Source organism: Equus przewalskii, chromosome 8 (genome assembly GCF_037783145.1).
Source record: "Equus przewalskii isolate Varuska chromosome 8, EquPr2, whole genome shotgun sequence".
NCBI classification, from domain to species: domain Eukaryota; kingdom Metazoa; phylum Chordata; class Mammalia; order Perissodactyla; family Equidae; genus Equus; species Equus przewalskii.
In genome coordinates, this window is record NC_091838.1 from 54,455,309 (window position 1) to 54,599,487 (window position 144,179).

General features: G+C 36.9%; 1 long non-coding RNA gene across 1 annotated transcript; it reads left to right on the forward strand.

Annotated features, from left to right (window-relative positions):
* The first annotated feature begins 9,730 nt into the window (after positions 1-9,730).
* LOC103550448 (uncharacterized) lies at positions 9,731-85,100 on the forward strand. Its single transcript, XR_544789.2, has 4 exons — positions 9,731-9,855; positions 26,467-26,534; positions 41,475-41,557; positions 82,284-85,100. It is a non-coding gene; the product is annotated as an uncharacterized lncRNA (long non-coding RNA).
* The last annotated feature ends 59,079 nt before the right edge of the window (positions 85,101-144,179 follow it).

Genomic DNA, 144,179 nt, shown 5'->3' on the forward strand with positions numbered 1-144,179 from the left:
AATACAAGGTCAACGAAAATCAGTACTATTTCTATGTGTGCTAGCAATGAACGTAATATCATTTACAATTGCTAAAAAAAATTTTAATTTTAATTTTAAAAAACGTTTGTGGGATGTTTTTGTTGAAAACTAGAAATGCTAATGAAAGAAATCATAGAAGACCTAAATAAATGGAGAGACATACCATATTCATGGATTGGAAGACAACATAGTAAAGGTGTTAGTTGTCCCCCAAATGATCTATAGGTTTAATACAATTTCTATCAAAATTCGAGATGGATTCTTTGTAGATAAAGAAATGTTCTAAAATGTATATGAAAAGACAAGGGAACTAGAATAGCCTAAACAACCTTGAAAAATGAAAGTATAGTTGGAGGAATCAGACTACCAGATAGTAAGACTTATTATGTGACTACAGTAGTCAGGACAATGTGATATTGCCACTGATTGATTGTGTGGTTTTGTCACAGTGGTAGATACATAGAGCAGTGGAACAGAAGAGAGAGTCCAGAATAGACATACACCAATATGGCAAACTAATTTTTGAGAAAGGTGCATAAGTAATTCAATGGAGGAATTGTGCTGGGCCAATTGAAAATTCAACAAATGGTGTTGGAACACTTGGACATTCATAGTGAAAAAAAAAAAAACAAAAACACCCTCAACCTAGACCTCCCACCTTACTAAAAAAATTAACTCAAAATGGGCCATGGATCTAAACGTAGCATGTAAAACTACAGAAGTTTTAGGAAAAAACAGGAAGAAATTTCTTCGATTTAGGGTTAGGCCAAAATTCTTTAAGTGACAGCAAAGGTGTGTAATCCTTTTTTGAAAAAAATGAATAAATTGAACTTTGTCTAAAATAAAAATATTTGTTCTGAGAAAGACCCTGTTAAAGAAGATGGAAAGACAAGCAATAAATAGAAAGTATTTGCAAACATATGTTCAATAAAGGGCTAGTGTCCAGAATATATAAAGAACTTACAAAATTTCATAGTAAGAAAACAATCCAATTAGAAAATGGGCAACAGACGAGCAGACACTTGAAGAGGCTGTAGGGCTGGCAAATATGCACAGGAAAATATGTTCGAGGTCATTAGTTATTAGAGAAGTGCAAATTGAAGCTATAATGTGATACCACTGAGCACCTATTAGAATCACTAAAACGTACTGATAATTCTATGTACTGATGATTATGTGGAGCAACTTGGAAATGTCAGACGGTTAGCTTCTCTGAAAAGTTTGTCGTTTACTTTTATATTAATTATGTACCTTTTATTTGGAGCATTTATCACTTTAATTATATTTTCACATGATTGTCTCTCCCAGTAGATTCTTTTTTTTTTTTTAATTTTTTTAAAGATTTTATTTTTTTCCTCTTTCTCCCCAAAGCCCCCCGGTACATAGTTGTATATTCTTCGTTGTGGGTCCTTCTAGTTGTGGCATGTGGGACGCTGCCTCAGCGTGGTTTGATGAGCAGTGCCATGTCCGCGCCCAGGATTCGAACCAACGAAACACTGGGCCGCCTGCAGCAGAGCGCGCGAACTTAACCGCTCGGCCACGGGGCCAGCCCCCCAGTAGATTCTTTAATTACATGATGTCAGAGACCATATCTATTTTTGCCCACTATTGTTATTCCAGTTTCTAGCACAATGCCTGCACATAGTACATATTTGAATGAATTAAAAATACTGTGCACATTTTGGTGTAATTTATTTAACAAACTTTGCTTCCAGAAGTAGTTTAGCTTCACTTCTTCACTTAGTTTCCTGATAAAAGAAAATTGTAATCAGAAAGTCACTTTGAAAATCTAATCTGCATATCATGAACAATATTATGTAAGACTGCCAATGAGATTATATATATGCCTCAAAAATGATAGAATAAAAACCTCACTACTTAGCAATTTTATTACTCTGAGATATGTAAGCTGAAGCCATTCTCAATGACTGCAGAATTTCCCCCAACTCTCAGGATATTGTGAATGGTGAAGAGTGATTAATGGGCTATTTAAAGTTCTAGTATTAAAAGATCTCAAAGTATGGTCATTTTGAATTTGTTAGATATGTGGATTATCGAGCCTCACCCCATCTACTAAATGAGGAACTCAGGTTGGGGCCCAGCAATTTGTGTTTTAACAAGCCCATCAGGTATTCCTGAGGCCCTAAAATTTGGAAAACATCGGTCTAGACTAGATTCAGTTATTTGAAGACTGGAAGAAGCAAGTGATTCTGTAGAGATCTGTGTTATTTCCTTTGTTTCTTACATTGTGTTTGTGTATGGTGTTCTTTGTGTTATTTCCTCTTCTTTATTTCTTTTTCACATTTTCTCATTCCGTTTTTCTCCACAATCCTGATTTTCCCTAGATGCCATAATGAAGAACTGAGGTATGCATGTTTGTATGTTGAATGGAATATTTTCCTCTTTGTAATTTTAAAATTAACATATATGTAGAATTATGGCTATTTTCTTTCTCAGAAGTCGAGCTGTTATTTATGTTAGTTGCCCTCAATAGCTTTTTTTTGACTTAGTTTTTTTAAGAGAAGGGGGATGGAGGGGGTGTCAGTGGTCTTTAAAAAGAGAGATTCTATCTACATACATACACAAAGATGTTCATATATACATCTCTCTCCTCTCTGTGTATATATGTATATTTGTATTTCTTTTTGCAGCCAATTATAATAACCACAATGGGCTATAGAGGGTGTAAGCTTTGTGTTACAGTGGGCATAGTAGATGGCAAGAATAATATCAAGTCCTCTATTCTATACTCATTCTTTCTTAATATAAAAATATGATTAATAATTAGATTTTGATGCCCGAAAAGCTAAATTAGAAGCATATTGCAACAAACCATTTGAGTCACAAATGAGTGAATTCCAATAGGGTCAATTGCATCCCTGCTATTTCGTATAAGAAAATGTAAACATTACCAGAACATGCAACTCATTTTCAAGTCTTTAGGTCCTGGAAAAATTCCCCTACTTCAACAAACTGCTGCCACCAAAAGAAAGCTGGAGACAGTAATTTGGCAAATAAGTCACTGACAGGGAAAGATCTACTTGTAGATGTCCAAGTAATAATGAACCTTTCCAAACAGAATGACAGTAACTTTGAAGAGATGCAAGCTTATGCCTAACTAACTTGAGAGATACACTACTAAGAATTTCTTTTAATTGTAAATTCAGTACCTTTATAGGTAACTTAAATATTATGTGAAAACACAGGTAAGAATTATATGACAATGTGATTGTACCAAATGAATGACCTAAAGGTTGAGGTTTATCAAAAATTGTGTTCTTTAAAACCTCTAGGTAACAATGTGTACCTTAATATCACATTCAATTTAAAATCAATTTGAAGGTCTCCAGAGTGGTAACTATAGCCAGTGGTTTCAAGAGTTGGAGTCAAAATGACCGCTGATTTTGGATCCAATTTCGCTGTACTGGTCTACGTGTCATACTCAGTATGACAGAGAGAAATAGAGACAACACAGCCCCACTGGTTGATAATTCCTCAATGTCCCCACTAGTCTGACTGAAAAAAAAATGCTGGGATAAATATGACTATAGTTCTTCTGAGAGGAATCAAAGTTCGGTGGTTCTAGATGAAAGTGACTGAAAAAAACTATAAAAATTGTCTTGCTAAAAAGAACTTTTAATACAATAATATATAGGCTGATTTAAGAAAGTATCCAGTAGCGGTCAGGCAATAGACATGTACCAAACAAGTGTTTGCATCACAAGTGGCACCCAAGGGTTAGAGCTCTGATGCTGGTACATATGCAGTCTTAGGAATATTAGAATGAGCTAGTTTTAAAAAATAAGTTAAAGATGTAAAAATAATTTAATACAATCTTGTTTCTTTTTATTCTGGGGGGTACTGCTTAATATTTTTCTGCATGAGATTTCTCTAAATAAGGTTTTTCCCACAAGGAAATATTTTGTAGTCTAAAGGGAATCATAGTGGAATATTTTGTTATTAATTATATCCTAATTTAGCTTAATAACTTTAAATTTGAACTTAATTTTCTATTAACAAATCTCAAATGTTGTTGGACTAGTTTTTGAATTCATAATTTTAACAGAGTCATTGACTAGAAATAACAAAAAGCTTGATTTTCAATTGTATTCTTTTCCTCCTACAAGCTTATAGAAGTACGCCACCTAGAGTAAATTTTATAATTTTTAAAGTAATAAAAACGACTGGATTGGTTTGATGTTATTTTAAACTACAAAAAGTAGGCCTATTTTAATCAAAATCAACCTAAATATTATAATAATTGTGGCATTTTTTTCTTATATATTCTTTGTTTTTACATGCGACTTTCTTAATATTGCTGTATATGTGTTGGAATATATTTGTTAATAGTTCCAGGTTAAGCAATTTACCTAATATGCCCTCTTAAGATGGCTAGCAAATCAAGTCCAGGTATTATAATTTTTAAAACCTGATTCAATGACATTGGGACTAATTTTAATATGTTATTACCAACTAAAATAATTATGGAAATATTTGAGGTATTATTTATAATGTTTGTGTATATACATAAATACACATATAGTAAACATTAATCTTGGTGTGTGCAATGAATTTTTTAACTTTAATTATAGAAGACATAGCCATTGAGTAAACTGTGATGCTAGAGATCTGAATATACAAGAAGGTAAAATATTTCAAATGCTAGTAAAATGTGAATGAAAACCTTTTATTTGGCCTTGAATGGTTTTGCAAGTGGAAGATGCACATGCTTTTTCCTTGGGGAGGAGAAAATCCAAAAACCAAATTTATTCATAGACCTAAATATCTTTATTGAGAAAATACTGTGTAAGATGTTGCGGCCTATAAGCTTCTTTAACTAGGCAATGTTTAAAAAGCATTGACATTTCTTTTCCAGCTTTATTGAAATAAAATGGACATATAACACAGTGTAAGTTTAAGGTGTACAATGTAATGATTTAATCCACATGTGTACATTGCAAAATATTTGCCACAATAAGGTTAACACATCCTTCACCTCACATAATTACCATTTTGTTGTTCTGGTGAGAACATTTAAGGTTTTGTTCCTATAGCAACTTTTAAGTATGCAATACAGGATTGTTAACTATAGTCACCATGCTTTACATTAGATCCCTGGAACTTATTCATCGTATAATTGAAAGTTCTGCCCCTTCACTAACATCCCCCCATTTTTCCCAACCCCCAACCCCTGTTAATCATCTTCCTATTCTCTGTTTCTATTAGTTTGATGTCTTTAGATTCCACATAGAAGTGAGATCATACAGTATTTGTCTTTCTCTGTCTGACTTATTTCACTTAGTCTGTTGCCCTCAAGGTCTGTCCATGTTGTCACAAATGGAAGGATTTCTTTCTTTTCTATGGCTAAATTATACTCTATTGCATTTATATACACCACATTTTTTTATTCATTCATCTGTCAGTGGAAGCTTAGGTTGCTTGCTTGTCTTAGCTGTTGTGAATAATGCTGCAATGAACATGGGAGTGCAAATATCACTTCAAGATAGTAATTTCATTTCCTTTGGAAATATACCCAGAAATGTGATTGGTGGATCATATGGTATTTCTATTTTTAATTTTTTAAGAAACTTCCATACTGTTTTCCATGGTAGCTGTACCAATTTACATTCGCGTCAATGGTGCACCAAGGTTTCTGTTTCTCCATATCCTTTCCAGCATTTGTTATCTCTGCTCTTTTTGATAAAAGCCGTTCTAACATGTGTAAGGTGGTATCTTGTTGTAGTTTTCATTTGCATTTCTCTGATAATTGGTGATATTGAGTACTTGATGGTCATTTGTATGTCTTCTTTGGAAAAGTGTCTATTCAGGTCCTTGTCCCCTTTTTTAATCAGATTATTATTTTTTTTTGCTATGTATTTTGGATATTAATCCCTCATCAGATATGTGTTTTGCAAATATATTTTTCTCCCATTCCTTAGGTTGCCTTTTCATTTTGTTGATTATTTCTTTTATTGTGCAGATGCTTTTTAGTTTTATGTAGTCTCACTTGTTGATTTTTGCTTTTGTTTGTCCTTTTGGTGTCATATCCAAAAAATTATTGTCAAGACCAATGTCAATGAGCTTTTTCTCTGTATTGTCTTCTAGGAATTTTACAGTTTTAGGTCTTATGTTTAAGGCCTTAATCCATTTCAAGTTAATTTTTGTGAAGGGTGTTAGATAGGGTCTGATTTCATTGTTTTGCTTGTGGATGTCCAGTTTTCCTAACACCATTTGTTGAAGAGACTATCCTTTCCATACTTGATCATCTATGTGTGCATTTATTTCTGGACTCTCTATTTTGATCTATTGGTCTATGTGTCTGTTTTTATGCTGGTATCATACTATTTTGCTTACTGTAACTTTGCAATATAGTTTGAAATCATGAAGTGTGATGCCTCTAACTTTGTTCCTTCTCAAGATTGCTTTGGCTAATCAGGGTCTTTTGTGGTTCCATGTGAATTTTAGGATTGTTGTGGGTTTTTTGGTTTCTGTGAAAAATTTCATTGAAATTTTGTTAAAGATCACATTGAATCTATAGATGGCTTTGGATAGTATAGACATTTTAACAATATTAACTCTTCTGATCCATAAACATGGAATATGTTCCCATTTATTTGGATCTTCAGTTTTTTTCATCAATGTCATAATTTTTGGTGTGTAGATTTTTCACTTCCTTGGTTAAATTTATTCTTATGTATTTTATTGTTTTTTATGCTATTGTAAATGGTAGTTTGAAATTTCTTTTTCAGATAGTTCATTGTTAATGTATAGAAACACAACGGATTTTTTTTTTTATGTTAGTTTTGTATCTTGAAACTTTACTGAATTCGTTTGTTAGTTCAAACAATTTGGATGGAGTCTTTAGGATTTTCTGTATGCAAGATCATGTCATCAGCAAATAAAGGCAATTTTACTTCTTCCTTTCTGATTTGGACAGCTTTCCTTTCTTTTTCGCCTAATTGCTCTCGCTAGGACTTCTAGTACTATGTTGAATAGAAGCAGTGAGAGTGAGCACCTTTGTCTTGTTTCTGATCTTAGAAACTTTTCTTCTTTCACTGTTGAGTGTGATGCTAGCTATGACTTTGTCATAAATGGCATTTATTATGTGAGGTATATTCCTTCTGTACTCAATTTGTTGAGAGTTTCTATCATGAAAGGATTTTGAATTTTGTCCCATGATTTTTTTCACATCTATTAAGATGATTATATGATTTTTGTCCTACATTCCATTAGTGTGGTTTATCACATTGATTTATTTGCATATATTGAACCTTCTTTGCATCCTAGGGATAGATCCCATTTGATTGTGGTATATGATCCTTTTAATGTGCTGTTAATTCAGTTTGTTAAGAATTTTTTTTTTTTTGAGGAAGATTAGCCCTGAGCTAACTGCTGCCAATCATCCTCTTTTTGCTGAGGAAGACTGGCCCTGAGGTAACATCCGTGCCCATCCTCCTCTACTTTATATGTGGGACACCTACCACAGCATGGTGTGCCAATCGGTGTCATGTCCACACCTGGGATCCGAACCGGGGAACCCCCTGCTGATGAGAAGCGGAATGTGCGAACTTAACTGCTGTGCCACCAGGCCGGCCCCTTGTTAAGAATTTTTGCATGTATATTCATAAGGGATATTGGCCTGTGGTTTTCTTTTCTTGTAGTATCCTTATCTGGCTTTGATACTAGGATAATGCAGGCTTTGTAAAATAAGTTTGAGAGTGTTCTCTCCTCTTTAATTTTTTGGAAGAGTTTGAGAAGGATTGGCATTAATTGCTCTTAAAATGTTTTGCAGAATTCGCCAGGGAAGCGACCTGGTCCTGAGCTGTTCTTTGTTGGGAGGTTTTTGATTACTGATTCAATCTCCTTACTAGTAATTGATCTGTTCAGATTTTCTATTTCTTTGTGATTCAGTTTTGGTAGGTTGAATATTTCTGGGAATTTATCTATTCCTTCTAGATTGTCCAATTTGTTGGCACGTGAATGTTCATAGTAGTCTGTTATGATCTTTTGTTTTTTTGTAGTATCAGTTGTCTCCTCTTTCATTTATAATTTTATTTGTCTTTCTCTTTTTTTCTTGGTAAATCTGGCTAAAAGTTTGTGAATTTCATTTATCTGTTTACAAAACAAACTCTTAATTTTGTTGATGTTTTCTATTGTTTTTCTGTTCTCTATTTCATTGTTTTCTGCACTGATCTTTATCTTCTTACTTCTGTTAACTTTGGGCTTAGTTTATTCTTTTTCTAGTTCCTTCAGGTGTAAAGTTGGGCTATTCATTTGAGATCTTTCTTTTTTTAATGTAAGCATTTATTGCTACAAACTTCCCTCTTAGCACTGCTTTTTTCTCCATCCCATCTGTTTCAGTATGTTACATTTTCAATATTGTTTGTTTCAAGATATTTTCTAATTTCTCTTTGATTTCATCTTTGACCCATTAATTTTTCAGGAGTGTGCTATTTAATTTCCATGCACTTGTGAATTTTCCAGTTTTCCTCCTGTTATTGATTTCTAATTTCATATCATTGTGGTCAGAAAGGATACTTGGTATGAGTTCAGTCTTTTAAATTCACTGAGACTTGTTTTGTGACCTAACATATGATCTGTCCTGGAGAATGTTCCATGTGCACTTGAGAAGAATGTGTATTCTGCTACTGTTGGGTGGACTGTTCTGTATCTGTCTGATAGGTCCTTTTGGTCTAAAGTGTAGTTTAAGTCCAATGTTTCCATGTTGATATTCTGTCTAGATGATCTATCCATTGTTGAAAGTAGGATACTGAAGTCTCCTACTATTACTGTATTGTTGTCTATTATTCCCTTCAGATCTGTTAGTATTTGCTTAATACATTTAGGTGCTGTGATGTTGAATATGTTTGTCTTGTACATATATATTTACAATTATATCCTCTTGAGAAATTGACCCCATTATCATTATATAGTGACCTTCTTTGTCTCCGGTTACAGTTTTTGACTTAAAGTCTATTTTGTCTGATATGAGTGTAGCTACTCCTGCTCTCTTTTGGTTTCTATGTGCATGACATGTCTTTTTCCACTTCTTTGCTTTCAGCCTGTGTGTGTCATTGAAGTTGAAGTATGTCTCTTGAAGACATCATATAGTTGGGTCTTGTTTTTTTATTCATTCAGCCACTATATGCCTTATGATTGGAGAATTTAAATTCTGTTTACATTTAAAGAAGTTATTGATAGGTGAGGACTTCCTAATTTTAATTGTTTTCTGGTTCTTTTGTAGTTGCTTTGTTCCTTTTTTCCTCTCTTGCTCTCTTCCTTAGTAAACTGATGATTTTCCATAGTGGTGTACTTTGATTCTCTTCTTTTTATGTTGTGTGTATGTGCTATAGGTTTTTGTTCAGTGTTTATCCTGAGGCTTACATGAAACATCTTACAAATATAACAGTCTATTTTAAGCTGATAACAACTTTGATTATATACAAAAACTCTACCCTTTTACTTCTTCCCCCAAATTTTAAGTTTTTGATGTCAAAATTTACATCTTTGTATATTGTGTATTCATTAAAAAATTATTATAACTATAGCTATATTTAATACTTTTTTCCTTTAACCTTTATTGTAGAGTTAAGTGGTTAACACACCACCATATTACAGCATTAGAGCATTCTGAACCCGACTATGTACTTAACTTTACCAGTGTGTGTATGTTTTCATGTTTTCATGCTACTAATTAACATCCTTTTTTTTCAGCTTGAAGAACTCCTTTCAGCATTTCTTATAAGGCAAGTCTAGTGGTGATCAACTCCTTCAGCTTTTGTTTGTTGGGAAAATGTTTATCTCACCTTCATTTCTGAAGGACAACTTTGACAGGTAAAGTATTCTTGGTTGGCAGTTTTTTCATTTCAGCACTTTGAGCATATCATCCCACACTCTCTTGGCCTGCAAGGTTTCTGTTGAGAAATCTGCTGATAGCCATATGGGGATTCCCTTGTATGAGAGAATTTTTTTCCTCTTGCTGCTTTTAAAATTCTCTCTTCGTCTTTGATTCTAAACAGTTTTATTATATGTGTCTTGGAAAAGATTGTTTTGGATTGAAATTTTGGGGTGACCTATTAGCTTCGTGAATTCAGATGTCCAAATCTGTCCCCAGGTTTGAGACATTCTTAGACATTATTTCTTTAAATAAGTTTTCTGCCCTTTTCTCCTCTTTTGTCTTTCTTGGATTTCAGTGTTGCTTAGATTGTTTCTCTTAATGATGTCCCATAAGTCCCCATAGGCTTTCTTCATTCCCCTTCATTCTTTTTTCTTTTTGCCTCTCTGACTGGAGAATTTCAAATGATCTGTCTTTGAGCTCACTGTTTCTTTCCTTTGCTTGGTTGCTGCAATCTGCTTTTGAAGCTGTTATTGACTTCTTCAGTGCAGTCATTGTATTCTTCAGTTCCAAAATTTCGCTTTGGTTCTTTTTTATGTTTTCTCTTTGTTGAACTTCTCATTTTGTTCTTATATTGTTTTCCTGATTTTATTAAATGTTTATCTCTGTTCTCTTGTAGCTCTATGAGTGTCTTTGTAACAATTATTTTGAATTATTTATTACTTAATTCCTGGATCTCCATTTCTTTGGCATCATTTACTGGAAATTTACTATGTTCCTTTGGTGGATCATGTTTCCCTGATTCTTCTTGATCCCAGTAGCCTTACATAGGTGTGTACACACTTGAAGAAGCAGTCACCTATTCCAAACTTTATGGACTGACTTCAGTAAGGAAGGACCCTCACCTGTGTCAGGGAGCACACTGGAGTATGATGTGACCCCAGGTCTAGTGGGTCAGGGCACCAAATTTGGGTGTAGTTGGTGGCTCTGAGTTTTGAGGAGCATGGCATCTCAATGGCTCAGCCTGCTGGAGTCCATAACATGCACAACTATGTGGTCCTTGGTGAGTGCTGTGGGGGATCTGCAGGCCTGTTGATTCCTCCACAGTGCGTCCAGGTCCAGTGCCTAGGGACCAGGGCAAACAGTGGTGGTTACAGGAGCTAGTGGTATGTAAACACTCAGCTCTGGGGGCCAGCTGCAGGTTCCTGCAGAGTGACAGGGTTTGGTTGCAGACATACTTGTAGTGGTGGGGGCCAGGGCAAGCAGCAAGGGCTATGGCCAACTGTGGGTGTACTGGTAGTTGCGGGATCCCTGGCTATCGCTATGCATTCCTGTGGCTGTAAAGTCTTGCCTTGGGCGTATGCATGGCAGTGGAGGGTGGTGACAGAGTCAGGCTGGAGGTGTGCAAGTGCACAGCTGGAGGAGCTAACCCCAAGTGTGCACATAGCAGTGGAAGTTAGCCATGAGGTCTAGGCTGCCATCTTGTACTCGTGCAGCCACAGAAGCTAGTACAGGGTGCCAGTGCAGAGGCCAGACCCTGGTAGGGAGGGAGAGGGGTGTGGAGAGAGGGCCTCAGTCATCTGGCATCGTCGAATGCAAAAACCTGTGGAGCAAAAACCAGTGAAATATGCAAGTTGTCCGTTGTGGCTGTGCCAGTTTCCTCAGTTGCAAAAGTTGCTGGGGTCCTCTGAAGAGGAGGTCACTGGGAACTGTGGTCACTCCTGCTCTGTGGCTGATTCTGGTAGTCCCTGCCCTTCTTCCTTGTTTCTAGCTATATCTATATGTCTCAGCTTTGCTGGTCTCTGGGAGGGGTGAAACTGAATTGGATTATTCATACAGTGCCCTGAAAGCCTGGGGAAGCTGATTACTCACTCTGATCTCCCAGTCCTGGCTGGGGGAACTACTCTTAGCTGCGGAGTTCCCTCTTGTTGAGAAGCAGTGCCAGCCTGGGAGAATGAGGCAGGCAAAATGAAACTGTTCTTCCTCTCCTTTTTGTGTGGTTGTTCTCAGGTTTTTTGTTCTGCTGTGTTGCTGAAGTTTCTTATGTGGACTCCTGAGTTCTCCCAGAGCTGATTTTGTTCATAGATAGCTGTCTAATTGTCGACCTTCTTGGGGAGATGGAGATGGAGGCTGGGGTCTCCTACTCTGGCATCTTGATGATGGCAATGCTCACTCCTCAGCATTGACATTTCATAGTGAATATGATGGGGAAAGGTTTCATAAAATTAAATGCAAAATATTTTGAATTTAAAACCAAAGCTATTTGGAGAGGTCATGAGCCTCTATCTTATCTCCGCTTTAAAAGATCCTTTCCTTTTCTAGTTTTTGTATCTCTTGATATGTAATGTTTGGAAGTTTTGTTTTGGGGAGTTAGAATTTAGAGCAATTGTGGGCAAATGATGTTTCTTGTAACATCCCTCAAGGGATCAGATTTTCAATGAAATTCTGCTTTGATTTATTAGCGTCCTATATAAGTGATTTCTACAAACTAGAGGAAAACATTCCTGCAGAGTAGAGGTCTTGTCTTCAATTTCCTTTCCCTATGGCATCTAATGTATATTGTCGCCACAGTGGATACTTATAAATATTTGTTGGTTTCACATTTTGTCTTCAAGCCAACTGATGTTGGTGAGGTGTGTCATTCAGTTGCTAACTTTCAATATTCAAATTAGGTTATCAGACTATGAATTTAGTTAGCAAAGTTTTCAAACTGTTTGTGTGTTTTTTTTTAATTGAATATGACAAATTTTATTTAAGGCACAGCAGGACCTCCTTGATAGCAGTTATGTATTGCAGAAGTTCAGAATGAAAGATTTATAAAATTTCTCAAGCGACTAAGAATATGAACCAGACAGAAAAATTACCCATTGAGTAATAGTAAATGTCAATATTTTTAAAAAACTACCTTATTTTTCAGTTGCAAGGGATGCATGCATTTTATTTGTAATATAGCTTCAAGACTTTAAATATGCTGCCCAGAATATCTTCCAGTTGCTATGGGGAGTTCTGTTATTCGTCAATGTAGGGTTTCCTACTTGGCAGCATTATGTATTTATGATGGCATCTGTGTTTGCTGGTTGTTGCATTTGCAGTGGAACTTGAATTTCGGCCAGTTGAAGAGGGAGGGAAAAAGAAAGCAAATTAAACTTGACTTCTTGGCAGTCAAGCAGTAGCTTCTTGTTACTTAGACACATATATTCCAAGAACACCAAATGTAACTGCGGTTGTGTGCCATAGTTACTCTACCTATAACTGACTGTGCTTGCATTATAATACTTGTAGAATAATACTTTTAGAATAACTTGTATAATAATATTAAAACTGAATATTGTATCTTATCAGTTGACATGGCAATTTTCAAGTGGAATTTTAATCTGGGAAAGTAGCCTATGTAGAATGATGCTTGTTTTTTTTTTTTAATCAAAGAAAAATTATCATCATCAGTATCGGTATGTAAGCTTTCATTTACTTAAAACAAGTGAAAATCTAAATGAACTAATTAAAAAAATTCTTCCCTCAACTTTTATGAGAGAAATAGGATAGAAAATAAAAGTGAACCCATTAATATCTGAAATTTCTTTTTAAAAACAACTTCCAGTATATGTTTTAGAGTCAACACACATTTAGCTCAAGCCAATATTCTAAACCCATCTATATCTACCACATAAACCTGTGATATTTGATGTTCATAAAGATTGCTTTCACGTGTCCCAAGAAATACTTTTTAATATTAAGAATATAGAAGCACCTTCTTAATATAAAGAACCAAGAATTCACTCCTTAATGTTGACATATTAAATTATATTTATTGTAATCTTTATATTTGTAGATTATGTTCATTGTAATTTATGTATTTCATTTTATTTTTTGAACACTGGAAGTCTCTGAGACAAAGTTTAGTTGAATATCTACTAAGTTAACTTATAAGATTGTGTATACCCAAACTATGTTACACAATTATATTCTCTGGTCTTTAGAAGCTTATGAAATGAGTACACTGGTGGTGCCAGTGTATATAAAACAGAAGGCAATATGAAAACAAAATCTAAAACTTAAATTTTGCCCTCAAAGAGCTTACAATTTAGTTTGAAAGACAATGTATAAGAATGGAAATTCTATGAGTGTAAGCAGCAAATAACTGTCTAGTAGGACAATGTAAGAGTACTTCTTATTGCCTGGTGACTTAATACCTTAGTGCTGCACAGCTTCAGATGAAGATGTCACTGCAGGTTAGAAGGTTCTGTAAAGACTTCAGGGAGGGGGAAAGACTTGGTCTTGATACTGAAAGATGGACAGCTTTAGACAGAGTGTTGGCATTCTAAGTAGGGGCAATATTTTATGAATCAATCTTAGGAGAAAACCAGTTTCTAGAAGCACAGTGAGTAGACCCTTTTTGCTAGGATGAGAACTTAGAAAAGTGAGTATAGAGGAAGAATGGTGGGAAGTATCAGTGTATTAGAACTAATATTTCTCTAGCACTTTACAATTTATAAGGGATTTCTGTGTAATTCTCATTTAAACTTAAATACCCATGGTGAAGGTTTTTTTTATTCATATTTAAGAACTAAATATTATAGTTACAAGATATAAATGAAAGCTTTGATGATTTAAAGAGAAAAATATGGCAAAAATTAGGGTAAGGTGGAGATTAGGTGCAAGTAAAATGTGACAATTTAATCCATCATTGCAAGGAGACAGTTTAAAGGTAAAACAGTTGCAAAAGTGACATCAAAGATTTTTATAGTTTTTTTCTTACCTTAGAGAGACTTTTATTTAGTAACCATATCTTCAGTGGGGGTTAAAATTTATCTGAATTTCAGTAATGCCTTCCATTTATTTTAAAAAATATTTAATTTAAGGGGCTGGCCCCGTGGCCGAGCGGTTGAGTTCGCGCGCTCTGCTGCAGGCGGCCCAGTGTTTCGTTGGTTCGAATCCTGGGCGCGGACATGACACTGCTCATCAAACCACGCTGAGGCGGCGTCCCACATGCCACAGCTAGAGGGACCCACAACAAAGAATATACAACTATGTACTGGGGGGCTTTGGGGAGAAAAAGGAAAAAATAAAATCTTAAAAAAAAAAAATTTAATTTAAAATAATCATGATTATTCCATTTTTTTCCTGAAATTGTTTATATCTGCTCATCTGAAGTACTCTTCTGCAAATTGTACATATTTGTAAAGATATTCAATAAAAGTTGGCAATGGTTATTTTTGGGTGATGGAATATTGTTAGATGTTTTTTAGTTTCTTCCTGGTACTTTTCAGTGTACTTTCTAAACTAAATGTGCATCATTTTTTTTTTTTTTGGAAACAATAAAGGCATTATTTGTAAAATTAAAAAATTCCATGCAATTACTGTTCTGAGGAATACACTTTGGGAACCACTGATGGAGATAATTATTTCTTAACCTTTTTGGTTGAATCATCTCTTTCACAGTAATACATGACTTTGCAAACTCAGGAATTTTAAAAATTATTTTTCAGTTTTCCTCTGGCATGTAACAAAATGATTTAGCAAAAAAATTTTCATGATTATTGTATTTTATTCTCAAGTGATGCTGTTTATTAGTATATCTCCACAAATATATCATAGATGTTAGTGGTTTTCATTCCCAGTTAAAGTAGAGCCAAATTGGATATCATTGCCACTATAGTTTATTTTATTAGCATTGCTTTTTTTTTTGAGGAAGATCAGCTGTGAGCTAACATCTGCCGCATATCCTCCTCTTTTTGCTGGGGAAGATTGGTTCTGAGATAACATCTGTGCCCATCTTCCTCTATTTTATATGTGGGATGCCTGCCACAGCATGGCTTGATAAGCAGTGCATAGGTCTGTGCCTGGGATCCGAACTGGGGAACCCGGGGCTGCTGAAGTGCAGTGCATTAACCTAACTGCTATGCCACTGAGCCAGCCCCTAGCATTGCTTTTTGAGGTACAAGAAATACTGATGCACTTTTGAAGAATTTTGATCAGATAGATTGAACTAATGGATCTGAAGAAGATCATTTGGAGGCAAATTTGTACATTTATCATATTTGTACTCATTAATATGTATTTCATCATTTTCTTGTGTTATCTTTCTTTAACTAATGACTGATTGTGTGTATAAATTAGGTAATAAGGGACCAAGAATAGATGATTTAAAACTTAATGATTAATACCTTCATGATCACCAGCAGTACTCTGCTGAGTTATAAACTGACAGTGACTCTATCTGGAAAAATCAGAGTAAATCCTCTGATTTCTGATAATCATTGTGCATTCTTCCTTTTTTTTCCTTCTTGGTGAGGAAGATTAGCCCTGAGCTAACATCTGCTATCAGTCGTTCTCTTTTTGCTGAGGAACATTAGTTCTGAGCTAACAGCTGTGCTCATCTTCCTCTATTTTATATGTGGGATGCTGCCACAGCATGGCCTGATGAGCAGTGCATAGGTCCAGGACCGGCACCCAAACCTGTGTTCACAGGGCCGCTGAAGCAGAGGTGCAAACTTACCCACTACACCACCAGGCTGGCTCCTGTAATTGTGCATTCTTATAGCATTTGCACTCCCAGGCTCTCCAAATGTTCCAAATTATTGTTTCTAAAATAATTTTTATTAACATTTTAAAAAGTAGATACAGAAACAGATACCATTGTTAACTATTTAGGAAATGGCCAAACAATAACTGATATAGACATAAACTTGCATGCAATTCTTAAGGAAAAGAGAGAATGCCACGAGAGGAGAGCATAAAGTTAGGGACTGAAGTTTAAGACATTAAAATTTGGGGACCGGAAGAAGAAAAAATACAGAAGGCTGGAGAACTAAGGAACTATAACAATTACAGAGCAGTAGCCATTGAATCAATGATCTTACATACTTTATTTAATTTTATACTCACAATAATCCTAAACTAATTTAAATGAACGGATTGCAACTCAGATAAATAGTTTGTCCACAGTCACCCAGTAAATGCTAGAGCAATAATGATTCAAAGCAAAATCTGTAATAAAGCTCATGCTTTTTCCTCCTTAGCATTCTATCTCTCTAAATCAGTGATGTCAGAACAGAATGAGAAGAGGGTGATATAATAAAAGTTAAAGGAAGAATTTCAACAAGAAAGTGCTCTGCATTAGATGTGGCGGGAAGAGCAAATAAAATGAGATCTCAGGAAAGATCATCAGAATTGGCAGAGGCCTTCAAGGGCCAGTTCAACCATCCAGAAGAGGCAAAACCATATTCTGTAGAGTTAAGGAGATATATTTTCTCTTTCACACACGACTTGTGCTTTATGCTGTTAGTCTTGTGTCTTGCTCATTTTTTCCTAGTATCCCTAAATCTTAACAGAGTTTTGCATACAGTAGGCACCAGGCTAAGATCTTGCAACCTTGTGACTGATGTTAATTGCAGTAAATTGGCTAATTAGCATTGTAGTTGATGTACTTGAAACAGACTTGAGCTAGTAGAGAAAGGGGTAGGCAGACAAGGTCAGGTGAGGAAAAAAATGAAACTATGGTAGAGATAAAAGGGATGAGAGAAAATGGGCAGATTTAAGAAATATTAAAACTTAAGTAGTAAGAGTTGATGAAATAGATGTAGTAGAAGGTAAGGGATAGCAAGAAGTCTAGGGAAGTTTTATTTTTCTCAGTCACTTGTGTGGCTACCTTGGTGATATAATATTTGGTAGAAAATAAACAAGAAATGGCACATGCATTTATTTCAAGTTTTTGAAATTGAGCTTGAAAAAGCTACTTTTAAAAATAAATTCAAAATGTATTTGTTCTATTGAAGACAATTTTTTTAGAGCAGTTTTAGATTTACAATAAAATTGAGAGGAAGGTACAGAGAGTTCCCATATACCCCCTACCCCTACACATGCACAGCCATCACTCATCAGAACGGGTGCATTTGTTACCAAGGAGAAATCTACACTGACACATCGTAATCACCCAAAGTCGATAGTTTACCTTAGGGTTCACTCTTGGTGTTGTACATTCTATGGATTTGGATAAAAGTATAATGACTTAAATCCATCTTTATAATATCATATAGAATATTTTCTCTGCCCTAAAGATCCTCTGTGTTCTGCCTAGTCGTCCCTCCACGCTCCTCCTTCACCCCCTGCGCCAGGTTCCTGACCCCTGACAACCACTGATATTTTGTCTCCATAGTTTTTCCTTTTCCGGAATATGTTTTTTTTTTTAAATTGGAGCTATATGGAAGTTTTGCATTAGTCAATTAGTTGTAGATGTAATACCATCCATCCTCCAACTAGAATCACAAATAAGATAAAATTTGGATACAATTTTAAAAATTACTTGTAAGATGAAATGTTTATTAATATAGTCATATAAAAAATAGATAGGGTAAATATTTTCTTCAAGTATGACTGAAAACGCAGTTGTTGTTAAGGTTCTGGCTATTGGATTTAGTTCTGGTTGGTGTTTAAAATAAAAAAGAGTACTTTTATTCCTTTCACTTAGAGAATTTAGAACAGGTACAGGTGTCTTTTAGCACTTTCCTTTTCTATCAGGTAACAATTTTTGATTTAGAGATTCTTTATTGTAACATAGTATCATTTCCTCTGTGTAGAATTTCATGTTAACCATAGAAAATAAATAAGCTCATTTAAGATATGTAGATGTTTTTCTATGTAAACAATTTTAACATTCAGTTTTTATGGCCTATGGAAATGCTCTTTCAAAAGGTATGTAAAACCTGTTGAAAAATCCATTTAGTAACATGAAAATATATGCTAAAAAGTGATCAGTGTCTTCTACTTTGGCATTGCCACTTACCCAGATTTGATAGAGAGGTAGTTCACAGAAATTCTATTTTTACGCTTTGAAATTTGACTTGACTTAGAATATTATCAAATAGAGGAGACTGAATGAAAGAAAACAAGGAACACCAATTTGTGGCACACATGTAAATGATGACATGTTACAAGATTAATAAACAGTTTTATTTAATTTTAGATTTTGATGTAACACTTAAAACATTGCTATGGCTCAAAGTAAGTTATTGAATCTGGGTAAGAAGGAAATGAATAAGATTATTAACATTGTAACAAAGCACTGAAATGAAATATCATTTGGAAAATAGCAAGCTGGTTATATGCCAGGGAGGGAAAAAATTAGAAACACAAATGTTCCATCAGAGCTTTGCTTTTGAAAATGAAAGAAGTAAATATATTACTATTTAAATGTTATCTTCAACTTATTAGACCTTCAGTTCTAAAGAACAAATGACAAAATAGGATCAGGATTTTTGTAGAATGGGAGTAGGAGCTAGTGTTCCCTTTCCATATTGAGTCTGGGTATTTCTTCTCTCAATACTTTAATCTAGGACTGTTTCTTTTGGCATTAAAAGTTCAGGTAGTAAAAGTTCAGATAGACCACTCTACAGCAACAAATGACATCAAAGGGAATCTGGAACAGATAAATGTCTTTTAGGACCTGAGTTATCATATTATATGTTCAAAAATTCTACTCTTCCACTTTTACATTGACCAAAAAACCTCATATTTTCCTTTCAAAAGTAGCAGGGCAGAAATCTTTTATATGTTAGGACTGCAGAGTAAACAAAATAAAAAACACAAATCCTGGACAACCTTACTTCCCAGTATGGCAAAAATAAAATATGGTTTTTTTGAGCATAAATTATGTTGCTTGTACAAAACATTCTATACCACAAAACACTATATTTTTAATAATTTAAATTCCCAATGAACAAAGATATTAGTAGGAAAGGAATTCAACAGTACTAATATCAACAGTACTGAGGTCAGAGGTATAATCTGATCATACCTATGATGAAAAATGTCCTCCTTAGCTGACGAAGTATCTTAAGTGTCAATGATTATTTTTCTCTCCTCAATCTCTAAACCCATCTCTGAATTGCTGTGGTGTTTACTGAGTTTTTAGGATCATTCAGTTTCACTTTAATCAATTGAAGCCTTGTTACAAATCCAGCTTTTTCTTTGACGAGTCAGTAACTAGTTCTTGCATCTTTAAACGAGTCAGTAACTAGTTCTTGCGTCTTTAAACATAAGGGTCCTATTCTGCCATTTTCTTGCCTGGCAGTTTTGCACTCAGTTGGATTTAGTTAGAAGGATGTTTAACACTGTGGCTGATTTGGATTGCCTGAAATAAGGTAGCCAACTTGTGGAAGCCAATTCAGGCCACGTATATTTAAGACTTAAATGCTGAACCTGTATGGTATATATAGCTGTTTTGGAAGTTGCAAAACAGGAGTCACACAGCCTATGTGCAGTAGAGTGGATGTGGTCTAAAATGGCCTGAGCTTTCCAAATTTCCTGGCTTTTTTGCTCTTTTTGGATTACACCAAAACAATTTCCTTCAGCACTGAAGCATCTGGCTAGCTCTTACAGTTTCTTTTTTCTTATGATTAACTGAGGGAGAAAAATTGATTCAGGGGAAAAAAAGCTATGGCTCAACCCAAAGTTTATGTTAAGTGTAAAGCTCATTGGCACTAAAATGCCCAAGTCTGTGTTTGTGTGGATCTCTGGTGAGCAAAATAACAGGATCTAATTATGTTCAGAAAGTAGAAAAATTAGAATATACTAAATCTATCAATCCCTCTAATCTTTGAGTAGTGGCTGAGTTCTTCCTTCAATTGTATTTCTCTTCATTTAACACCATGAATTTAGATGTTTGTGTAATTCTAACTTTACTTTAAATGCATAATATAAGTAAGAATAAGTTTTCCTTTGTACAGGATCAAAAGTACATTCTCTTAGTTCTCAGGCAGTTATCTCATGTTTCTATTGATTGAGCTTAAAAGTTATTTCCTTATTCTACATTACTATTTTATTCATACGCAATATAAGAGTGGTTAGACATATTTATTAGCTAGCTGGATTAAGAACAAACCATTTTTGTGACATTAAATTTTAGGCTGGACATGCAAATTATTGATTTGCTTTTGATTTCTCAATTTGCCATGATTCTATCTGAATATAGGACCTTTACTTAGTGATGAAGTAATTCTTTGCTGTGAAACACTGTAGCTGGGAAAATCATCCAACCTAATTCTGCACAAAAAATAAAGCTTCTCCATACTAACATTGGTAGGTCTATTTTCACACTCATGGTGAATGTGTGAATTACTGATGCTTTTGGTAACATGGAGAACCACATCCTGTTTCTCTTCTCAAGTGGCAGGTGTCTCCTCACTTTCCCTTTTTCTGATTTTAATTCGCTTCCAACTGCTGATCTCTCCTAATCTTTAACCTTGCTTCATTATAGGAATCAACAGTGTAGTTTTTGCCTGAACTTAGTTCCTTACTGAAATAGCAGTCATCACAAACAGTCACCTTTGGACATACACATGTGTATTTACTGATAAAATCAGTTATTATGATTAAACCAATGAATTTTATTTCAAATAAGTACAGTTTTGATAGGTATAAGCTAACCCAAGTTATTGAAATTGCCTCTTATGTGCAATGCAGCTTTACTTATCCAAATATCAGCCTCTCTACAACATAGGGCATCTGAAAAAACACTGACACAGGAAGTAAATAAAAGCACTGTATACATCAGTGGTCCCTCACAGTCCTTTTGTTCTACACTAGCTATCGTGATCCTTGGTTTATTAAAAGGCACTTACTGTCTTTTTTTTTTTTTTCAGAAGCCGGAGACAATGTACCAGTACTTGTACTGCCATGTTAGCAGTGTCGAATTGGTTTAGCTACGTATATTGACTAAATCAGTTTAGCCTTTCACTGTAGCAAAGAAGCATAGTATGCTATACTAGAGAACTACAGAGTCTACATCAGAGATCTATAAGCAGTAGAATAGAGTTAAAACAGAAGGTATACTACAAGGTGGAAGCAAGAAAGTTGAGTTGACCACTAAAGGATAATGGAGATCTGGATGTGTATTTTTGGAGATTAATTACCCTAAAGTATCTTTTGAACAGATAAAAAGAATACTGGATAAAATAAAATAAAACTGGATGAAAATATGTTTAAAAAGCATTAATAAGTTGGCAAAAAAAGTAAAATTCAAAACAAAGTAAGCCAGGAACTGTAAAAGATAAGTGCCAAACCTAGTTTTTGTTCTGAGAGTTTCTGCTGAATCTTGAAATATTAGTTTTCCATTTCAACATCTTCTTGGGACATGGGGGATATGAGTTAAAACTCAGTATCCACCCATGATAGGAAACCTCATAGAACACCCTTCACAAAGCTGATATGTGTAGAAGCGACACAAAGAAAGAAATGCCAAGGAAATTGGCCAGTACTAATACTAATGCTAGGTAAATGAATAGTAAGTAAAAGCATCCTTGAGAATTTATAGATACAAGCTGGCCCTCAATGGGTCTGAAAAAGTCTCAAGTGGAGAGTTTAGCCTAGAATGTTTCCAGCTGCTAGTGGCCCCAGATGACTGGCAGAAACAAATGAGAATTATTTAGAGAATTCAACTTCAGTCTAGGTTCAACCACATTCCACTGATAGGATGTCAAGAAAAATGAATCCTCACAGTAAAAAGTCATAAAGCACCTAAGGAGACGAGATACCATAAGTAAAAATCAACCAAAACAATAGACCCCCTCGAAAACTATAAACATTAGAATTACCAGACAGAATGTACAACCATATTTAATTTGATTAAAGAAATAAAAACTTGAAAACATAAATAGGTAACAAGTGGATTTGAAAAATAACTAAATAGAAATTCTAGAAATTAATCATATAATTAAAATATTGAAAATATTAATCAGCAGATTAGACACAGCAGAAGAATGAATTGGTGAACTAATTTCTGAAGAAATTATCCAAAATATAGTCCAGAGAGAAATAGTTGTGGAGAAAAGAGGGAGAAAGTCTAATATACTTTTAGTCAGAGGTTTAGAAGGTGTTTATAGAGCCAAGCGGAAAAAGACAGTATTCAAAAAGCATTCCTCAGAATTATTAAAAGACACTAATCCTCAGATCAAGAAAGCCAAATAAACCCCGAGATTAAGAATTTCTCTTCAACAAAAACCACCGTAAAGAAAGTGAAAAAATAAGCCACTGGGAGGTGATACTTGAAATACATAGAATCAACTAGGGATAAATCTCTCTTCAGAATATATACATTTTATATATTAGTATCTCTCCAGAAATATATTATTTATAATTATATTATAATAAAAATTGTATATGTTTTATATATTTATATATAACATAATAATAATATGTTATTATTGTGAATCAATAGGAAAAACTACCCAGAGAGCAGCTCCGCCTAGTAACTTGGGTTATAACTTCTGAATTATCTTAAACATCCTCTGAATTGTTCTACACATCCTCCTCTGCACCTCTATATACAATTAATCTCCAAGTCCTTGTGATTCTATTTCTGAAGTGTCTTATAGATAGTCCCCTTTCCTTCTGATCCCACCGACACTAACTTGGTTCAAATCTTTACTATATTTCCTTTAAACTAGGGGACTAGATTTCCAACTGATTTCCTTCTCTCTCTTTTTCAATCATCCTAACAGAAACTTTTCTTAATAGATTTAGAACAAGCTTGTTCTTCTACTCAGAAATTCACCATGGTCTGTAAATCATGGCTGTTCATTTTCATTATTATCAAATTATACATACACATAGCTTAAAGAGTCAAATGGTTCTGTAAAGTCATTGCTTCATCCTGTTAACTTATGTCCATTTGACTTTTGCCATTACATTGCCGTCTTTACTTACCAAGTTTGTGTTGTTTCTGTTTGATCTTTAAGTTTTAAGCATTATATATTGACTTGCCATTATGGAAGATGAGGATTTAGCTCTCTTCCTCCATCCCTGCCACATATAAACACCTTTCCCACATCCCCATCTTCCCGATACAGTTAACATTGTAATTTTGATCATATTGATATTTATAATTTTATATCATTTTGACTATGGAAATGCTATTACAGCTGGTCCAAATATTAAATTAAATTCTTCTTCTTCCTGGACAACTTTTTGTGTTCCCAATCTTGTTATTTTATTTTCTTGCAATTATTACTAATTCAAACCCAAACTCTTCCTAGTTGCCTAATTCTTATCTCAAGACATTTAGATACGTCATGCATGCTATCACTTCCATCATCCTGAAGGAGTCTTTCTTGAAATGTAAATTCCTAGCATAGTACCTTTCACACGGTCGGTTATCAATAAACATTTATTGATGAATTAACTGGAATGCTACCAACTGAGCTGCATAAATATATTTCTACAGTTTATTTGTCCTTAGAAGAACTAAAATTGTGTGGGTCATTTCATGTTTTGCATGATTTTTAAATGTGGATTTTTTTTGGTTTTGCTAATTAAGAAAATAATGTATTTTTCATTTCATTTTTCATTTTCATCAAACAGTGAATTCTCATTATTTCAAAATGATTTTTTTTTTGAGGAAGATTAGCCCCGAGCTAAGTGCTACCAATCCTCCTCTTTTTGCTGAGGAAGACTGGCCCTGAGCTAACGTTCATGTGCATCTTCCTCTACTTTATACGTGGGACTCCTACCATAGCATGGCTTTTGCCAAGCAGTGCCATGTCCACACCCGGGATCTGAACCGGTGGACCCCGGGCTGCCGAGCAGTGGATCGTGCGAGCTTAACCACTCTGCCACCAGGCCAGCTCCCCAAAATGATTTATTTTTAAACTGTTAATTGTACCAACTATCAAGGTAAAAAGGAATTCCACTAAAATGTAGAATTTCAACTGAGTGAAAACATCAGGAGAACTCTAGAAGATAATTCTGTCCATTGGCTGTGCTTATAACTGCCTTTGGATATGCTCATTGGGATGTACTGCTGACACCTTAAATTCAAGTGCCCCAAACAATTTCATTATTTTTCCTTATACCTGTGTTCCCTTTTTTGGTTAATTTATTTACTATCCTTTAGTCACCAAAGTATAAACTTTAAACTCCTTCCTCCTCTTCATAGTCGTTGAGTTCTGTGGTTCTGCTTCTGAAATGCTTCTTGAATGTCTCTTCTCCATTCTCTTTTCATTTTCTTGATTCAGAACTTTACTGAGCTATTGCATTATGCTCCTAACTGGTCTTCCAATCTCTCTAGCCTCCAAAAGTACCTTAGGAATCTTTGATTATTTTGCCTTTCTTGTGGAATTAGGTCTAATTTTCTTGATTTTTATCGTTGGTAGGTAAGGGTAGGACCTTAGGGTCACACAGACCTGGATGCAAATTCCACCCTTACCACTTTCTGTGTAATTTGCTCAGGCAGGTTTTCTAACTTACCAAGAATAGTTTCCATATCAATAAATTGGTTGATAAGAACAATAATAGTTTCCAACTCCTAGAATTTTTGTGGTGATTAAATTACCCATAGTCTATTTAAGGTGCTCACGTGTGGTAGGCATTCAATATGTTAGTTTTCATTTTTATTTCTCAGTATTTCAGCCACCATCCTGATTGGTTACTATGCTATAAGTTTTAAGATCTGCTTATGTTTTCTCTGATGAACTCCTACTTGTTCTTCAAAGCCCTATTTAAATGCCACCTCTTCTATGAAGATTTCCTTGGCAGAACTGAATTAATCACTCTCTCTTCTGAGAGTCACATTACATATTCATACTAATAATTGGGTTCATAACAGTGTATCATAGCTATATATTGTTTTTATTGAATTGGTAGTAGTTTACATCATTGTGAAGTTTCATTTGTACATTATTTCTTTTCTGTCACCACATAAGTGCTCCCCTTCACCTCCTGTATCCACCCCCGACTTCCCCTGGTACCACTGAACTGTTTTCTTTGTCCATGTGTTTGTTTATATTCCACATATGAGTGAAATCATATGGCATTTTTCTCTCTCCGTCTGGCTCATTTCACTTAGCCTAATACCCTTCAGGTCCATCCATGTTGTTGCAAATGGGATGATTTTGTCTTTTTTTAATGGCTGAGTAGTATTCCATTGTATATATATACCATAGCTATATTTTTTAAAGAACCTTTTCCTTGTACATTTGAAAATCTTCAAAGATAGAGACCATATTTAATTCATTCTTATATCCACAGTGCCTAGCGTGGTGTTGAATGCAAAAAAATGCAAACATTTCTACTTGCATCCTGGTTTTAAGCTCTACCTCTAACTAGTTACCTCAAAAGATAGACACCTGAAGGTCTTTTTCAAAGGTAATTTTAAAAATAGTAAGTTGAGGGGCCGGCCCAGTGGCACAGCAATTAAGTCCACACGTTCTGCTTCTTGGCAGCCGGGGATTTGCAGGTTTGGATCCCGGGTGTGGACATGGCACGGCTTGGCAAAAGCCATCCTGTGGTAGGTGTCCCACATATAAAGTGGAGGAAGATGGGCATGGATGTTAGCTTGGGACCAGTCTTCCTCAGCAAAAAGAGGAAGATTGGCAGTAGTTAGCTCAGGGCAAATCTTCCTCAAAAAAAAAAAGTAAATTGAAAACACATTACTAATTTAGCAGTGCTACGGAAAGTTTGGAAGATAAAGTAAAAGGCCACCTATAATCATGCTGCTGTCACATGATTTCTATTATCCTTTTGGTGTTTTCCCTTCTAACTGTTTTTCAATAAACATATATTTGCATGGTTGTAATTCTAGCAGACATTTAACTTTTTTTCTGCTTGTTTTTTTTAAGCATTATGTTGTAGGTACTTCATGTGCTATTACAGAAGATTTATTACCATTAAAAAACTACTTCTTCAAGTGAGTATTTAATTATTTATTATTGTATATTTCTATCTACCCTTTCTTTCCCTTCTTGCTATTATAAATAATGCTGTAGTAGACAATTGCATGACTATAGCCATTTATGTATGTTGGATTAATTCCTTGACATTCATTCCCCAAAGTGCAATTAATGCTTTAGTGATAATTCACTTCAGTCATATATTATGCTAGGATTATAACTGCAGTATTTAAACAGGTCAGTAGTGGAATTAGAAAATGCTAGGGTGGAAGATTAAGGATGGAAGAGGAGGTAACTATCTTTTCAATAAAACTGTTTACTCCTTTAGGAGAGGTACCGAGCCTTATAGTTCTTTGCTAATTCCTCTTGTGAGGAAACAATGTTCATTAGCTAAATATTTATTGAGCACTTATTTATTGAGCACTCTAAGTGCTGGCCACATACAAATCCATAATGCCTGCCATCAAAAAGCTTGCAGTTGACTGGGAGAGCAGACATGTAAATAGGCAATTAGAATACACAGAAATAAGGACTTCAAATGGGTATAAGTACATCCAAGTATTAGGGAATACACAGAAAGAGCAACTTAACCCATATTGGAGGGTTCAGAGAATTCATTTAAAAAATTGTGTGCCAGTTACTAGAGTTGCAGTTCTGGAGCTCAGAGAGCTCCTGGTCTGGTGGAGGAGACTGACATATATTCAAAAAATGCTTTAGTAGATTTAAAATTACAAGTGAATATCTAGACCAAGGTAAAGATTTCAAATGAAATATCTGGAAATCTGTTTTATCACTCAAAGAGGATACAGATGGTATGAAACAGTGAGGGAGCATTAATAAGGTGGACTCAGGAATAGCAGCTAGTGAGTTGTGTAGAGAATGAGTAAGAACGGGAGAGGAGGCAAGTCACACCCACTTCTCTACACCCTATCTGCAGCCAAGCCTACCTGGGGGAGGTGGAAGAAATTCTTACCTTTGAATGAAGACAAGTGTTGGCGAATATATTGGGCTGGCTCTTTTAATTTCTAAATCAAGACTGTGTTTTTGCAAACTAAGTAAGCATATGACATTCTATTTCCAAATTGACATCAGAAGAAATAAAAATGAAGGGACTACCCAAGTTTTCATTCAGATAAGGGCACTATTACCCCCTACTGTGCCAAAAGATGGTGGGAGATTCTTTTTGATGTTGTACCGTGGGTCTTTCAGATTCATCTTACCATCTTACTGGTAATACACACAGTCTTAATTTCCTAGATGGTCAAAGTCTTGATATAAGTCATAATATGGTGTCGATATTTAAGGAAGTGTGGCAGAGACATCTAATTACCTCAAATCTATTTCTACTTTCTTTTGGTCAGAGAACCCCAGGACTTTTAGGAGGTCACAAAGCTGCTCAGCTAGAAACTATGTTTTCCGGCCTTCCTCACAACTAGGTGTATCCATGTGACTAAATTTGGGCCAGTGGTTATATGAGAACTAATTTATGCAACTTTGGGTCACTTCCTTAAGAAAGGAAATTGATGGCCTTCATATCCTCCTTCCCTTTTGCCACTAGCTGTGACTTGATGAGAATTGGAGCAGCTGCCTTGGACACAGAGCTATGGGAGCTGCATGTTGTGAATGACAGAGCTGCTCTGCCAACCCACCTCTGGACTGTTATATGAGGGAGATATAAAATTATATAATTTTATATACAAGAAAGAGACAGTCATATTATTTTGTATATACTATATGTATAATATAATAACGTTATTTTATTTACTGAGGGGAGTATTTATTATGGTAAATTAGCCTACTCCCTGCTTAATTCAGGAAGAATAGTGGTGAGAGGCTAGGATATTTCAGGCAAATGGACAGAAGCATAAAAGAGTAGGTATGTTCAGGTAAATACAAGTATTTTGGTATAGATAGACTTCAAGATATCTGAGAGAAAGTGGTGATAGCTGAAGTTGGAAAAATAGGAAGTAGCCAAATCATAAAGAGGCTTGTATATCCTGCTACCAAATTTACATTGTCTCCTATCAGCCATAAGGAACCATTGAAAGTTGTTGAGCAGGGGCAGGGTTTAAAGAAAGATCACACTGGCAATAGTAGAGAAGATGAATGACCTTTGTCCTGTCATAGTTTTAGATTGTCTGTGTCTTTAATCCTCTTCTCTAAAGTTAGATAATCAAGGGTAATATAATCTGGCTTCTCTTCAATTAGTTGAGCTCATATAATACTAAACTCCAGGATTCAGTATGAAATCAAAGGAGCAGGAATGACTTTTTCAGAATCATCTTCCTCACCCTGAGTTATTATGAGTGGGTAGAAAACTTGCATTGCTTGGTGGAGCTACATGTCTTTCCAGCAATGCTAGCATTCAGAAAATTCTGGGCAATTCCTCCTTTCAGATCCAAGCTGAACTCATATCCAAGCTAAGTTTTTTAGAGAATTACTTTTCCAGTTGTATTGCTGGCAAATCCTTCCTTCCTCTGTAGTCATTTTCTCATATTGTGTAGCCTTTTTGTCATGTGCTTGCTGAATCACAGCAACATTTAGTTCCATAACTTGGGGTCTTGAATCTTGTGGTGTGTACAGTAAGAAGAACATGTCCCTGGTTTTGTTACCTGTTGTTCTTTCAGCATGTTATATGTCGGATGGTAACAATAAAGTGCCTAGTTGTTTGTGGTCTTCCTACAGGAACTATACTGAGTGTTTTAACTTTCATTAGCCAACAAAATGATAGAATTCATACACACAAATAGAAAACACTCTTCTAGCTTGGAAGTTTTTTCTTTACATCTTAGTGTTAGCAATTAAAGGTAAGCAGGTTTTCACTAACCTTTCTTCCTATTCACTTTTGTTTTGTTACTCTTAGAAGATAAAATAGGAAAAACTTTCTAGTGAGCTAAGTCCATTAACCCCAAAGGACTATTCTGCACTACACCAGAGGGAAGGACAGCTGAGATGAATGGTATTTTGGCCTGCCCTAATCATATTCATTTGGCGGTATTTACAATCCTACTACTCACCCCTTCTTTGAATGATGTATCAAAAGCTTGAGGTATCTAAATATTTGCCTATAAAGATTCTCTCAACATGCCCTCTTTGCCTCTTATGGATTTTCAGAAGACGTATTCAATTCATAAAGTGAAGATATGGTAAATTCCACTTTATTTTGAATAGAAACACTCATCAAAGCTTAAACAGATTTCTCTTTGGCCCTTCTCTTTTATTTGAGACCGGTAGAGACAAAGCAAGTATAACTGTTAAGAGGGATTTTTTTTCCTAAACATCAATATCTAAAGCAAGATCAGTACTGCATCACCTGACTATCTTATCCTTAGGTTTAAAATGCTGTCCAGTGGAAACTGATTTTTATAATGATGATCCTGAAATATTTAAAAAATACTTCTCAAATCATTAAGGAAATAGTGATCCATCAGCAAGTATTTATTGATTATCTACTGTGTCCCAACAACCAAGCATGCTTAGTATTGTTAGTTCTATTTTAGAGACGAGGATACTCAGACACAGTGTTTTTCAAGAACCTACTCAAGGTCACACAGCTAGAAAGTGGTGAAAGAAGGAGTAGCACCAAAACTCACAGTAGTTTAACTTTCCTCAAGGAATTGACAGTCTGCATGGGAAGATAAGACTAACATATGAAAAAATAGAGAATAATTAAACTTAGAACCGTATGGCTGGGGCTATGAGTATAATAATCAGAAGACAGAGAGTTTAACAGGGGTTATAACAATTAACCTTCAAGCACAATGTTAGACTTGAATTAGGTCTTGAGGATGAACTAGAACTTGCATAGGTAGAGTGGAGGAAAATGCAATTTAGTCATGGAGAAATAGTCAGAACAAACTAATGCGAGGGGAAAAAGACAGAATGTAAATTCAGAGTATTTTCACTGTTGCGTATATTTAACTTTTATCTACTTCTTTAAGTTCAGTAACCCATCAGCATATCCCATTTCCAACCATGTTGACAAATAGACTTTTACTATGAAAATCTGTTTTAGACTTCAAGAGCTGGAGAAAACTTTAAAAATCTTTCCTGAGAATTTGGGCACAGTGAGGGTTTGTAATTCATAGAAGGTTATTGGATCATTCTATTGCTTATCTGGAATTCAGTGTGCTTTCTCCACCACCATACTGCTTTGGGCAGGTCATGGGTAATGGGGGTGAGAGGAGAGAAAGCTTACAGTACTGGGTATTCTCAGACTGTCTCCTTTTCAAGTACTAAGCAGACCCAATTCTGCTTAGCTTCCCAGATTACAGGGCTGTCAGATGGAAAGGAAAAACAAAGTACGTGAAGTTTCTTTTAAGGTGCACATGTGGACTGGTGTTTCCTTTCTTGGCTGTTAGAAAGCACCTTCATCATGGTACAAAGGAGTTTTCTTGATACTGTGGGGATTTATTGGCACACGTTATAATGTGCTACAGAGGCACTTTTTCTCTCTCCTGAGTTATGTCTGGTAGGTGACAAAGCAAATACACAATAGGCTTCTGAGGTATGATGTGCAGAACCTGAAAAGAAAGAAGTTTAAAGATTGAAAGGGAAGGAGAAAAAAAGACACGGGGAGATAAGTTTGCTCTTTTATCTCAACTTTGCTCTTATTATAGAAATCATACTGTTAAAAACAAAACTAAACAAAAAGCAGTCCATAGTTCACAAACGTTAGCTTTTGGCTAGGAGATGAGAACTGCTTTTTTTAGCAGACAGGTAGGCCAGAATGTGTATAAGGAAAGTGAAGTTTAAAGAACTGCCTAATTTAAAGAGGATTCTTGGAAGTTCATTCAATGGATGTTCTTACAATTTACGCGGGAAGTCTTTAAAAATAGGAGTGAAGCATTCATATCTTCTTTGATACTTTTTAACATAGTTCTGCCTACAAATGGATTCAGAAAGCTGGATTAGATGACTTATACTCCAACATTGTAAATCTGTTATTACGTTCAAGTCATTTAACCAAAGGAATTGGCCTTTAGATATTTAGAAGTTTTTAATGGGGACATATTAGAAAGTCTATCTTGTCAAAATGACAGAATTATTAATATAGTTAAAAAATTGCAGGCCTAAGGCAAAAACTTCAGAAAAAATTCCTGAAGCCTTTGTTAATTGAGAAAGTCAGGTCTAAATAAATCTTGTTTCCTTGCGGTAGAGGGAGTACCTTGAGATATTCTGTACTTATAAAACCCTATAAAGAAAAAGGTCTGTCGAAGAGGGCTATGTCCTTTACTGTGCCTCTGCCTAGCTTTTGATTTGGGGGCATGCATCCCTAAATAAATAAGCAATGAGTCTTCAGGAAATTGGGGACACAGTATAGATGTTATGCCTGAAAGGGGCATCTCATGCTATTGCAGTTTATGGAGACTTTAAATTTTCTGATTGTCTTTCAAAAATGCCCCTGATTAAAGAATAGAAATTTCAAACAAATAGGAAGTTGTTATTCATAGACTTGTTATTTTGGGTAACAAGCGGGTCTCCCATATGGGTCTCTTGGGCTCCATTGATTAAGTAGACACCTATATGCCAGGCATAATTCAAAACATTGGGAATATAATGGGGATAGATCAACATGGCCTTTGTCATTAAATAGTCATCGTCTGGACTTTCAAACTCTTTAGAGAATATCATACCTAGTAATAATTTAATATAATTAAAGGAAAGTTTCCTTTGTATAAAGCTAGATTGTTACCAGAATTATTGTAATACTTACAACAGAGAATTTTGTAATTGGAAAGAACTCATAAAATGTTTCCTTTTGAGTCAAGAATTCATTTAAAAAATCACTGGTAGTTGTAGATAAATCAGATTTTCCAATTTATTCATAATGTGGTAGAATCAAGTATATTTTCATAGATCTGCAACAGCAGCATTGGTAAGGGAAGCATGCAAGAAGAAACCAATTTCAAATTTTGTTTCTTATTTCTGAAATGGTTTTCAGTCATAACTCTGGAAAACCAGTACCATGAATTTTTCAAATTATCATTAGGCAGCTCTGGCATAATTTATGTTAAGAGGTTTTGGCCTGTTTATGTACCCTGGAATTTGCCAAAATTAGTAATGTGATATTCCATATTTAGCAAACGTATAGAGCAATAAATAAGGACATATGACTATTGGAGAGTGCTGTTTGTTTAAATTCTTTTTTGTGGCACTCATGAAATGCAGGGGACTTCCAACTCAAATTCTGCAATATTAGGGAGCAAGTTGTACTCTGAACCAAACCAGATGGTGATCAGTTCTATTCCTATTATCAACTTAATACAGCGATGGTTACCAGACCTTACTTGCAATGGTAACATTTGGAATAGATTAACAGCAGTTTGGCTGAAATGAGAAACCTCCATTTTACTAAAAGTTTAGAACATATTATGCTGTAAAATCAGAAAGACTAGTAAGAAAAATTATGAGGGAAAGAGTTGACTGTCTACCTTAGTTTCTCCCTGCAGGACATGTTATTTCCCTTTTCTGAGTTCCTTTTTCAAAGGAATTTTAATGTGCAGTATTGTGAGGAGTAGGGTCTATTAGCCTATCAGCCTCTTGAGGTGCCCTTTACTACAACCTTTTGTTGAATTTATCTCAATGTTGCCATGAACAATCTAGGCCTTGGGCACAAGAGGAGGATTGTTTGCACTTTTGGGGGGTTTCCTTTGTAAGAGATCAAACAGACATACATGAAGACACACAAACATACCTTGTACAAGTTCAGAGGTTCACTCAGCCACTGAAATTCATGAAACATTTTGGCTGCCCAGGTTTGGCCTATGGATTTGAGTGTATTGGCTAAATGCTTTGCCTTGTCTAGTAATGCCATTTACTGTCTACTTCTCACAGAAATCCTTTCTTTGTGGCATCTATGGGTCAAATCCATTCCTAGGGTTTTATAGGACCTGGGAAAATCAATGTGTGTCCTTCACGCCCAATTTTGTGTACAGCTGAAACCAAGTTAAAGTGAACACCAAGGCCAGCAACTCTTAGAGTTATGGCTATCAGGACAAAATGTATAAATAGACATATGACCGAGTTCAACTCCCATTTTGCAGTATAGAAAACTGAGGTAATTGAGAAGTTAAAGGATTTTCCTAAAGACACACAGCCGTAGATATGATGAGGAAGGATATGATTGTTGCTAATGTATCAACATTCTTCTACGACCATGATTCAGAGAAAGAGATAAAAAACTAGATCCTTCACTTTCTGTACCCAAGCGGTGGCAGCCCTGTTCTTGTTCTTCTTGTACACTGAACAGCTTGCCAGAGAAACCCTTCAGAGAGAGACCAACTGCCTTTGTACATTTTGTTTATTGTCTAGCCAAGACCTTGTGTCAGGGTTGATTGAAAACCCGTTTGCCTGTTTCTCAGTATGATAGGAAATATGAATTCCTTTTTAGGAATGGGTTTTTGAAACCTCTTGTACCATACAAATCAGGCAGGCTGACCAGAATACCTCACTCATGTCTGCCTGAACTGAATTTTGGGGTGCAGTTGTTAGGAATGCAGACAATGGAGTTAAGAGATCTAGAGGAGAGTGGCAAGAGGTGAGAGGGAGAGAGAAAAAGAAGTGGGGAGAGAAAGAGAGAGAGAGAGAAAACTAGACAGGGAACAATTCTTGCAAATTGCAGGAAGGAAATTGTTCTTTGTCTTAGAAGTGGACAGAACATTTGTTTTTTTGGGTATTTTTTGCTCGAGAAGATTTGCCTGAGCTGGCATCCCTTGCCAGTATTGCTTTTTTTGTTTGTGAGCCACTGCTATGTCATGGCCACTGACAGACAAGTGGTATAGGTCTGTACCAGGGAACTGAACCTGGGCCATCGAAGCAGAGTATGCCAAACTTAATCACTAGGCCCAGAAGGAACACTTTTAAGTATTTTAATTGGGAGTGATATGATAGGATTTGCATTTTGAAACCATATGGTTGCAGTCTAGAAGAAGTAGGATTATTAGAAGCCAAGTGTAGATGAAAACTGATTAGGAGGTTATTGCAGTAGACCAGTTGAAAGCTAACTTTGACTAGCATGGTCCTTCAAGTCTTTGTTCTATTCATATCTATATCTGCCTATAACTTTATCTATATATTTTTTTGGAAAATCAATTATACCATATATACTATTTAAACTCTTTGATTTTTTAACTTCACAATTTATTGTGAACATTTTTTGCCATTTGCTATTCTTCTATATTTATTTTTAATGGCCACATAATATTCCCTCGTGGCAGTATATTATAGTAGTTTATTGAATCATCCCTATTGATGGATATTTGAGTTTTCTATTTTTCAACAGATACTACTATTATGACTGTCCTTGTAAATCCATCTTTGCTCACATCCATTAGGATATAACTTCCTAGAAAAAGAATTTCTGGGACAAAGAGTATTCAAAAGCCTTAAATTTTGCAGTGTTGCCAAATTATACATGGCTGAAATTCAAGTTCCTTTTGCAGTATAATTAATACCCAAGGAGCTGCCTGTGAGTTGTATGCAAGATCTCCACACGGCATGTGCTCTTCTCCCCAAATTTAATTATTAGTTGTGATTCTTCCTTACGATGTAAAGTACCTTATAAATAATCAGTGCACCAGTTACCTCTCTTATTCCAGACACTAAAGTTAAAATTTGGAAGTGGAAAGGACTTGTTCAATTTGAATTAAGAATCCATTTTTTAAATCCCTGGTAGATCTAAATATACCAGATTTTCCAATTTATTCATAATGTGATAGAATAGATAAAAGTTTATCTATCTTAGACATGAAAAACATAATCTCTGCCCTCGAGCATGTAAGATTTTTGTTAGTAGATTTTCTTTCTTTAGAGCAGTTTTAGGTTCACAGAAAAATTCAAGCATTTTATAGTTATTAAAAAAAGGAAATAAGAAAAGAAAAAAATCAGAGACATAAATAGGTGTGTATTTTTGAAGTGAAGGAAAATTATTATTTTTCCTTTAAATCTTTTAGAAGATAATATTACAATTAGTTACTGTTTGGAACTGCTTACAACAAGGATCTATCATTTCATAGTAGCCTCAAGTGTTAGCATTCTCGTTTGCTTCTGAAACTTAAAGAAATCACAGTAAGGCTAAATGAAACTCAGTGACCGATTAAAAAAAGATGATATATCTATTCTATTATTTCTTTCTTCTCTCTTGATACTCATGAGAATTTGCTTAGTGGAGAAGATCTTGAATGTACTGCCTACCAGAGACGTCTTATTCCCACAATGGCATTTATGTTTCTAATGAGAACATTATGGCCGACTTGGAACCGTCTCATTTGTGTTTAATACAATTCCTTGTTACAAGTTTACATGTCACAAACTTACCTTTCAATTAAAATAATACCGAACTCCCATTCTTCTTTTTCTTCAAATACTATCTTGCTAAATGCTAGGTAAATCGTAGATGTTTAGTAAATGCTTAATTAATTCATTAACTTGGAAAGCAGCTGTTGAGCATTCTCGTTATGGAAGTGCCTTGCTGTGAAGATTAGTAGCAAAATACTTTTTGTTGGTACCAGAAAAGTGTGTTTGATGTGATCATAGGGAGTGCAGTAGCTTAAAATCTTAGCTGATATTTTGGGTAGCAGCAGCAACTATTAACACCTCAGTCACTTTTCACCACTTACTCTGTGCTTTAAGAAATCCACTTCTACTACATACTTAAATTTTCTCAACACAGGATAGTGTTCTCAAATAGTCAAGAAAGGGAAAAAAGTTTGGCAAAGCCAGTCAGCAAGAAGACAGCTTAGCCAGACTCTAACCAAGTCATCAAATAGGAGCCTTGTTTCTTTGGGACCCCATTTAATAGGCCTTTTCCTCTGTTATTTGCTTTTAGAATACTTAGACCACTCTGGTGTCTTATTAGGCAAGAACATTTTCTCTGTTAAATCCTTGTCAAATAACACTTCAGAGGAAGTGTGTAAGGTATTACTATTTTGAGGAGTAATTGCATTTTATTAGGGGGCTTTTTGAATACGAGAACACCTTTATGACTCAAGTAGCAATGTATAGTGGAGGAGATTTTAGATGATGACCTATGGGTGCCATTTGGAAAGTTTTTTTTGTGGTATATATTTGGAAAAATGCTTTCTTTTCACAGCTTATCACACCAGATAAGCTGATGTCAACTTCATTGAACCTATCTTTCCCCTCTCCTCTGAAATAAGAAGAAGGTGGCTTCTTTCTGTAATCTGTCTTCTGCCCCCTACTGTCTTCTTGAAATCTGTGATGATCTAAAAGCCAAATCCAATGAGTATTTTTTAGCTCCCATCCAGTTTGAAACCTCCTTGCTAATGATTTTCTCTTTTGAAACTGTCTTTGGTTTCAGCATATCTTCTCTTCGTTGTCTTTCCACCTCTCTCAATACGTTTTTTCCAGTCATTCTCATGAGCATTTTCTTTTCTTCCCATACAGTACTATTGGTACTTCCCGTATATAAGCAAACTTCTTCTCTATTTGTCTAGAGTTCCTCCTTGGGTTATTTTTTTCACTCTTTTGTCTTTATTTATAAGACAAATATCTATCTATATTATCTCAATATCTACCACTCCCTGCCAGTTCATCTTCTCTCTGAAGCTTCAGAAATCCTTCTGGACATTGCCACTTGTATCCTCTTAAGATGTAAATGAAACAAACCCAACATCAAGCTCATTATCTCCTACTTGCGTCTTCTTTTGCATTTTCTATCTCACTTAGTGACATCACCATTTATTAAACAACTCTCCCCTCCTAAATCTGATGGATAACTCATATTTATCTTTGAACTCTCACTTTCACGTCTAGTTGACTGCTGGCTTATTTTGTTGGTTCTTCTAAATTAATTCAACTACTCTCTATTCTCAATGCTTCTTTTTTAGTTTAAACCTTTACCTCTTCTAACCCATCTTATTGCAAAAGCCTACTACCTATAGGCAAAGTACCTAAATTGTTCTCCTTCAGCAGAATGCTTTAGTCACACTGGTGCCAGATATGATCATTTGCCTCTTTGTTTAAAATTATGATGGCTTCCTATGCTTACAAGGCAAAGCAGATCTTTCATTCATTCATTCAATTAATATAATGAATTTCTACCATGAGGCTAACACTGAATAAATATTGATGAACAAAGACTAATATTCTATATTTTTTCCTCTACTCAACAATCTAATTCCAACATAATTCTATGAATTTATTTTCTTCTTCCCAACACACCCTCCCCACTGCCTATACCTTCTACTGCTTCATTCTTTGAAAGGTATTCTATACTCCAGCTTTTCAGATATTTTATATATTCTGCTAAGATATTATTATCTAGCATCTTGGTGGACTCCTGCTTATTGAGAGACACTTCTCCGTGAATCTCTTACATTTCTACATTTCCTGTGACAAAGACACTCACTGCCCTTGTTCTGGATTATCTGTTCCAGGATGTTTGTATGGCAAGCAGCCTTGCAAGATCAAAAGTATCTTCCTCTGGAGCAAAGGGCAGGCATATTTATTGCCTGTTATAAAAAAGTTGGGCTTCCTAAGCTCAAGGTTTCTCCCCTGTGATGCAACCCACTGTATGTGCAAGTGTTACCTGACCCTTGTTGGGTCGCTATGGGAACTAGGACTCAGTGAACTGGTATAAGAAAGTGCTAATACTCTGGCTGTGGTTATGGCTGTGAATGATAAAGACCTTTCTGTTTGATTCAGGAATCTCATGTCTTCTGTCAGCATCCATGAAACTGTTGCAAGATAATTTGCTAGTTTGCTAGTAGGGTAAAATCTCAAAACTTCAGAGTTCTTGATACTATTCCTCTTTCAAGATCCAGCTTAAGTGTTTCCTTTTTGAGGAAAATATCACTGATTCTTCCAGACAAACTTATTCTTGTCAATCTGTGATTTTCCAGAGTATTGCTCTTTTTAGTAATTGACAAATTATGTTGTGATTATGCCTTTCTAAGCCTGTCTCCTTGCTATGTTAGTAGCCCTTTAGAATTAGATAGCAAGTCCCAGCTACCTGGTAGCATTTATGGAATGCATATTAAGATATTAAAAAAATTGATGAATCAATGGATGCAATTCTTTTTCTTTTCCTGACTTCCTCCTAGTCAGCCTCATCTTCTTTCTAATATCTGAGATATTGAGGAATTTATTTAAATTTTCCTTTTAAAACATTATCTTCCTACTCTCATTCTATAACCACTGGAAAAATTGACTTCTATACCCTCTAGTCCAGTCAGAAATTTCCCCACCATGGAAATGTGTGCATGTTTGAGTTGCTTCCTCCTTTGTGGTATAAGGCCAAATTCCCAAGAATACAGAAAATAACTTGTTATTGAACATCCTCACTTCCAACATTTTGTATAAAAGTGGGTTTATCTTACTGTATATGTCCTTGTACTAAATGAAATCATCTTGTTAAAATGTTTCAATTTTCTTTTTAACCCTTAAGATGTTACGAACCACAGCTTGACATTGACTGAATGAATGTGCTCTTGATTCTAGTTTGTGATATAGGGAATCACGCTATGATCAGGCTGTTTTAGTTGTTGCTGTTAGTGACTATTTGAGTTTTCCACCATCCAGGCTTCTATTGTTATGGTCACATTTTCTATAGTACCAGGTATTACCTAATTATCTTTTAGAATTGGCCACAAAAAGAGTAAGAAAACCAAATTTAGGAGAATGGTGGGAAGGGCAATAGAAATAAACAAGCTTGAGTATTAGTCAAGATAGTACAAGCCATTGCCTCATAACAAACAAACCACCAAATCTCATTGGTTTGACTCAGTGGGTCCATATGAGTCTCCAGGAAAACTTATCTTCCAGACAGTAACTGGACAATTGAAGCTACTTAGATCTTGAGGCTCCATTCTCTCCTCACCTCAGTAGGATGCCTCAACAGGGGAAGCGTGAATGGAGAGTTCATAACCTTCAAATCCCACCGGCCAGAGGTAATCACATGGTACCATCAAATTGCAAAGGCTGAGAATAGTGGTGACCATTACTAATGAGAACAGAACTAAATTTATCTGGATTTTGAGAGAAAGGTTTCAGTCATGTGAAAGAATATCAAGTCTGAGAGGAAATGAACATTTACTGGGTACCTACTGCAGAAGTTCCTCAGGTTTTCAATTTATGGCACCCTCAGTGTCTTGGTTGTTTTTGTATGGATTCGTAGGCCAAAATAAATAACTAACTATGACGTTGATTGAGTGATTAGGTCCAAACGTCTTAAAATGTATTTATATACTAACAACTTAGCTGCTTCTTGAGAAAAAATAAATTTGTTGAAAGTTGAAAGAAAAAAATTTTAATTTTAGTCTTAACCACAGTTACTTACTAAAAAGATGTGTAGGACTTTTGGGCACCGTGCACCTCTTCAGGTGTTGAAATCAGATTTGACAAAACACCCCCATTTCCTGTTCTGCTTTGATTTTCATGCTTATTAGCTTTTTGTCCAGCAACAACCAAAACTCAGCATCACAAAGATGTGATGTCATTGACAGGAATGTAGTATGGTCTAATGTTGAATCTGTGAACTACTTGAGCTACTAGTTCACACAGTGGCTGACAGATTTCAAATTTTGCGTATTTCCCCTGAAAATTTAAAAAATCCCATGATGCCCCTGTAAGTGTGCTGCAGTGCCCTGGAGTGCCTCAACACACAATTTGGAAACCATAGGCCTATTGTCTAGGTACTAAATATAGATCACTTTCTTCTCCCAGTAGTTTGGAAGGTAGGTGTTATCATTCGCAACTTGGATGAGAAAATTAAGGTTAGAAAAGGGCATGAATTCTACCCCAAACCTCCTACTTAGTAATTAGCAGAACAGAGGCTTGAAACCAAGCCTTCTGGCTCCAGCCCCCATTGCATCATGCCCTGTGTCATGAGATTTGCATGATTAAGGTTTTCACAGCTTCCTCTCTTCATGACTTTTCCTGGGTTTCAAGCAACATTGAAATGACTATTTTTTTAAACATGTGGAAGTGCTTGCAACTCATGGAAATGATTTTAAGTCATGTCTACATTTTTAGCTTTAAGGCACACCTGCTTGAAAATAAATTCTCTTGAGCAGAGATTAAAGAACTTTAAAATGGTCTTAAAATGGCCCCAAGGAAGATTGTTTAAGCTTTGAAATGAAGACAGTACATTTCCAATTAACTTGCAATTATTTTACTGCTAATTTTTAATGTGACATTTAGTATGGACCACATATCACTTTTTCTCCAGCTGTCAGGGCAGTCCCTAAACTAAACCTTCTTCACCAGCTGTTGCCTAATTCAAAATGGTCCGTGTTGGAATTTTTCCAACTCTGCCTGCATATAATTTCTAAGTCTCAACAGACCTGTGCAAAAAAGAATCATAACTATAATCTTTCATGTTACTCATAGCTCTATTTAATTATCTGAAATACTACCTGATAAATAGTGTAATCAGAAGAATTCCCATTTAACAGTAACTACTTCCACATCACTTTTCTGCTCTCATCTAATTTGAAACAGGTTTTGAATTACTACCTCTAAATTATGTAAACTCCTAGTCAGTGATTAATTTAAGAATCTTCAAGCTGCTTCCTCTTTTTTCCTTTTTTGTGTGTGGTTCCTAAGTGTCAATAAATTCAGGCCTAGTCAAATGAAATTTTTTTCTTCCCTAGACTTTTTATGCCTTTATTTTCTACTGAGCTTATTGAGAGGACAAAAGATGGGTAGTTAGAACCAAAGAGTAAGTGCTTACAACAAAATTCCTTTCAAAGAAAATGTCTTTTAATGTAGAATTAAAAGTACATTTGTATTAAATGCCTCTGACACAGGTTGTAGTTCAGAGAAATAGCTGAAGTTAAGTGAAAAACTGTTCTTCATTTAAAAACAAATTTATCAACAAATGGCGATAGAGTGACATTTATTGAGTACTCTGTAAATGCGAGGGATTTTACATTTATTTTGTTTGAACCTAAACACAACAATAGGAGGTCATTGTTATTACCTTCATTTTGCAGATGAGAAAACTGAGAGCTGAGAGTTTGAAGAAATCTGCCAATTTTACAAGTGAATAAATGTTAGCGCTCGCATTCAAACTCAGGTGGGTCTGACATCAACATCATAGCCGTGGCTTTTGCCCACGGGCTGTGCAGCCTTCAGATCAAGACATGTGGGGATGGGCTCATATCTTTTATGTTTCATAATGGCCATTGAATATGAAAACATGACATTAACTTTTTTATTTATCAAATATCTATTGAGTGCTACAATGTGATTGGCACTTTTCTGAGAGCAAATTAGTGCTAATTGTGAATATTGACATTTATTAAGCTGTATAACTTATATGCATTTTCTAAAACTCTGTGATTTATTTTTAGCTTTTCTGTTATTTGGCATTTGGGATTTCGAAGGATCCCAGTAAGTTGGTGATGATCTAGAATATTGAAAAAATGTTGGGCTGGATCCCAGGAGACCTGTGGATCTGTGTTTGCCTTTTCCACTTGGTACCTTGGTGATCAAGAGTCAATTTCTATGTCCAGGGCTCATTTTCTTTGTTTGTATAATGAGAGGATTAAAATGTATCATTTGAGGTTCTTCTGAGTACTAAAATTCTATGATTTTACTAAGCACACTCATGTTCTATAGGTCATTCCCAATGATCTATGTGAATACAGTGAAATGCTGGTGGTATATATAATTCAGAACTGAAAGAAATCTCTTTGAATTGGGCTTTGGGAAGTATAAATGAGGTCCAGTGAATGAAACCTTTAAAGCACTATGCCAATTGTATTAGTTTTCTATTGCTGTGTACCACAAATTTTGTGGCTTATAACAATGCACATTTATTATCTCATGCTTTTCATGAGTTAAGAGTCTCAGCATGGTTTAGCTGGGTCTTCTGCTCAGGGTCTCACAAAACTGTAATCCAGGTGTCAGTGGGTACTTTCGTTTCTGGGGCTTGGTCTTCTTCCAAGTTATGGTGGCAAAATTCATTTTCTTCTGGTTGCAGAATGGAGGTCCCCATTTTCTTGTTGGCTGTCAGCTGAGAGCAGGTGACTCTCAGCTCCGAGAGGTTGCCTGCCATTTCTTGCTCTTTGGCTCCCTAAGAAGCCATCTCAAAACCTGGAAGCTTACTTCTTCAAGCCAACAAAGAATAATCTCTTCCTCCTGTCTGCTAACATGAAGTTTTACGTAACTGCACTGAGTTGAATGGTATCCCCCAAAATTCATATCTACCTGGATCCTCACAATTTGCCCGTATTTAGAAACAGGGTCTTTGCAGACATAATTAGTCAAGTTAAGATGAGGTCATACTGGAGTTAAGTAGGCCCTACTCTAATGACTGGTATCCTTATAAGAAAATAGAGGCACATAGACACACAGAGGGAAGATGGTCAAATGACAACAGAGCCAGAGATTACAGTTAGGCTGCTACAAGCCAAAGAACGCTAAGGAATACCAGCAGCTAGAAGAGGCAAGGAAAAATTCCTCCCCTAGAGCCTTCAGAGAGGGCGTAGACCTACAGACACCTTGTTTGCAGACTTCTAGCCTCCAGAACTGTGAGAGGATAAATTTCTGCTTGTTTGAGCCACCAAATTTGTGGGTTTTGTTATGGCAGCCCTAGACAATGAATACAATAACATAGGGTAATCATGGGAATAGCAATATCCCATTACTTTTGCTATATAATATAACCAAATCAAGAACTGACATCCTATCAGCGTTGCCATTTTCTATTGATTAGAAGCAAGTCAGAGATTCCTCCCACACTGAAGGGGAAAGGATTGTATAAGGCAATGCCTAATTGAAATCACCTTAGGATGTATCTGCCACATCAATGCAAGGTTATCTTATTTTGTGAAGATGGACCCTTCTATTAGGTAGAAATTGATGTAGGCATCCCTGTCTAACTCTCCTTACCATTTCTAATTATCTCAAAATTATCTGCAGAGATATTTTATTAAAAAGTTTCAGTGTAATGAATGTTTTTTAAAAATAATGACTCTTTTCTTTAAGTCCATCACTCTTGACATTTTATGTGCTCTTAATTGTCTTTTTAAAATGGATTTGTTGATACTTTGACTACAAGTTGTTCTGAAGATGAAAGGTGTTCGACCATTTGAGAATATAAAAAAGAGAAACAGAGAAGTTTATTACCTAAGCACCACCCTCTTAAAAACATTAGCACTCTAAGAGATATTGGTCAACTGATCAATATTCCATTGAGCACCTACCATCTACTCAGCACTGTACAAGAGTAGTATACTTTAGAATATCTTCACTATTTCAAATGATAAAATGATGTAGTCAAAGCCAAGCTGAGACTTGTCAGTCAGCAAAAGTCATTGCCCTCAGATTATCTAGGATATACTTACACAAAACATTAGTAGATTCCATTATATTTATTAGATTTCACAGAAATGCAGTTAAGGGTTAGCAGGAACCAACAAAGCAAAGCAATGACTGTATTTATTATAGGGACTCTGTGGTTTTCACATTGGTTCTTGAATCCAAACTTCCATCAGTACTAGGAAATGCAGTCAGATTTGTGAACTAAGGTTCCAAACACATCTCTCATATTTTCCTATGGATTTCTTTGTGGGCGTTCAGACAGACATGTGTTTTTCTTTGGGTACTGCCATAGAACTCCCTTATGGGATAAATTTCAACTCTTAGCCTTAGGGAAAAATAAATGTTTCCTTATATATGAAGTTAGTGCATATCATGTTGCATAACTATTCCGGGTGCAAAGTCTCTGTACGTTTAGAATATTCTCTTGGGTTCAAACTTTCCTTTCAGAGATAGTTTGCTTAAAAACTTATCAGTATTGTTAAAGATAGAGACTTACATGCTTTCATACACAATGCTGTCAAAATCAGATCCCTAAACTATTCTTGATCCTATAAAGATCACAATTAAAATTCTCTCTCCTTGCCAAATTCCTATCTTTAACACTGGATGGATAATCCTTTAGGGTATTGGTATTTAATACTGCCAAAAAGAGGTATTAAATGCTGTAATTCCAGAAAGATTACTTGGGTCATATCAAACATGGAAAAATAAAGTGCATTTTAGTTCTCTAATCTTAGAATTGCCCTGTAATGTAATGAAGTGAAATTGCTTCATGTAAAGAAGTTCATATGGTTGAGTTCCTGGCTCTGGGCTTTAGCAAAATGAAATGAAGGGTTCCGTAGGTCCCTGATGAAACTTAGGTGATCAAAGGCAGCAGTTCTCCTCTGAGTTTTTTGGATTGAGTCTCTCAGTGAAAGAGGTCAAAATCCTATAGATAGAATCACAAGTTCCAGAGTCAATTGATCTGAGTTCAGTTTGAGCTCTGGCACTTTTTAGGTATAAAATGGCATAGTATGATACATCACAGGGAATTGGTGGTGATTAAATAACGAATGTAAATTGCATATCATGAAGCCTAGCATATAGGAAGTGCTCAATATATGTTAGCTAAAATGAATCAACAAAAATGAAATTTCAACTCAACACTCACTTCCAGTTGTCTGTGAAGCAAAGTTAGGCTATAGAGAAATTTTGCCAATGATCTTAGAATTTTCTTTGGACTGGACTATTTTGGCACCACCCATCCTGGTAGAAAAGAACAAACATTCACTGGCCACCTACTGCATGTCAGATGATATGTTAGAATCTTTGCATAGATGAGCTCACCAAAGTCTAAAAAAAAAACCCTCCAAAACTATGAGAGATTCTCATTTAAAATAAGAAATTGAGCTCAAATAATAATAACAAGTTGCAGAGCTGTGATTTAAATCCACAGCTGTTTGATTCCCTAATCCAAGCTCTTTCTGCTCCACCATGCTGCCTCTTAAAAGGCAAAGCCCCCTGAAATTTATGCATGTTATATGACTTCTGTGTGCTATGAAGGGAGTAAAATAAAAATGGAAAATTATGAAGATTTTTATCATAGGGGAAATTTGACATTTCCTGTGAAAAGGCATAAATGATTTCAAATGGTGAACAAGACTAGAAATGTTCTGGGAGGCTTTGAAATGTGATTAGGCATCTTCTCAATCTTCACAATCAGACATATTCTCAAACTTGCTTGTGTAGATCTTTCTCTTTTACTCCCACCCACACATACATGCAGTCGCAGTTGCCTGAACCAGTTTGTGTCTATTGGCAATCTTGGACTCAGCTAGATGGGATAAGGATGGCTGAGAATGGTGGGTAGAAAATAACTACATTTGCATTTTGAAAAGATCACACTGTCTGCAGGACAGAGAACAGATTAGAGAAAGGCCAGACGAATGCAGGGAGATCAGCTAGGAGGCTACTACAGTGGTCCAGGTGAAAGATGGTGATTCTTAGAGTAGACTAGTAGTAATCCAGAGGGCAAAAAGTCAATGGATTTGAGTTAGAAGTTAAATCAATGGGACTTTGTCATGGACTGCATATGAGTAATGACGTGAGGAAGGTTCGGATAGAACCCTTAGTTCTGTAAGAGTCAGAGATAGGGGAAACAGAGGTAGAATCATATTTTAGGGGAAAAATCAATACTTTTGTTTTTATATATGCTGAATTTGAATATGTTGAGTTTGAGACTTCCAAATACAGATTTAGGATAAGAAATTGAAAATAAAGATGTAAAGCTCAGAGAATAGTCCTGGACTAGAGATTATAAATATGGGAGGTGATTATAATATATATAGTGATTAAAGCTTTGGATGTAGATGTGATTGTCTCAGAAAAGCACAAGACATGAGATAAAAGGTTGTTTACTGCCCATGCTTTTGGAACTCTAATGTTTGATAGCTGGGTGTATGAAGATGAGTCTGCAAAGAAGGATACAGGAGAGACCAGAGATAGAGGAGTAAAACCAAGTGGTTGTGGTAATTTCAAAAGAAGAGATGATTACTAATAGGTATGATAGTAGATGAGGACTGAAACATGTTTACAGATTTTGTAACATGGAAGGAATTAGTGACTTTAACAAGATCTCTTTTGGTGAAGTGATGAAGGTAGAAACCAAATTGCAGAGGTTGAGAAATAAGCAGGAGGTAAGAAATTGGAATAGTATACTTGTATAGGAAAAATAAAATTTCTTGAGGAGTTTGGTTGGGTTTTTAGAACCTGTGAAAAACAGTTAGGCTTTCTCTTTTCTTTTTCCTGGCTATTCAGGTAAAGCAAAGCATCGTCATTTCTAGGGCAAATTCTTTTTTGCGTTCCAACCAAAAAAGAAAAAACAAAAGACAAAAAGAAGAAGAAAAAGAGAACCAAATTAAAGCCAAGGGGAAATTTTTATAAGTATTTAAAAGGTAGCCTAATTCTTCCACCTATAGATTGAGAGCTGAGATGTAGAATGTAGAGACTATAACAGGCCAATACAGAGAAATTTCCTTACTTGAGGAGAGGCACGGAAGGGGCAGGAGTGTAGTTATGATGGTGGTGGGTACACTAGTGGGGTAAGATGAAATTTCAGTTTAGCTAAATTATCCCAGAAATTTCCTGGTTGATGACCTTGAGTTCTTGATGTTCCCAAGCCAATAATTAACTTATTTTATTTTTCTTTGTATTTCTGATGGGATTTTCCATTGGGAGTAATGGAAACTAGTGTCTAGTTTAAAGAAGGTGGAGAAAGTAGGGGTAAGACGAGGAAGATCCCTGGTATAAAGAAGAAAAGCATGAAAATTCTCTCTTTCTTAGCAAAGTAGAAATAAGTGATTTTGTTTAAGTTAGAGGCATGTATAATATAATTCCACTTGATTAGTATTTTTAGCACCAACTTGGTAGAAAGCATTCTACCAGTGTTTTAGGTACTACTCTTCAACATCTTCTTGCCTATGATCTTTTTGAGACAATGACCATAATTTTTTTTAATTAAAAAATTTATTTCATAAATTAACATACAACAATATTGACTTTGTTTTGCTATGCAGTTTTATGAATTTTAACGCATGTGTAGATTCTGTAACTACCACTACAATCAGGGTATAGAACCATTTCATCACCCTAAGAATCTTCTTCATGTTATTTGTACTCTTTCCCTACCTAAGCTCTGGCAACTACTAATCTATTCTCTGTCCCTATAGTTTTCTTTTTGAGATTGCCATATAAATGATGTCATAGAGTCTGTAACTTTTTGAGGCTGACTTCTTTCACCTGGAAACAGTGCCTTTGAAATTCATCCATGTTGTTGCATATATTAATAATTCATTCTTTTTTATTTCTGATTAATCTTCCATTATATAACGTACCACAATGTGTTTATCCATTCACCTGTTGGAGAGGCTGTGGAGAAAATGGAACTTTCATACATTGCTGATGGGCATGCAAAATGGTACAGCTGAATGAGAAAAGATGGTGGGTCACAGTCTTTGATAATCTGATCATGGAAGTGATATTGCATCACTTTGGCATATTCTGTTTTTAGAAGCAAAATCTAGGAGATCTTGTCAAGATGGCAGTGTAGGTGGACCCTGAACTCACCTCTTCCCATGAACACAACCAGATTGCCACTGTTCTTGGAAAAATTACCCTGGAGAGAGAATTGAAAACTGGATAAAAAGAACCCCCACAACAAGGGACAGTCCTGACTGAGGCGGAAGAGGCAGAAATTCCTTCTAGAGAGAAAAACAGCTACCTTTGCCAGCCACAGAGCTTCACAGCCAGCTGCCTAGGAGCAACCCTAAAGTACACAGCACTCCTTGGAGAAGTGCGGACCTTAGTGGGGGCACATTACTGCTATAAGCATCCTTTAGTTTCAGCACAACCGAGATGAGTGTCCTACTCTCTGGCTTCACTGGCTATTAACTGCAATGGGGAATACCCCCAGAAAAGCTGTCAACATAAGGAGAATAAAGCCAGCTCTTAAAGTGCCCATGCACAAATCCACCGATCTCAGAGGGCAACCTAAAGTCACCAGAAAGAAGGGTGCACAGTCCTTTGGTGAAAACAGACTCACCTAGTAAGTTCTGGGTGCATCTCGGTGAGAGGTGAGACCTCTCCAGAGACTGAGACATTGGTGGTAGCCCTTGTAGTGACCTAGTACAGGCATTCTGACATAGCTACTGGCAGACACCATTGGAGTTCTTCCCCTGGCCTGTTAGCCCAGGCATCTGCCACACCCACTAGGGCGCAGATTTAATCCAGCTCAGCCAGGGCAGGCAGCCCACCCTAGGGTCTGGCCCCACCCAGCAGCAAGCCCTCAGGCTATTTGTTGACCTGTATAGACTGGGTGCCTTGATCCTCTACAGTCAGGTTAACATGTCTGCCTCTGTGGGACAGGGCATATGTGAGGACCAGGTGAACTGTGGGGTTGTTGGTGGAAAGGTGGGGGCCTCTGCAGTGGGGCAACTAAGTATGCTCCAGGGGATAAAGAAGTGTGCATGGACCAGGACTGTGTTGATGGTGTGTGTGGTTCTGTGGGTGGTGGGGCTTATCAGTGGCAGAAAACCTGTGCTTCACAAACAGCCACAAAGGGGATTTTCCCCAGCTTCCAAAGCCTGAAACAATTGGGTGCTCTCATGCCTAGGGCCAGCCCCACTCAGCTGCAATTCTAAGAACACTGACAACAGCCTTGCAAACCTCAGGCCTACAGCAACTGTAAGCCACTGAGCCTCGTAACAAGATACACTGGGTGCCTAGTCAATTAATGGGAAAACTGAAACAGGAGTGTGCTGTTAGACCTTGTTGCCAATGATGTTGGGGCTCCCCAAACCCAATTTACAAACAGCCAGCCAGGGAGGGAAAGCCTAGACTCCCTGCGTACCTGCAGTAAAAGCAACACTGCCACAGCAGAAGGACACAAGTAGCCCACACAGGGGTCACTCCTGGATCACTTGGACTGGTGACAAGTGGGAAGTACACTGTGGGCCCTCAAAAGGCATCTCTTACATAAGGCCAATTCTCCAAGATCAGGAGACATAGGTGACTCACCTAATATGTAGATATAAGCACAGAGAAAGAGCCATAATGAGGAGACAAAGGAATACAGTCCAAACAAGAGAACAGGACAAACCCCAGAAAAACAACTAAATGAAATAGAAATAAGCAATCTACCTGACAAAGAGTTAAAACAAAAACTCATAAAGATGCTCACTGATATTGGGAGAAGATTGGATGAACACAGATCATCAACAAAGAAATGGAAAATATAAAAAAGAACCAATCAGAAATGAAGAATACAATACTAGAAATGAAAAATTCATTAGAGGGACTCAATAGCAGAGTAGATGATACAGAAGAATGGACCAGCAAATTGGACAAAAGACTAGAGGAAATCACCCAGCCTGAACAGATAAAAGGTAAAAGAATTAAAAGAATGAGAACAGTCTAAGGGAACTCTGGGACAATATCAAGCACACTAACATTCATCCTATAGGTGTCCCAGAAGGAGAAGAGAGAGACAAAGGGGCAGAGAATCTATCTGAAGAAATAGTAGCTGAAAAGCTTCCTAACCTAAGGAAGGAAACAGACATGTACAGGAAGAACAGAGAGCACCAGAAAAGATAAACCAAAAAAGGCCCACACCAAGACACATTATAATTAAAATGTCCAAAATTAAAGATAAAGAGAGAATCCTAAAAGCAGCAAGAGAATGGCAACAAGTGACATACAAAGGAAAGCCCATAAGGCTATTGGCAGACTTCTCAGCTAAAACTCTACAGGCTAGAAGAGAGTGGCATTACTTATTTAAAGGGCTGAAAGGAAAAAAACCTACAGCCAAGAATACTTTGCCCAGTGAGATTATCATTCAGAATGGCAGGAGAGATAAACAGTTTCCTAGACAAGCAAAAATTAGAGGAGTTTATCACCAAGAAACCAGTTGTACAAGAAATGCTGAAGGGACTTATTTAAGTGGGAAAAAGAAGACCACAAATAGGGATAAGAAAATTATCAAAAAAAAAAAAAAAAAAAAAGAACAGAGGCGATAAAATCACTGGTAAAGGCAAAAATATAGTAAAGGTAGCAGATTAACCACCTAAGAAGATACTATGAAGATTAATAGACAAAAGTACTAAAATTACCTGTTTCGATGATAAGAGGGTAATGGATAGACAAGCACAAGATAAGAGATTAGATATGATTTCAAAAATATAAAATGTGAGAGGAGTGGAGTAAAAGATGAGCTTTTAGAAAGTGGTCAAGCTAAAGAGACTTTCAACTCAATATAGATCGTTATATATGTGGAAGGATATATAGGAACCTATGGTAATCACAAATCAGAAACCTATAATAAATAAACAAATAAGGAAGAGGAAAGAAATCAAACATATTACTAAAGAAAGCCATCAAACCACAAGGTAAGAGAGTAAGAGAAGAAAGGAACAGAGAAGAAATACTAAAACAGCCAGAAATAAAAGTAAGAAAATGACAATAAATACATATTTATCAATAGCTACTTTAAATGTCAATGGACTAAATGCTCCAATCAAAAGGCATAGGGTGGCCAATTGGATAAAAAAACAGGACCCATGTATATACTGCATACAAGAGACACACTTCAGACCTACAGACACTCACAAACCGAAAATGAAAGGATGGAAAATGATACTCCATGCAAATGACAAAGAAAAGAAAGCCAGGATAGCAATACTTAGAAAAAATAGACTTTAGAACAAAAACTGTAACAAGAGACAAAGAAGGGCACTACATAATGATAAAGGGAACAATCCAACAAGAAGATATAACACTTGCAAATATCTATGCACCCAACATAGGAGCATTTAAATATATAAAGCAATTATTAACAGACATAAAAGGAGCAATAGACAGTAACACAATAATAGTAGGGGAATTTAGCACTCAACTTACACCCATGGATAGATCATCCAAACAGAAGATCAATAAGAAAACACTGGCCTTAAATGACACATTTGACCAAAGGGACTTAGTAGATATATATAGAACATTCCCTCCAAAAACCACAGAATACACATTCTTTTCAAATGCACATGGAACGTTCTCCAGGACTGATCACATATTAGGCCACAAAACAAGTCTCAGTAAATTTAAGAAGATGGAAATAATACTAAGCATCGTTTCTGACCACAAAGGTATGAAACTAGAAATCAACTACAGGAAGAAAATCAGAAAACCCACAAAAATGTGGAGATTAAACACAATGCTACTGAACAATGATAGGGTCAATGAAGAAATCAAAGGAGAAATCAAAAAATACCCGGAGAAAAATGAAAATGAAAATACGACATGCCAAAATCTATGGGATACAGCAAAAGCGGTTCTAAGAGGGAAGTTTATAGCAATTCAAGCCTACCTCAACGAACAAGAAACATCCCAAGTAAACAATTTAACACTGCACCTAAAGGAACTGGAAAAAGAAGAACAAACAAAGCCCAAAATCAGCAGAAGGAAGGAAATAATAAAAATCAGAGCAGAAATAAATTAAATCAAAACTAAAGAAATACAAAAAAATCAGTGAAACCAAGAGCTGGTTCTTTGAAAAGATAAACAAACTTCACAAAACTTTAGCTAGACTCACCAAGAAAAAAAGAGAGAAGGCTTAAATAAATAAAATCAGAAATGAAAGAGGAGAAATTACAACAGACACCTCAGAAATACAAAGGATTATAAGAAAATACTATGAAAAGCTATATGCCAAGAAACTGGATAATCAAGAAGAAATGGATAAATTCTTACAATCATACAACCTTCCAAAACTGAATCAAGAAGAAGTAGAGAATTTGAGTAGACCAATCACCAGTAAGGTGATTGAAACAGTAATCAAAAAACTCCCAAAAAATACAAGTCCAGGACCAGATGGCTTCCCTGGTGAATTCTACCAAACATTCAAAGAAGACTTAATACCTATCCTTCTCAAACTCTCCAAAAAAATTGAAGAGGAGGGAGGCTTCCTAACTCATTCTACAAAGCCAAGATTATCCTGATACCAAAACCAGACAAGGACAACACACAAAAATAGAAAATTACAGGCCAATATCACTGATGAACATTGATGCAAAAATCCTCAACCAAATACTAGCAAATCGAATGCAATAATACATTAAAAAGATCATACATCATGATCAAGTGGGATTTATTCCAGGGATGCAGGGATGGCTCAACATCCACAAATCTAGCAGTGTGATACAACACCTTAACAAAATGAGCAATAAAAATCACGTGATTATCTCAATAGATGCAGAGAAAGCATTTGACAAGATACAGCATCCATTTATGGTAAAAACTCTAAATAAAATGGGTATAGAAGGAAAACACCACAACATAATAAAGGCCATATGTGACAACCCCATAGCTAATATCATTCTTAATGGAGAAAAACTGAAATCTATCCCTCTGAGAAAAAGGAACCAGACAAGGATGCCCACTTTCACCACTCTTATTTAACATAGAGGGGCCGGCCTGGTGGCGCAGTGGTTAAGTGCACACGTTCCACTTCAGCAGCCCAGGGTTCACCGTTCTGATCCCAGGTACGGACATGGCACTGCTTGACAAGCCATGCTGTGGTAGGTGTCCTACATATAAAGTAGAGGAAGATGGGCGCGAATGTTAGCTTAGGGCCAGTCTTCCTCAGCAAAAAGAGGAGGATTGGCAGCAGTTAGTTCAGGGCTAATCTTCCTCAAAAAAAAAAAAAAAAAAAGGAAGAGTGCTAGAGCAATCAGGCAAGCAAAAGAAATAAAAGGGATCCAAATTGGAAGAAAGAAGTGAAACTGTCACTATTTGCAAATGACATGATTTTATATATAGAAAACCCTAAAGAATTCACTAAAACTTTTAGAAATAATAAATGAACACAGTCAAGTCACAGGATGCAAAATCAACATACAGAAATTCGTTGTGTTTCTATACACTAACAATGAAATAGTAGAAAGAGAAATTAAGAATACAATCCCATTTACAATTGCAATAAAAAGAATAAAATACCTAGGAATAAACTTAACCAAAGAGGTGAAAGAGCTGTACACCAAAAACTATAAAACATTGTTGAAAGAAATCAAATAAGACACAAAGAAATGGAAATATATTCCGTGCTCTTGGATTGGAAGAATTAACATCATTAAAATCGCCATACTTCCTAAAGCAATCTATAGATTCAATGCAATCCCTATCAAAGTTCCAACAACGTTCTTCACAGAAATAGAACAATGCACCCTAAAATTTATATGGAACCACAAAAGACCCCGAAGAGTCAAAGGAATCCTGAGGAAAAAGAACAAAGCTAGAGATATCACACTCCCTGATTTCAAAATATGCTAAAAAGCTATAGTGACCAAAACAGCATGGTACTGGCACAAAAACAGACACACAGATCAATGGAACAGAATCGAGAGTACAGAAATAAACCCCCACATATATGGATAGGTAATTTTTGACAAGGGAGTGAAGAGCATCCAAGAGAGAAAAGAGAGTTTCCTCAATAAATGGTGTTGGGAAAACTGGACAACCACATTCAAAAGAATGAAAGTAGACTATTATCTTACACCATGCACAAAAATAAACTCAAAGTGGATTAAAGACTTGAATGTAAGACCTGAAACCATGAAACTTACAGAAGAAAACATAGGCAGTATGCTCTTTGACATTGGTCTTAACAGCATTTTTTCAAATACCATGTCTGACCAGGCAAGAGAAGCAATAGAAAAAATGATCAAATGGGACTATATCAAACTAAAAATCTTCTGCACAGCAAAGGAAGCCATCAACAAAATGAGAAGACAGCCTAACAATTGGGAGAAAATATTTGCAAACCATGTATCATATAAGGGCTTAATTTCCAAAATATACAACGAACTCATAGATCTCAACAACAAAAAAGCCAACAACCCAATTAAAAAATGGACAAAAGATATGAACAGAGATTTCTCCAAAGAAAATATATAGATGGACAACAGGCTCATGAAAAGATGTTCAACATCATTAACTATCAGGGAAATGCAAATCAAAACTACAATGAGATATCACCTCACTCCAGTCAGAATGGCTACAATTAACAAGACAGGAAATGACAAGTGTTGGACAGGATGTGAAGAGAAGGGACCCTCGTACACTGCTGTTGGGAGTGCAAACTGGTGCAGCCAATATGGAAAGCAGTATGGAGTATCATCAGAAAATTAAGAATAGATCTACCATATGATCCAGCTATTCCACTGCTGGGTATTTATCCAAAGAAGTTGGAAACACAAAGGCATAAAGATACATGCACCCCTGTGTTCATTGCAGCCTTATTCACAATAGCTAAGACTTGGAAGCAACCTAGGTGCCCATCAAGGCATGAATGGATAAAGCAGATATGGTATATATACACAATGGAGTACTACTCAGCCATAAGAAATGATGAAATCCAGCCATTTGTGACAACATGGATGGAACTTGAGTGTATTATGCTAAGTGAAATAAGTCAGAGGGAGAAAGTCAAATATTGTATGATCTTACTCATAAGCAGAAGATTAAAAACAATGACAAGAAAACACATAGCAACAGAAATTGGATTGGTGGTTCCCACAGGAGAAGGGGGTAAGGAGGAGGGCGAAAGGGGTGATTAGGCACACATGTGTGGCGATGAATTGTAATTAGTCTTTGGGTGGTGAACATGATGTAATCTACAGAGAATTCGAAATATATTATGATGTACACCTGAAAGTCATATAATGTTATAAGCCAATGTTGCTGCAATTAAAAAAAATAATAAAAATAAAAGAATCAAAGTCTAGCCCACCTTCAAGGAGAGGGGATTACACAAGGGCATGAATATTAGGGAGCAGGGATCACATTTGGAGTCATTTGAGAAGGCTACTTAAAACAATAATTTAAAGAACATGAAAAGAAAGAATAACATACTATATTTGCACAGATATTTACTGTTTCTATTGCTCTTCCTTTATTCCTGATGTTCCAAATTTCTTTCTGCTATCATTTCCCTTCTGTCAAAAAACCCATCCTGTATCAGTTATTTCAGAGCAGTGTATTCTCTGGGTTTTTTTGTTCTAAGGAAGACATTATTTCACCATCATTCCTGATGGGCATTTTCACTGTATATAATGTGCTAGGTTGACAGTTCTTTTCCTTCAGCTCTTTAAAAATGTTGTTCAACTTGCTTTTGGCCTGCATGTTTTCTGGTGAATTTGAATTGTTATTTCCCCATAAATAATATGTCACTTGCTCTGTTACTTTCAAAAATTTTCTTTATCTTAATTTTCAGCAGTTTGATTTGACGTTTCTAAGCATAGATTTCTTTGAGTTTCTCCTGTTCGGAGTTCCCTGGGCTTTTTGTATCTGCGGGTTTATGTATTTCACCATATTTTAGAAGTTTTCAGATATTATATATTCAAGTTTTTTGAGCACTAGACTTCCTCCTTTTCTTCTGGGACTCCAATGACACAAACATTAGATGTTTTGATTTATTACCATAAATCCTTGAGGCTCTGTTACTTATTTTTTTCCCCCAATTTTATTTTCAGTTTGGAAAATTTCTATGTGTCTATCTTCAAGTTCACTTCCTCTTTTCTTTATCATCTCCAATCTGCTACTGAGCCTTCACATTAGTCTTTAATTTTTGGTTATTGGTTCTTACATTTCTAAAATTTCCACTTAGTTCTTCTTTATACTATCTACTTTTCTGCTGAGATTTTTTAATCTTTTCTTTCATTTCTAGAGTATTCTCCATTACCTGTTGGAGCATTTTCCTAAGAGCTGATATAACGTCTTTGTCAGAAAATTCCAACATCTGTGTCATTTCAGTGTTGGTTTCTATTGATTGTCTTTTTTCATGCAAGTTGAAATTTCACTGCTTCTTTATATACCAAATAATTTTAGATTGTATCTTGGATATTTTAAAAGTTACATTATGAGATCCTTGTTTTTTTTAAAATCCTGTGGAGAATGTTATGTTTGTTCTAGCAGGCAATTGACCCAATTAGTATAGATCACAAGTTTCTGTCCAGTCTTCTGTGGTTGTAGTTTCAATGTCAGTTCCGTTTTCAAAGCCTTTGCCATACTGTTCTAATATGTCCCATGTACACACTATTCAATGGCCAGTCTGGGACTTATCTCTTACTTCAGTTCTCAAAGTCTTTGTTATGCTGCTTAAGATCTGATCCATTCATGTGCAACTTAAGGAGTGACCCCAGGAGTTCATAAATAATTTTATGGTGTTACTTTCCCAAGCTCTTTCCTGTCCCCAGAACTTTCAAGTTTCCTGGTGTTCCCATTGTTGGTTTTCTTGCTAAAGGCTGGAACTTTATTTAAGCTATTTGCTGCCCACTTCTCATGACTGCTTCTGCATCTGGGGCCCATTGGTAGAAGGAGAGATAGAGAAAAGAACAATGGGGTTTTGCCCCACTCTCTCTGGGTCTGAGTTTCCTTACTCACTGAATTCTAAAACACATTCTCCCTCTAGCATGACAAAGTTTAAAAAGTTTTTTAGAATGAGTTTGAAAGGGGAAGTCATTTTGTTAAAAATTTGTACCTTTCTTGTTTGATCAAAGCCTATACTCTATCTGGTACCAAACAAGGAAGTAAATGGTGGGTCCAGTTGTCTTGGGTAAGCACCGAGTACTGAGAGAATTCCTTGTAGGATAAGAGATCTGAAATTAACTGTAAGATGAGGCATCAGAAACCAAGAAGTGCAAAGAGAAGGGAACAAGAGAGAAATAGCTAGTGTGTCTAATAAGTACTGGCCCTGCCATCCTGGCCTAATGGTAAAGTTGAAACAATACCACCAGCCCTGAACAAAGGTAGCTTCATGTATTTTTGAGTTCTGTTAGATCTTTTACAGATATAAACTCCATGTCTTACAATGGCTTCCCTTTTATAGGCTTTATGTCTATTGAAAATCACGTTTCTGTCCACAGTGGGTTAATAATTCAAGGATCATATTTTGATGTTTCTTGGAGGTCTGTGAAACTCAAAGTAAATTAAATCCAGGACTTTAAGCCATACTCTTGCTACCTTTCCAAGGTAAGGACACAAAAGAATCCTATTCAGACACAGATAAATTCTTTAAAGATCTAGTTTTATGAGAATAAAACAATGATAAGTAATGTCCATTTTTTACTCTCAACTGGATACTTAAAACCATGTGGCTAGTTATCAGAATAAAAATTAAATGATTTTCAAAAATAAACAAAACCTTCTAAGTAGTGCATAAAAATGATGTCATTGAAATCTGAAAACTCTCTTCAACAGTTTATGTTTATACAATGATGTCCTGCTGATGTCTAATGTAAGAAAAAACAAAAAACCTCTTAGAGAAAATTAGCTACTTGAACCTGGGCTGCTGAATGCATTTAGTAAGTCCTACAATTTTGGCAGGATATCACATCATCTAAACGGAGGAGATAAACTCGAGGTGTAGGGGATATGAAGTGCAGTTTGCATTCTTGACTCCTCAGACAGTAGATTTGGGAAGGTCGTAAGATAAGTTAAAGCTTCTGAGGAAAAAGGTAAACGAATTCTGAAGCTGTCAGTGATATACCCTAGCTGGACTAAAACAAGGCATTTTCATTAGTCTAGACAACCTTAAAGCTATTGACATGGGCTTTTTTATTTTCTTTTATTTTTAAAATAGAATTTCCACATTGTTATTATATCAAGGATTTTCCTTATTGAAGAGCTTGCAGTTGGATACACACTCAAAATGGCTCATCTTTTCAGCAATGAGAAAAAAATAGTCTTGAACATAAATAACATGAAAATAAATAATGTTTAGCTAAAGAACAAAGAATTGTAAACAAGGTACAGCTTTAAAAAATTCCTCTACTTTCTTCATAATTAGTGTGCATGATAAGCAATGTACACGGGAGGCAAAGTGCTCTGACCATCTCTGAGGATGAAAATGAATTTGTTATCTGAAAAATACCGAAGCTTGTAGCCAATCTTGTTATGGATAGATAATTGGTTGGGAGGAAAAAGACATTGTTCTATTACCACTGACTGCAAGAATTTATGATATTCACAAATTTGCTGAATTTTGCCATATAGATATCTTTAGGGGCCATACTGGGTTAGTGTCCAAGATCTTGGGCTCTGGTGTCATAGACTCTCTAGATGCCAATCCTGGCTTCACTATAAAGCTTTGTGGCTTTAGGCCCATTGTTTGTTATCTCCTAAGCTTTATTTATCCCATCACAAAATGAGATTAATAGTGTCTATTTCATAGAGTTGTTATGAGCATTAAATCATCTCATATAAAATTCTTAGCATAAGTGTAAACATAAGCATTTAGTAAACAACCCATAAATATTAGCTTTACAATGACATAGAGATTCTATAGAACAAATCAAGTAATTTAGTGAAAGCTCTTTCCATGAAAAATGTCCTATGAAAGAATTCTGCCTTGGATATATAATTCAGTACAGCAAATTTAGGATTGGTGGTCTTACATGTTTCAAAATCTGGTGTATAATAAATGGATTTTTACTATAATTTTAAAAATTGTTTAAATTTTTATATTTATAAAATTAAGTTCCATTCAAACATTTACAGAAATTGGGAAATATGCCTATGGACTCTCAGATTTCTAAAGAACTCAGTTTGAAAACCCTAGATTATGTTGAATCTTTTTCCCTTTAATAGAGATTCATGTACAAAATGTAGTACCAATCCATTTAGCTGTCTACTCCAGAATCAGAATATTTATCTCACTCTACTGAGACTATTGTACCTTTAGATGAAAGACTTAAAAATCTCTTTGAATTAACTTTGAATCTTTTGAATTAACTCTCTATTTGTGCCATTGAATCTGGCAGTCGGCATTTCAGCTATATTTTTGTATGTACACCAAGATAGTGGGGCAGAAGAAGTTTAAATAAGAGTTTCCTGCTTAAGTGTGAAAGTCATCAAGAAAGGACTAAGCATTGGCTTCTGACAAACTGTTAGAACAAAGAAAAGGTAGGTTGATACTAGGTAGGTTCCCACAATGCTTGGAGATAATGGTGCTCAATACATGCTTTTTTAAAAATGTTTTTATTGCTGCAACATTGGATTATAACATTATATAGCTTTCAGATATACATTATAATATATTTCGAATTCTGTGTAGATTACATCATATTCACCACCCAAACACTAATTATAGTCCATCACCACACATGTAAGTCTAATCACCCCTTTTGCCCTCCCCCCGCCCCTCTTCGTCTATGGTAACCACCAATCCAATTTCTGTTGCTATGTGTTTGTTTGTCGTTGTTTTTATCTTCTACTTATGAGTGAGATCATGCAGTATTTGACTTTCTCCCTCTGACTTATTTCACTTAGCATAATACACTCATGTTCTATCCATGTTGTCACAAATGTCTGGATTTCATCATTTCTTATGGCTGAGTAGTATTCCATTGTGTATATGTACCACATCTTCTTTATCCATTTGTCCCTTGATGGGCACCTAGGTTGCTTCCAAGTCTTAGCTATTGTGAATAAGGCTGCAATGAACACAGGGGTGCATGTATCTTTATGCCTTTGTGTTTCCAACTTCTTTGGATAAATACCCAGCAGTGGAATAGCTGGATCATATGGTAGATCTATTCTTAATTTTCTGAGGACACTCCATACTGCTTTCCATATTGGCTGCACCAGTTTGCACTCCCAACAGCAGTGTATGAGGGTTCCCTTCTCTCCACATCCTGTCCAACACTTGTCATTTCCTGTCTTGTTAATTATAGCCATTCTGACTGGAGTGAGGTGATATCTCATTGTAGTTTTGATTTGCATTTCCCTGATAGCTAATGATGTTGAGCATCTTTTCATGAGCCTGTTGTCCATCTATATATTTTCTTTGGAGAAATCTCTGTTCATATCTTTTGTCCATTTTTTAATTGGGTTGTTGGCTTTTTGTTGTTGAGATCTATGAGTTCGTTGTATATTTTGGATATTAACCCCCTATCTGATATATGGTTTGTAAATATCTTCTCCCAATTGTTAGGTTGTCTTTTCACTTTGTTCCTGGTTTCCCTTGCTCTGCAGAAGCTTTTTAGTTTGATATAGTCCCATTTGTTCATTTTTTCTTTTGTTTCACTTGCCTGATCAGACATAGTACTCGAAAATATGCTGCTAAGACTGATGTCAAAGAACGTACTGCCTATGTTTTCTTCTACAAGTTTCATGGTTTCAGGTATTACATTCAAGTCTTTAATCCATTTTGAGGTGATTTTTGTGCATGGTGTAAGATAATGGTCTACTTTTATTCTTTTGCATGTCACTGCCCAGTTTTCCCAACACCATTAATTGAAGAGACTCTCTATTCTCTATTGGATGCTCTTGGCTCCCTTGTCGAATATTAGCTGTCCATAAATGTATGGGTTTATTTCTGGGCTCTTGATTCTGTTCCATTGATCTGTGTGTCTGTTTTTGTGCTGGTACCATGCTGTTTTGGTCACTATAGGTTTGCAGTATATTTTGAAATCAAGGAGTGTGATACCTCCAAGTTTGTTCTTTTTTCTCAGGAATCCTTTGACTATTCAGGGTCTTTTGTTGTTCCATATAAATTTTAGAATGCTTTGTTCTATTTCTGTGAAAAATGTTGTTGGAACTTTGGTAGGGATTATGTTGAATCTATAGAGAGCTTTAGGAAGTATGGAGATTTTAACGATGTTAATTCTTCCAATCCAAGAGCACAGAATATCTTTTCATGCTTTGTGTCTTATTTGATTTCTTTCAACAATGTTTTATAGTTTTTGGTGTACAGCTGTTTCACCTCTTTAGTTAAGTTTATTCCTAGGTATTTTATTCTTTGTGTTGCACTTGTAAATGGGGTTGTATTCTTAATTTCTCTTTCTGTGACCTCGCTGTTAGTGTATAGAAACGCAACCTATTTTTGTATGTTGATTTTGCATCCTGCAACTTGACTGTATTCTTTTATTATTTCTAAAAGTTTTTAGTGGATTTTTTAGTGTTTCCTATAAATAAAATCATGTCATCTGCAAATAGTGACAGTTCCACTTCTTCTTTTCCAATTTGGATCCCTTTTATTTCTTTTTCTTGCCTGACTGCTCTGGCTAGGACTTCCAATACTATGTTAAATAAGAGTGGTGACAGTGGGCATCCTTATCTGGTTCCTCTTCTTAAAGGGATAGCTTTTAGTTTTTCTTCATTGAGAATGATATTTACTGTGGGTTTGTCATATATAACCTTTATTATGTTGCAGTATTTTCCCTTTATACCCATTTTATTTAGAGTTTTTATCATAAATGGATGCTGTTAACTTGTCAGATGCTTTCTCTGCATCTATTGAGATGATCATGTGATTTTTATTGTTCATTTTGTTAATGTGTTGTATCACATTGCTAGGTTTGTGGATCTTGAACCATTCCTGCATCCCTGGAATGAGACCCACTTGATCATGATGTATGGTCTTTTTAATTTATTATTGTATTTGATTTGCTAGTATTTGGTTGAGGACTTTTGCATCGATGTTCGTCAGTGATATTGGCCTGTAATTTTCTATTTTTGTGTCATCCTTGTCTGGTTTTGGTATCAGGATAATGTTGGCCTCGTAGAATGAGTTAGGAAGCCTCCTCTCCTCTTCAATTTTTTGGGAAAGTTTGAGAAGGATAAGTATTAAGTCTTCTTTGAATGTTTGGTAGAATTTGCCAGGGAAGCCATCTGGTCCTGGATTTTTATGTTTTGGGAGGTCTTTGATTGCTGCTTTGATCTCCTTTCTGGTGATTGGTCTTGTCAAATTCTCTGCTTCTTCTTGGTCCAGTTTTGGAAGGTTGTATGTTTCTAAGAATTTATCCATTTCTTCTTGATTATCCAGTTTGTTGGCGTATAGCTTTTCATAGTATTCTCTTATTATCTTTTGTATTTCTGAGGTGTCGATTGTGATTTCTCCTCTTTCATTTGTGATTTTATTTGAGCCTCCTCTCTTTTTTTCTTGGTGAGTCTAGCTAAAGTTTTGTGAAGTTTGTTTATCTTTTCAAAGAACCAGGTCTTGGTTTCATTGATTTTTTTGGTTTTTTTTTTTTTAGTCTCTATTTATTTCTGCTCTGTTTTTTATTATTTCCTTCCTTCTGCTGATTTTGGGCTTTGTTTGTTCTTCTTTTTCCAGTTCCTTTAGGTGCACTGTTAAATTGTTTACTTGGGATGTTTCTTGTTCGTTGAGGTAGGCTTGAATTGCTATAAACTTCCCTCTTAGAACCGCTTTTGCTGTATCCCATAGATTTTGGCATGTCGTATTTTCATTTTCATTTTTCTCCGGGTATTTTTTGATTTCTCCTTTGATTTCTTCATTGACCCTATCATTGTTCAGTAGCATTGTGTTTAATCTCCACATTTTTGTGGGTTTTCTGATTTTCTTCCTGTAGTTGATTTCTAGTTTCATACCTTTGTGGTCAGAAACGATGCTTAGTATTATTTCCATCTTCTTAAATTTACTGAGACTTGTTTTGTGGCCTAATATGTGATCAGTCCTGGAGAACGTTCCATGTGCATTTGAAAAGAATGTGTATTCTGTGGTTTTTGGAGGGAATGTTCTATATATATCTGCTAAGTCCATTTCGTCAAATGTGTCGTTTAAGGTCAGTGTTTTCTTATTGATCTTCTGTTTGGATGATCTATCCATGGGTGTAAGTTGAGTGTTAAATTCCCCTACTATTATTGTGTTACTGTCTATAGCTCCTTTTATGTCTGTTAATAATTGCTTTATATATTTAAGTGCTCCTATGTTGGGTGCATAGATATTTGCAAGTGTTATATCTTCTTGTTGGATTGTTCCCTTTATCATTATGTAGTGCCCTTCTTTGTCTCTTGTTACAGTTTTTGTTCTAAAGTCTATTTTTTCTAAGTATTGCTATCCTGGCTTTCTTTTCTTTGTCATTTGCATGGAGTATCATTTTCCATCCTTTCATTTTCGGTTTGTGAGTGTCTGTAGGTCTGAAGTGTGTCTCTTGTATGCAGCATATATATGGATCCTGTTTTTTTACCCAATTGGCCACCTTATGCCTTTTGATTGGAGCATTTATTCCATTGACATTTAAAGTAGCTATTGATAAATATGTCTATACATGCTTTGCAAATGATGAAATTCTGTTCAGTTTTGCCTGCACTTGCTTTTTCTTTTCCTCTTACCAGGGACACCAGCCCTTCTTCTATCTTTTAAGTCTCAGCTCAGTTCCTATGTCCTTTCTTGAAAAATTTGCCACCATTTTGACAATTCTCTTTAGAGTTTCCATGGCCTGTACTACACAAGTATGGTAGGTATCTCTTGTGGTCGTTTCATAGAAGTTCTGTACCTCCAGTGAAGTGAGGGCATACGTCATATCACTGATTCTTTTCTTTTTACCCCGTCCCACAGTGCTGAATGTGTTGTAGGATCTCAATAAGTATTTATTTGTTTATTCATTATACTTGAGTGATTCAAATGTGTGACCTGAAACCTATGATTCTGCAAATGCTTTGTTAATTGTTTTTGTGAATTGGAGCTGGTCTTTTTATGAATTTGTGTGTGAGATGCTTTGAATATAAAGATGCCATATTTTTATTCCATCAAATTTAACCATGCTTCCATAAGCACAACTCAAGGCTCCACTGAACTCTGGGGTTTGTTTGTTTCCAACTGTTACTAGAGTATTATTTTCATCTTGGAATGAGAAGCAGAAATGCTACTTTACTTGATTAACTCTGAAACATAGAGGGCTTAGCTTATGTTTACTAAAAAGGTTTTCGATGTCAATTGGAGGGCCGTGAGAGGTTCTTTGGGCTCTGTTTTTCATAATGACCTAATTATCTGCCTTTTTCCTCTGTGTTCTCTTATGAGAATCACAAACTGTTGTTTAACTCACTGGAACTCAGTACAAGTTGGAAGAGTTTACATCTCATAGCAATCTACAATTCAGTGAATGTAATAATTTGATGATGAGAACTGCTTCCTTAAAAGTGGACTGAGAAAGAGGCATGAATGAGGCCAAGAAGACCACCCTGGTGAAGAAAGAAAACTTTACCCAGAAGGAGATTTTCAGCAATGAAGACAGAGTGTCCTGAGGTTTTATTCTTATGTGTGAAACCCAGATTTCCTGGAAGAGCCCCTCCTAAGGGTTTGGCCCTGCACAAACTATAGGGCCCTTACACAAATGTATCATAGGAACATGGGCTGGAAGATTCTGTTTAGAGCTCATTCAGGAGGTTGCTCCTGTGGCCCATCCCACAAATCATCTGCTCCCTACTAATTCCCTCATTTCATATCCTGCAGACAAACACTCTTCATGTGTGGATGACTAAAAACTCAGGAAGAAGACAAAAGCAAAGTAGGACTAATGTCATTACAGAGATTTCACATTTCAGCAAACACACAAAGCATAGGATTCCAAAGAGGACCCGGAGTAACAGTATTTTGAAACTCCTGTTACAGACATGTGAACAGCTATTTTGGCCCTTCTCTTCTATAAAAATCCCACTGTTACTTGGTTTCTGCAAGTAGAAGACAAACTGTTCAGCTTGCTTTGAATATGAAAGAGAAATTGTAGTCAGATTTGTCTTGAGAAGGTTCAAGGTGTGAATTTTGTAGGATTTTCTCCCAAATATTGCAAACATACTTCGTACCCCTCTAAAATAACCTTATTCATTTAATTTTGGGGTAAGACTCCCTAGGGTATAATTTTTACCAATATCATCCTATATCCAAGGCACTTGTTTGATCTCGGTCTGGGGAACAAGCACACACACCCACATACACACAATCTTGTTCTGAGACAAAATGATGCTTTTCTCCTTTGTACCAACAAACTCACTAGGGTTAAAAATCCTCAGACTATTTGGAGTCTGATACTTATTAGAGGTATCATAGCACACTGCTGGGAGGGATCCAGCTGCAATGCATTCAGAGCAGCGCTCCCCACAAACTGATTATATCATCTCTCTGTCACCACACACATTTATTAGAAACTTACAGGAGATTGCTAATGAGCACACTCCTGCATAATCTTTCCATGAACACTCTAATAGGTTTCCATCACCTGTTACTTCTTAGTAGCCAAAGGAAGGGGAAAAGGAAAGAATTAAACTGTCATCCACTTGCTAAGATACTAGAAAGATTTGCAAAGACTTCAGTAGGATAGGGAAACACCCACTTCACCTCTTTTCCCCATTTGTTTTAGAATAGAAATATTGCCTGAGAACATATAAAAGCATTCTGATCTCTCTATCTCTCTTGCTGTCTCTCTCTCACACACACACAATTAACAACAATTAAAAGGTCAACCCTGAATCCACAACCATAAAAAAGACCCCTCCAATAGTATTCTTCCTGTAAGACACGTGACACAGAAATCTTTCCACCCAAACTAGAGATATAGAACTATAAAGTTGAAGGTCTAGTCATCAATAATTTCTTCCTGTATCTAACCCACTTCAGATATGCTGTAGTTTGATACCATTTTCTTTTGTTTTGTCTCTAGATTGGTAGAATAGGACACACAATCCTCTTGAACAATTACTTTATGATTGTGAGTGCACAAGATTCCCTCTTGATCAGGTGGACAAGAATTGTGTCCTGGTTTGTAGACCATGATTCGGAAAAGGGCTAACTCCCAAGAAGCAGAGAACTGGTTTCATTGAGAGCCTCCACGAACAGTCTCAGGATCTAGATGGTTCAATAGGTACAGTTGGCATGGAGGTGAAATGTACCTTCTGCCTTTTGCATCTGTCCATCTAGCAGTTTGTCACCCTATTTTGCTACCTATTGGCTTCCTTTCTACTCAAGTTCTAAAGGGGTAGTACTTCTTATTGCTCTCCAGATACTTAAAACCCCAGTTATGATGGCTTCTGCCTTCACAATGTTTCCAAATATTATATCTTCTCCTCTAATAATGCCTTTCCTACTTTCCTCATAGAGGAATTTGAAGTGGATTTTAAGAAGACAGACTGCTGGCTGAACTAATTTGCACTTAAGTATGAATAATTGAAAGCCTTCTAATTACTTATAGAATGTTTGCATTTTAAGAAGAATCTAACCAAAAGAATCAATAGTTGGTGGCAATTCAGAAACCCTAAAGTAAATTAAACCAGGCAATTTGGGGAAGATTTCCTGGGGGTAAATGTAGTGGGCAGCTATTTTATTTGGTCCTAGAACAAGGCAAAGTCTGTGTTGTTGAACAAACCACCCTATGAAGGCTGTTACTGGGCACCCACAATGCATGAGAAATCCTAATTGGGAATGGGAAAGAGAGTATCCTTTGGGAAGGAAACACCACAAAATGAGTTAGACCTGGAAAAACTTGTTCAAGGAATCTTCCTCATTTTATTGGGGAACAAAATATCAGTTAAGCATTGCTACTGCCTGGGGAACATTTGTGTCATTTGGTTGTCCATCAAAAAAGGAGGAGCCAGAAATAGTTGAATTGAAATTTGTAATTTCAGTTTACTTCCGCAGAAGTTATTTTACTTTTGTGTCTGCTGCTCCACTGAATCTTTTGGGCATTTTACAAAAGAAAGAGCACAGCTTGTGAAGTCAGAAAGGGGGTGGAAGTGCTGGCCCTGGCTACTTGCCTTCTGATCATGAGCATGGCATTTCATCTCTGAGCTTGGGTTCTTCCTCTGTTACAATGGGATAATAATGATAACAGATACTATACTTACAGTGTTGTGGTTGTGAGGATTCTCTGAGATATTGCAGAGCTTGGGAACTGGCAAAGTTGGGACGTTGTCTCAAATTTTAGGTCCTTTCTTTCTTAGTCCTTATCAGTTCATTTTAAAGCCATAAAACACCTGGCATTTGAGATTCAGGGCACACATTGGACCTGGATGGACCTTATATAACCTTGAGTTTTCCATTTGAGTGTTTGTGGACGTGTGTATGTGCATGTGGAATTAAGAGGAGGAGAGTCTGGAGTCTCTACGTCAAGGTCCTGGCTTCAGAACTGGACTTGGAAGTAAATGTTTGTGAATGAAAGGTTTGCTTTGCGTTGTGCCATCTCAAAAGAGATTGCTGTATAAAGATTCTTCATCCTCATGGGTGCCCACTGTATGGACATGATATAGGTCAGGACAGGCAAGAACATTTTATGGCTTTTATTAAGTCTTGCTCATTTAGAGGTAGTCATTGCAACTCTCACAAAGACCAAACAAGATCACAAAAATGTTCCTCATTTGGGAGATTGTCGCTCTTTCTGGCTTGAAAACTTTTAATTTCTCAGGACTGGATCAAATTATTAAGCCATGTGAGTCTCCTCATTTAGTCTTTTCATGACTCCTAACAAAGCCAGCTCTTCCTATCCTAGCTAAGGCTGCTTTTTCCCACTTCTTTTTCCTCTGCGCATATGTCTGTTTTCCAGAGGTTTAACCACAGTTGCATGAATGTTATTCCTGTTATGAGCCTAAAGCTGACTGCAGGGAAATAAGATAATTTAGTCAACTGGATTTTCTTTTTGGGAGTAGATAGGATTCAAGGGAGCTTCCTGAACATCCTTCTGGGAAAACTTCAGTCACACTAGTACAAATTCCACTGAACAATGCTATTGATGACTGAAATTAGAAAATCCTTGTGATTCACCATACTTGAATCATTGCCTAAGATATAGTACCATATATATCATTTATCATTTAAAAAACCAACTGAAAAAGTCTCAAAAGGTTTCCTTAGGCAGAAAAGACTTCCATATTTTTAGAGTTGGCAAGATAGCTGTAGTTGGGGATTGGGGGTGTTAGGCACTTCTCACCATAAAGGTATGTGCTTAATTTTCCTACCAGTTCTTCTTTAGCTAGTCTGTGGATAGTTCTATTAGATCCTTTAAGTTTACTTAGTAGAACCCGTTGTCTAGCTGAGACCTAAAGCTAATATCTTCTTTCTCTTTTTTGTGCTTCTTGGCATTATTCTGAGCCTTCACTACAGCTATTCATTTTCTTTTTTCATTTATTCTTTCTCTCCTTTCTCTCTTCCTTGTTCCCTCTCAAGTTTTTTGAGCCTACGTTCATAGAATTGAATTGATCTTGATTCTCAGTGTATCGCCAAGTGTCATCATTGATCCATGCCCAACTTTCCTTTATATTTAATTTCTTCGGGTAATTTTATTATTTCCCATAGTGCCCATTTCCAAATCCATTTTTCCTACCATAGACATCTATTCTTGAATATTTAATATGAGTCCTCCCAAACCACCTTTTACATATTTATTTTCAAATATATATATATCCATAAGCAATATATAGTATTGCTTTAGGTATATGCTTTTAATTTATAGAAAGTCTTATTTGATACACTCTGCTACTTTTTTTCATTCAACATTATGTTTTTGAAATCTATCTATGTCAACTATGTGACACAAGTTCATTCTTCTTGATTTTTGTGTACTTTATCTATTTCCCCTGTTGATGGATATTTTTAGTTTGTTTTTAATTAGCACAATGCTGCAGTGAATATCCTTCATATATCTCTTTACCAGTCTAAGGCGTTTTATTGGGAGGAGGGATGATGGTAATATAACAGGATTATAATCACTAGGTTCAGAGTAAGCACATAGTCATTTTTATAATTGTTTCCAATTTTCTCTTCAGTATGACTACACCAGTATACAGGCCTGACTTTCCTACATCTTAGTCTGGACTAAATACTGCCCAACAATTTATTTTTGCCAAAATGATGGGCAGGAAGTATTATTTCATTGTTGTTTTAGTTTAATACTTCTCTGACTACTAATAAGGTTCAGTACTTTATTTGCATATCAGGCACTTAGGTTTTCTGTATATAGATTGCATATTCTATTCTCTGCCAATTTTACTATTGGGTTTCTTACTTTTTCTTGCTAATTTGCAGGTGATCCTTGTATAGTCTATATATTCTTTGCCAGACGCAAATATTTTCTCTGGATCTGTCACCAGATATAATCAAATCCATCAAATTTCTCCTTTATGATTTGTGCTTTTGCATCTTACTTAAGATCTTTCCCTGATGCTATGAAGATATTCTTTTATATTTTTAATAATAGTTTTTAGTTTTATGTTTAATATTCAATATGATACTGGAGCTCATATATTGCAATAGAAAAAAATCAAAATGAGTAAGTATGAAGGTTAGAAAGAAAGTTGTTATAATTATTTATGTAGAATATTTATAAGACTCAACAGAAAATTATTAAAACTAGTAAAAACTAAGCAAGATGGCTGAATATAAAATTAGCCAATAGCAAAAATAGATTTAACATTAGAAAGTCAATCTAATTCACCATGTTAACAGAACAAATGAAAAGAATCATATCATCTTGACATATATAGAAACAATATTTGATAAATTCAACAACCAATAATAACAATTTTTGTAATAAAACTCTATAAAATTCATTTGAAATAGTGGCACATGACACCCTAAAAAAGCAATAGCATTCCTCTGTACCAGTAATTATTAAACAGAAAATATAAAACCATATACAATGGTAATAAACCTAACAAAAATGAGTAAGACTTTTATAGAGAACTATTTTACCATGCTATTAGAGAATACAAAACAAGATCTAAATGAAGGGAGAGATACACCATGTCTCTGAATTGGAAGACAGCGTTGTAAAAATAACATTTCTTCCCAATCCAATCTATAAATTTAATGCAATTCAAATCAAAATACCCGGCATCCATGTATATATAAATATTAAATAAATAAATAAAACAACTTGGAAAAGTAAAGCAAAGATGAGAGGCTAACCCATCAGATATAAATGTTTATTACAAATATGTAATAATTAAATTACTCTAGCATTGCAGAACAGCAGACGCATAGACTATTATAACAGAATAGAGATTCCAAAATCATGCGTATGTACACATGGGAAATTCCTAAGGAAAGATTAGCTACTTAGAGCAGTTAGAAAATAATGAATTATTTAAAAAATAATGTTGACATGTAATAATAACAACAAGAACAACAACCAGTACTTATTGGACACTTGCTATGTTCCAGCACTGCACCAAATGTTGAAATACATATAGACTCAATCTCTGATACAGGGAATTTTGACACAGAATATTGAGCCATACATCCATGGAAACTGTTGGGGCATGTTAGCTAAATATCAGGATGCTTCCTGAATATGAGTTCTGGAAGAAAGCAAAAAAGTACTCTCTAATGATGTGGAATCTGAAAATAAGTGTGTGTATGCAGAAATCCATAAATTTATCTCTTTCTCTCAATCATTTGGAATAAAATGGATAAATACTCATGTGGATCAAGATGCTGGCATTGAGATAGATAAATTTTCAGTGAATAAAAATATCTAAAAAGTTTACTTTGTTTACATTATGTTAAATTATATATTAAAAATGTCTCTCTGACACAACTAAACTCTCTGGAGCTTTGACATTTCCTCATCTCTTTCACATTTACCTCCGTTGACTTTCACTCAGGATCTTATATATAAGCTTTCCCTCCACCCCAAGGGCAAGGTTGGAGTTTAAATAAACAGAGCACAGACAGGAAATTCAATCTTTCTCACAAAAATTTATGGGAGTCCAAGAACATAAACTACCACAATTATACTAAAGCCTCTTATTCTCTCTTGTATCTGTTATCCCTAAACTCCTGGGAGCCTAGCTGTCATCTGTCACAAACAGCTGTTATCCATGCCATTCTGTCCTGAACAATGTGAAGTCATACACCTCTTGCTCTTAACACGTTATGCCTTCTCTCTCATGACAAATAGCCCTGAAGAGTGGAACATTTCTTCCACAATGATTGCTTTTCTCAACAATCCATTCATACAACTTTTTCCTTGAGTGGTGTTGGAGGAGTAGAGAGAGAAGAAACTAAGTGGACAAAGCATGTGTGGAGGAAGTGAGGGCGATGAATCTGTATATGTTAGCTACATGAACATATATATATTCATGCTTTCTCCTCTTCTCAGTCCATCAAAGAGTGAACATCTCTGCCATCCTCCTTCCTAGATAAAAATTGGCAAAGAAGAGGGTGTAAAAGCAGGGTATGGAAACACACCTAAAATTCCTTAAAAGAAACCAAATATTTTTGACCTGCCATTTGGGAAAGTTGGCTTCCTATAAAAACGCTGCTAATATTTAGCTCTGCACCCTGCCAATTTTGAGATCTTAGATCTACCTTCTGATGGCTACGTCCTACCTGAAAATCATACTGGGAAATAAGAGGCTGGGAACTCAACTAGTTGGAAGGAAATGTCTGTTCCCTAGCTCCGCTCACATGTTTTTATTTGTGAAAGATTTCTATAGTGCTTAGTTTTAGTGGGTTTCAGTAGAACTGTAGAAAAAATGGAAAAGACTTTGAGTTGTTTTAAAATTGGGATCAAATTGTACAGTTGGTATGCCTGATTATAAGTTACTTTTAAATGCTTTTTATCCAACTTCAAATTTCCTGTCAATATCTTAGGACTGCAGAGGGGAAGAATGTTTGTGAATTTCAATTTGACACTCCAAATATTTGCTTAAAGTCAGTATCACATCTTTGAAGAATTCAAGTTCCACCATAGTAATGTTAATAACCTAAAAGTGATATAAATAACCAGTTATCAAGATACTCCAAATCATAGGTGACCAAGAGAGTAAGTTCCCACTGTTTTTAAGGCATCTTAAAGAACAGTGTGATAATCTTACTAGACCACTCAAGCTGAGCTTATGATTCTGAATATGGTCTTATAATTTAGAGGACCCCTGGACTATTATCTTGTTACTACATGTATTGTAAGTTCTCCGTGTAAACCCACCAATGCCATCTACCGACTTCCTCAACAAAACCAAGCATATATGCCTGTCATCACTGCAGATTTCAGAAACTCAAGAACATCACAAGGCGTTATTTCAATCATGTTTTCTGTCAACCAGATTGCAATATCAGTGCTAAAAGCATTTTTCATTTGAGGTTTTGTTTTAAAAAATGAGAATACTGTAATGAATCTTTTTGGGAATTTGGATTGTAGAAACATCATTTTTAAAACTCTGGGTTTTCCTAGATGGTTGATCTGATTTCTTACTATTGTGGGTGTTTTCACAGGGTGGACTGACTCAGTTATGTTGTCTTTAATTGGTGTATGTCTATTCCCTCACCCCTACAGAGTCTGAGGAAAAAAAGATACTTCCAAGACCCTCCCCAGACTATGGAATTAGTCCAGGACAAAGCACCTCCCAGGATGTGTTCAGTGAACTTTGAATTGTATGAAGGCAGAGGAATCCTGGTCCATCATAATTTTATCTCCCCTGCACTAACTGTGGGGAAGGGTGCTTGGGATGAATGAAACTGGCCTTAGTGAGCTGTGTTCAGTACTTCGAAGCTGGTCAAAATCCCTGCCTTTGTGTAGCAGCCAGATATAATGCATAGCACTGGGAGTGCAACGTCTTGAGACTTGAAACTGATTTCAGAGGTCAGATCCAAAATCTGTGGGAAAGGTTGGATGCTCCCATCTATTAATCTCATGGGTGTGGAAACAAAGGCATTTTGTTTTCTCTTTGTTCTCTCTGTTTTCATCTCTGTGTTTCCCTTTTCCTACCTTCTGTGGGTTACTTGAGTGTGTTTTAGGATTCCATTTTGGTGTATCTCTAGTGTTTTTGAGTATGTCTTTGTATAACATTTTTAGAGATTGTTGTAGGTATTTGCATTTACCTATCTTAACACAATCTACTGGTGTCCACATTTGACCAGTGAGAGTGAAGTATAAAAACCTTTCCTCCCTTTGTGTCCCTTTACTCTTCTCCATTTATTTATTGTAAATGTTTTGTCTACATGCATTTTGAACCACATTAGATAGTGTTATAATTTTTGCTTCAATTCTCAAACAGAATTTAGAATATTCAAGAGAAGGAAAGCCTATTTTATTTACCTGTATATTTGTTTACCATATTATTTCTTCCTTCTTGATGTGCTAAGTTTCCTTTATTAAAGAATCATTTCCTTTCTGTTTGGAGTACTTCTTTTAGCCATTCTTTTGCAGTGAGCCTTCTGGTGACAAATTCTATTAGAGTTCTTTCATCTGAGAATGTCTGATTTCTCCTTCATACTTGAAGGATATTTTTACTGGGTATAGGATTGTGGATTAACAGTTCTTTAAGCACTTGAAAAATGTTGTTTCTCTTCCTTCTGGCCTCCCTGGTTTCTGATGAGAAATCTGCTATTATTTGAATCACTTTTTCCCTATTGGTAAGGTATTGTTTTTCTTTTTCTTTCTGCTTTCAAGAATTTTCTTTGTTTTTAGTTTAGAAAAATTTGACTATGTTGTATCTTGGTGTAGATTTCTTTGTTTGGGGTTCACTTAGCTTCTTGACTTTGTAGGTTTATGTCTTCTGCCAAATTGGGGAAGTTTTCAGCTGTTATTTCTTTGAGTATTTTTCCATTCCATTCCTCTCTGTCCTTTCCTTCTGAGACTCCAATGACGTGAATGTTAGGTCTTTTGTTATAGTCCCACAGGTCCCTGAGGAATTTTGTAGTCTATTTGTTTGTGTTGTATATTGGGTAATTTTCATTGTTCTGTTAACGAGTTCACTGACTTTTCCTCTGTCACTTCCTTGCTGCTATTATGTTTATCAATTGAGTTTTTTATTTCAGTTATTATATTTTTCAGTTCTAAAATTTACATTCGGTTGTCCTTTATACCTCTGTTTTTTGCTGAGACTCTATTTAAAAAACATTGTTTTGAGTATATTTGTAATTGTTTGTTGAAACATATTTTTGATGGTTGCTTTATAATCTTCTTCAGATAATTCTGACATCTCTTTCATGTCAGTGTTGGCACTTATTAATTGTGCTTTTTCATTCAGTTTGATATCTTCTTCGTTCTTGGTGTGCAAGTGATTTTTGATTAAAATCTGGACATTTTGGGTATTATGTTGTGAGAACCCAGATCTTATTTAAACCTTCTCTTTTAGGTGGCTTCCTGTGACAGAGGAAGGAGGAGTGCAACCTCATTACTGTCAGGTGGGAATAGAGCTAGAGATTCCCCACTTGACCTCTATTGTCAGCTGAGGGGAGTACTTCTTCTTACTGCTGGGTAGCCTTTTAGCTCCCTACCAGGCCTCTACTGATACCATGGCAGGGGGTTTACCTCATTATTACTGGGCTGTGGTTAAAATCTTGACTCTCTGCTAGGCCTTTCTGATGCTACTCCATTGGGGAGTGAGAGGGGTACCTTATTACTGCTGGGTAGAGGTGGAAATCCAGGCTCCCCATGTGGTTTCCACTGACACTGTGAGGAATGGGGAGACTTACTGCCACCTAGAAGGACAAAAATCCCAGCCCTCTACTAGACTTCTCTGACACCACCCTGGTTGGCACCTTAGTAATGAGGCTGCACATTACAGTCCATCAAGAGTGGAAATCTAGACTCATCATGGGGTTTTGTTCTTGTGAGTGGAGATGGGATCACATGATTTTTTCTCTTATGTTTGGCTGGAATGATACAGTTATTTTCTAATAGTTTTCTGTCTTGCTAAACTGCCTTCTCCTTGTTCTCTGGCTAGAGAGAGTAGGCTTTCTATTTTTGTTTTTTGTCTGTGCCCATTGGTGTTTCTGGGTTACCAGCTTCTTCACCTCAAAGTCTGGGATTTTTGAGGCAAAAAGAAAACCCAGTGTACTCAGCACCCTATTGATTCTTGGGTCTCTTGCTGATCTGTCATCTTCCCTCCATCTTTCAGAGTCTTCATATGTTTGTTTTATATATAGTGTCTAAGGTTTTATTTGTACTTAGCAGGAAAAATAGGGAAAATTATGTCTGCTCCATCTTCCTGGAAGCAGAAGTCCCTCCACTTTAGCCACTCTCTTATGTAACAAGACATGGAACACTTCTCATCAAAAGTCTCACACTCCTTAGTTATGAAAGAACACCTCCAGTGTGAACTTCAGTGCTCCCTGTAATGTTGAAGAAACTATTTTGCCTCAACAAAATGATATTAAGAGAAAATATTTTAGAAGATTCTTCACTGACGTTGAAAGCATCAAATCAATCACTTCTCTTTTTACCCATCGTGCCCCTATTTGAATTCTCTTGCAAATACCACACTGCTTTTTTCTGAGGCATCTTGATTTGAGCTTTGAGAGTCCTTGCCTTCACTGTCATGTTTATTATCTAAACTACTAGATGCAAAGCGCTCCTAGTCTTCATTGTAACAAGTGTAACCAGTGCATTGAGTTGAGTGTAAACATGAAAATCTTTTATTTTTTTAAATAAATCTCTACTGGGGATTCCAATAATTCCCCTACAATACAAATTTGTGGAGAAAGGCCAAGTTTTTTTGTAGATGTTTTGGAGAAATCTTAGTACTCTATATGGTGAGGAAAAATTTAGATTTGTACTTTATATTCTATATAAAGATGATCCATAGGGCTGTTTCTATACTATTCATTCTACCCCATTAGTTTTTCTTTTTGTGTGTTTTAGACCAGTTCCACTCCTTTAATTGCTATGGCTTTTGAATATGTCTCCATACCTGGCAGAACGAGTCATGGCTATTTGGAGATTTTATTGTTCCATATAAACATTAAAATGTTTGTGAAGTTCTCCTAAAAAATGCTATAGACCTTTTTTTTATTGGTCTTGATATTGTATTGAATGTAAGTGTGGTAGTTAAAAGTGCTTGAACATTTCCTTCATAAATGCCTTGCCAATTCTTTATTAGATTACCCTCACTTTATAGGTTTTTGATTTCCATATGATAGCGTATTTACAAACTTGATGAATTCTCTTATTAGTTCCAATAGTTTGGTTTTTTTTGCAGGGAAAGATTCACCCTGAACTAACATCTGCTGCCTATCTTCCTCTTTTTTTTGTTTTCCTCCTTAGAGCCCCAGTGCATGGTTGTATATGCTAGTTGTAAGTCCTCCTAGTTTTTCTATGTGAGCTCCTGCCACAGCATGGCAACTGACATACGGGTGGGGTGGTTCCACGACCAGGAAATGAACTCAGACGAGCAAAGTGCTGAGAGTGCACCAAGCTTTAACCACTAGGCCGTCAGGGCTGGCTCTTTTTATTTTAAAATGATCATACCATCAGGACATAATATCTTACACCTTCCCTTGCAATTATCATAACCTTTTGTATTTTTCTTATCTTTCTTACTGCATTAGTTAGGATGTTCAGTTTTCCTATGCTGAATAATAATAGAGAAAATGGAAATTCTTATTTTGTTCCAGTTCTTAAAGGGAACATAACTGTGGGATTTTAGTAGATAAGCTTTATCAAGTCAAGAAAATTCCTTTCACTTCTATTTTTCTGAGAGTTTAGTCATAAATATGTATTGGCCTTTATCAAACATAGTTTTTCTTCGTTTATTAAGATGACCATGTGATTTTTTCTTTTAGTTTATTAATGTTGTGAATTGCATTAAGTTTTCTCATGTTGAACTGTCTTGGATTGTGTAAATAATCACATTGGATCATGCTATATTAATTTTGAAATAAATTGATATACTCAGTTGTCTGATAATTTATTTAGAGTTTTTTCATGTTTATGTTTGTGAACTTATGTTTATAAGTCAAACATATCTATACATTTTCCCCCTCTATTGTTCATTCATTTTTGGACTTAAGGTTACACTAGCATCATAAAATCAATTGGGCAACTTTCTCCTTTCTTCTATTTTTCTGGAATAACTTGTATGAGAAAGGGATTACCTGTTCTTATTTGGTAGCACTGAACTGCAAAAACCATGTGGGACCAAGATTTGGTCATTTTTGGAGGGGGAATTCTTGATTTCTGTATCCAGTTGTTTAATGGTGATTCATGTATTCAAGTACTGTATTTCTTCTTGGGTTTATCTTGTCATCTTATATTTTTCCAGAAATGTATCCATTTAAGCTAGGTTTTCAAATGTCTTGGCTTATAGTTGTTAATAATGTTCTATTATTTTACAAATCTCTGTTACATCTATAGCTTATTGCTACTTATTTTTTCCACATTTTAAAAAGCAATGTTTCAGTGTCTTCTGTTTTGTTAATCTAATCAAAGAATTATCACTTAGTTTCATTAACCATCTTTAATCTTTAAACATCTTTAAATAAGTTTTACATAATTGATTTCTGGTCTTTGTCTCCTTCATTTTTCCCTGTTTGTTTTATTATGTTGCCGTTTTTCTAATTTATGGTTGGAGGCTTACTTCAGTTATTTTCTATCTTTCTTATTTTTAAATAGATTTATTTAAAGCTTTAAATATTCTTCTAAGTGCAAATTAAGCTCTGACCCAAATTTTGACATTTAGCGCTTTCATTGTCATTCAGTTTGAAGTATATTGTAATTTCCACATTATTTCCTCCTTATCCCAAGATTATTTAATTGTACACTTTCAGATTCCCTATATGGAACAGATATATGATTTTTAAAGCTATCCTTTTTTTTTGGTGAGGAAGATTGGCCCTGAGCTAACGTCTGTGCCAATCTTCCACTATTTTGTATATGGGACACCACCACATCATGGCTTGATGAGTGGTGTGTAGGTCTGCACCCAGGATCTGAACTGGTGAGCCCCAGGCCACTGAAGTGAAGTGCATGAACTTAACCACTATGCCACAAAGCTGGCCCCTTTAATTTTTTTGTATAATGGTTAGAGAAGATAGTGTATATGCTAATTATTACTTAGTGTTTGTTGAGGCTCCTTTTGTGCCTTAGTTTCCCTAGTACTAGTTAGTTTCTGTGAATGCCACATGTTTGCTAAAAATGTATTTTTTATTTTTCTTTAGTGTAAATGTCTCTATATGTTTATTGTTCAATGTAATTGATTATGTTCTTCAGATTTTTTATACCTTTGTTTATTTTTAATTGCTTTAATTAAAAGAACTGTATTAAAATTTCCAACTATGGGTTTCTCTGTAGATCTTTTCATTGTTATTTTACATATTTTGAGACTATATTGTTAGGTACAAATATATTCATGATCATTATATCTTCTTGATCTCTGGTTCTTTTTCCCAGTACATAATGTTCTTCTGTGCACCTATATATACAGGTTACATATGTGTACCATGTCTGAGGGTCAAGATGCATCCTTGTTATGGCAAAAGATGTAGAGACTTACAAATTTAGTTACACAAGTAGGAGACCATATAGCATAGTATAACTTCACAGATTGATAATTTTACTAGGCATGACAACTTTGACATTTTCCTTCTTTTACTTTTTTAATATGCCTACTTGACCTTCCCACTTCTGCAGAATTCTGGCAACATGTCTCTTCATAACAAGTGCAGATAACTAGTACAAACAGCTCCAGTACATTTTTTAATCATTTATTGTGAGACTGAGCAAATTAAAGATCAATTTCCTGGGCCTGAATATTTCTCACCAGAACATGCTTCAGGCTACTTGAAGTCTAATCCACCTGCTGATTTAAGATTTTTATATTTTTCACTGTTGATGCAGTAGATCTAACCTATAAAAATATTTATTCAAACCTGTTAGGGTGCTGGGGAAATGTATGATATTAGCTTTAAGAAAAGAAAAACTAAATTGTAAGAAATCATGCACCAATTAATTGACATTATTAGTAATGACTTTATTTTTTAAAGTGCATTGTAGATACTTGTCTCTTTATTTGCAGCATGGGTGAATAGTCTTTTGTAGACATAACCGGTTTCACTTGTATGGTCATTTCTGAGTCTTCACGTCATTTAACCTACTGGAAGCATTTGGAAAAGTTGAATACTCCCTCCTCCTTATAATACTGTCTTCAATTGCCTTCCAAGACACAATTTTCTCCTCATTTTTCTCATATGTTCCTAGCTACTCCTTTTAAGTCTGCTTTTTCTGCTTCCTCTTCATATTCCTGACCTGTAAATGTTGGGATGTCCCAGGGTTCAGTTCTTATAATTGTTTCATAATATGATTAAGTCTTGTGGTTTTAAATAGCATCTATATGGTAATTACTCCTGAATTTATTTTTATTTGGTTGAACCATATGAGATTTCTAACACTTGACCATTTTTTGATATACAAATATGATAATTTTATATGTTCAATGATTCAACCTAAAAGTGGTATGTGTGTATATATATATATTTCTGATATGTGAGCTTCTAACAAACTCCCTCTCTTCTCTCACAGCAGTCTATTGGCAAATCCTGTCAACTCCATCTGCAAAAGATATCCAAATCCAATCAGTCCTCACCAGGTTTAGGCTTCCACCTTAGCCCTAAACTGTGGCAGTACTCTCCTGACTGGTCTCCCTGCTTTCACTCTTGTCCTCTTATGGTCTATTCTCAACACAGTCGTCAGAGTCATCCTTCTAAATCATGAGCCAGAACTTGTCACTCCTTTGGTCAAACCCTTTAACTCTTTCAGAGCAAATTCCAAAATCCTTTCCCTGGCTTTTCAGGCATCACATGTTCTGTCCCCTTCTACCTCCTTGAGTTCATCTCCTTGCCCCGCATGCTCCCACCTTGCCTTTTAGTCTCCTCTGCATGAGAAACTCTCCTCCCACATATTTATGGCTCACTCCTTTATGCTTTAAGTGGCTCCAATGCCACCTCATCAGAGAGGTATTTCCTGACACCTCTACATAAAATAGCATCCCTCACTGTCACTCATTGTCCTTTTGTCTTGTTCAATTCTTCTTCATGGTACTTATCAGCACCTAATATGTTATATATTCATTTGTTTATATATTTATTTTCTGTCTCCTGCAACTAGAAATAAGCTTTACCCACCACAGATTTTTGTCCGTTTTCTTTGTGTTTTATCTCCAGTATAAAACAGTGCCTGGCACACAATATGCACTCAACATGTTGAATGAATGAGTACATGAATGAATGAACAATCTGGTTATAGTGATGGGGGCTTTTATTTAATGTTCAGGTTGGCACTACTCGTTCACTCATTGCCCTCTCTGCAGATTGAACGTTTTATCATTTTGTACATTACTGTCAGATGTCTCTGAATGCATCTTGCTTTTTGACAACAAAATGTCCCAGGCTTATCATGAATTTTTCTGCCACAAACATGGAATTGTATGTTCTTTAAGAAGTCATTTTTAAAAATAAATTATTTTAAAACATAATTAAGTACTAGTTTAAAAGAGCAAAACGTACATGCTTTTGAGATTTTTGCCAAAATTTCTTTTATCTCTTTTTATTATGGACACCAGTGTCTTTATTTATAGTATAGGAAACTTAGTATTGAACATTCATTTTCTTAATAGTCAGATAAATACAGATACTTGTGTATAATTTTAAAAGTCAAATAAGTATGTCACATAATTTAATGTGACTAAAAATAAGAAATACCAGAGACTTTAAAAACTTCATCCAAAATATTTAAGTGGAAAATTTTTATAGGTCCATATTTTCACAACAGTGTCTGGGGTTCATGGGAATAAGTTTATATAAAAAAGAAAATCAGTGCATTTGGGTCATAACACATTTCAGTTATACTTCTATATTATTTTATATTTAAATACATACTTTTATACTTATAAATATCTTATATACTATATAATCTATATTTATAAAGATTATATGTAGATCACAAATCAGATACAAATAACTTCTTGTCATTTTTGGCCTATCTTCAGGTTTTTTTTTATCCCTATAAAACACAAACAGAAAATTTAATGTGATACCTTTAGAGAAAAACTTAGGGCACATATCCAAATTATTGCATGGCTGAAAAATGCCATGTCTTCACCACCATTTTGTGTTATGAATAATTACCACATAGATGAAACACTTTTTTTCTGCATAACTTGATGGAAAGTAACCAATAAAATCACCAAATGTGGGAAATGCTTTTGCCAGAATTCAAACAGATGACTAGACGCTGGGACTTCTTACTTGGACTGGACAGATCCAGAGCTAATAATTCATTCCTAATGAACTGCTCGAGGGATTCCCAGGAATTTAACTGCTTCAGATTGACAATTTTCTAGGGAGCCAATAATACTAGAGGTTGCTACTTTGTGTGACTCATTAGTGCTAGTGTGTAAGCAGGAGAAAGCCCATCTGAGGCCATTTTGCTGTCAGGTTCATGAAGGAGCACAGGTGTTCTGGGACATTTTGGGCTCAATTTCAATCTGCCTTGGGGCAAGGCGTTCTTAGAATTTCCTACTGAACCTGCCTCCTCCGCTTTCTTCTCTTGGGCTGCCATTTTATTCTGGCAGCTGAGGAGCACAATTTCCTTTTCACCAGCCTTATCTGACTTTTCCCATGTTGCTCCCAGGGCCTCCTTCAGCTTGGCTATGTTGGCACTCTAGGGAATGCAGGAAAGTGGCAAATACTCCCCTGTATGTGGCCACATAGTCTCCATGTCCGGCCATTTCTGCCCCTCCTCAGTTCCTTAGGCCAGAGATTTGCTAATTCGCTCTGATAATTTCCCTCAGTTTGGTGGATTTTTTCCCAGTGTTAGCACTGTCTATTTAATATAATTCTCTCCTAACCATCTTTCACATTAAAAAAAAAAAAAAAAAAAACGAAATCCAACAACAAACAAAAACACCCCTTTAAGTGTTTTGCCATTTTCTGTGAAAGGAAGGTGGTGGTGATGGGCGAGCAGTCCAGCAGCTCCACACATCTACATTTTCAGCTCAGAAACTGTGATATCAAGGTGTGTGTGTGTGTGTGTGTGTGTGAGTGTGTGTGTGTGCATGTGTATCCCCATGGCTCCGGCAAGCCTCATAGCCTTGGAAATACAAGGATGTGTGCCAGCTTTCTTCTCCTCAATCAGTTTTCTTCATACCGGACAGTCAGTCATCTTCCCCTAGACTTGTGCTGCTCAAAGCCTCATCTAAGTGAGCTGATCTGGTAGTATCAGCATCACCTAGGAGCTTGGTGGAAATGGAAGAGTGCATGCCTCACCCTAGACCTACTAAATCCCATCATTAACTTCTGAGTCTATAATCATCATTTTCTGGTCATAAGGTTATAATTCTTTATAGCCACAGCTACTCTGAAAGTTGCCTGGAGATGTTCCTGGTATTAATATAATTGTAATTACTCTAACAATTCTCTCCTTTCAAACTTCTCTCTGTAGAACTTTAGGATTCCTTGGAAATCCTTCAACATGCTCCTTAGGGATGACGGATACCTACTGGGTGGAGTCCTCTCCTTCTTGAGACAACTTTTCAACCAGAGTAGCGATTGTAGATGAATTCCTAACCCCTGGTACCTGTGAATGTGACTTTATTTGGAAATAGGATCTTTGCAGATGTAATCAAGTCAAAATGAGTGTCGGCCCTAATCCAATAACTGATATCCATATAAGAAGAGGGATATTTGGACTTAGACACAGAGGAGACACAGTGGGGAGAACACCATGTGAAGATGGAGACAGAAATTGAAGTGATGGATCTAAAAGCCAAGGAATACCAAAGAGGAATGGCAAACACGAGAAGCTAAGAGAGAAGCATGGAACAGATTCTTACTCAGGGCCTCCAGAAGGAACCAACCTACTGACACCTGGATTTCAGAATTCTAGTCTCCAGAACTGTGAGAGAATAAATTTATACCATTTTAAGTGACTCGGTTTGTGGCATTTTGTTATGGCAGTCCTAGAAAACTAAAACAGTAGCTTTCCTTTGATTTGTCTTATGTCTGCATAACATGACACTTGCAGGAAGAATTGACTTACTTGTGAAATGTTTAGAAACCGTGACTCTCTTCCATTGATGGCGGTGATAGGTGAGGAAAAGCAGTGGGGCTCTTTGCCTCTGAATAAAACTCTTTTGTTAGAGTAGCAGTATGTTCTAAGTATTCTACAGTATTTCTAGTAATGTGTTTTTTCATTTGATAAATTTTAATTACTGTTCCCTGTCCTCGCTTCCATGGTCCATTCTCTGTACAGCTAGGACAAATTACAATTTCAATGATACTACGTTATACTGTGCTCAAAACCACTCACCTTCACAGACACCCTAGCTAATGGACCAAGGAAGTGCCTTGACTCTCCTTTCTTTCAAATGAGTTCCTTTCCAGAATAGTATACTGCCTGGGAAGCTAAGCAGGAGCCATTATTCCCAGATTGTTCTGGGGCCACTCATCAATCCCAAGAGGCCCAGCCGTGTTTTTTACTACAAGGTGCATGAAGTTCTTATGGAAATAAAACCAGTAGGCCCACCTTCCACTCCTGCCCCTTAAGGCATGCCTTGAATACGTTTTTTCACATATTACTAGAAATCACTGGAAAAAAATTTAGGTAGTATGCAAAATTTTGTTTTAGACACCATGAATAAAGATAAGTTGCTGTTTCGTTTGTAAGGAAAAAGCAGGCAGCATTATTGTATAATCTTATTAAGGGCAGTGTATCATTTCCAAATCCAGGAAGTCATAGTTTCCTACTGGTACTGGCTAAAAAGCAGTAGTTGAATGGATTAGTAGAGCTAATTAGATCCATTTAAAATTATTGTTTTTACTCTTTTCAATTAAGAGTATATTTATTTTCTTAGTAATATTTCAACACAGCAATTATAGTTTAAATAAACAAGTGAAAGAATGCAGACACTTATTCAAAAGAGATGCTCATAACATTGTTTTAAATTCTTAAAATTTATAGCTGTGTTCAGTGAATTCCAGTGGGATTTAGTGAGTTTATTTCCTTTTTGGTTTTAATTAGGAAACCCTACTGGAATTGTGGATAGCTGTACAAGCTAGAGGAATGGGTATGTTTTTACTTGATTATATTGGATGTTAGTGATTTTTTCTTTAATAAAATTTCAGTGATGTTATGGTATTAGTTGAGGTTTCTTTTTTCCTTAAGAATGGTAGAAATGAAACCAAATATTTACTTAAAGACATTTTGAATGTTGCAAAAGTATGTGCTTATTGAGAAAGTTGAGTTTTCTCTAAGAAAAAACCTCTAACTTCTATGTTTTGACTGCATATCAGTTTGAGATTGGGGCCTTGTGAAACTCCAACTAAACAAAATAAGTATTCAGAAAAACATTCTTTTATTTGTGGTGGTGAGCAGAGGCAAGACAGAGGGGAAAGGGCTTGGAATAGATGAACAATTTGCTTAGATTTTCTAGAAGGGCCACTTAGAAACTGTTAGGAGCATGGACTCAGCCACGAAACTTAGGATCCTCAGTGATTCATGGTCATTTTGGGGTTTCAACAGAAACTTTGTTCCTGCATAATTGTTGCTCTCTGACTGTGTATATATATATTTATATAAAATTGGTATATAATAATTATTATACGTAATACATATATTAGCTCTGCAGCTTCCCAAAAGATGGCAGTTGACATCCTATGTCTTGCCTCCTTCATCCTGAATCCCACACTGATTGCCCTAAGCACAGTACCTCATGAACTTTCTCCTCTTGAATTCTCACATTTCCGTCCTACTTGGACCTACTTTTACCAGAGTTGACTGACGACTTCCTTTGCTTACCCCCACCCTGTCCTCACTATTAGCCCTTATGCATGCCAGGTCTTTAGGCCACAATTCCATTATAAAAAGCTCTCGTAGATATTGACTTTTCCCTTCTCCTCTTTCATTTCATTGACTTAACCTAAATCTAGATCATTAGATTCTGGAGGAAAAAGGGATCTTAAGGATCAATTTACCTCACCTGATGAAGGCTATATAGCATTTCGAAGTTACACAGCTGTACAGGAACACTGCTAGAAGTACTTGTACTACATATTCCTCTCACATTTGTTAATATAATCATTTATAATAATACTTTATATCTTAGATTATTAAGGCATAAGATAATAGTAGAAATAAATCTGATAGTGATGTGACAATGTAATAATTTACTTATTGAACATATTTATTGAGCATATACTGTGTGTCAACAATTGATCTAGATACTGGGAATGAAGCTGGAAATAAAGTGGAAAAAAATCTCAATCTTCATGAACTTTGTATCCTTGTAGTGAAAGATGGATTCTAAACCTATACATAAATGAACTACACAATGGTTTGCTATGGTGCTGCAAATTCAAGTAGAGAAGGGGGAGGGGAAACATAGGGGGTTGTATGTTCCGGTGTGTGTGGAGTGAGCTGATGAAACCAAGGCTTTGGAAGTGAGGAAACTGAATATACTGGAACGGAATCAAAGAAGCATATGTCCTTTTTGACTTTATTTTTGCTAATGAAGAAGGATTAACATATATAATCCTTCGAAAGTTTTTTTTCTTCCTCCTGATATGAGCAATGGAAAATTGTGGCAGAGAGTAATGTAAGGAAAGGATGTTTTTACCCTGGCTGCTACCCTCATTACCTTCGTTTTTCTTTGAGGATCTCATTTCTCAAAAAGGCATGATTCACCCGTTGACACGGCAATCACTAGGTAAGTTAATTTAAATCTAGAATTTGCATTTCTTCCTTTTCAAGAACTGAGTTCCTTACTTGGAGGCAAAGAGTGTTTAATCAAGGCTGCATGTAAGAGAAAAAATAAGATGCAGAAGAGACCTAGAGCTGCCAGAGCCTCAGCTCAAATATTCATGTACTGAACGTTCAAGGAGAGAGCTACAGCCTGGAAACCCCTTTACTGTGGGAAACTGGAGAGGGAATTGGCACTGATGCCTTGGAAAACAGAGAAATAAGTACTGACTAGTTCTCTCTGGAACCGAGTGAGTGGCATACTGTTTCAAAACTGGGGCAAAAACTCCTTGAGTTAAGTAAGAGTGATTAAATAAGGGAAATAATGTTTCCCAATTATTTCTCTTAACGTGTGTTTGTGTATACATACCATAGTAGGGGAGGAATACATATGTTGAATTTCCCTGGTGTTTTTCCTGCTTCTCCTATGATTTCTCTTTCCTTTCCCAACTCTCTTCTTCTCCCTGCTCTTAATGTTAATGTTGTTTGGGGTTCCATCCTTTGGTCACTGCTCTCCTCCTTCTACCTCCTCTCCCAGGTAATTCTGCCCGTTAACAGGGATTTAGTTGTCACCTAAGGAGAGATGACATCCCAATCTCTCTCTCTCTACCTCGCTTCTCCGATCACTAGACTAGTAACATTGCACTTGTATGTCATATGGGCACCTCAGATACCTTAGGTAGGGAAATCAATTAACCACCTTTGCTCTACAGATTTGTTCATCCTTTTTAGTCTCCATTTCACTATCCATCGCATCTCCCAAGCTAGATACTCAAGTCATTGTTGATTGATCCCTTTCTATCATCAGTCAATCCCTGCTATTGCCAGTTTTATGTCCCCAAAATATTTTAAATTTCTTCCTTTCCACCCATACGGCTCTACCCTAATTTAGAGTCTTATCTCATCTCCCTTCCTTCCCCAACTCCATCCATCCTCCACATTTCTGCTGGAGAGATCTTTGAAAATGCAAATCTGACCATGTTGGTATCCTGCTTTGATCATTTCCCATAATTGACTCCCTTTATAATCAGGCTTTTTATTACTTAAAGTTTAGCTTTATGTTGCTATATAATGCAATACTCATTTTGGAAAGAAATCCAACAAGTGCATAAAAATGATAGCACTATAAAATCCAAGGATTGAAAGACTCTTCAAGGGTCACCAGTGGAATATCTGTCTCCTCTCTGGAGGTATCCAAGCAGAAGCCATGTGTAAAAGGAGAAGAACTAAAAATGGAGAGAATTTAAGTCTCAGATATAATTTGATCTCAGTGAACTCTCAGCCTCCTTTCAAACCAATTCTGGATTGTTTGGAGAAGTCCAACTCATTTTCTTGACCCAGCTTAATGACATTTCCTTCATGAAGTCTTCCCTCATCCTTAGTTAGAAGTGATTTTTTTTTTTTTTACTTTGTTTCCTACTTAAGGACAGAACATATCTTTTCACTTTTGACACATGGAATGCACTCACTAAGTGCTGAATGAATATGTGGATACAAAAGAGCATAAAGTTTTTTAAGTTCTAGTTTGTATTATTTTTGTTGGTATAAATGTCAAGACCGCAAACTTTACCTTCAAGGGGACTTTAGTTCAAATCCTGGCTCTAGTACTTACTAGTTTTGTGATGTTAGAAAAGGTGATTGATTAATGACTGTGAAGCTTGGTTTCCTCATCTGTTAATTGGAAATACTAATTTCTGCTCTTAGGATTTTAATAGTGATTTAAAAAAAAGTCAACTTGTGAAAGCTTGAGAAATTTCAATCACTTTTTTACAAGTTCACTTCTCATTTACTGAGCACTTACCGTGTCAGCAGCTACCCAGCTTCCTACTGTAATTGATCTAATCCTTACAAGCAACCTTATGGCTGGTGCTATTACCAGCACTATAGATGAGGATGAGAGGCAGAGAGAGATTAAGTAAAATTCCCAATATTTCACAAATAGTAAATAGTATATCCAGGATGTGAACCCAGCTAGTCTGTGTGCAGATGCCAGGCTCTCAACCTCTGTGTTTCTCAGACTCAGCAAATTGTTCCTATTGATTATTTATCTGCCCAAAAAAGATGGTAACCAGCCACAGGGATATCCAGTAGGTCTGGTCCAAAGGAACTGTGAGCCTTTGGTGGACAAATTCCTTTGTATTTCACTGATAAATCTGCAAATGAGCAGATGGCTCCTTGGAGGAATGGAGGAGCAACTTCCTAGAGATTTAAACAAAACTATTGATTAATCATGTTCAGATCTTTAGAAGACTTAACTGAATTAGAAAGACTCATTAACAATATATTGCTATTGAAAGAGAATGAAGTAAACTCTAACTTGTAGGGCATAACACGGTGGGTAGAAATAAAGCCCAAAGAACAGCAAACATAGACTCAGTTAAGTGCACATTTTTACCTGTTCCTTGCTTACATGATTAAGTAACTGCTTCCAAACGGTTGACAGTTTGGTCATAACCAAATCCCACTAATCATAGGCTATGTACTAGAAAACTCATTTAGACACCAGGAAAAAAACCCCCAGAATTGCATGATCTAATGAGGTTTTCCCATCTCCAATATCTGTGAAACATGTTATTTAGTAATACTTCAGAGATGCATATGTAATTTGAAGTAAATTAATATTATAACCAGAAGTTTCTATTTTGGGTCCCAAATCCAATTGCAGTTGGTATGGCATGTTTGTCCTTGTGTGCCTGCCTGGTTACCAGGAAAAAGTCTGCCCTGGGCCCTGGGTTATGCAGGAGACAGTACTTTGTCTGAGCCTGTTGAATGCTTGCATTACTGAGTGACTGAGGGACCTCTCGTGGGTCACAGCACTGCTCAGACTCTCCAGCTCACATCCTTACTGTCCATTCACTCATTTGTTCATAGTAGATGTTCAATAACTATTTGTTGAATGAATGAAAAAATAATCCCTTAGAAAAACAGTTACTCCACCCCACTCTGAGGAGGTTGGGTGAGCAGAGCAGCAACGCTGGGATGAAGAACTAGACACCCTTTTGAGAATATTTTTGAGAGTGACTTGATCAAACTCAGCATAGAAGCTGGTTAGGGGAATGGAATGTGTACTGTGTGAGGCAAAAGCAATCTGTTTCTGGGTTTTGAACAGCTATCTGGGGCAGAGTTCTGAACGTACATGACATAGCCTCAAGAATTACTTGTTTGACAACATCGTGTATGAGTGGGGCTTTTATAGGCAAAGAGACATGTCTTCAGAGGAAATCACCAACTAGGTTCTGAAGTCTTTATAAAAACTAGACAGTGTTTAATAATGATAGGGAAATCAGGAGAGCATGGAGATTTCACTAGCCCAAGAGAAGAGCTTGGAGTTTATTATCCATGATATGACACAGCTCCCCATCAAAGGGGTCAGCTTTGTAACTCTTAGCAGGCTGGCAAAGTCCAGGCCATGGAACTTTGCAGTAGTTCATGAAAATGAAGAATAGAAGCTTTTTTGGGACAAGGCAATTTTGTGCCTTTGGCACTGTAGGAATATTGGCTTGGGACCATGAGCTTTTTAGGGGCGCATGAAAACATTTGAGGACCGAAAAAAAAAGTGTTGCCTTGGAATATGAAAAGACAACAGCAAAATTGAAATTAATAAATGTTTAATTCAATGTATACAAAGTATAACATCATGTTATTCTTTTACTTGTTAAATTTCTTACTAATTAAATTATTGATTTTGTTTGGAAACAATTTGTAGATTGGGTTTTTTTTACCTTGCCAAAATTCTCAAGAATAAATGATGACTATAGAAAATTTATTATGTGTACCACATAATTTCTAAAACAAAGTTATAAAGATCTTTCAAAAATTTTACAGCAAAATATATTAATTATTTTTAGCAAAGGACGTAGAAGCATTTTAATATATTTGATACAATTGTAAGGTTGCCCAAGGCTCACCTAACTTGAATTAGAGTGTGATGCTAAGCGACAGAAAGATGTCCATACAAACAGCATCAGGGAAGTTCAAGAGAAAGCTTCTGAGGAATCTAACTGATAGGCAGAGCCTAGAGATGGAGACTAGGCAAGATGGGCCACCAGGGAAATTTGTCAGTGAGTATCCGGCTTTCCTCCCACACCATGAGAGAACTGGCAAAAGCAAGTCATGGCCCCAGCCCAAGAAAACTAAAACTAGGGTTTAGGGTCAGAGCTTTTTTTCTGAGGAATAAGTCAGATACTGGATTACTATAAGCTAGCACAAGATAAAAGCTGGCCTTGGCAGGAAGTGTGACTTACTTATGAGTCCCAAGAGTTTTAAGCCAGAATTCAGTTTCTCCCCTGATCAGGAACAGGTCCCAGAGCTTGGGGAAGGATGTGCATGTGGGGATCAAGACAGTCAACAAATATTTATTAAGTACCTACTGTGGGTCAGTGACTATGCTAAGTACTGAGAGTACAGTAGAGAAAAATCCAGATGCTAACTCCTAGGCTACAGTGCTTACTCTCTAATGAGAAAGACATTGAACCAAAAACAAGTGGGATAAGTGCTACTGAAAAGAAGTATATTGTGCTAAGAAAGTAGCACAAAGACTGTGGGAGCAAGAGACCCAGACAGGGCATTACAGAAAAATCAGAAGTAAAGCATGCTTAGAAGTAGGGACCTTATTGGTAGAATTTTCTGCCAGCAGAAGACATCACAGCAGAAGTTGCTAGAGGGCTGGACAGGAGCTTGACATGGGGACATGGATGTGAATTTTGTGGGACTGCTGCATCAATCAAGGCTGAAGAGCTCTCAGTTAGCCTGGCATGGACAAGATCTTTCTCAGGGCAGTAGGTGACACTGAGACATGCTCTCCTGGAATATGTCTGAGGGACTCTGGATTACTGTGCTTTCTCTCATGAACGAGCTGTGATTTAAAATGTTTCTCTTTTACTAACACTCCCTCATAGACACTGTGGCTACCAAACTCGCAAATAATCAGTTAGTGTCAGCCTTTTGGACTGTCCAGTCGAGAAATCTGTCCTTTTTAATCTTTAACATGTAACTTAGGCCCCTGTAGCTTCAGGCATCCCTAACACATGTTTAATTCTCTAGAATTATAAATAAGTTGTATTCAGCACCAATTAACATCATCATCAAAAATATTGTGCATGGCACACATCTCATGCAAGCAGCAAGCACTGACTGTACAGAGTACTCTCAACTGGAACCCACCCAGCCCTAATGACTTCATGCAGAGAAAATAAATACCAGTAAGCAGGCTGCTTGATCTGGGTAAAGTAGACTTTTTTTTTTTTGTTTTATTTTCTTTTTCTACCACCAGCAGTCCTTAGCACAGTGACTTACTCATGAAATATTTGCTAAAATGGAAAGTGTACAGAATTTGGTACACTTTGGTACACATTGGTATATTTTTTCCAATGCCACATTTGATTTTGAAAGTCAACCAGTCCAAGGCGAATCACCTACAGTTTTTATTGTAGAGATAGTACCCCTGTCCCTTTGCCTTCCTCCAGAGGGGAGACTTGAAATGTGATAGTGCAGTCATTGTACCAAGCATGTTCCAGCTGAAAGACCTTTGTGTAGGTGCTTTGAGTCTCAGAGAAAGGTGTTCATTGTTCATCTCTCATATTGAAGATTAGCTCACCGGTAGGGTTGTATCCCCAAGAGACTGAAATGGCTGTGGTCTGGGAGGCATGTGAGAAGGCTTTCTTTTGGTTTGTTGTGAGAGCCTGTTTGCAGGGCCTGGTGTTTATAGTGCCACCCTTCTTCAGGCTGCTCGTCAAGATGAGTTGGCTCATGTTTGTTAACTGCACACCAGGTTCCTCTGTCGGCGGGTGTTCTGTTCCAGAATTCCATAGTTATTGAGAAATGGACTATGTCAACACAGGGTTTTATTGTGTTTTGAGGCCCCTTGGGGCCTCTGACAGCTGTTCTCATTTTGCAGAGCAAACTGCTGCTGAAGGTTTGGCAAAGGTTAATTTTTAAATGGATTCTATGCTGCTATATGTGGCATCTTCTTGGTATTTGAATCAGCACATAACCCCATCGTTAGATCATTTTTTTTTTGATGAAATTTTTGTTGGTCACCTTTAAAGCTGCATCAATCACTTGGTAATGGAAAAAAAGTCAATGTAATGATCTGCTTTGAAAATAAACAGTATAACTTGACTTTGGCGTCGAGAGCCTATTATCATGTGGTAACATCATTCTATTCCAATGACATTATCTGCTAAGGATATTATGATGGTGGAAAATATTTCAGTTTGTTATCGGAACAATAAAGCTGTGATATTTAATTACAGAGAAGTATCGTTAATTTGGGGAATCTGGTATGTTGACTGTCACAGTTTACTCATCAGAAGCCTGGGTGTTGGTAATCAAATTTGAACAGAATATTATTTAATGACCCACCCATGTTATTGATTCAACACTTTCCCTCACTTTCCTAAGTCTTATCTTTTGAAATTTGAGTTCTTCCATTAAACTTGCTGACTAACATTAATTAATGAGCTCAGTTAATACACTGTAGTCGTAGAAAATAGAGAAGGGCTAGAGAATGGAGAATAGCATCTGTGACCAGTTTTTATTTTTCAAGGGTGAAACCTGAATGAATGAGACAGCAATGAAAGTATTTCCAAGTTAAAATGTTAACAAAGTAGGGGAAGTGCATTCTCTCTCTCTCTCCACATATACGTCCTACACACACACATATACAGTGTGTTGAAGAAATTAAAAATAAAACAAATAGCCCTATGATTACATACAGAAGGCAGCATTGGGATACGATTTGAAAGGCAATGCAGAGTGCTTCCTATTCTATAGTAACTTTCCTGCTTACAATCGGTTGTACCATCCTACCTTCTTAAACGGCCTTCAGTTACAGCCATTGGCTAGCCAAGAAATAGGTGAGTGCCTTTTGCTGAGTACTTACTATGTGTCATACATCATGTCTGATCTAAAAGAGAAGTAGAAATGGATAAGACATAGATTGTCCTCAGGGAGCTCTCCATCTCATGGAAGAGAGACACAACAAATAACTGTGCTTGGTGTTCACATGTGATCAGAGAAGGGAAAAAGGCCACTAGAAGTGGGGAAAGGGTGAAGAGATCCACACCACACTTACTCCTATCTCAGTGGTATATTAGGAAGGACTGGTTAATCAGAAAAACAGAAAATCCTACAATTCCCAAGCTGGAGGAAACTCAGGAAGCAGAGTTCTTCCTAGTTTGACAGTGAAACGGCTGAACATCTGGGCATCACAGTGGTTTTCCCAAGGTCACAGAGCAAGGTGGTGGCAGAGCTAGGACCAGAGCCCAGGCTCCTGACCAGTGTTCTTCCTACCACACCACACTCCTTCCAAAGTTCTATTTCCAGCCTGGGGTCAAGGGGATTGGAACTCTGCCATGGAAGAAGTTGCAGGGGGAGACTTGGTCTACTTCACAATTTCCTTTGGTCACAAGTCCCAAAAATGTGACATGTGAAATCTTGATGTTTTCTTTTTATTTATCTGGGGGCAAAGGATAGATTCCAAGGGTAACCTGGCTAATGGAAAGCTGTTTCTGCAGCTGAGCCAGAGATGCTCAGTGCCTTGGTTTTGGCTCCTGAAACATTTTGAGTCACTACTTGGAGTATTCCCAGATTCACAAAAGTGCCACAGGAACCACAAAGCAGAACCTTTGTATATGTGGAAGGTTGGGAAGAATGGAGGGGGTTGTATTGAGGGCTACCACCAAATTCACATGGGAGTTGAGTTCTTAAACAGAATATAAGAAGACAAAAATGCCTTTTGTTTCTGGCAGGGGGCCACAATCAGCCTCAAGGCTGGTGACAGTAAACTGTGAAGAAAAGTAGCCCAGGCTGCATTTGAACTGGCACTGAGAAATTTGGGCAATCGACAGAAATATGACCTTTCTGGCTTGTACTTCTCTTCTTCAGCTCAGTGCCTTTTATAGGCTCTTTTGGTATAGATAGCAAGCTGAAAGTTCCTCTTTCATGAACTTTTTAGGTAGAATGTATATCTGAAAGAAACCATTCAAAGTGGGGGGTGAGTAAATGTTGGTGGTGTTACATTTTAAAGGGAAGCTTTACTTTGTTCCTTCTTTCTAACTTTATTTAAAAAATATATAAATTTACAGAATTATCTCTGGCAATTAAAGAGCCTCAATCCCAAACCAAAACAACTGAAGCTGGCCACAAAGGTGTGCACATCACTGGTAATTCTGTATAGAAAACAAAAGGAAGAATAAATGTAGGTCTGGTTACCACAAACTCATCTCATGTCAACACATGGCTTTGTGATACAGAAAATAGCATATAGGTAAAAAATGCCTTGGAAAAATACAAATTCTTTAAATATGGAATATATTGATTTTACTTAATCCAGTCAGCAACATTTATATATTAATGCACGAATGTGTAATATTAACATTTATATAGGAGGCAGTGTGTTGAAAGGAAAGTAAGGCATGCGAGTCAGACCTATGAAGGTTAGCATCCTTAGTCAGCCCTGGGAAGGTTACTTAATCTTTTTGAATCTCAGTTTTCTCATTGGCAAAAGAAGAAATTTCTTCATTTAAAAGCCTCGGCATAGTACTTTCTGCATTATGAGCATTTTGTAAATGTTTTTCTTTCTTAATTTTCTTTCTTAATTCCTGTCATAATAAACCAGTGAGGATGTGATTTTGAAAGCTGTCATCATCCTCTTTTTCACACCCACCAAGAGCACTTTTACAGTTGGGTCTCTTGATGGGCATTATAAAATTCTAACATAGAGAAAAGCTGTCAGAGGCCCAGTTGGAAGGGAGGCCCCAAGAGAGGGTATCGGTCTCATCTGAGAAGAAGAGGAAAATCAATCAAGGGCAAAGTTGTGAAGAGAGATAAAGAAACCAAGACACACATCTTTCCATTTGGTGATATCAGTCAGTGTTCCAAAGGCAGGGCCATCCTATCTTTTAATATCAAAACGGGGATGCTTTTGAAAGTGAAAAAAGACAGGGAAAAAAATGCCAAATTAGGTGGGATGCTGGGAGAACAGACATACATCTGGACTGTCCCGAGCAAACCAGGACATAGGATCATCTTGTCTGTAGGAGTCCCATGGGCCTTAAGCAGCATGGTGTCACATAGACCTCAGCCAGAATCCCCACTGGGTTCCTAATGGTTACACCTGCCATGATCGGTTATGCCTCAACTTAGCTATTTGTGGAAGGGTGTTAGTGAAAGCTATACCTCAGGGCTGTACTAAGGATCAAAGAAATACATCTAAAGTACTTAGTATAAGCGGTGTGGAGTAAATAGGGATTGTTAATTTTTTTTTTAGATTGGCAGCTGAGCTAACAACTGTTGCCAATCCTGTTTTGTTTTTACTTTTGCTTTTTTCCCCCAAATCCCCCCAGTACATAGTTTATATTTTTAGTTGTGGATCCTTCTAGTTGTGGCATGTGGGATGCTGCCTCAACATGGCCTGATGAGCAGTGCCATGTTCGCGCCCAGGATCCGAACCGGTGAAACTCTGGGTTGCCAAAGCAGAGCGCGCAAACTTAACCACTTGGTCATGGGGCTGGCCCTGGATTTTTATTTTAAGTGCATAAGGCACACAGAAAGTCTGCATGGGAAGGGCCTGAGAACAAGGAGACAAAAAAATTTCCCAAAGGGAAAGAATCTTCCCTATCCCAGAATTCGACATGACAAAACTCGGAACATGAGGCAGTGGGAGAGAGAAAGGCAATTTACTGGCATCTTATGCTAGTTGCTGTTAATTTTGCACTTCATTAACTAACTTTATTAAGTATTTTTGCCAGATATATCATTGTTATATATTTTTAATCTAATCAAAAACATACTTATCTAAAACACCGTGGACAGATCAGGGATCAAGAGGGAATAGGTATGTTTGTGGGAAGAACTTTTGCCACACATATAGAGGCTGGCAGGTTAGAAGAGCTCAGCTGCAAAGGTCTGGGATTAATTGCTTCCCCTTCCCTAAATGGTATAAATGGCCATGCAGGCTTTGTATCTTCCTGCTAAGGAACCAATCCTCTCCTTCGCCCATCTCTCCATTAGGAAGAAAGCCTTTTTGGTGGCCGGCCTGGTGGCGCAGTGGTTAAGTGCGCACGTTCTACTTCGGCAGCCCGGGGATCACCAGTTCGGATGCCTGGTGTGGACATGGCGCCGCTTGGCAAGCCATGCTGTGGTAGGTGTCCTACATATAAAGTAGAGGAAGATGGGAACAGATGTTAGCTCAGGGCCAGTCTTCCTCAGCAAAAAGAGGGAGATTGGCAGCAGTTAGCTCAGGGTTAATCTTCCTCAAAAAAAGAAAAAGCACTTTTTATTTATAGCTAAATAAGCACACACATCAGACACATACATACACGAACACTTACTTTGATTCATTCCTTCAAACCAGCCAGGCAACACTTTTAAAAATGCATCAGTGTTTGTCAAGACGGCTAAACCTTGAATAGGTATCCAAATACCTGCTCAGTGTAAATGCTACGTCCTCAGACAACATCATCCTGAAACACATTAGTTGTAAAATAACGAATGGCTCTGAATATTGTCATGCATGATTGTTCAGTTATCAGAATGTGTATTCACGTTTGTCGTATGTGAATCAGCAAAGCAGAAGACGAGGTTCAAAGCTGGAATGTTTTAATTGTTTCAGTGGATAGAAATTAGACCGCGAATAGTTACTGAAATGAGATTATAATACATTCATAATGAGAAAGAACCACACAGGCTGGATGACATCCTCCACTTTTTGACCGACTCATTGACATTTTTTCTTAAAGCCAAACCACTTCTAAGGACCCTGCTTTGGTGAGGGTGGGTGTTTTCTACACGTCTTTTGAGAAATAGTCTTGCCCTTTTTTCATTATTTTTATTTTAATACTTTCCTAGGCTTGTTGAGTGTTTTCATTTTAAGAACAAATTAACATATGTCCAGCAAATAAATTATATATTTTTACCAACCCACATGCATGACCGAAAAGTAGGTTTCCTGTGCATTTTTCCCCCAGATCTGCCCTTTATGTGATCATGATGTATCTTAAAAGAGGCCCAGTTTTAGTCTTTATAATGGTAAAGTTAACTTTGAAATCAGAATTGAGCAATAAATTGAGGTCTTTATTTCTCAATAGAAATAACGTTCAGTTTGACGTATTTAAATCAGCAATATGTAAGTGCCCCATTCCCTTGGTAGGAAGGGAAATTGTCCCAATCCCGTGTAAACGTTATCTTGTAATTGACGGGGTTTGGTTTGGCAATCAAACTTGCCAAGAATAACAGAACCTGGCTTCCCTCAGTCTTTTTTTTTTTGCAGTTCTCATTCTGGCAAATTTTTTGGAAGTTCTTTTGTAATTCTTGGATAACACCTTCTGTAATGGACCTGTGTGATTAAGAGTTACATCTCGGCTAGACAATTTAATGCATGTCCGGGAGGGCAATCTAGCCTGGTTAGAAGTTGTTGGCGTTCTGAATTGTCTGTTACCAGAAAGTAAAGGGAGTGAATAAGAAATTTCCCAACTACCTTCCCCTTTATTTTATTTTAGTTTTTTGAATAAAGAGTAAAATTGACCCTTTTTGGTGTCCAATTATGTAAATTTTAACATAGGCATCAATTTGTATAACCACCACCACAGTAAGGATACAGAGTAGTCCGTTGCCCCTAAACTCTTCTGGACTGTATCCCTCCATAGCCACACTTTCATTCTATGCCTAACCCCTGGAAACCACTGATCTATTCTCTATAGTTATAGTTTTATCTTTTTTGTGTGTGTGTGAGGAAGATTGGCCCTGAGCTAACCTCTGTTGCCATTTTTCCTCTTTTTGCTTAAGGAAGATTGTCATTTAGCTAATATCCATGCCAATCTTCCTCTATTTCGTATGTGGGATGCTGCCACATCATGGCTTGATGAGCAGCTTGTAGGTCTGCACCCGGGATACGAACCTGTGAACCCTAGGCTGCCAAAGCGGAGCACACAAACTCAACTACTATACCACTGGGCCAGCCTCCTATAGCTTATCTTTTTAATAATATCCTATAAATGGAATCATATAATATGCAACGTTTTCAGACTGTGTCCTTTCACTTGGTATAATGCCTTTGAGATTCATCCAAGTTGTGTATATCAATAGTTCGTTCCTTTTTGTTGCTGAGTAGATTGCATTGTATGGATGTGCCACAGGGTGTTTATCCGTTGAAGGACATTTCAGTTACTTCCAATTTTTAGCAATTATTAATAGAGCTGCTATAAACATTAATATATAGGTTTTTGTTGAATGTGAATTTCATTTCTCTAGGATAAATAGCAAGGTGTGGAATTGCTGGATCATTTAGTAAGTGTTTATTTAACTTTATAAGACACTACCAAACTGTTTTTCAGAGTGGCTGTACCATTTTACATTCCTATCAGCAATGTGGGAGAGTTCCATTTGTTCTGTATCCTCATCTGCACTTTTATTATTAATATTTCTAATTTTAGCCATTTTAATGGGTGTGTAGCAGTATCTCATTTTGGTTTCAATTTGCATTTCCTTAATGGCTAATGATGTTGAACATCTTTTTATATGCTTATTTGCCTTTCTTATATTCTCTTTGGTGAAGTTTTTATTCAAATCTTTTGCCCATTTTTTAAATTGAGCTATTTGTTTTTTTAGTACTTGAGAGTTCTTTATATATTCTGGATAGAAGTCATTTGTTGAATATGTGATTTACAAATATTTTAAATATTTTCTTTCAGTCTGTAGCTTCTTTTTCATTTTCTTAAGAGTGTCTTTTGTAGAGCAAAATTTTTTAATATTTATAAAGTCAAATGTATTAATTTTTATTTTATGGATTGTGCTTTTGGTGTCATGTCTAAGAATTCTTTGCTTAACCCAAGATCAAAAAGAATTTCTTGTACGTTTTCTTCTAGGACATTTATGGCTTTATGTTTTACATTTACATCTTTGATCCATTTAGAGTTAATTTTTGTATAAGGATTGAAGTTTAGAGCAGTTCATTTTTATTTTTGCATATGGATGTTCAAATTTTCTAATACTATTTATTGAAATGACTATCTTTGCATCTTTGCAAAAATCGGTTGTATTTGTGAAGCTCTGCTTCTGGACTCTATTCTGTACATTGATCTGTGTATCTATCCTTTTACCAATACCACAGTGTCTTGATTACTGTAGCTTTATAGAAATCTTAAGATTGGGTGATGAGATAATCTCAATTTTACTCCTGTTTCTTGAAGTTGTTTTAGCTATTTCAGTTCCTTTGCTTTTCAGTGTAAATTTTAAAATAAATTTGTCTATATCTCCAAAATAATCCTTTCTAGTATTTGATTAGAATTGCATTAACTCTGTAGATCAATTTGGGAAGAATTATCATCTGTATTATTGTTGAGTGTTGCAATCCATGAACATGGAATGTTTCTCCATTTATTAGGTCTTTATTTTCTTTATTTTTTATTTTTTTCACTAGCGTTTGTAGTTTTTTGAAAACAGGTCTTGTATATTTTATTAGATTTATACCTAAGCATTTCATATTTTGGAGCTATTATAAATGGGCTTGTGATTTAATTTTGGATTCCAGTTATTGATTATATATAGAAATACTATTGATTTTTGAGTGTTGACTTTTTATGCTGTGATCTTGCTAAACTCACGAGTTTAAGGAGTTATTATGTTTTTGGTAGCTCTTTCGGGATTTTCTATGTAGAGAAATATATTGTCAGTAAGTAGGGATGGTTTCATTTCTAACTTTCCAATCTGTGTGCCTTCTACTTAGTCTTACCTTACTGCACTAGCTAGGACTTCCAGTGTGTTGTTGAATAGGAGTGGTAGAAAGAGACATCTTTGACTTGTTTTTCAATCTTATAGAGGATTTTTCCCTATTCTCTCTGAATGTTAGGGAACCCCTTTCCTGCTCCTTGAGACAGAGCTAGAGGTCTTCTCCTTTAGTTTTCTCTTTCCACACTGATGCCACTTCCAGGTTTCAGGCTGCCTTGTGTCCAGGCCAAGTGATAGCAGAGGAAAACGAAATTGTGATCTTACCACTAGTTTGGCAATACTTTGAATTATAGTATTTTCCCGTAAACTACCTACTACCCTTTATTTTTCCAAGTCCTCAAATATATGCTCCAAGTGTCTAGTCTGCGTTTTATAGCTGCATTCACTGGGAGAAACATGATGGAGTGTGTTTCCTCCATCTTACCTGAAGTCAGAACCCTTTTATGTTTTATAATTAAGAGAATTTTTTGTTTCTATAAATTTTGGGAGTAACTTTAAGGGGATTTTTGGGGAAAATGTTTTAATCCTGAAAATAGAAAAAATACTTTGGAAAAAATTTTCTCCTCTTTGCATTTCTTTCTGTGTGTGTTTCTTGAAGGGTGGGGTTTTTGTGTTAAATATCCCAATATTTAAGGCAAATGATTATAGGGGACAGGTGAAAATAGTTTTCTCTTCATGCTCAAACAGACACACATAGTGGGGCTAATTCTTTCCTTGCCTTTCAGTCAAATTTGGGCGGCCTCATTACTCATCTGGTCACTCTCAGGTGAAAGAAAATCCTGCAGTCATTGTATTCTGCCAAACCATTTTGGTTCAGGAATTATTATGTACATCCCTATATAATAATCAGAACTCCAGCCTCATTTTAAAGTTGAAGGTTTTTCCTTGGGCCTCCTCCAGACCAAGGTCCAATAGGGGCAAGGAGGCAGAGTTGTCATTTTCTCTATTGCCTACCAGCACTTCTTTTTTTCTCCTCCACTCACTAGGCAACTTGGGCTTCCTCAGGACTGAAGGGTAGGGTTAGAAATGTGGAGAAGAACTAAGGGTCAGGAAAAGTATTACTTGGCTGGCACTATTGTGAGTTGACATTGGCCCTAGTCTTGGCAGATGTTTAAAGCTTAAGTGACTCTTTCCCACTTGCTGGGTTTTCAGACTCTCCTCCCTCACTGCAGCTCTCACCTATAGTTCTATGACACAGGTGATGCACCACCTTCACATAAACTCTCAGTGTTAGGCTTCCAACACCCATCCAGGTGGCTCTTTTAGGCAAAATTCATTTAAGATTATTCCAGGCCAGGGCTCTCTCTGTCTCTCTTCCTCCTCTCTCTCTCTCATCCTCTTCCTCTGTCCCTCTCTCTTCACATACACGTATAGTCTACTGGAAAATACACTTAACGTCTCAAAGCATAGCTCTCTACTCTGCGGCTTCTTATTCTTTAAATGTCTCAGGTGTGAGACAGACCACAGTCTACCATATCTCCTAAACCATGCAAGCATTCTTGAGTCTTTCTAGATTAGTCTTATGCCCGGTGGAACTCATAACACATCAACAATTCTCCCAAAAGATAGACTCTGATTTTCTACTAACTTGTCTCAGACTCTCCAGCTTATTTTATAGGGGGGAGGTTAATGGAAAGGTCACAAAGTAGTTCTCTGCCACTATCTTTACAAGTCCTACTTGTATAGTGTAGCAGCTTACTTTGAAATGTGAGTAGGTAACCTAACCAAAACCGAGAGATGAGTCTCTTTTTAACTTCCTATTACATTTATAAATAATTCCTTTGATCTTTACGTGACTGATAGCACATGTTAGCTGGAAGAAGATAAATCATGTATCAATTGTACCTGGTGACTTAGCGGAGAAACAGACTAGTTGTATACATATGATAGAGTACTAGTTACATTCTTTACCATTATATTCTAATATTCTAGTATTTTTTATTCTAATGGCACTATCAGTTAGGGCTTTCTACATGCATTGTCCTCAGGATTGGACGTCACTGCAGAAATGAAAAGAGAAAGAAAAGAGTCATTGCGCTGCTTTGAATTTCAGAGTCTAGAAATTTCAGGCTTTTATATCATTTACCAAAGTGTGGATAACTGCCTGTTGATGTAAAAATGATTTTGCCACCAGGCAGAGAAGTGGGGGAGAGAAACTTCATAAGAAAGGGAGACACAAAAACAAGGTTTGGAAGAAGGTGAGGGAATCCTCACATGTCTCCCTCCACCCAAATCTGTGTCGGGAGAGAAACTACAGATAGGTTTTGGGGACCCAAGAGCAGATATTTGTGTCTTACCCTGTAGGATGACCACAGGAAATGCTGTCCACCTTTTAGACATCCCACATCCAGGATAGAGCAGAAGTTGGAATAGCAAAGCAAAAAGGCAGGGAATGACAGCGAGAAGACCTGAGACCAGGCCCTGACCTCTAGTGGTCTGGGAGAACAGTCAACATTTTCCCATCAGTGTGACAGGGAAGAGTGGCAGATGACCTGGAAGAGACCTTGTAGAACCCAGACTGTGTGGCCCTGAATCCTGGATTCCTTGCAGGGCCATGAATATCAACAGCTTTAAAAAACATGGGTTCAGTGGCCAGTGGCCATGACCAGGCAGGACATATTAAACTTCATCAGGGAGGTCAAGTGATTAATATGGACAGGACATGTTCCCACTCCCTCCACCCCCACCTTCTGGGGTACCACGGTATTCTGAGCCTCCTCCAAAACCAGACACCACCCAAGAAGGAGAAGAGAGTGAGACTCCAGAACGAACTGACTTGTTACCAATGAAGATACTAAGTTTGAAACCAGAAGTGTCTCAAATTGCCAAGATTAAGCGTTCCACTGCTGAACTGGTTCCAGTTTTGCACAACTGAGTATATGATCATATAATTAAAATCCATTATATACATGTATACGTGCCCACTAAACTGTGAACAATTTGAGGGCAGAGCCCAATTTTAATGGATCATTTTATCCCTGGGACCTAGTAAAATGTCTGAAATAAGGTAAAAATGGGGGTAGCAGGTATTGTATTAAATTAACATGAAAGAAATAAAACTCTTAATTTGTAAATTGGTTAGTTGTCCCCTGTCCTAGTAAAAAAAATTGACATCACGTAATGGAATCTTCAGCTCTCCAGTTCGTTTTCCTCTGAGACTAAGTCTAGCTATACTTTTTTATGATAGCAAGTGAATATCTGTGGTAATTTCTCTGATACTTCTTTCTTTTTCTGTATCTTTGCCAATCTATTGTTTGCAGATAAGAGTCACTCCCATGGCTCATCTCTCTCTCCTAAAGAAGAAAAACTTAAAAGAAACATACAAAGTTGGAAAAAGGAGTCAAAAGAGAAAACCAAACGTTAGAAAAAGCTTCTGAAAAAGAGGAAGTACAGTAATTCTTTGGTGTAAGTTCTCATAAAAACATGCTTGTATTGTAACATGATTATTCCATTAACATTAGGAAACAGTTTTTATGTGTAGAGAAATAGATCTCTCTTAAATGTCTCTGAGCAGTCAACAAGACTCTTTTCTGCCATGTCAGGAAGCCATTTTTCAGTTCCATTTGTTAGTGATTTCTCTTCCACCTCAGCTGTTATCTCTTTTCTAATGGAAAGAACGGAAACCACCGGGCAGGGGACAGTATTCCACATCAACCTTTGATAAGATACTTTGTTAAGCAATAATTTCTTATTTAACGTATTTTATTGTAAGTATAAGTTTTAGAAAACACTAAGACTTCCTTGACAGCAAGGGTGGTTAATTCAAGGATAGTCTTGCTTTTTACCCAAATGTGAGAAGGACCTTCAAAAACTTAAGCCTCCAAAGAATACCTCCAAAACATTGCATGGGTTTACTGAAAGCGTTTTTGCAGAATTTATTTTTCAAGCTCTACCTTGCATAATTTTGAGCATGAAATTTAATTAAACATTAATCACCTGGAGTTTTATCATTCAGAGAAAACTTAATGGAGCTATATAGAGATGCTCCAAGTGCTCAGGTTTTTGCCCTTTTAGGAAAAAGACTAAATAGGTTGAATGTCAATCAGGAATTTGCACTTCTTTGTAAAACAAAACAAGAACAAAACCAAAAAACAACAAAACCACAGTAGTTTGCAGAAAACACAAGAGTAGACTACAGAGATGGCAGAAATGATGATAATTTTTAGTGATTTTTTTAGCTCTTTCTGCCTTTAAAATTGTAGGCTAATGATAACTGCTTAGATGAGGTGGACCGCTGTTTCCTGGTGGTGAGAATAGAAAGATTATTCTTCTCTATACTGAGAGGAGGTATAAAATAATAATGAAAATGTGAGCTCTAGGGCCAGACTGCCATAGTTGGAATCCCAGTTCCCCTGCTTTCTAATTATGTGACCTTAGCAAGTGAAATAATCTCACAATACCTCAGTTTTCTTATGTGTAACATGGGGATACCAATGTATTTACCTCTAAGAGTTTTGAGGATTGAATGAGTTAATAAAAGTAAAGCAATTAGAACAGAGTTTGGCATGTCATAAACACTCAGCACGTTGGTTATTTTGAGTTATTACCGATGATTGGATTTTATTATCATACCCTGGAAATAACCCCCATATGTAGTTAGTCTTGCTATATGTTATTGCCAGAAAGGATAGTTTAAGATCAGCACTCTGATATTGAAATCATCTATCCTGAGAGATGTCGTGATGTTTAATTGGTTTATGTCCAATAGTTTAGTACAGCAAGACAAATCATTTATTAACCCCAGGCATACAGGAAACATCTCAGAAAGTACACATGTGTATTATATTTTCCAAAATTAGACATCATCTTTATAATAAATCATTATAATTGACTCTGTTCTGAGAGATGATTGGCAGTTCCTGCCTAAAAATTTCCAACTAAAATTCTTATGGTATGCCATATAGATCCAGAGATTTGAAGGTTTGACTGACCATTCATCCATATGTAGCTTGAAATTAGGCCTGTTATCAGAGGAAAGTGTTGGCACTGCATATAAGTAATCTCTTGGCTGTTCAAGTGAGATGGGCTTTCATTCAGATATGTGTCTCAATTAGATTTTTTCATAAGAAAACGTTAACCTTACTTTCTGCCTAGCTGGCTGTGAAATATGTAATGGGATATTTGCATTGAATGTTTCCTCTGGGGAATGTTCTTTGAACTCCCTGATGACCAACTGTTATTCAAAAAAGAAACTCATATGTATGGAAAATTATCCAGTTGACGTGAAGTCTTCAAAATAGAGCTCTGAAATCAAGGAACACCACCAGAAGGGGGTACTACTGCTATATTGTTTGGAGCCATCATAAAACTGATTTTATTGAATTTCACCAAATTCATCATTGTGTCTGCTGTAGGTGCATTGTTAAAGACATTATCCACTACATAAAGGAGAGCACTGGAAAAATTATTCTAAGATTTCTTAGAGAAAATTGTGATTCCTTCATTATAACAATTTTAAAAAAAATCTTATTCTGGTTCCTTATTTGCTTTGGCCACTAGGAATCTTGTTGTTTCTAGCAACTTTCTATTTTTCTGAACTTTTATCAGGTCAGGCACAACAAGGAAATGCTTATATTTTCATGGCACACTGAGGAAAAGAGAAGAGGTTGCTTGTGTCCAGAGATAGCCAGCTCAGGGTTGGGTCACCCAACCACTCCTGGCTTCCCTGAGAGATGGGAGTTCAATATGTTTGCACACCTGAAAACCGTGCATGGTATATCATTTGAAGTCTCTGCTCTGTGGCATACATTTGTATGATATCCTTTCAGATTTTAAGAATGATTGAAATAAACCTTAAACTCTTTGTGAAAGGAGGCAGGAAATAAAAACCAAATGATCAAATAATTGATCGAAAGCAGAGGAGCCTCAGGACATGGAGTGCCAAGATTACAAGATTGCAGAACAGAGCTTTAGCAGCAGCCAGACGATCAGCTTTTTGCAGAAAACCCTAAGAAGGAAAGCTCCTCAATAATCCTGTGACTTGGTATGTAAGAGTGAACTTGGGTCCAAAGCCCAGAAAAAAACTAAGAAAAATCCGAATTGCTATGGCCATGATATGACAAAGACAGTTCCCGGTGCAGATTAGTAGGAAGAAGATTGGGAAGATAAAGAAGCAGATTTTCAGAAACTGGAAAACACAAGGAGAAGTACACACTGCAACCCATCTTCTTAGGCATAACTGGATAAAAGTTTTATAAGGAGAAACTAGAAACTGACATCAGAAACCCACTGTAAATAATATGAAATTAACTTTGAAAAATCTATGCTTGAATCATTTTATTAAAATCTGTACAGTATTCAGTATATAATGCACTTTTAGTCATTTAAAATTATTTTTTGTTATCTTTCCTTAAGTCTAAGACTGAAATTTCCCTGCAACTTTCATTACAGTTGACTAACTGATAAGAGTATTTTTTGCTCTTTAAGGAAAAATTTTTGAGTCCAGAATTGAACAAAGTCAGGTGATTTGTACTCCCTACAAAATGCTGTTTAAACAAGGTTTATCTCTCCCTCTGTAGGTACTACACAAAAAAATTGCAGCAAATAAAAAGATTCTGCTATCTATATGCTGAGAATTCCCATATTAACATCTTCAGCCAGGTAAACTCTAGATATGCCTATCCAAATTCCCACTCAACATCTCCACTTGGCTATCTTTTAGACATTCAAATTTCGAAGTGTCTAAAAAACAATCTCTGGATCTTTCCCTGGCACCTCTTCCACCTAGAGCCTTCCTCCTCTCAGTTGATGATAATTGCATCTTTCTGGTTGCTCAGGTCTCAAACTTTAGAGTCTCTTTGACTCTTTACTCCCCATATTATATTCAGTCCATCAGGAAACCTTGTTGGCTTTACATTCAAAATATGTCCAGAATTTAACTGCTTTCCTCTGCCTCCTCTGTCACCTCTCATCTCTCACTGGATCATTGCGGTAGGCCCTAACTTGTCTTCCTGCTGTCAGTCTCGCCCCTTTACAGTCTATTTTCAACATAGCAGCCAGAACAGTCCTTTAACATAGCAGTCAGATCATGTCACTATTATTGTCACATTTACATCTCCTAGAGCAGTGCCTGGTATATATTCTGCCCTATGACTGAGCACATGACTACCCATTAGAAGAGAATACCAATACTTAGAGAAAGTAACTTACTTGTTCAATGTCTCGTAGGGAGGAGCAGAATACAACTCAGGTCTTTGAACTCCACTCTACCTTTCTTTTCACTATCCTGTGCTTCCTCCTAGACATGTTTACAGAATCCTCTTGGTAGATATCAGGATTTCTGGGGGGAAGAAAGTTGTACTGACTGGCAGGAGTCTGAGTTCAAGCCCTGTCCCTAAGCAGGCAGAATCTGGGCACCACAGTTTTTGGCTTGCAGAAGATAGTTGAAGTAGATAATCTGTAAGGTCCATTCTAGAGCCAAATAAGCCAAGTGACACTGCAAAAGTTTCCCAATTCTTCAACATCGGTTCAACTAAAAAATCACTTTGGAGTATCAGCAGGTCAAGGGAGCCTACCAAATATGCTAATCTGCTTCTTAGATTCCCAAGTACAGCCAGATCTAGTAACCTTGTTAAGTGGGGCAAGGTTTCCCAGAGCTGGTTGCTAACTGGTGACATTTGCCTCACTTGGCACTCTCAGTGGTGATAAATGCAAATGTATTTGTTTGAGTAAAGCTGAATGTGACATCTATCTATTTACTTATTTATTATTTTATGTCTTTACTGTGTGAAATCAAACCCACATCCAAATTAGTGGTGTAATGCCTTGGGGTTTATAACAAGGCCTTTGTGTGGTTTTTCTAGCTTCTTAGGTTAGAGCTCACTGTGTGTATATATCTGTTCAAGTATTTTTTTGTTCCTCTGCTTCAAATACAAGTTTTTGTCCCAAAATACACTTTCCCAGCCCCAGTTGGCCCTTTATAGCTGCCAGGCCAGTTTTCCTACTGTTCCCCTTAATTTCCTTTTTTTCTTCTTGATCCTTTTTCGTTTGTGTCTTCCTTTTTTCCTTCCTTCTTCCTTCCCTCCCTCCCAACTTTCTTTCTGTTGGCTTATTTTCTCTGTAATACTTTTGCCCAAACTATTTCCTCTTAAAAGACTTCCCTCCCCTCTTCTAACAGTTCTAACCAATCACCATTTATAGATGTCATTTACCCTTGAGAAACCTTCCCTGGCTGCTACACTTGAGTCAGAGTACTAATTTTCTCTTTTATTCTAGAAGTTATGATTATGTTACCATTAGTGACTGGTTGTTTGTAGTTCTTGATTTGTTATTGGTCATTCTCCTGTAGTAATATACTTCTTGACACTCACTGGATTGCAAACTTCTGCACTGACTTGCCTTCTAGATCTCTTAGATTTTCCTTTTCACATATTAGTACAGGTTTAGGTAGAGAGCAGACAGTTCCTTAATAGTCTGTCTCAATTTTGTTGCTTCATAACAAGCACCTCCAGAATTCAGTGCTTAAAACAACCATTTTATTCTCCTTATGGTTTTGGGTATGAGGAACTTGGGAATGGCTGGGCTGATGGTTTGTCTCTCATCCCTATGATGTCAGCTGGGGCAGCTGGGGCTGGAGGGTCTACTTCCATGATGACTCTTCACTCACATGTTAGGTACCTTGGTGGTCCTTGGCCTGTCTCTATCTACATGGTGTCTTATCCTACAAGCCTTCTCCGTGTGGCTTGGGCTTCTCACAGCAATGTTGCCTTGAGATAATCACACTTCTTGCATGATGGCCGGCTTCCAAGAGGGAGAAGGCAGAAGCTGCCACGCCAGTTAAGGGATACACCTAGAACTGGCACAGTAATACTTCGGTCCTATTCTTCTATTGGCCAAAGCAGTCACAAGGCCTCAGATTCAAGAGGAGGAAATGGACTCAGTTCTTGATGGGAGCATGACAAGCTCACAATGCAGGAGAGCATGCAGGATAGGACTTATTATTGAGGCCACTTTTGAAAAATATAATGTGACAATCTGCAGAGTGAATTCAGTGATTTTATTTTAGAAATGCATTTGAGTAAAATGTACAATATAGAAATTAAAGAATCAAAAGTTAGAATGTGTAAAATGAATGCTATTTTAGACCAACCAATCAATAAAAAACAAACGTATAGACCAATATCTTATTAAGAGGATCTGCATGGTTAGATTCTAGCCTGAAGTACTGTGGTCTACCTGGTGGCTATGAAATGATGGGCTATTGGTATTGCGGTAGACTCTGTTCTTTGATTAGGTTGAATGTAGTAATTATTAATTCTATTTCAACAGCTCTTGCTGGGTCAAATATAGTAATGACATGGCCATGGTGTTCTCTCTGTAAATGGCCTGGAATTTAGTTTGAAGTCTAACCTATTAAAAAGGTATTCATCGCCTTTCCAGCTTAGCTCTCCAGTCTCAAGTGTCATCAATTCCAATCTTATAGTATTCTTTTTAGTTCTACAGATTAACCCATAAAACAAGCAAGAAAATAAATTATTTTATAATTCACTTTCTTATTACCATTAAAATACAATCTTGTGTGTGTGTGTGGAAGATTGGCCCTGAGCTAACATCTGTTGCCAAACCTCCTCTTTTTGCCTGGGGAAGATTGTTGCTGAGCTAACATCTGTGTCAATCTTTCTCTGTTGTATGTGGGATGCCACCACAGTGTAGCTTGATGAGCAGTGCTAGGTCCACGCCTGGGATCTGAACCTGCGAACCCCAGGCCACTGAATCAGAGCACACAAACTAAACGGCGATGCCACCAGGCCGGCCCCTAAAATACATTTTAAATGTGTACGTATTTAAAATGCTTTGTGTGTCATGTAGGATAAAAGATACATTTTGGTTAAATTGAGTGGAATGAGATCATAGTTCCCTACTCTAAGATTACAGTCCTGTGCAGGTGTCTGTATGTATTTATGTGTATAAGGATTTGAGTGAGTTTGCTGATGTAGGCTACATAGAGAACTAGACAACCTATCTTTTCAAGGTAGAATATTGGTATTATCTCATTGGGTCTTATCCTCACCATTAAATTAGAAGTTCTTGAAGGTCAACACTATGTCTTATGCATCTATTTTTTTCTACAGCAACAGTACCTGGCAGATTTTATGTACCCAATAAATATTGAATATTCAACTCTGGAGTGGAGTTTCTGTGCAAATGGAACTACTCCTGCTGGTAAACTGATTCTGATTTGACCACACTGGGAATTTGAAATCAAAACAGGCTACTCCAACTTCCCAGAACCTTGATGAAAACGTTTGTCCCCTTAGGATTGTTTGTCCAGTTGCATTTTGGGTGAGTCTTTCTATGCCTGAGTCTACCTCCTTGAGCTTCCCTATTATTTACACTGACTTACCTGCAGTCATAAGAACTGCCAATGATGAATCTTTTCCAAAGTTCTTGAAATCAAATACCTTTTACTGAAATATTACTGAATATGGAACGAATCAGAAACATGTGTATTAAATTTCCCTGAAAATTTCTTTGGTTATAAAGATTAAGGAGAAAAAGTGTTTGGCTAGATGTGTTGTGGGTGATGCCAAACCCAGATTGTTTGAAAAATGCATGTACTGGTTCGATAAACAAACAAACAAGTTTTATTTCACTTTTGCCTTGTAAAACCTCATACTCACTGTAAAAACCTCAGGTCAGCTCGTAGGCAGATTTCATAGTGGTTTTTGAGAAGTCTATGGCTTCCTCCTTTGCCTGATCATTGGAGACAAATAGATATATAGATAAATGCTCCTGAGAATGTAAGTGATGCTGATGTTTCTCAATATATTTCAATGGATTGAGTGATGTAAGGTGTATTTGTTAGATTTATTTGATTTCTGAATGTTAACTGAAGATTTTATCCCAAAAAAGTTACTTCATAAGAGAAACAGCTGACTTGTTCAACTTAAACTATCCCTAAAATATTCAAAGCTTGGACATGATATACATGTGTGAAAAGGAGAAAACGCCTTTATCCTTCAAACAACAAACTTGAAAGTAATTTAGTCTCCAAATCCTGCTTAGTGAAAGGAAGTGTTTTAGGGTCAAAATAAGTTTCATTGTAACAGTTGTTATCATTCTTCTCATCTTCTCTGTCAAAAATCATCAAATAATTGATTAAGCATTTATGTCCCTGTGCCCAGCTCAATTTAAGGAGAACCATGTGGATATGGCCCCTTGTAATTAGACAGACATGGATGTGTATACCCTACCATAGCAGAAGAAAGACGTTAAGAAATAAATGGGCCACAAAATATTTCTGTCAGTGTCTCTCCCACTTAAGTGTGCCTATCACCCTTATGGAGAGGTTATTAGAAATACAGAATGGAAAGTTCTCCTGCCCTGCCCAGAGGTTTTGACCTGAATCAGGGGCCAGAAATCTACATTTTTCAATAAGAATCCAAGTTGATGTGATGAAGATTATCCGAGTAGTACAAATATGGATTTAGAAGTGAGAAGTGAAAACTTATTGAGATAAATATTGGTAAGAAGGACTGAAGAAATTCTACCCCAAGACATAAGGAGATAAGGACAGTTACACCACCTAACCAGAACCAGTCTGTATAGATGCTATTTTTAGACTATAATCATGAATTTCCAGAAATACATCTGTTCATTCAATAAGTCTTCATTAAATGCTAAATAAATTCTGAAAAAATAAAAACACAAGTCCATGCCTTTATGAATTTTACATTCTAGTTGGGGCACACATTCTACAAAAAGGAAACAAGTAGGGGCCAGCCAGGTGGTGCAGCGGTTAAGTTTGCATGTTGTGCTCTGGTGGCCCGGGGTTCCCCGGTTTGGATCTTGGGTGTGGACCTATGCAACACTTGTCAAGCCATGCTGTGGCAGCATCCCACATATAAAGTAGAAGAAGATGGGCATGGATGTTAGCTCGGGGCGAATCTTCCTCAAAAAAAAAAAAAAGAAAAGAAGTAAAATGGCTTGTATATCAGATGGTGATAATTGTCGAGGAGAAAAAGGAAGTGGGGATGGTGTTGAAATTTTAGGGAGAATGGAGAGAAAAGGCCTTGTTAAGAAGGTGACATTTGAGTAAAACTTAAAGGAAACAAGGGAATGGGGAACAGTCACTGGAATATCCTAGGTGGGACATTTCCAAGCTGAGGGACCAGCAATTGCAAAGGCCTTGAAGTGGAAGCATGGCTGGTGTACATGGAATGGAGGGGGCCAGGAGAGTAGAAGGCAAAGAGGTGAGAGAGAGCTAAATGGGAGTGGCATTTACCAGATCACAGACTTAGGTTTCTCCTCTGAGTGGTAGGGATGCTATTAGAGGGTTTGAGCACAGGCAAAACTTACATAGAATGTTTCCACCATAAGTGAAGTAGGAATAAAGTGCCAATTCAATTATTCACTCTATAACATTCACAGAGCTAGCAGTGTGCAGTATTTGCGTTGTGGGGATGTTTGGATGGATGGTGGTCAGAGGAGGGAAAAGGCTAAATAAAATGTGAAAAACCTGACTGTGTCCTCAAATGACGTTACAGTATAGCTGGGGATTATATAAATCATTTAGTCTCTGAACAGTTATCGTCCAGGCTAGTCAATATTTGCCTCAATTTTCAGAATTCTTTTAAGCATGTAAATGTGGAGTATTTTCATTTAAGTATGAAGGAAATGAGAGTTTGGTCATCTTGGAAAGGTATTTGAATTTGTGGATTAAAGTAGAGTGTATATATCCATGGTTAGTGAAATCTTCCATTTCCATTTTCAAAGTCCTTGGGTTTTAAATAAAGCTAGTACATGAGAGAGAACATTAAGAACAATAAATCAGAATCATTAAATTTCCTAAGCTAGGGAACCCAAGAAGATGTGAACAAGTCTTGTAAAATAACTGGGAATAACAAAGTGTTCCTGACCTCTTCAACACAATGACTGTTCAGTCACTAGTAAATTATAGTTGATATTTCAGATTATAGAGCCAAGGGGTGTTTATTTTCCAGTTTGCTAAGGTGCAGCCGGGCTCATAGGAAACATGCTGATGTTTCAAATAAATAAATAGTGCTCTCATTGGAATAAGACTTAATGCACAAACAAGAGCTGGTGAGAGAGTTTGGTTAGGTGAGGGCTCTTGTGTGTGTTGTTGCCTGATTTCATTCTTGCTCAGCAATATCTTTGATCTCATCTCTCTTCTAATTAACTAATAATGCCAAGTAACCAGTGTGACTAAAGTTTTCTGTCAATGAACTGATCTGTCATATACTACCAGAAAGGTATACATATCTTCAAATATTTGTTCATGACTGATAGCTATTTTTTTTCCTGGGCATTGACTCTTGGATTCTTTAAGTCCATATTATTTCTGCGTTAAAGAAAATGAGATTACAGATGCTACCCATATTAAATTAGGTTCCTGGGTGTTAAAGATACTGGAACCTACTTAACATTATCCTTCGTTAGTGCCATTGAGTTAATTCCAACTCCTAGTGACCCTGTGGACAGCAGAGTGGAACCCTGTCTGGTCTTCTTGTGCCATCCTCTCACCTTCTGGCGCTATATCAGACAATGCTCTGCTGCTATTCATAGGGTTTTCATGGCCAGTTTCTTTGGAAGTAGGTGGCCAGGTCCTTCGTCCTAGTCTGTCTTAGTCTGAAAGCTCCACTGAAACCTGTCCACCATGGGTGATCCTGCTGGTATTTGAAATACCAGTGGCATGGCTTTCAGCATCACAGCAACATGCCGCTACCGCGGTCTGACAACCAACAGGCGATTGGTATGGTTCTTTGACCAGGAAATGAATCTGGGCTGTGGCAGCGAGAGCTCCAAATCTTAACCACTAGACCACCAGGGCTGGCTAAAATTATTCTAGCTCAAGAAATACTAAAATGACATTTAACGTAATTTTACAAAGGGTCACAAGAATAATGAATAGTGACTATTCGGTAATCAAATATTAGAAGTGTAAGGATTAGTCTCATTTTCCAGATGAAGAAATGATGCTATTTGGCTTGCCCAATTTCACATAGTTAACCAATATTTGAGCTAGGTTAAGTCTAGTTTCTCTCACTTTCAGCATCAGACTCTGGAATATTCTACAATATCAGAGCTTTAGTAAAAATCCTGTAAGAAATGATAGATGCTACCTATGATTCTTACTGAAAGCCCCTAGACTCAAGATAAAGTGATTTATCTAGCTCCATGCGCACATTTAACATAAAATATGGTCATGGAAGGTTAGAATGGGAAAGCACAGTGGAGAAGGTAGTCCAAATCTCTCATCTTTTAGATAAGAAATGTGTTCTGTGAGACTGTCGCTCCAGCTGCAATCTGGCTCTAGTACATTTTTTCTTCAAGCTGATACTACTTTCTAACTCAGTGCTCTTCTGTAAATCATTACAGCTTAAATTTGCTTGACATGATTATTTGAATTAGGCCAGCTTATTATCTTCACTGGCAGCAAAATAAAAAGTCTAGGTCTTCTATTTTTTTAAGTCAGGTTTTCTGGTAGCAATCTCAAAGTCTTGACAGTGAGCCACTTCAGCTGCTTTGCTAACCAGACATTTAGAACATAAACTTCTGGACCAGAAAAATAAAGAATTCAAAGAAAAAGAAGCAATATTTGGTTGAGTTAGCTTGGCTTTCTTTATCTCTTTAGTATTCAAGTGGACAATTTGTACAATTTCCCTTGCTTTGATCTGAGCTGCCCACATGCCAAGTTGCAGGCACAATTACTTGTCCATCCCTCCATCCACAGACTTTGAAGGACATGGAAAAATACTCACCCATTGTGAAACTTCCAGGCTGAAAGTACCTACAATTGTTGCTGCTGCTGACTTGGGCCATATGAGAGACGGCAGCTCCAGCCAGGCCTGCCCCCACACCACCCACCCTTCCAAACCTCTCCGTCTTACCAACAGTATTTCCTAAATGGTGAAGCTCCACAATGTGTGTCCACTGGCATGCCCTTGGAAGAGCAGGAATACCCAGTCGGGAATTAATTAATGGGGAGAAGAAGGCAAGACGGAGCTTTCTGTTTAACTTGGAACCATGATAACCACGAAATGGCTCTGGATATTTTCTAAATCAGATTGCTGTCAAATCCATGTATTTTTTGATTCAGACACACTTCAGTGATTGTACTGTTCTTTGGTAAGACCTATTTGATGTTCAAAAACCTTAAAGCCATTTAGACCACTTTCTTTCCCCCTTTTCAAACAGAAGTTTGCATTTTGTCCACCACAAAGAGAACACAAATGCCAAAAGGTCTGAGTTCACTTTGAAAGTCCAAACCCACAAACTCTGATTGGTTTCTACTCTTGGCCAGAAATATTCTCCAGGGACAGACCTTACGTCAATAGGACAGTATGATGTCATAATGAAGAGCGCATACTGTGGGACAGACCACCTGAATTCAAATCCCCTGACTGTACCTTTGAGCAAATTGCTTCATCTTATTTAGCTTCAGTTTACTTCATCTTCCAGTGGGGTAGTAAGAGTACCAAATTTCCTGCAATACTGTATTAGATGGAATACAATAATTTTTTCAAAATTACTGATACACAATAAGCAATTTATGAGAAGATTGGGAAGAACCAATTTTCTGGTAAAGTTTATTTTCATTTGCATATTTCCTTTTTCATGTAAATGAATTGAAATCTTATTACTAGAGGAGGCTAAATAAGCAATTACACAATATTACAGACTTAGTTTTAAAAAATCTTGAATGGGTATTACTTATACAATAATTTCTGTCTAACATATTGCAATACTGTCACTGCTTCTTTCCCTCTCTTTCTCTTTTATGCTTTAGCCCAAACTAAAGTCTTTTCTCATTTTCACTAAGGCCAAATCAACATTTTCCTTTGTCCCCATACCCCTGAGTGCATATCAAGTGCATTTGACATGATTTTACTTTGATTTTAAGAATATATTCTGGAGAAAATGCACTGTTAGTGGCCAGAGGTTAAAAGGGAATAGGAATAGGACTTGCAAAGACAAAAAGGCAAGAGGAAAGAAGGAGGAATAGGTCCAGATGCCAAAGAGAATGAGCCAGAAAGTCCAAGTATGAAAATTCCTGTAAGAAAGAGGGAGGGGGGATCAAACTTACTTAATATCTGAGTGCTAGTAAACTAGATTGGCAAAGTTTTAGTAGAATTCACATAGATCCTGATGATAGATGAGTTGTGTAATTATAGAGGCTTTTGTAAGAAACTCAGAGTGAGGGCTCAAAAATTTAATTGACTTCAACAGGGGCAGTGTATTTAGGTGAGGGCTGGCAGATGAGCATTGAATGCTATATTTACTTCATAGGAATATTAAAGTATGTGCTTCATGGTAGACCCTGAATAGATATGTCAAATGAATGAATATTTGAATAAGTGGATGAAAATGAACAAACAAATTAAATGCTATAATAAAATAGATGTTAAGAGCAAAATGTAATTAAATTTAAATTTGTATTCCAGGTATAGAACCATATTCGTAGAATGTTCTGAGACCTGCACTATTCTTATAAAAACTGCCTTATTAGAATAGTACAAAAGACTAACACACATTATATTGATAGGTCAATATCTTGGATCTTCCTAAATGAAAGGAAAAATAAACCAAATGGCTCATTCTTTTCTACTCTCGGCTTGTGAGAGAAGGAGACAGGTAGAATAGTGAACTGGCTCAGTAAATGTTTGCTACCCACCCTTTCCATCCCAGGAGATGCTGGGCAACCTGTAGGTCCAGAAGCTGCACAGAAAGCAAAAGACTGATTTCCAATGATGGCTCAAAGGAGAGGGTCACTGACCCAATAGAAATCACCAAGGTGAATGTGGCCTAGGGGCCTCATATCTCATGGCAGCAAATCTTTCACCTAGGGAATGGTTAGCACCCAGATTATTATTAAACAAAATGTGTTTGCATGTTAGGAGGTGACCTTTACTTCTAGGTTGTTGCAGGTTGGGTTCTCCCTGAAGTAGATTCTGAGATGGAGATTAATGTGCAGGACATTTATTAGGAAGCACTCTGGAGATGAATGCCAGTGGACGGGAGGGAAAGGAAGCAGAGTTGGGCAGGCAGAGAAGTTGAGATGTGATGCGATTCCACTGAAGACCTCAGCAAATCCCTTGGGGAGCTCTGGAGCTGGGATGACACTTTAGAGTTGGGGCAGGGTGGCTGGACTTTTATATCCCTACCTTGAATGAGTTGGGATGGGGACATTGGATAGGGGCTTCCCTTTAAAGTAGAGATGACCTTAGGTAATGCAATTTTCTTCAGGTGAGACAATCTTCCAAGAGGGCTGACAGCAGATAGCCATCTTCAGGCAGCACTGATGAGGATTTTTAGGCTGGTTAATTTTAAAACTACAGATGAGAAGCAGGCTCTGAGGAGTGGAATTTGCTTGTCCCTTTGTTGGGAAACATTTACATTTCTAAGGGAAACCTCTATCTGTAAAGATGCCTCCCTCTCTGTGCCAGGAAGAAGGAGGATGGCCTTATTTTTAGAAACTCTTAATGCCAGAGGCAAGAACTTAAGTTGGTTACTGTCTGGCAACCTCATGTAACTGACCCCCCCCCCGCCCCGCACCCCCCGCCAAATCCTCCTTTGTCTTTAGCTGAGGATAAAATTCAAGCGGTGACTTCTGCCATTTACTCAATCCGGTTTGATTCTTATGACAAATAAAAATGGCAAGCAATAGGATATATTGGAGAATATGAGGAAGCCATTTGGCATAAACCTAATTCGGCCTGACCTTGTCTTTCCAAAAGGGCCTGACCGTGGCCGTTGAGCATGCATTGTATATCTGCTTTAGATTTTCCCTATGGCAAGAACAAAGGCCCTTGAGGTAAAGCTGCAACTTCCCTGCCCCTCCCAACGTTGGCGTCTCCTTAAGGATTCAGCATCTTTCCTTAGGCTAGGAACTGATTGCTGCGCTCACCTGTGACCCCCAGCTCGAGACAATAGACTTGCCTCCTGCTACGCCCACCAAGATAGCAGACCCACTACCTGCTGTGTCCATCAAGTGCTGTGCCAATCTTGTGACTATTGTGGGAGGGACATTTCAATCATATGTGAAACACCCTGTTTGGGGGTATATAACCACTCTGTGCACCCCACTTCTTCAGTGCCCTTTCTTCCTTTGGGAAGATAGGCCCCGGGCCATGGTCCTCAGATTTCAGCTCAGAATAAACTCACCCAAATTTTCATTTACAGATTGATTATAGATTATTTTCGTCAACACTTATCTAAAATTTGTGGGACCGCCAAATGGCCGGACCCTATGGGCACTGACACCATTTTAACTTTTTTACATATTCCTTTGTCTTGTAAAGAGATAACTCACATACCTATGCCTTAAATTTAGCCTTACTCTCCACCCAATTTTGCAGCAGAGGCAGCAGAAGCGGCAGCAGCAGTGGCTCTGCCTGCCCATGGGTCCTGTCCCCATGCCAGCAGCAGAAGCTCTGACTGCCCATGGGTCCTGCACCCATGCTATTCTATTCTCTAAATAAAAGAGCACTACTGCCAGATCTTAAGAGTCTAAGAAATCTTTCTTTTGACTCCTTGGCTCACCTAACCCCGCATCAGCACTATCAGCAGCTGGGGAGATAGCTCCCACATTCTTGAAGGGGAATCTGGGCAGCACATCACAGCTGGCTACACAGGTACCTCTTATGTATTTGTCGTGATTTCCCTTTGAGATCAAAGTAAACAAAACTTGAGACTGTAAGGGTAACTTTAATTCAAAAGGAAACGTCAAATTAGGCAGAATACTATGTTTAATTGGAATCCCCATTGTATAATTGTTGTTGGACATTTTGCTGTGGTCATGCAACAATGCATTTTATTTCCTTAGAAAAATATTGTCCAAAATTCTTATCAGTATTTAATGGAAAGTTTGGGAGAGATCTTTTAAAAATCAGATTCATAAAATAGGCAATACTGAATTTTTAGTTATGGTCTACTATACTAGAATATGGCATTATGATAGGTTTATGCTTCGGGAGAAAAAATTTATTTCTGTGTTTCTACATTATAAGACTTTTAAGTACACTGACTTTCATACTAAAATAGGAAAATATACAAACATGTACCAACTTAGAAGTGAGCTAAGTTCCAAAAGTTTGTTGCTAAGCCATTGCTGGAACTGTGAGTTGTTATATTGAAGTATACTTAAATTGACTTACTATAAACTTCATATAGTTGTTGCTCAGTGGTGTAGGTACTATCATTCCCAAGAGTATTGTTTTTATAAAATTCTTGGTTAATGATCCTCCCTCAGATGACTATTATAAATAAAGATATCTGGAGTTGGTCAACTTCATCTGACTATATATATTTATATGGAGTCATAGAGCAGAGCAGTTTAGAGTGGGAGGAGGAGATGATTTATTCTGCACGTCTGGGAACTCTTCCCTCATTCAGTATCACCTGAGCACTGAAAGATAAGTAGGAATCAATTAGGCAAAGGTAGGGACTGAGGGGAACCTTCAGAAGAGCATTCCAGGCAAAGGAAAGCAGATGCAAAGGACCTGAGGTAGGAAGGAGCAGATAAGGGTGAGGTTTATTTACTTCATTTTTTAGTTTGGCTCTTTGGTCTCATGAAACTTATCTAATTCAGAGCATAAATGGCACCATGGCCTATAAGTACTCCTATGAGTTGTCTAATCTCCTTTAATTTTGGTGGAGTCAGTGCTAATATTATTGAAGACCTTTTTGTTTTAAACTAAGTCCTGCAAATTGGGAAGCTAACACAGAAGCAGTTGCTTCTGCTGTGATTTTGCTCAGGGAATATAGGAAAGCTGCTACCCCATACTGTCTTTTTGACCTCCTATCCATTTATCAGATCATTTAAAATTCATTTGGTTGGCTTTTGAGTGCCTCTTGGTTTTATAGGGAGTCATCATTTAAAAAAGCAAATGTTCTGAGGGGCATTTAATTTTCTTACAGATGATCTAGCAGAAGAGCCTCATGAAAACGAAACACAAGGAGCCCTGGAGGGAGGGAGGAAGAGGAAGTGGGGAACCAAAGCCTGAGAGAGGGCATGCAAATGTGTAAAACAAAGACTCGGAACTCCCTTAATTACAAGGGAAATTTACCAGCATTGATTCTCAAGTAGTTTTCCTAAAGCCTTTCCCGCTCTGGTTCTCCTAGCTCGTCTTGGAAGCACTAGTGTGGAGCTGGGAAGAGAGAGTCTCAGAAATATGCAGACTCTTGATGGGTGAACTTTACAGTCATGTTCCTTAAAGATATTGAAGGTATATCGTTATTTGAGTCATGATGTTAAGATTTGTAGTGTGGCAAAAGGAATGCATACTCCATTCCTATCTTTACTGCTTTGCAAAAGGCTAAAGGGGAAACTATCAAACAGCAAGCTTTTGTCCTCTATGTTAGCTTCCAGAAATGATAGAAGTGGATGATCCAGGCACTCTCTCTCCACTGCCTCTCTCACAGCAACTCAGTCTCTTGTGCCTTTTGCCCTTGGTGTACTCCATGATTCTCCCATCGACTGCAGAGTCTATATTTTGAAAGTAAGTAGTATATTGTTTATAACATATGTGATGCATTCAGTGTTTAAATACTTTGAAGCAGTGATAATGGATGAAAAGGATTTAATGGTGGGGATCCAGACTAGTTGCTAGATTTTATGTATTCTTATGGACATAATTCTCCTTTTAGATCTTTGCCTATCTTGATATAGATCTGGATTTAGATCTTTGCTTGTTTGTGGTTTTGGAACTTAATTTTCTTAATGGGAAATCAATTTTACTACAATTTGGTCTCTCTGGTCCTCAGTTTTGTCATCTGTGACCTAAGGAGGTGAAGGATAGACAATCATGATGGCTCTTCTGTTCCAGCTTGAACGTATTATAGTTCTTTGTACTATATGATGGTAGTTCTGTCACTGGTTATCAGTGGTTGTTGGAGTACTTCAGTAAAGGTTGGATTCTATACTGTTTGAAGTTGCTCACTAAGTCTTTTCCAACACACTGCAGCCTGTAGGGACTGATGCACTGAAAATACCACATATTCATTGAAACACCCCAGGAAGTGCTGTGATAATTGAAATACCACTCACCTTCACAGCTCTGAAAGGAGTTACTTACATTGACTATTATTTGTTGAGACAGGAAAGAATGATTTAGTGACTTTGTGCACAGTTTTGATTTTTAGATGGATTAATGGGACAAAGTAGACATAATGTAGAAGTTTTAGTAACCACCCAAACCATTTCACGCAGTCAGCAAAATGGAAGCTATGATAATGGGCCATCATTGTCAGCACCATTGTCCAGTATCTGTTAAGGTGATAATGCTGTGAAAGGCCAAGGGCCACGTTAAAGAACCTAGCAAACCATGGTCTCCTTTTTGCAAGTGTTCATTTCTAAGAAAGAAAATTATTATATGTTTTCACCAAACATATTGGTTTATAGCACAGTTTTAAACCTTTATTTAATCCTAAGAACAACTTTATTGTATAAATTCTGTCAATCCTAATTCTATAGATGAGGAAATTGAGGCACAGAGAGCTTATATAGTTATTAAGTGGCAGAGTAAATATTCAAATCCAGATGTTATATTTCTAGTTAACAAATGTTGTTGCCTCTATAAAACACTGCTTCCAGGAATAGAAACTAAAAAGAAACTAAGAACTCTGAATAATAGTAAAAAACATCCAAGAAAAAGCAGAGTAAGAAGTTCAGTTATTAAAGTTTGGAGGTATGGAATATTGTCCTACTGAAGGTTCTGGACTACTCTGAATCCCACATGCATATACAGATGTTGCACTGGTCATGTGACTCGTGAGGGCTAAGGCCTGTCCATTGTCCACAATTTCCAGTCACCAAAGAAGTGGATGGGCCGCTGCAATATATGTCATAAGTTGTGGTGCAAGCCAGATGCTGGGCGACCCTAGACCATAGCTCCCTGTGCTTTCTCTGTCTCTGTGGAATGGATGTAACTGTGGTAGTTATCCTCTCTCCAGCTTTCTAGTTGAATCTTAAGTGTATCTCCTGCCCTGAGAAAATTGAAGCTTTAAAAGTTAAAGGAACTCTCAGAGTCCAGCCTTCAGGTTCTGGGAGAGCAGTTATTCACATACATGCATTCTCTTCTGATTTGAAGCTAGATTATTTTGCTAAGTTATTCAAAACATTAAAAAGCACGTTTATGTACAAAACTTGCTTGAGCTGATCCTTTAAAAGTCTGCATCACTTAATCATGGGCCACCTGACTCTGTGGGAGAAATGTGAAAGGCAGGAGAGCCTATGCTGGTATCAGAGACAAAAGATGGTCTATGTCTTTTGCTTCTTCTCTCTTTTCTTTAAAATGGTTTGGTGAAAACTAGTCCATTTGTCATAAGGGTAGGGGGGCTTATCTATTTCCCTTGCTATTATCAATGTCACTTAATAGAAGCTATCGTTTGTCTTAAATTGACTTCCCACATCTTTGGCTATGTTAACGTAGGTACTTTTTTGTTTTAATATCTGATGTTTATTTTCATCTTTCCTGACTTTCCCTAACTTCTTTAGTTTTCCTTAGTTAACCTGTAGAACCTGGGACATAAAGGCCACAAAAGAAATGCTCACTGAATTAATTTTTTTGACCATAAAAATTTGGAAGAATTTACAGATGGTTGATAGAACAGCAGAGATCCCTACATGTGTAAGACTGAGGATCATTAAGAAAATTTCCCATGGTATTTTCTCTGTGGCGTGGTGGGTTGGGATGAGGCAGGGGTAGACAAGGAAAGGAAACTAACATTTATTAAACTTCTGCCAGAAATTTTCACATACAGCATCTCATTTAAATCTTTAACAATTTTGGGAGGTAAATATTCCCACTCCACTGTATATGTATGAAAAATCAGGCTTCAAGAAGTTAACTTTCTTAATGTCATACCCTTTGTGGTAAAGCTGGCATTCAAACTCAGGTCTGTATGTCTTCAGATTTGTGCATATTCTTCCCACTGAATTGCATCTCTCAGAAGGGTATCTCTTAATAGAAGCATTAAGCTTCCTAATGGCAGCACATTCAAGACAATATTTTTAGATACATTAATAACTCTCCTTTGGTTTTCAGAATCCTTGTCTGGTGGTATTGTGCTTTATTCCCTTCTTACCCCTTCTCTACCTCTACTCTGCCTTCTTAGTAGGAAGTCCCTAGTAAGAGTAAAGAGAAAGAAACTTGGTTATCAGCATAACATATTGAAGCAATATTATGAGAATGACCAACATCAGCAAGAGGAAGTGTTTTATTTCAGTTTGAAGAATCCAAAGGATCAAAGTCTGTTTCTGAAGCCCTTCCTCGTGTCACTTCTGCTCCTCCCATGATGCCTGATCCTTGGCAATCTGATGTAGATGGAGCTAGGGTCAAGCGGATTGTGGGATTGGAGGGAGTAGGAAACTTCCAGATGCCCAGCTGAGGTTGTTTTGACTTTAGTTACCCCAAAGCAGACCTAAAGACAGGACTGTGGGTGCAGGTAGTTTATTTAAAAGGTGTTCTGGAAAACACAGGTGAAGGAGGGTGAAAAGTGAGACAAGAAAGGGGGAAGAGCCAATACAAGGTGCTTTAATGAACAAGTTGTTGCTGTGAGCCAACTAGATCCAGTTCCACTAGGTAACCTCTGAGAAAGTGAATGAGATGGTGAGGCTGGGCATTTATTTATCAATTCCTATTTTGTTTTGGTAGAAGGTTGCCCCTGGGGTCTTTAATTCTCTTGCACTTCTAGGTTGTGCCTATCTTTGGTAGGTCTTACTTCCATAGTCTCTGAAAAAGCCTTCAGGCAGGATCAAGAGAAACCCAAATGAGAAGTTATCCATTTATCATGAATTTTACTGTAGCTGTACGTGAACTGGGGAGCCAAGGGAGTATGGGACAGGATATCAACAGCATCTGCTACAGACATCTCTGAACTGACAGGAAATTTGATGGGAAAAGTATAGAAGTGCTTTGCTCTGTTCTGTAGACTCCTAGTATATGTGTGGTAGATTAATGATAGGATATTGGAGAGAAGCAGTATAGTGCAGTGAGTACAAGCATGGACCCTTGTGGCAGCTTTGGATTGAGATCATCTCTTACTAGCTGGATTAACTTGGTCAAGTTATTTAACTTTTCAGTACCTGTTCCCTCATCTGTATATAGTGAAGTGATGATAATAAAGCCTACCTCAAGTGTGTTGGTGTCAAGTTAAAATGAGCTACCATATGTAAAGCATTTACAACAGTGCCAATCCCAAAATAAGCATTCAAGCATGTTATTTCTGGTCATGCAAGAGACCTATATTGACTCCTAAATTTTACAGATATGGAACTGGAATTTCAAACATCTTCCTAGTAAATTCTTTAACTATAAAGCTTTCTTTTACATTCCACCATCAAATTCTACTCTCCCAGACCCAGGACTTCCCATATATCTTAACATGTAATCTACCCAAATTTTGAGTCATCAGAGATTAAACTTTTAAGGGATACAAGTTTATAGGCGGGCATAGTGACAAGAGGTTCTGAAAACCAGAAAGTGCTGGTGTTGCCATAAACAGTCTGGATATCCTCAGAGCTCCACATAAACAGTACCCGCTATGACATAGATTCCTTTGTATTAGGGATGAAATATGACAGTGATTACTACTAATCGGGCATGTGCTAAATGTGCTACATGCATTATCTCACTTAATCTTTATATCAAATCTATGGGGTAGATATTATCAGTTCAGTTCTTCAGATGAAGACAAAGATTCAGAAAATTGAAATAACTTGCTCATGATCCCCCAACTGGTAATTTGTGGGGCTGGGAGTCTGACACCAATGCATGTCTTTTAACCGCTATGTGCAGCTGAAACACTGCAACAAGCTAAATGCTATTGTCCACTGACATCACTTGAGATACTGTGTACTCAGGGTGGTTTAGAGTTGAAGCTTGTGTTGAATCTTACTCAATTACTTGTGGTCTTGAGCTCATTATGTTATGTTTTCTGTGAAAGAGGAATAATGGTATTTACTCCATAGGGTTGTTTTGGGGATCAAATGAAATTATATAAGTACTTTATAATTCAGTACGATAAAAATTTGATCATATAAAAGGATAAAAGTTTTTAAATGAGAGGCTGAGAGTCTGTATGAATGAAAATAGTGACAAGGGAGTTCAGATTTTAAATTATTTTATAATAAACTTCATACTTACATATTTTAGAGTTTCTAATTTATATTCTTTCTCCTTCTCTTTCGTCTTATTGATTCATTTCACAAACCTGTATTAAATACTTACTGGATAAGGCATGTTTTATGAGCTGGGAATATAAAGATGAAGTCAGTCACATGGTACCTACATTCAAATTACCTAAAACTAGGATCATAAACAATGTCTTTCAGAATTTTTCTCAAAAGAGTGGCAGGGAAATTATGGTGGTGAGGTTTTGTTTTCTCACCTCCCTGTCTGTCTTTCTTTTCTTTCTTTCTTTTCTTTTCTTCTTCCTTCCTTCCATCCTTCCTTCCTTCTTCCTTTCTTTCATTCTTTCTTTTGTTCTTTCCTTCGTTCTTTCCTTCTTTTTTTCTTTTTCTTTCTCTCTCTTTCTCTCTCTCTCTTTCTTTTGTAATCTCTGTGTTAACTGAGAAAAAACGATAGCCAACTCACCATTGTGTTTGCCCTCTCCTTATTGTTTAGAAATAAAGTCTAAATGCTTTTAAGTTAGTTTTGACTATGTGTCAAGACTCTCATGAACATGTGTGCTCATTGCTAGATAGACACCTCTATCTGCAAATTAGGCCTTCTTAATGCTGTGAAACAGTAAGATCTTTAAAACCATTAAGATTGTTAGTTTTGGCTGTAGATAAGCAGAATAAACAAACCCCTTTCCAAGTGAGACTAGTTCTGCTGCCTTTGTTGGCTTTTGAAGGTCAAGGAAGCCACAATCTAAAAAAAAATGACTTATCCTCCAAACTGAGAACTTTCTAATGGGCTTCATTGTTTGGTGCCTAGTTTCTCACAGGTGCAGATAACAATGTTTCTATGTTGGCTGTGAATAGCCTTTAATGGTTTCCTGATTTGTGTTAATCTTTCCACTTGTATATAATTAGCTATCTACCTACCCATCTCTTGGCCCAATACTGGCCTTAACAGATAATACACACAATAAATGCCTTTTCACTCCTAAATAATCAATCAGTATATAAGTGCAAATAGAGCTTGGAAATGTATTTCTAAATTTTCAGAGGAAAGTTGACGGGTTTTTCTGTATATCACTAAAGTTTTGATGCCTTCCTCTAGCCTGGAGGTTTTTAAGGAGTGATTTTGCCCCCAGAGAACGTTTGGCAATATCTGGAGACATTTTGGTTATTACAACTGCTACAACCATCTAGTAGGTATAGACCCCAGGCATACTGCTCAGTACCATACAACGCATGGGGCAGTCCCCTACAACAAAGAATTTTCTGACTCCAAATATCTACAATGCCGTGGTTGAGAAACTGCAAATCTAACCTTATTCTTATTTGAAAACTTTGAGAGATATAATTGCATTCTTTAAGGTTAATTCTGTCAGCCATAGTCTTAGATTTCCCACTATCAGGATAAGCGCAATCTTGTAAACTTAATTCATCAGCGAAGTAGAGGACCCAGCAACACCTCACCCAATAGATTTTATTATTCCAAAAATGAAACAAATCAGAATTTTGACTTCCTTTGACTCATTTTAAAGGCTTTCTTGCTTTTATTTTAAATGTTGTATGTGTATATGTTTATGTATGGATAGGAATGACCCAAGATCTTTTCAGTGTTTAAGATCTCTAAAGGTTTAACATGGTCTTGGTTGGTCAGGTAGAAACATAGAAGAATAATGAATGTGACCACCACTTGTTAAAGCATCAACATTTTGGGGACCATTGCGAGTTACTTTCACTTTTCCCAGAATCCCCTAAGGTTTCCTCCTTTAGGACCTTTGCTCACACTATTCCACTCTTCTCTAACTATTGCAATTCTATCCATGCCTCAAGGTCTGGCTCTCTGTAAAACCTTTCTGGTCTAGCCCAAGAAAAAATTATTGCTTCCTCCTTAAATGAATTTTGTGGATTCCAGCATTCTTTCTGTGGTCCTCTGTCAAAAAATATATGCATATGTATTTATAAACATGTGTATCTTATTAAAAATATATAGTGCCTGCAACTGAATTTTAAATATTTTATATTTTAAAGGTAAGACTCTCTACTTTATATCTTTTATTTTTCTCATAACATCTATACTGAATATGCACTTAATTGGCATTCGATAGTTCAGGCTGATTAGTGGATATTTGCAGGTTTTCCTTTCCCATGGAGCTCAAAACCATAGTAAAGATAAAGATATTACTAAAATAACATTCCTTATTGTGGAGGAACTGTATGTTTATAACATGCTGAATAGAATTACTTATTGTTCATTTTAACTTCTGTTGTCTTTCAAATACCCTCATTTAGATGATTTCACTATGTTTTAAAGTACCAGAAAAAGATAGAAAGAGTTTATTATCCAATGCTAGAAAGACAGAGAGCCACACAAGCATGAATTATCTTGCTTTGGGTATACTTTAAAGCATTTAGATTTTCTACAAACCTTTCCCATAGAATGTTCTTTCCTGGTAATGAAAACTATGGAGGGAGAGAGGTGGAGGGTAAGAGGTGAGGACAGATAAGAATTTAGATGTGTGTTTCTCACAGGGCAGAAAATGGTGGGAGACTTTGGCCTGGATCCCTGGAGCTTATCTCACATATTTGTTAATCATGTGGAAGAGGGAGCTCATAGATTTTAAACTGCTAACTGCTGCGCAAACCACACATGTGAGAGGGTAGCAATGAAACATGAAAATAAAGCACCAAGTTTTGCAATTCTGCATTTGTTTTTTAAAAAGTTTCCCTAACTATGTTCATACCATAAAGAACAAATCAAAATATGATGAGGTAAACATTCTATATAGTCATGCGATGAGATCATGGTTAAACACTAGCATATTTCTTTCCAGTATTCCCTTGAAAGTGTTTTCATCTATTGCTTTCCACTTCACAAGTAGCTTTACTCTTCCCTTCTCAGTACTAAAAATTCTTTGGACTATTCAAATTTTCTTTTCCAAACAAGACATAACATTATATATTGCAGATGTGAATTCTTTAGATTAAAAATAGGATTGTAGTTTAAGGTTTAAAAGATAAAGTATAGAGGTCAAAATCTTTGCAGGGTATATTTTATCAATTATATATCATTTAACGTCCCCAATGTGCTTACTCTGTCGCCACTATTCAATATAATTTTTGTTGAATTATTTTGCTCTTGAGGAAATCTATTCATTTTTAAGACTCTCTACTCAATATTAACCTAGATGCAAGCTTAATCTCACTATAGGGATGTTGTAGTTATAAAGTCTGATATATCTAAAAAGAGATTTTATATTTGGAAAATACCAATTACATTCTATTTCAAACAAACACATTCTTCAAATACAGAAATAGTATGTAAGAGGTACATAATAGGTCAAGCATACTTAATGTAAACTTTATGTATACACTCTAAGCCTCAGAAGAACAATTAGTGTATAATTAAATAACTCAATAATGTAGCAATTGACTTGATGACCTTATATATTAAGAACTAATTTACTGAGAGCCAGAATCAAGATGGTTTTATTGAACAACAACTAAACATCTCATTCAGCCTCCTTCATTGACTTTGCTGATTACTCCAGACAAAGTTCTTTCAAAATGATAAATAACATCCAGTGGAGAGGAAGGAACCTCTCTTCCTATTAGTGGGAATGTAAATTAGTGGAGCCACTATGGAAAACAGTATGGTGTTGCCTCAAAAAATTAAAAATAGAACTACCATACAATCCAGCAATTCCACTTCTGGGTATTTATCTGAAGAAAACAAAAACACTAATTTGAAAAGATGTAAGCATCCCAATGTTCATTGCAGCATTATTTACAATAGCCAAGATACAGCAGCAATCTCAGTGTCCATGGATGGATAAACGCATAAAGGAGATGTATATATATGCAATGGAGTGTTACTCAGCCATAAAGAGAATAAAATCTTGCCATTTGCAACAACATGGATGGAGCCAGAGGGTATTATGTGAAGTGAAATGAGTCAGACAGAGAAAGACAAATACTGTGTGATTTTACTTATATGTGGAATCTGAAAAATAAAATAAATGAACAAGCATAATAAAACAGACGCGGACTCATGGATACAGAGAACAAACTAGTGGTTGCCAGAGGGGAGGCCGGTGAGGGGATGGGCAAAATAGGTGAAGGGGATTAAGAAGAAAAACTTCCAGTTATAAAATAAATAAGTCAGGAGCCAGCCCAGTGGCATAGCGGTTGAGTTCACGCCCTCTGCTTCGGCAGCCTGGGGTTTGCGGGTTCAGATCCTTGGTGCACCTATACACCGCTCATCAAGCCTTCTGTGACGGCATCCCACATACAAAATAGAGGAAGATTGGCAAGGATGTTAGCTGTTCCTCACCGAGAAAAGGAATAAATAAATAAATAAATAAATAAATAAATAAATGTCATGGAGATGTAATGTACAGCATAGGGAATTTAGTCAATAATATTGTAATAATGTTATATAGTGACAGATGGTACCTAGACTTAGCATGGTGATCATTTCATAATGTATAAAAATATCAAATCACTATGTTGTGTACCTGAAACTAATATAATATTGTATGTCAATTATACTTCAATTAAAAAAATTAAAAATAAAACAACATCCGTTATTCTATTACTTCTGTTACATCTTTTTTCTACCTTATTTACATTATTACATTATCTCTAATATTTATTTTCAGTAAAACATTACTCTGTGTGTTTGTCTCCATAGTGGGGAAATCAGGAGGCTATTGTGTGATGTAAAATAGAATCCTCAAATTAAATTTTACTCTGAATTTTTCTCTTACAGTTCAGAATTTTATATCACACACCTCTTTGTTTCATTTGATTTATTGTCACCTTGTTGGCTTACACATGTAGCAAAAGCTTGGAGAGATACCTGATCCCTAGCTGGGCTATGGGGAGCTATTTCGAGTATTAATGTTTGCCATGTAAAAACTCTGTTTGAGTTAGGTATTTATTGTGCTATGTAAGAGCAAATCATTTTATTGGTGTCTCATCAAATGTGGCATTACTTTCCCAATACTTTTCATAAGATTTTTGGCAGCTGAGGGTGGGAGTGGCTGCAGAGGTGTTTACAGCTAGTGATCTGATGGCTGAAAATGGTTGAGAATCTGATATGGATGATAGTGATGCACAGTTGTCATCCTTCCTGGCTCTTGAGTGAAGATAAGAGGTTATGGCAGTGAGATTTCCATTTGTTTAAATGTATGCTGTAAAAACTGAATGTTTTTTTGCTGGAACCATTATATATATACAACCTGTCCATTAGTCACCTCATACATTTTATTATCACTTCATACTTTATTTTCTTCCTTTGACCTCAGGAAGATTCCCAAGTAATTCTAAAACCCATTAGTATCTCTGAACACTCACAAAAAAATCCATAAGTGATTTCTTAATGGTCATTACTAATCAGTATTAAACAATCTTGGACTGGCTAGAAGTCATTGTATGGAGACAAAAAAAGAAATCTTTAATATGCGAATTCTCTTATTCTCTTCTGTTAATACTATCATTTCCCTTTTGAGTATATAAAAATGGTACAAAATGTTTACCACTCAGTAAAACCAGTATTATAAATGGGAAAATTCCATTTTCACTCTCCATTATTACAGTATGTTGGATGTTAAAGTAAGGAAGTTGCAAAAGTGCTATAATTTACAAAGAGAGCGAGGAATTCTGATTATTATCCTTCTCCCCACGCTTCTGGTTGGCCCCTTGAGTAAAAGCAGCTATAGACAAAACGCTTAGTAATATTGAGTTTGGATATAGTTCCAAGTTCCTATGGGTACCTGTGCCATCTGAGGAATCATCTACAGTGCTGTGGGATATAATATAACATAGAAACATGGGATTTAGAATAATACAGATGGAGTTCAAATCCTGGCTCGACCATACTCTAGTTGTGTGCTTTGGGCAAGTCACCTGTAAAGCAGGGATGATGACTGACTTTATATGGTTGTTAAAGAATAAATGGAATAATAAATAAAAACTCCTAGCACAGTTCCTGTTATGCAGTAAGTACCGAGTAAGGTTAGTTGTTACTCTTATTCCCATTTCCGTACCTGAGAAAGTACTTTGAGAAAGACTTCTCACACTCAAAGAGGAGGACCCCTGTGCAATGTGGTCACTGTAGGAATATATTAAGAAAGTTAAAAACAAACCCCAAAATGAGAGACTAGAATTTTCACTGAGACCCTCAGGCTGGGGAATGGTGCTATTTATTGGAGCTTGTTAAGAGTCACATACAACTATACAATTAAAGGCTCATAAAAAGGTCTGCAGTTTTGTTCTCTGAGTTATGCTCAGTATTGTCACTAAACTTGGTATATTAGTAGAAATCTGGTCAAAAGTGGAAGTTACTGTCTTCAATGGTCTCCAAAGTTGCAACACCCCTGTTTAGAAGCTGTAGAGCTAATTCAAACCAATTTGTCATCATTCAGTTATAAACACTGCAAAAGGACCTTTGGATGACATCATCTATTGCAATCCGTAAAAGTTGGGAGTTTTCATCCTTGTAAGTATGTTTGAGCACAACAGGCATTATCAAGAGGTTTGTTTAAATGCTTTCCACATTCACTATGGGAGGTACGCATAGTGGGGATAGTGGGGTGTCTTTAGGAGAATTTGTGTAATGAGTCTTTCCACTTTCCCAAATTTGATTAGGAACATACAGACAGATGTGCTTATATGAGCAGACCACCATGTAGTCTCCATTAGGCTAGTTAAGCTTAGCAAGCCAATTGGAGAGGCCAGGCAAAGAGAGAAACTATCACAGTGAAGGACATTCCATGAATAAGGAGAGTGATGCCTTGGAAAGAACTTGGCATTTCCAGATCCCACCATTTTTGGCTTAGAACTTCCTCCTCTGGGTTAGTTCCTTTCTCAGCTACAGTATCAAAGTAAAGAATCAGTCACCCCACTAGTTAGGGAAGTAGTGTAGCCTAGTGAGTTGGTTAAGCATTCTCCATCTGAACTTAGACCGCCTGGATTTAGAGTCTAACTTAGCTACTTTTATACCTGGGGACCTTGGGAATCTTTTAGCCTCTTAACTCTAATTTCTCCATCTCTAAAATGAGATCTATTTCCTAGGGTTTTTTTGTGGATAAATCAGGAAATTAAAGTAAAGAATTTAGCTCATTTATTGGAACATTTTAATTGCTCGACAAATTAGGGTTTTTGTGGTTAATCCTTTCGAAACACTGTTGACTCCATTTCAGAAAGCTAATCTAGTGAGATAAAATTGTCTTTGAGTTAAATGTAGTAGCGGTGGGATCCTTAGGGAACCAGAGAACTAAAAACATGGAGGAGGATACCCTAGCTAGCACTTTGGGCTGGAAGAGAAGCGGCAAAAGGTTATAGTGTCTAAGAAAACCAGCAAATCAAACTTAACATGTGGACATCTTGGATGCTCAGTAGAGTGAAGAGACCTTTTTCATCAGCCCAGCAAAGCCCCTTTGTCTAGGACCTTGAATACTGTTGTGTGCTGAATTGTGACCCCTCCAAATTCATTTATTGAAGTCCTAACCCCCAGTAACTCAGAATGTGACCTTGTTTGGAGATAGAGTCTTTACAGAGGTAATCAAATTAAAATGAGGTTATTAAGGTGAGCCCTAACCCAATATGACTAGTGTCCTTATAAAAAGAAGCAATTTGGACAGAGAGATATGAGTAGAAGGAGAACACCAGGTGAAGAGTCACAGGGAGGAGACAGCCATCCGCAAGCCAAGGAGAGAGGCCTGGAATAGAGCCCTCCCTCACAGCCTTCAGAAGGAACCAATTCTGCCAACACCTTGGATTTTGGAATGTGAGACAATAAATTTCTGTTGTTGAAGCCACCCAGTTCATGGTACTTTGTCATGGCAGCCCTAGCAAACTAATGCAGATACTTAATTAAAAGTTGTCCCAAAGTGGAGTTCAAAGGTATCTGAGGGGAGTTGCCAGTTTGGACGTGGTTTGATCCTGTTATGTTGCTTGGGAGAAATAGGATCCTGGAACCTTTCTCTCCTTTAGTTTTCCAAGAGTTCCTGGAGCACATTGGGAATAACCCTTCCATTTGCTTTGTACTTGGTGTCCAAAGCATGCTAAACGGGCTCAACATATTTGTAGGGACTCACATGGGAAGAAGAAGGTAAGAACTTTACTTCCTAACTCCTCCCTCCTCCATTTTTGTAAATCAAACTCAGATGATAGGAAACAAAAAATAGAAATTTTTCTACTTTTGTTTTGAATGATACAGCCCACTGGAGTTGTAGATAGTTGGATGAAATTAATTGGTAACATATTCATCCAGTCTTTTGTCAGACATTTATTGAGTCCATTGACATTAGGGCTTCAGTGGCAGATAAAACTTGGTTCTTGTCTTCAGAGGATTTAGTCTAGAGAGGGATGCAGGTGAGTAAACAGAGGGCTATAGCAGACTGGAACAGTTGCTGAGTCACTCAGGGATGCTATGAGAGCACATAAGAAGGGCATTACCCCAGTCTGGAGGGGATGGGGAGGGCTATGAAAGGCTTCAAGAAATAGATGATACCTGAACAAAGTCTAATAGGCCCTCCTACCTAAGTGAATAGAGGTGGAGGGATAAGAGAGGGAAACCCAGACAGTGGGCATAACATAGGCAGTGTCATAGAGGAATGAGAGAACATGGCACATCTGCGAAGTGCGAATGATTTTTCTTCAAGAAGAGGTTAACTAGGGAGGGAAGAAGAAGGATGGGCAGTTACTAGAGGGTGGGGTATGATAGAGGAAAGGCTATGCTTAAGAAAGAAGACGTGTAGTAGCCACATGAAGTAGAAAATGAACTAATTTTGGAGTTAGAATTCATTCATTTAATAAATATTTATTAAAGTTCTAAATATGTTAGGATTAGTGGATAGAGTGGTTATTTTTCACCTCATGGGAAAGGTCTACGTCTGCCTCTTGGCTGTGTCATTTCCTTGCTGTGTGGGTTCTGAGCAAGTCACTAACCTAAAGTGGGAGAATCTGCACTTAATTTCCTCTTCGGCAAAATGAAAGAGCTGAACCACGGTCACTCTTAGTTCTAAAATGTTCTTGCCATGAACAGTCAGAAGAACATGTTCTCCTAGTTGACATGGGTAGAACCAACCGGTAGAACCGGGTTGGTTCATTTCCCCACTGTTGTAACTCAGAGTGCCTGGCCCTGAGTATACCGAGTTAATAATTCCATATTGGGAAGAAGAGTGTTTAAATAACAGTCCCATTAGGCAGCAATCTCTTTCTCCCAGAGTAATAAAAGTCACACATTTATGACTCGTATGAAATAAAAACCATGAGCATTCGTTGTTTCTGTGAAAAATCTGTCATGTCTCTGTGGAAACTGGTTTTTATCACTCAGAGGGTTACTGTTATAATCATAGACATTTTTACACTCGTTCTTTCCCCAAGAAACAATAGGATTTTTTACATCTTAGTTTATGAGCAATTATGACTCAATTGTGAAAATATTAAGTGTTGAGAGAAACATGGCTGGGCTTGGGGAAATATCTCAAGCAAATAGAATTTGTGCTTGTATCTCCTTCCCTCCCTGATCGTGCTAAGGACTCCTCCTTTTTTCCTCTACCCTCACCTCGACTGCTTCTCATTTAGGTTGGTAGCCAATGAATGACTGATGCTTATCAGCCACTAATTATGAATTTGAGAAAATGAGCCCTTGTATTCCTTATAATAATCCATGAAGAGGATACCATTATCCCCTTTCCACAGGTAAGGAAATTGAGACTCTGCGATATGAGATAACTTTCCCAAGACCATATAACTAGTAAATATTAAAGCTCGGATCGGAACCCAGGTTTGGTTTCCCACTAGTCCTTGTTCTAAATCATTCTCTCTCTCTCTCTCTAGGGAAAAGTTAGCTGGTCCCCAATAAGCATGCTTGTTGTGGGTATCAATTTTATAGTTCTTGGATCAATATTGATATCTAAATAAGTATCAATATTGATTTCTAAATGATAGTTCATGCTTTCTCATGGAGCTTGGCCATATTCCTTAACATGTTTCAGTGATTACCCCCCTCACATATAATGTTGGGAGAGCTAAATCTCTTCTTTCTGCCATGAGGTTGGGCATAACATTTCAACATGTGCATTTTTGAAGCAACTAAACATTATTTAGATGGGGTAAGTGTTTTGTATTTTATTTTGTTTGGTTTTAGTGAGAGGTTTGCTTTGCAGAAATCTTAAAGACAAGTATCTTTGTCAATACGAAGTGACAATAACCCAAAGGCAGAAAGAGAATTTACTGAGTAGGTGACAAAAAACCAGTGACAAATTGAGGATCCTTATTGGCATTTCATATGGTGGTTGAGAGAAAAGCAAGTGTGTGGGCATAGAACAGAAAGCAGTCAGCCAGGAGTATTTTGATGGCCACATGACTCAACATTCTGTTGGAGGAATCAGAACAGAAACAGAATAATTGGAGAAACTGCAATAATAAACTCTCCTCCCTGTCCCCACCCCCAACAAAATGGTATTTAACAAAGGACAGCTGATGAAACATGCCTAAAAACAAGAAGAGAAAATCATGTTTTGGCATTTGCAGAAGGGGTTGCTTAGCATGCTCTAGCATTATTTAGCTATGTTCAACCAAATATTACTCTTATTTTCCACCTATAAATTGTTCCTCTCCTCTCTCAATACTATACATTAGCCTAAAATCTGTTAACCATTTCAGAAAGAAGCTGCTGTCTTGTGGGCCTGTTGTAACTGTTGAAAATGTTCTGCAGGATAAGGCTACCCACCCCAGCTCAAAGGATATTTAGTTTTTGTCAAACCTGTTCCTTTGTTTATGGCCAGCCACTCCATTTCTCTTCTTTATTTTGGCAATATGGCTGATTTTCGGGGGACTCTCTATTCTTGGTTTTCTTAGAATGGAGAACTGCTTAGAACTGAGAACTGCTGCTCTTCTTTAAGCATCCAGGGAGAGAGTTTCCCTCAACTTGACATTGCAGCTGACCTGGACACGTAAGCCCTAAAATCTTGGCAATGCCAGTGGGTTTGCACAGTATTGTATTCATAGCACCAAGTGTTCCAAATGAACCACCCTTCAGAGTGAAGAGTTCAGTTTTCTAGTCTGAGCAGTAGAAGTGATTTGAGAGTTTTCTGCACCCCTGCCCCCCAAGTAAGTCTTTTTACTCTGGCATGAGGGGCTATCAGAAGATTCTCTTCCTTCTTGTTCTCACTCACCATTGTAGCTGGTCTCATCTTCACCTCCAGCCCTGATTCCATAGCCTTCTAGTCTCATATTGCCCACCCTCAGAATGTCTCTTCATAATTTCAAATATATCATGGCCAAACCAGGTCCTTCACCTTCCCCACTCAACTGGCTGGCCTCTTTATGAATCTCTCCCATGTCTGTTAAGAAAAAGTAATCTTTGACTGCTGCCTCAAATTCTTATCCTTATCTCTCTTCTCAATATCAACTCAATTGAAAAAAACCCAAAAAAACAAAAAACATGAGCAAACCCTGATGACCCTAGTGGTTGAAGTTCGGTGCTCACTGCTGCAGTGGCCCGGGTTGGCTTCCTTGTCGTGCAACCACACTACCCATCTCTTACTTGCCATGTTGTGGCCACGGCTCACATAGAAGAACTAGAGCAACTTACAACTAGGATATACAACCATGTACTGGGGCTTTGGGAAAAAGAAAAAGAGGAAAGATTGGCAACAGATGTTAGCTCAGGGCAAATCTTTCCCATCAAAAGAAAAATTACAATCTTCAAATCAAAAAAAGAAAAGGGTGGGAGACTCCACTCTTAACCACGCTATGTCCACTTAAAAAAAAAAAAAAAGGACAAAATCTATTTCTTCTCCCTCCATAGTATAGCTGGTCTTAGTTCATTTGTTTTTCCTGCCACTGATGCTCTCCCAGCCTTTACATCCAGGAAACTGTAATCATGTCCTTGCTAATACTGCTGTCTCTAGCCTTGTTTCTTCCAATCCTTTCTGTATATCATATTTATACTTTTCTCAAGACAGTGTTTTCCTTATGTTTCCCCTCTGTTCAGAAGCCTGAAGTAGGATCTAGGATCTCCTGAATCAACTCTAAATGCTTTGCTAATTTTTAAGGTGTTATAGAACCTTCTCCAAATTTACCAAACCTGTTTTCTTGCTATTCCCTTAAACACATCTCAGCATCAGAAAAGATAATTCTCATTCACCTCACCAACTTTGGGTTTATCTTTAACTCTCATATCTTTCCTCACTTAGAAGGTTTTAAAAAATACTTTCTATTTATACAAGTCCTACTAATTAAAATCCAAATCTCAGCTCTCACCCTTTTCATGAAGCTTTCTCTGGCCACTCTGGCCTTCAGCCTTGACTGATTTTTTAACTTCTTTGAATTTCTGTTAATCTCACTCTTCTAATTGAATGTTGTTTTGTATTTTTCTTGAATACTTTAATAACAGTTAGCCTCATCTTTCCAATTAGAGTGTGAACTCATCAAGGATCAGAGACTACTATAAATTCTCTTTCAAGTGGACAGAGGCTAATTTTTGTGATGTCCATCTGTCATTCCCTGATAAAAGATAAAATTTTCTACTATTTCTATCTAAATAGTGCTTTAAAGTTTATGGAGTCTTTTCGTATACATTATCATTGAACCAGAAAGCCTTACCAGAATTTGAGTAATTTATTTTCAATCACAGAAAGTAGCTGCTGACCACATTCTGTAGAGTTGAAAGGTCACCATGGAAGAGGCCTTAGTACCTATTTGAGTAACCAAATATATGCCAGATAGACCGCTGTAGTGACAAAAAGTTGTAAGGAGAGCTTCTGTCTTGTTCATCAAACCTTCTGTCAGTATGAGGAACTTTTAAATGGGACTGGGCTGGCCTGCATGAGGAGCCTGGAGAGTTGTCTGGGAGAGAAGCAACTCATTTCCCTCAGCTCCTGCTCCCTGAAATTCAGAATTAGGGAGCTCTGACTGTTTGAGGGTGGTCCTGACCAAACACCAGTGGTGAGAGAAGGCAACCAGAGCCTTTAAATAAAATTAACACAAGTTCAGAGAAAGATGGCCTTTAGAAGGAGGAAAAAAGTGACTGTTGTTTTCTATGTCTGAGGCAGCAAACTCTGGAATCAGCTTTAGTTCAGCTCTGCTTGGGGATGATCTGTTCTGGGGAACAACAGGCCAAGTGATCTGAAAACCAAGGCCATAGTGCTTGGGGGTCAGGCCTACACTGAGGCTTAGAAAATACACTTTTGTAAAGGAACCCTGGAGCCAGCAGTGGGAAGTATAAAGAGATTTTATTTCTAATCACATCTCTGGGTACAACTATTGGAAACCACTTTGCCCAGAACCAGCACTGCCCGAGTTTCATTCAGGCCTCACAGCTGATACGGTATATCCTGTGGAAGTTGCTGAGGGAGAGAAGTGAAACTCTTTGATCCTGGGAGCCCCAGCACTCTTTATGACTGTTACACTGGGCAATGGAGCCCCGTCTCCTCAAAGAATGGAGATGAAAGGAAAATTTATCTCAGCTACTGTGCTGTGGCTGTGACCAGCCAAGTCAAACCCAGCTTCTACTCAGTAGCTCTCCACTGTGGTAAGTACTCTTCTTCTTTCCGGGAAACTATTAAGCACAAGAGGTTCCTTGTAATTAAAATATGTAGAGGCTTAAGACCTTGAAGAAATACAGACCAAAACTCCTGCTACTCCTGACAGGTGAAAGTTCAAGCATAATTGTGTTTTGGGATTTGACTGAGGCATATTCTGCATTCTACATGCATGCGGAATGTAAAGAGGGTTCCACATTATTTTAGTCTTCACAATAAACTTGTAAATTAGAAAGGCCAAATGTTACTTTCCCCATTTGAAGTGTCAGCTCTTTTGTAGCTGAAAGTCAAGACATGCTTATTGATTGTGTAATCTTCTAAGTGTCTAATTTCCTTCTTGACCAGGTATGGTAGGCAGAATAATGGCCCCGAAAAATGTTCACTTCCTAGTCCCTGGGACCTGTGAATATTTTATTTTAAAATGCAAAGAGACTTTGCAGATGTGATTAAATATCTTGAGATGGGGAGATTATTCTGGATTATTCGTTTGGACCCAGTAAAATGACAAAGAGCCTCATCAGAGTCAGGGAGGGTATGGGACCACAGAAGCAGAGAGGAAGAGCATGTGTGGGTTTGATTTGAAGATGCTGTTGGGTTTGATTTGAAGATGCTGTTGGCTTTGAAAATAGAGGAAGAGGCCATGAGGCAAAGAATGCGGGTGGTATCTAGAAGCTGAAAATAGGCAGGGAAACGATTCTCCTCTAGAGCCTCCAGAAGGAAGGCAGCCCTGCCGACACTTCCTACCTCCAGAACTGTAAGATAATACATTTGTGTTGTTTTAAGCTAATAAATTTGTGGTAATTTGTTACCACAATAGAAATCTAATACCCCTGTGTAAGACACAATTAGTGGCAAATCTTTAACGGAGCCGGTGATGTAATCTATTTTACTGCCTACGTGTTTCTGGATGGAAAGCAAAGTTAGCAAAATAATTGATGGGAAGGAAATTATTTGGTGCTCCCTTACCTGATAGGGTCATTGTTTATTTCTAGATTCCAGATATCACCAGCTTCGCTCTTTGCCGACACATTCGGCTGTGCAGCCGGACTCTGAATGTATCTCTGTGTGCACATTTCTGCACATTTCATGCTTGGGCATGCAAGTAGAACTGTAGGTAGGGCCAGCGCACATTTGGAAGGGTCAGTGAAAACTTTTGCTTTATTACAGCTTTTTCAAGCTATTTTCAAGACCTAGTAATACCATGTCATTTCACATTTATTAATTAAAAAGTGAGAATATGGGGGCCGGCCCGGTGGCGCGGCGGTTAAGTTCGCACGTTCTGCTTCTCGGCGGCCCGGGGTTAGCTGGTTCGGATCGCGGGTGCGGACATGGCACTGCTTGGCAGCCATGCTGTGGTAGGCGTCCCGCGTATAGACTAGAGGAAGATGGGCACGGATGTTGGCTCAGAGCCAGGCTTCCTCAGCAAAACGAGGAGGACTGGCAGTAGTTAGCTGAGGGCTAATCTTCCTCAAAAAAACAAAACAAAACAAAACACAAAACAAAAACAAAAAACAAAACAAAAAAAAAAGTGAGAATATGCCTTTGTGACCATATGAAGAATTCTGCTTAGAAACTTCTGCATACTTTCAACTTCTCGGGGTTCAAGTTCAAAGTTTTCAAGGCTGTCTGTTGAACTTCATTGGAGAGAAATCACCTTCACACTAAAAAAGCTTTTTTATTAGTAGTCTATTTCGTTGTTAATAAGATTCTAGGAAAACTCATGTTCTTCATGCTGTTTTCCTCATTATTTGTTTTGCATTGTTTCGAGAGGTTCAAACTAACTCAACCCACATATAAGTAATAAACTTTCAGTAACTTGGTGACGTTTCCAAAGTCTCTAGCATTTAAAAAAAAATTTCTCTAGAAATAAGCAGTCTTGAATTCAGACATTGCCATAATTCCTTAACTCATTATATTCAGCTATACCGGGTAGGAAGTTTAAAATGTTATGTGTAGCCTCTTGCTCCTCATAATGGCTGACAATTATTGAGCACTTATTTTATGTCAGGCTCTGGACTAAGTATTTTACATTTATTAGCATGTGTGATTCTCAAAACAGCTCCATGTTATACTGCAGTGGGTTGATTGTATTAGTAGCTCCATTTTTTTCACACATCCCTTGTCTTAGTCCATTTGGTTGGCTATAACAAAATGCCACAGACTGGTGGCTTATAAACAACAGAAATTTATTTCTCACAGTTCTGGAGGCTTGAAGTCCAAGATTAGGGTACCAGCTGGCATGGTCATGTTCTCTACTGAGGGCTTTCCTCCTGGTTCATAGCTGGTGCCTTTTTGCTGTGTGCTCACATGACAGAAGGGGCTAGGGAACTCTCTGGACCCTCATTTATAAGGCACTAATCCCATTCATGAGGGTTCCAGTCTCATGACTTAAGCCTCCCCGACAGGCCATAACTTCTAATACCATCATCTTTGGGGGTTAGGATTTCAACATGTGAATTGTGGGGGAGGGCACACATTCAGACCATAGCATCCCTGAATCCATACACTTTAATAATTTCTTTCAACACTGACTCAGGGCTTGAGCATGTGACTTACTCTGGCCAACAGAACAATGGCAAACTTGATGCAAACAAAGGCTTCAAAAAGTGCTTGCACATTTCTCTTCTGTCTCTTGGACCTCTGCCACTACCAGTGAACAGGCCTGGACTAGCTTTCTGGAGAGACATGAGATACATTGGAGAAGAGCCAGGATATCTCAAGCAAGGTCCTTCTAACCTATCCAGCCCCAGCTACTCTTCCAGGTGATTGCGGAAACCTGAGCAAGCCTAGCTGAGGTCAGCCCAGCCCAGCCCAGCCCAGCCCAGCCCATCCCAGCCCAGCCCAGATTGTGAAGAATAATAAATGCTGACTAGTTTAAACTCCGAGATTTGAGTTGGTTTGTTATTTAACAATAGCTAACTGATACATGTAGATACTAATATTATTCTCACTTTATATGTGAGTAAACTGAATTTTAGAAGGATTGAGTAACTTGCTCAAACCTGACTCTAAAGCCCATGAACTTAACTGTATGCAATCAAACCACAATTTGCAAAACTATGAAGTCTTCAACCTAAAAATGGATGAAGTTTTTTTTTTACTTTTTATTGAGATTATGATAGTTTACAACCGTGTGGAATTTCAGTTGTACATTATTGTTTGTCAGTCATGTTGTAGGTGCACTTCACCCTTTGTGCCCACCCCCACCCCCCCTTTCCTCTGGTAACCACTAATCTGTTCTCTTTGTCTACATATTTAACTTCCACATATGAGTGGAGTCATACAGAGATTGTCTTTCTCTATCTGGCTTATTTCACTTAATACCCTCAAGATTCATCCATGTTGTTGTGAATGGGATGATTTTATGCTTTTTTATGGCTGAGTAGTATTCCATTATATATATATATATATATATATATATATATATATATATATATATATATATACCATATCTTCTTTATCCAATCATCAGTTGATAGACATTTAGGTCGCTTCCACATCTTGGCTATTGTAAATAATGCTGCAATGAACATAGGGGTGCATGGGACTTTTGGAATTGCTGGCTTCAAGTTCTTTGGATAGATACTCAGTAGTGGGATGGCTGGGTCATATGGTATTTCTATTTTTAATTTTTTGAGAAATTTCCATACTGTTTTCCATAGTGTCTGCATCAGTTTACATTCCCACCAGCAGTGTATGAGGGTTCGTTTTTTCTCCACAACCTCTCCAACATTTATTACTTTTTGTTTTGGTTATTTTTGCCATTCTAATGGGTGTGAAGTGATATCTTAGTGTAGTTTTGATTTGCATTTCCCTGATGAGTAGTGATGATGATCATCTTTTCATGTGCCTATTGGCCACCCGTATATCTTCTTTGGAGAAATGTCTGTTCATATCACCTGCCCATTTTTTGATCGGGTTGTTTGATTTTTTGTTGTTGAGTTGTGTGAGTTCTTTATATAGTATGGAGATTAACCCTGCGTCAGATATATGGCTTGCAAATATTTTTTCCCAATTGGTGGGTTGTTTTTTTGTTTCAATCCTGTTTTCCCTTGCCTTGAAGAAGCTCTTTAGTCTGATGAAGTCCCATTTGTTTATTCTTTCCATTGTTTCCCTTGTCTGAGAAGACATGGTGTCTGAAAAGATCCTTTTGATACTGATGTCAAAGAGTGTACTGACTATATTTTCTTCTAGAAGGCTTATGGTTTCATGTCTTACCTTTAGGTCTTTGATCCATTTTGAGTTTATTTTTGTGAATGGTGAAAAAGAATGGTCAATTTTCGCTCTTTTACATGGGCTGTCCAGTTTTCCCTGCACCATTTGTTGAAGAGACTTTCTTTTCTCCATTGTATGCCCTCAGCTCCTTTGTCAAAGATTAGCTGTCCATAGATGTGTGGTTTTATTTCTGAGCTTTCAATTCTGTTCCATTGATCTGTGCATCTGTTTTTGTACCAGCACCATGTTGTTTTGATTACTGTAACTTTATAGTATGTTTTGAAGTCAGGGATTGTGATGCCTCCAGCTTTGTTCTTTTTTCTCAGGATTGCTTTAGCAATTTGGGGTCTTTTGTTGCCCCACATGAATTTTAGGATTCTTTGTTCTGTTTCTGTAAAGAATGTCATTGGGATTCTGATTTGGATTGCAGTGAATCTGTAGATTGCTTCAGGTAGTATGGACATTTTAACTATGTTTATTCTTCCAATCCATGTGCATGGAATTAGACTAGTTCCTTTATACACACACACTCACACACACACACATGCATGGTATTTCCATTCTTAAAAGACAGAAATGAGCATTATGAAGTAGGTGTGATATAATGGGGCATTAGGTGATCATCATTGATCTGTTAATTTCATGTAGGTGACACTCTTGACATTTCAGGCAGGATAATTTTTCTATTGTATGGGACTCTTTTTGGGCTGCAGCATGTTTATGGATCCTGACCCTATCATGTTACAGATGCACCCCACCCCCCTAGTTATAATGACCACTAAAAATGCCCTCAGTACTTTTCACTGCTAATTTTGGCATCTATCCATTACCCCCAATTTTCAGACCTCCCTGGATGAGGAATAGCGCTAGGGAGACATATTTTATCCAGTTGAGAGCCGCTGTTGGAATTTTCAAAATGTTATATTTAATACAAATATATGTGGTCTTTGTGCAGATATACTAAGTAAAAAAAAAACATTTAATTTAATTGTTAGGGCTAAATAAATTATTGTAAGGCAAACATCCTTGACATCTCCACTCAGGTAAAGAAGAAATACTTTGTCATAGTCGTGGACTCCCTCCCATGTTCCCTGTCTCAATTGCAACCCCTTCTATCCCCTCAAAAGTAACTACTATCCTGGCTTTTAGAGTAATTGCTTCTTAAATTTCTTTTTCTTTGTGGTTTCATCACCAAAATCTGTGTACCTAGTTAATATTGTTTTGTTTTGACCATATTTTTTTTAGTATGATTTGTCAGCCCCTTTTAAACTAAAGTTATTCTCTCTGTCACTTTCTTTTTCTTATAATTTATTTGTTGAAGAACCTTGGATGTTTGTCAGGGCTGAGGCAGTAAATATGTGAAATGAACACATTTTTCTGTCTGGAAAAAAAGACCATGGCACTATCTTTTATATAACCAACCTTTGTACAGTTTATTCAGTCTGTCACTACTGTGAGTTGGTTCAGAAAAATATTGTCATTTTGGCACAGTTGTGTCTTGAGATAATGACCCCACTGACTTTCTTCAATTAGCGTCATGGCCAAGGAAAACATTATGTTAAACAGTGAGGTTAATAATTATTTCTCAAACAATAGGCCTTGGTTGCTTCCAGGGAAGCTATTAACAGCAGCTCCATTCCACCCATGACTGTTAAAGAATGACATCATCATTTTAGCCATTTATATAGCGCTTTTTCAATCAGGAATGATATAGAAAATGCTTTTGCTTCAACTCTTTCTCTCTGTACAATTGCTGTTTCATGACTTTTTCTTCTCAAATTGGGAAAAAAGCAAAGCCTAGTCATTTCTGGAATCACGATGCTGCAGATTAGGCTGCTTTTTTCTTAATTCTGTCCTTCAAGTCAGGATGATTTTAGAATATCAGCTTACAGTATAATAGGGAAGATAAGAAGCTACTTATCCTTTTGAAGTTGGCAGGTAAGTTGATTGCCTGGAAATCTGAATGCTATTTAAAACCAAAAAAATTTGTTTTGTGATTATAAGAGCAATACATATTCA